At 35.3% G+C, this 144179-nt stretch overlaps 2 protein-coding genes and 1 pseudogene across 5 annotated transcripts in view; 2 read left to right on the top strand and 1 right to left on the bottom strand.

Annotated features, from left to right (window-relative positions):
- Positions 1-19813, top strand: part of DYNC2LI1 (dynein cytoplasmic 2 light intermediate chain 1) — a 23297-nt gene extending 3484 nt beyond the window's left edge. The window contains exons 2-14 of one of the 3 annotated variants that reach the window (XR_015743438.1): positions 1429-1546; positions 2735-2769; positions 3656-3725; positions 5105-5193; positions 5694-5880; positions 7664-7732; positions 8160-8237; positions 11697-11773; positions 12218-12288; positions 13851-13948; positions 15137-15229; positions 19078-19311; positions 19526-19813. Coding sequence is in view for 2 of the 3 variants with exons in the window: in XM_026695836.2 (XP_026551621.1) it covers positions 1429-1546; positions 2735-2769; positions 3656-3725; positions 5105-5193; positions 5694-5880; positions 7664-7732; positions 8160-8237; positions 11697-11773; positions 12218-12288; positions 13851-13948; positions 15137-15229; positions 19078-19140 (1048 nt within the window). In the remaining variant the exon portion in view is untranslated. Of the gene's footprint in view, positions 1-1428; positions 1547-2384; positions 2440-2734; positions 2770-3655; positions 3726-5104; positions 5194-5693; positions 5881-7663; positions 7733-8159; positions 8238-11696; positions 11774-12217; positions 12289-13850; positions 13949-15136; positions 15230-19077 lie in introns of those variants that run through there. The other 2 variants (XM_026695836.2, XM_087932480.1) reach the window with 2 other exon arrangements.
- A 25643-nt stretch (positions 19814-45456) lies between these two features.
- LRPPRC (leucine rich pentatricopeptide repeat containing) lies at positions 45457-137280 on the bottom strand. 2 transcript variants are annotated; one of them, XM_026695839.2, is made up of 37 exons: positions 137099-137280; positions 130570-130766; positions 128705-128827; positions 127637-127758; positions 127497-127555; positions 126977-127063; positions 125887-126013; positions 123842-123986; positions 123409-123563; positions 122563-122668; positions 122363-122470; positions 115336-115454; positions 113426-113519; positions 112673-112742; positions 108259-108286; positions 104414-104462; positions 103246-103352; positions 102958-103035; positions 101863-101973; positions 100521-100651; positions 97983-98068; positions 96114-96321; positions 83339-83463; positions 82825-82931; positions 74704-74772; positions 73367-73457; positions 70383-70525; positions 70148-70262; positions 66352-66472; positions 63084-63172; positions 58193-58397; positions 55372-55502; positions 53750-53865; positions 49951-50025; positions 49318-49402; positions 47057-47199; positions 45457-45624 (listed from the first exon to the last, which is right to left on the bottom strand). In XM_026695839.2, the coding sequence occupies exons 1-37, from the start codon at positions 137236-137238 to the stop codon at positions 45556-45558; spliced, it is 4134 nt and encodes a 1377-aa protein (XP_026551624.1). In that variant the 5' UTR covers positions 137239-137280; the 3' UTR covers positions 45457-45555. The 2 variants fall into 2 exon arrangements, with proteins under 2 accessions (XP_026551624.1, XP_026551626.1); XM_026695841.2 differs by having other exon boundaries at positions 128711-128827.
- On the top strand, positions 118316-118942 carry LOC113433451 (cleavage and polyadenylation specificity factor subunit 5 pseudogene; annotated as a pseudogene).
- Positions 137281-144179: the final 6899 nt, after the last annotated feature.

Here is a 144179-nt window from a genome sequence, read left to right as displayed (position 1 = left end):
AGGGAGGTCATACAGGCACATGGAGGCCACACACTCCAAATCCAGAGCTCCATGGGTTGCTAAATTTGATTTCCATTGATAATTTTTGTGTGATTTTGTTGTCAGCACATTCAATGAACAAAGTATTTAATAAGAATATTTCATTCATTCAGATCTAGGATGTCTTATTTTTGGGTCCCCTTTATTTTTTTGAGCCGTTTATTAACATAGTTGCATAAGATGCATACCCTTAAATTAATATTTTGTTGAAGCACTTGTTTTATGACAGCATTCAGTCTTGGGTAGAAGTCTGGCATATGGCATATCTTGCCTTGGGAATTCTTCCAGAAGTGCTCCAAATTGCAAGGTCATCTCCTATACACAGCCTTCTTCAAGTCATCCCCACAGACTTTCTATAGGATTCAGGTCTGGGCTTCTTTTACATCTCAAAAACCTGGCATTTTAACAGGGGTATGTAGACTTTGTATATCCATGAAGTCACAAGGATGAAGGTTAAAAGAGTGTTTACTTTTATGACCACCATGGTGGAGTACAGATCAGTGCATACTTCTTAGAATGAAGTCCTACTGAATTCAGTCTCATTTATAGTGATTCCGAAGGCAAGATGTGCCATGCTGATAGGCTTTTACCCCAAAAGACTGAATGCTGTTATAAAAACAAGCGCTTCGACAAAGTATTAGTTTAAGAGTGTGCATTTTAACACAACCATGTTATTGTTTATGAACTCTAAATTGACCCAAAATGTAATCTGTTCTCTACACAAGGCCTAAAACTAAATAAAGAATCCAATTAACTGAATCAAAAGCATTCTTCTTGTTCTTTTATTTATTGAGGAAAAACTATCATGTATAGTCATTTATCATTTATAAATGTCAATTAGCCAGTAACTCCTTGTGAGTTAGTGATCAGTAAAAAGGCATTCCTGCCTTTATCTTACAGTAATGTATTAATGTGAAAACAGAGAAAACTGAGTGCCGGTCTGTACAGTTTAGAATTCAAGTTTCACAAACTACTCCCGTGCATTTTAATGATTTTAATGACTCTTGGTGCTATTCTGATTGTAATGTAAGTAGAGCCAGTAATCTATATCATAACCAATAAATATACATAATTTTAATTTAAAAATATGCAAGTATTTAGTATTTATTAGCGTTCCCAATTTCAGTGAAGAAAGAAAAGAAATGTTTGTCAAAGAAGCTCCTTAAATGAATTTTTTGTTTTTGTGTGTGTGCCTTTGAATCAGTGTTGACATCTGATGACTGCTTGACAAAGCTTTTTGGTGAAGTTATGCCTAAAGTAGAACTAGAATTTACAATCCCCTAGTTTCTAGTCTGATGCTTAACTACTAATTCAGAACCAGCTTCCTTAACTGCAATTACTGGGACATTATTCTGTTTTAAGATATTTGTATTTTGTTTTCTTTACTAGTGACACTATATGGGATATTGCTAAAGCAGAAATTGAGAAAACAGAAAACAGTGAAGATGACAGAGATCCTCTAGAATGTTGTGAAAGATCGTTGTTCTTTTTAGGAAATAAAAATGGGGTAATGATCAGTATTCCACTTTTATTTAAGCAGAATATTTTTTGTTTTAAATATATAATAAAACAATTGATCCTCCTTTAGCAATGAACTTGTTTAGCAACCTTTCACAGTTACTACAGTGGTGAAAAAGTAACCTTGCGACCAATTTTTGTATTTTGCTTTATGTAGGCTCATAAAGCAAAGGAAAGCTAAAATAAAATTGTAAAATTGTGATGTTGCTTAGTGATTGCTTAGTGATCAATTAGCTTAACAACTAAGTTTCCAGTCTTAATAGTGGTTGCAAAATACTATTTCTTACTGCTATGTTCTTGTGACAATGATTGCCTCCTATATATAACTTTATCCAGCCCATATCTGCAAATATGTTGGGATACAGTTCCCAGTTTTAAAGATTTTACATTGTGGGAGGTGTGTGAATAGTTTTGATAGATATCAGATTGGAGAAGACTGGCCTAGTGAACAAACTTAAACTTGAACTGCTGATATATTCTGCTATATCTCAGTAAGCAAATATATTAATATATAAATGACTGATAGAATTGACAATTCTGAACATACTAACTAAAAATAAGTATAATCACTCAATGGGCCTTATTTTTTAAATAAGGATACCCAGAATGAATGGAATCAGTATTATAAAATAAAGGTTACTCTAAAATCTAAGCAATCATGTATTTATTTTTATAGAAATGCAAGAACAACACATCATAAACAGATTGTTTTCTCCAACAGTTTAATCCTTATAGAATAAAGTAACAAATTATGTATTGAAGTTTATATATATTACATGCATTCTTTTTTATTTCCATCTCATCAGTTTAAACCATTTCTTGTAGAAACACATTATTTGGTTAACCTTCTATATGCAATTACCAATGATTCCTCACACGAAGGTAATTGGTAGACAGATAGCTACTGTCATGCTTGCATTTAAGTGCCCTGTTGTTATTATTAACACTGTCATTTCCAATACTTTGAACAATTAACTGTAATAATACCAGCACAGCTACATTCTGATAGAAAGTTGAAGCTAACTTTCCAATAATCACATGACATATAATTGGCTAAGTTTGTAATTTTCAAATATTTTCTTAAAAAATATTTGAAGAATACTTTACAGCATGTAGGATGATACAATATGTATGCATCATTGACATTTCAATAGCATTCTTTGTTTTTAATTTCTAGGGTAAGACTAGTATTATATTGAGGTGCCTTGACAGGTATGTGTTTAAACTTTGAAAAGTATTTCATGTTTTCAAAGTATTTATCAACAATATCTTTATAGGAATAGAATATATTAAATTATTTTCAAACAATACATCTAGAAATCATATAAAGAGCACTGTATAGTTAATATCAGATCAGATGTGTTTGTGCACAAGTGTTATAGGACTTGTCACTTACATTTAACATACATCTACCTAGTGTTATGATTTGTTTTAGATCCCTCAGAGCTTTATCAAAAACTCAGAATGTATTCCCATTTCCCACTTGCTTTGAACCTTATATTTTCTGATTTCCAGCAAATTAGTTATATCAATCTGTGCTTTAAAATAACCAATAGCTTTTGTGGCATTTTAAGCACTAACATATTTATGAAATCAATATATCTTGCAAGAACCGTAAGAGATTTGACTATTTTTTGAAACATTGCTTTTTTATTATTGAATTGTTGATGATATCAAATAGTACTATTAGTTCTTTAGTGGCCAAAGACATTGTATTGGCAAATTATTTCTGCTATATATTCATTTCGCCAAATTTTCTACTATAAATATAAAAAGTAAACATTCCTAAATATACATATTTAACTCCTTATGATTCCTTAAGTTTCTATTCGGCTTTATTAGATCTTTGTTCTTATTGCATCGTTATTAGGAATAATCTACTGGAAATTGTAATAGTTTTTAATTTAATTATTTCATAGAGATTTCATTCCAATGTAGTCATTAGAAATGTTTTCCCCAGCCAGTTTTTCTTCTGTAGAATGTAAGTGGAAAGTTTTATGCAAACTACTTGTTTTTATAATATTTATAACATAATATTATAATTTTACTTAACCAGTAACTTTGCAAATTTAGTGGGTGGGATATCCTATTTTTTTAGGGATGAAGTTCCAAAACCAACCCTAGCTTTGGAATATACTTTTGGAAGAAGAGCAAAGGGGCATAATACAGTAAGTATATTGATATGGTAAATTTTTCTGTGAATGCTGTTGTATTAATCTTTAGGGTTTGAGAATTACAGTATGATGTCTAGTGAGCAGTGCATTACATCTTATATCACAAACGTTATGAGCACTATCCAGTGAAAGCTTTTGGCTACTTTACATTAATATTGTAATGAGCTTTGAAAAAATGTATTTTCAGTATATTACTTTGCAGTGCTTGGAAACAGTATTATGTACTTGCATCATAAGCCTTTGTAAGTCGATTTGTAGTTCTCTTTTTGACCATATTTCAATTGACAACAAATAGTGAAAATTGACAGCTATTGTCTGATATAATCATATGAGGTTCCCATGTCTGGAAAGTATTGCCTCAATGCAGATTTAGAGTTAGTAGCCTAATTGTTTCTTTCTGCCTTATAAGTAAATGAATATACAGTATAGATTGCAGTGTATCTATATCATCTCTCAATGAAAATATAGTTATTTCCAATAAAGTAAATAAATTGATTCCCACTTTTACATTATATTTCTTGTATTCATCTGCCCATATTAGTTTCTTCTTGTTTTTGTCTTATCTATTTTTTGCATTTTTAAGTCAAATTTTCAATCGTTGTACATTTAATCAACTGTTTCTGTTTTGTCTTCTTTTATTTTTAGTCTGTGAAGTAGATTTGTTATTTGACAAACCCTGAATGCTTTTCTGGCAGTTCTCTTTGTCATCAACATCACAAAATATGTAGTGGCACAATTTTCAATTTCAATAAATCTCCAAAGAAAAAGAAGGAGATGCCAGAGTCATCCTTGTCTTCTATTATAATGTGATAAACATACCCAGCTACCTCAGGAATCAGATAAAAAGTCTGCTAATTCTAGAACAAAGTCTTCTCATAGGACTAGTGAAGTAATATTTTAGCTTTCTGATTCTCATATTAGCTACATATGAAGAAGGAATATATTTGTTACTTCACTTCCTCTACTTTCTAATGCTACATATGCCAGCAACAATATGTTTTCTGTTAAGTAGGTTCCAGATGAACTTAGGTAGTTTAAAGTTAGCTGGAAACATTCTCCGTCTTTCTTGGCAATAAAGCAGTTTTATCAAGAATGGTGGGGTTTCTAAGGCTTATTTATAGTGCTATTAAAGTATATTGTAAAGTATATTGCAATCTATATCTAGTAATCATAGGTTTTGGAATATTTATATTTAATTGAAGACTCTTTGGATAGAACTAAAAATGTCTTGGGTTTTATGTATCTTACTGAATCTCATCATTTTTGACACCTGAGAAATTATGTAATTGAAAACACAGCTATATAAAATTTTACAATGCTACTAATTCATCAAGACATTACAATGTGAAGGTTTTTTCCTATTACATTTTCAGCCTAAAGATATTGCTCACTTTTGGGAATTAGGTGGTGGAACTTCATTGTTGGATTTAATCCCTATACCAATAATGACAGTTAACATAAGGTAAGCAATGAAAATCAAAAATAATTTCATTTTACAGAAAGTATTTCTGCCAATGTTAGAATTGGAGAGTTGTATAGTCAATCCTGTCTAAATAGTGAGGTTCTAATATCATCAAAGGAGTCATCAATTTTTATTATAATACAGCTGACAATGCTAGTTTTAACTACTTGTGAGAGTAATTAAAAATGTAGTATGATTTATATTCTTAAATTGGAAAGAAGCTAATTTTTGTCCTTTGTCTTTCTGTCTTTGCCAAGTACTACTATTTTAGATACTCTTGGACCATTTGCTAATCCATAGTAACAGGTATTATCAATCCAACTAATAAAAAGCATAGTAAAGGATTCTGTAAAGTTTAAGTCATTTTCAAAGGAAAATGTATTCCTTAATGTTTAGGTAATCTGCTTAGACTTTGGGAAGGGATGTTTTGATTCATGTTAAAGTTCTCATGGGTAAAATATTAAGGTGATATCTAAAAACAATAAGATTTCTTTTTATAGGACATTTGCTGTTATTCTTGTCTTGGACCTTTCAAAACCAAATGAACTCTGGCCAACCATGGAGAGTCTTCTACAAGTCACTAGAAGGCATGTAGACAGAATTATATCAAAACTGGGACAAAACAATCCCAAAATAGCTACTGAAATTAAGCGGAAGATGTGGAACAATGTGCCAAAGGATCATCCTGTAAGAACTAGTATTTTATTCATATGTCACAATCTCATACAAGTTAATTGTTTTGAGAATCATAAACAATTCCTTTATATTTTCATGCATGAGTGAAAATTTATTAGATATAAAAGAAGTTATTCAATGGAAAATTATAGCAATTTAATGAAAATTTAGCAGGAATAGAAAGGAGATAAGGTTTCTTATGAGTTAGATATGTAATGCTATTGTTATGGCATGTTACAACAATCAGGAGATACAATTTTACAGAAGCACTTTGATATTGGTTTTATAATCTCCTTTTCAAATGAGGGTGATAACTTCTATACATTTTTGTTACCTGGCAAGGCAACTCAAGGAAGCTATGGTTTTAAGAAAAAAATGTAGTTCCAACAACCTTCAATACAACTCTATACTTTGCCCTTATTCAAGTGTCTATCACAAAGTCAGTGTCTTTTGATAACATGACAACTAATTAAATATGAATTTTTAGGGACGTTAATACCAGCCCTTGACACTCAGTTGGTAATTTGCTCTCTTGAAGAAAGTAAAATAGCTGTCATTGAAAATATACCTGGTGCTTTTGTCTTGTATAGAAGTTTTGCATATTCTATATGCTGAGTGAGGTCATTTCTCAGTGTGGGATTAAGTATCGTCACTATGCTGATGATACTCAATTGTAGATCTTTGCCCCAGGCCATTTATGTAATGTTGTCAAAGTGTTTTTTCAGTGTCTAGAGAATGTGTGTGTCTAGTTTTGACTAGCACTGAAAATAGAGATGTCAGTGTTACAATGCACGTATAAATCAATAGTGCAGCCACATCTGAAATAGTCCTGATAACTGCATCTCAAAAAATATATACAGAAGCTTCAGAAGAAGGCAGTTAAGATGATCAAAGGACAGGGCAATTTCCCTGTTGAGGAAGATTATGACATTTAGGACTTTTAGGGCTGAAAGGAGACAAAATGAGAGGAAATATTTTGAGGTATGCAAAATATGCATGGTGTGAATAGACAAGAAGAAGCTATATTCCTATTCCTGAATTACTAGAATCAGAGGGTATTCAATTTTGGAAGATTTGAGACAGACAAAATAAAAAAAAAAGTTGCACAAATAACTGAACACTGGAATTTGCTATCATGAGATATAGTGCTGATTATAAGTTTGGCTTTATTCAAAAATAAGGTATGGACCAGTTCATGAAAGTGATGGAGATCAGTGGCTGTTAGCTTGATGGAAGTATGATATGATCTGCTGTGAGACTATTAGGCTTCCTTGAGGAACTGACTGGCCACTGTGTGGACAGTGCTTGACTAGATGAACTAAAGATCTGATCCATCATAGTACTATATAAGTTCTTATGACAAATATATTTCTGTCTTGCTTCATTTATTACATTGATTCCAATTCACCAACACTCTGGAATGGGAAAAGGCTCAGCACCTTCCCATTTTGTCTATTATAAAAATTACACGTATACTGTAAGTGCAAAGGTAAAGTGTCCTGGGCAAAAGGAAATTCTTCCCACCAATCTCAGTACCTATTCAGTTTCTTCCAGTTTAGCTTCTGCTATTGTACAACTTCTTTCACATGTTTCAAAACAGTAGCACAAGCCACTAGTGAGTTACTGGCATGCCCATCTGATCACTGCAGATTAATTGCTATGCAGTCTTAAATTTTGTTTATTCAAAGCTTATATTGAGAAATGACAGTTCTCTATATAATATGGAGCTTTATTTTTTTCAGCGCATTGTCATTACATTTGCAATTGATAATACAGTACTGTTGTTTATTATTAGGATCGTGAGCTAATTGACCCATTTCCAATTCCACTAGTTATAATTGGAAGCAAATATGATCTATTTCATGTAAGTAATGCTCATTTAACTATGTACAGTTTGGTGTCACTATTATTTAGCTTTAGTAATTTGAACAGTTGGCCATTATTGGAAAAGTTCACCATATACATTGGAATATTTGTTAGGTTAATTTGTTTCTAGCAATAATAATAAATTTAAACATGTCCATGTATGTTTAGGATCATTTTCAATTTATTATACCAAAAGTTGATACAAATAATCCATCCCTATAATTCTGCTTTCAGCTATGCTGATAATTTAATAACAACACCCTGGTTACTTGCCACCTTTTAGAGAAATAATAATATGCTTTTGCTGATACTGAGGTGAAAGTAATATTTGATCTAATTTAAATAGTTATCCCTTAGTTTAGAAATATGTAATGTAACACTATTATATACTGTAAAATACCTGGGATGCTATTTATTTTTCTTAGGAATTTGATTCTGAGATGAAAAAAATAATATACAAGACACTTCGATTTGTTGCTCATTATTATGGTGCATCTTTAGCGGTATGTATGATTATATTTCAGGAGTACAATTCAGTTCATATATAATCCTTTTTTGCGTCTATTTGTTTCATCGAAAATATAAAACTTACTGTGTAGCAGGAATGAAAAAAGTAAATCTCACCTTAAAAAAAATATATTTTAAAACAGTCCTATAAAATATATGTATATAAATGTCAGATACAATTACATATACAATGCTACTTAATATTAAGCCTGCCTAGCTTGAAAAAGACATGTTGTAAGGGAACTTAAATGAATGAAAAGTTCAATTATTTGCCGGATGGAAACAATTGGCACATTTTATTTACAAAATATAAGACAATCAAAGGAGACATGAAAATAAGTTTGTGACACTATGGATAGTGTAGGTCTAAATCTAAAATATAGAAAGGTTATGGTTATTTTAAGTATTCTTCAGTAAAGAAAATTCTAATGTATTTTTTAAAAAATCATTTTTATGTTGCAATGAATTAGTTTTTTGTGTGTGAACACTTGATAGCTTTCGAATTAAATTACTGTATTGTAGTTATTATATTATTGTATTTGGATCTAATAGATATTTAATTGACCAACGAATCTTGGTGAACTGTATGAATCTGTTGGCATAGATACTTTATTTACAACATGCTTCAGAACCAATAAGTAAGATTCTCTTCTCTCTGATGTCACCTTTAAGTGTATTTCAGAGGTCCCTTCATGGCCAGGCCTTTTAAAAGTTACTGTTGAAACAGTCACATATTAATAGAGAAATATAAAACTACAAGAGTAGAAAAGGAAAAATAAATAAAAAGAAACAACAAATGTATACATTTGGCAATGTTGATGCAATTGTGTTGATACATTTATGTAAATAAATGATCACATAATATTAAGAATAGATAGATAGAATACTTTATTGGCCAAATGTGATTGGACACACAAGGATTTTGTCTTAATGTAAATACTCTCAGTATTCATTTTAAAAAAAGATACATTTGTCAAGAGTCGAGAATCATGAGGTATGACACTTGCTAGTCATAGGGTACAATTAGGCTGAAAAATAATGTTAGGAATGTAAGTCACCTAACAGCTATTTGGGTTGGAAATATATAAACCAGGATAGACATTTTAATACTGTATCTTTAAGAAAATGCAAAATCTGTAGTTGGGTGTGGTTTCTTAAATGGCCATAAGATGGAGCCAGAAACCTGGATTGTCTTAGTCTTAGTCTCACCATTACTTCGATTGACTGCTATTCTTGGATTTGATGTAAGTCTGATACTGAACTGTTTTTTGACACTGGACTTTGTTATTGGATTATCCCTGAATTGAAAACTGACTGACTTACCTGTGAATGACTTTGGACTGTGTTTGAACTTTGCTTAAACCTTTCTGGAAGTAAAAACCTACATTTACTGTACAGTGTATCTATGTGCTGTGTGTGTATTATTCAAACACTTCTCTCAAATACGTCTCCCTGTATGCGCTCATTCTCCTAACGGGAATTACCTCAACAAACAGCTTCTATCCCAGGACAGTAGCTCTTTTGAATTCTCCTGTATAGTGCAGTGTTGGTGTGGTGTCGGAGGTTTCCAGTTCAATGTGCGAAGGGTGAAGGATGTGTGTTTGTGTTTATTTTCATGGTCATGATCATGATGTGCCCTGAAGATGGTGTTTGATTTCGTTGTACAAGGTGCAATGACAATAAAGTAAACTAAACTAAACTAAAGCAATCAAATCATACTAGGAAACAGACAATATAAATCGTAAGTATACGAGCGGCAAAGTTACGGTCATACAATCACAAGTGGGAGGGGATGGGTGATAAGGAGTGATGATAAGATTAACAGTAATAGTAGTGCAGACTTTGTAATAGTTGAACAGAGTTGAGGGAATTATTTGTTTAGCAGAGTGATGGCTTTCGGGCAAAAACTGTCCTTGTGTCTAGTTCTGGTGTGCAGTGCTCTATAGCATCGTTTTGAGGGAAGGAGTTGAAACAGTTTATGTCCGGAATGTGAGGGGTCTATAAATATTTTCACAGCCGTCTTTTTGACTTGTGCAGTATACAGGTCCTCAATTGAAGGCAGGTTGGTAGTAGTTGTTTTTTCTGCAGTCCTAATTACTCTCTGAAGTTTGTCTGCCAGTTGAGTTGCAGAACCCAACCAGACAATTATAGAGGTGCAGATGATAGACTCAGTGATTCCTCCATAGAACTGTATCAGCAGCTCCTTGGGCAGTTTGAGCTTTCTGAGTTGGCGCAGAAAGAACATTATTTGTTGTGCTTTTTTGATTATGTTTTTGATGTTAGGTGTCCATTTTACATCATGTGATATAGTTGAACCTAGAAATTTGAAGGTCTCTACTGTTGATACGGTGTTGTCTAGTATTGTAAGAGGTGGTAGCATGGAAAGTACAAAGATTATAAATAGATTCATTTTAAATGGTTATAATGTGCCCTAGTTTTTGATTTAAAAGATTCAAATTGGAACTCTTCCATGCCCATAGAATGGGCAATAAATGAAGAAATTCAAACACATTTTTAGGTATATTGGAAAATATAGTTAAAAATGGAAAATAGATTTCATCAAAGCAAGCTACAATTGTTCTTCAAAATATTTTACCACCGTGTTGTTTTTTTAGCCATTGCAAAGTACAAACATACCATCATAAATGATTTTTATGATCAATTCTCCAAAATAAATCGATGGCAGGTTTATGCTATAAAGAATGCAAGCTCATTTATAGAATTCACATCTCAAATCCTCTTTCCATACATTTTCTGTGATTTTCAAGGGAACCTGTCACATATGCTATATTATTTTAATATATTAACATTAGGATAATGATTTTAAACATTTAGTATGTATTTTAAAAGGGATAATATTTAACTCTTTAAAGGAGATAGAGGTGAACCAGTCTTTAAATCTTATTTATGTTAAGAATAAATGAGTTCTTAAAATCTTAAAAGTATTATGTCTACATCAAAATGCAGGTATTCTTTGATTTACAACCACAATTTAGCCCCAGAATAATCTTGCCAAGAAATTTGTTAAGTGAATTTTTCCCATTTACAACTTTTCTTGCCATATTTATTAATTGAATTACTGCAGTTGTTAAATTAGTAACACTATTGTTAAGTGAACCTGGCTTCCCCGTTGACTTTGCTTGTCAGAAGGTCACAAAAGGTGATCACATGACCCCAGGACTCTGCAACTGTCATAAATATGAGTAAGTTGCCAAGCATCTGAATATAAATCACATGACCATAGGCTTGTTACAACGGACATAAGTGTGTAAAATGGTCATAACTCACTTTTTTCACTGTCATTGTAACTTTGAACAGTCACTAAATGAACTGTTGTAAGTTGAGTACAGGTCATAGAAATCGATGTATGTTTACATGTTAAAAGAGGGGCAAGTTTTGAGTGGGTATTTTATTATGTGAAGAATATAATCCAAATTGTTATGTTCTTCTCTCAGTTTACTAGCAAATCGGAAGCTCTGTGGTTGAAAACACGTGCACTTATTAACCATTTGGCCTTTGGTTTTGATAGAAGGTAAGTTATATCATTTTATACAAATGACAATCCTGTCCAAAATATTCAGTAAGTAAATGCAAACAGATTTTAAGGCAACTCTTCCATATGATCAAGGATTCTTGCTGTCAGAAATTAACCACCAATTAAATGTAAGAAATAAGCAAAGTTGCAAGTGCTGAAAAGGTTTTTAATTTAGCTTTTGTCTAGAGAATATTTTTGTGCTTTAAGTGAGCAAAGCATTTGTATCAAGTGGGCATTTGTTGAAAAAGTAGCACTATGCAATCCCAAGAAAACCATAGTTTATTTAAAGAGTTGTAGCAAGAATTTCATTTATGCCTTCACATATTTCAGAGTGCTTTTTGGAACTGAATATGAAGAATTGCATAGTCCTGTTCATACATGTTACAAATTAAACTCTTGAGCAATGTTTATAACTAATTTATTTTATTCCCATTTTTAAAGCAAATCCATGTCAGTGGATCCAAGTAAACCACTTTTTATTCCAGCAGGAATGGACTCTCTTAGTCAAATAGGTGGGTAGTGTTTTTTATAATTTGGTTGACTATAGTTGAGTTATTGCCCAGGCAGATTTAAGAATGTAGAGAGTACAGGAATGGAACAGACAAAAGAAAAGTGGTTCCGAAACATCAAAGAATGCATTTATGTATATCATTGAAGTAGATTGCAACGTTTTGAAAGATTCAAAAATCTCCTACAGTACTATTCTAATCATATAAATTACAATGTAATCCTCAGTGGTAGGATTCAAATTTTTTTAGTACTGGTTCTGCGGACGTAGCTAGGTGGGCATGGCCATGTGACTGGGTGGGCATGGCCCATTTTTGCCGCAGCAACCCCCCCTCATTTTTTTGGGCCTTCTGGGCCTCAGGCAAGCCTTCTGGGGCGGGTGACGTTTTTGCTCCCAGAAGGCATCCCTGGGGCTCAGGAAGGAAAAAAACCTGAGCATGGGGGGGAACGCAGCACCATCTCTGCACTCTGTTTTGGAGCCTCCTAGGCCTCAAGGAAGCCTCCTGGGGAGTGTTTTTGCTCCCAGGAAGCTTCCCTGGGGCTCAGGAAGGAAAAAAAAACGGAGCCTGGAGGGCCACGCAGCACCGCCCCTACGCTCCGTTTTGGGGCCTTCTGGGCCTCAGGGAAGCCTCCTGGGGGGGCGTTTTTGCTCCCAAGAAGCTTCCCTGGGGCTCAAGAAGGCAAAAAATGGGGTGGGGGTTGCTGCGACCCCCCTCCATTTTTTGCCTTCCTGGGCCTCAGAGAAGCCTCCTGGTTGAAGCAGTAAGACAGCGAGAGGAATCCCAGCACAGCTGATCATAAGAACAGCTGATTGTCGGGAGAGGGAAAAAAGAAATACTTTAAGGAGTGACTGGGCAGGGAAGAACGCAGTCAGCGATGTCGGGCATGCGCGCGATGTTGCGCATGCGCAATAAAGACTGATTGGGAAGGGAGGACAGCAACCGGGTCAGGGGTAGCCAGCCAGAAGTTACTACCGGTTTGGTGACCCTCACCAAATCCTTGCTGAATACCACCACTGGTAATCCTACAGATATCTATTCTGTCGTATTGGGTTCAGTAAGAATTATGCTCAGTCAGATGTATAACAGGTGTTAGCTGTGGTACAGCAATTTTAATGTTCCAAGTTGCCTGAGCCATCTGCATGTTCACTGGATGATTTGAATCAGTAACTGTCTCTCAGCCCAGCTTACTGTGTTTCCCCGAAAATAAGACCGGGTATTATATTAATTTTTGCTCCAAAAGGTTTATTTTCTGGTTAGATCTTATTTTTGGGGAAATACGGTACTAAATGTGTCTGTGTAACTGACAATCTTAACTGGAGCGTATTTTTTGGGTAGGGCTTATATTATGAGCATCCTGAAAAATCATGCTAGGGCTTATTTTTTGATTGGGTGTTATTTTGTGGGAAGCACAGTAGCCTGGGCTGAGAGAAAGTAACTGATTCAAATCATCCAGTGAACATTCAGATGGCAGGAGAAAACGGGAAGAGGGAGCAGATGGCAGGTGGCTTACTTCTGTTTTAAACTGCTGAGTGAATATTATTACAGATATTTTTAATAATTGTTAGGACCTCCTCCTGCTACTGATAGCGACATTGGAAAGTTGAATGCACAAACACCTTTGGATTTATGGAAAAAAGTTTTTGGAAAGATATTTCCCCCAAAGGTATGTTTATTTCTAATTTATATATTAGAATTATTATTAATTATTAATGATATATTAAATTACCTGTAAAAAAGGTAAAGGTTTCCCTCATACATACGTGCTAATAGTTTCCAGTTCTGGAGGGTGGTGCTCATCTCCGTTACAAAGCCAAAGAGCCAGCACTGTCCGAAGACATCTCCGTGGTCATGTGGCCAGGATGACTAAACACCAAAGATGCACGGAACGCTGTTACCTTCCCACCAAAGTGGTCTCTATTTTTCTACTTACAGTTTTACATGCTTTCGGACTGCTAGGTTGGCAGAAGCTGGGACAAGTAACGGGAGCTCACTCCATTATGTGGTGCTAGGGATTTGAACTGCTGACCTTTCTGATTGACAAGCTCAGCATCTTACCCACTGAGCCACCGCATCCCTTTTAAATTACTTGTAATTAACCCAAATTGTTAGTTATGTTCGTCACAGCTTGGACCAATAAAATATAACTGAATCCCTTTAAGAAAAAAGGAACTTAAGAATCCCTATGGAGACCCAGTCTTTTAGCTGATGTTCTATTAGCAATCAGCACTGCCTAGTTGCTACAACCATCATAGCCTAGGGCCTTCATCATAAATTGCCCTATATATGAATGAGCTGCAAAGGAAAAAACAGATACTCATATAGGAGTAACTTCACTGTTAACTGAATGCCTTCTTTCATTTTTCTTGAAATACTTCAGAGACAAAGCTGCTTTTCTGCCTATTACTGCATAACTCACATGTGGTGCACTTGAGCCACCTTCTAGCTCTATTAATAAGAGTTGCCTGAAACAACCCAGAGATGTTACAATTCTGGTGTCCTTGATGGACAAATCTGTATTCAGAGGTAGAAGGAAAGGGGAGCAGGCTCTAATTTGATTATTTTAGCAGCAAAAAATGGTACCTTCCCTCACAGCATTAGATAGTTCTGATTAGGATAGCAAATAGATTGGTAATAAAATAATAATAATGAAAACAATAACACATTATAATTAATCATAATATCAAAAAAGAGCCTTTCAACTAAAAAGTCCACAACAAATAATTAGCAGAGAAAAACGGGATACTTGGGCTGAAAATGTTCCTCTACGCTTGTTTAAGGGACATTTCAAAGCACATTTAAGTTAAGCAAGTAAATAGAATTACTTCTGGTAGTTTTTACTTTATATTTTCAGAAAGTTGACATTTTCAAAGAAGCTAGGGACCCAGCTCAGGATCCACAATATGCTGAATATGAAGTTGATGCCATGCGAAGTCAAAAAAATGAGGTATGTTGTTATGCTACTATTGTGGCCATATTTTCTATGATAAATCCTGGATAATTTATCTGGTGTTCCTCAACTGCTATATTTCCAAAACCAGTAAAGTTGAGCTTTTCTGGTCAGAGATCCTCTTTTAATCACAAAGATTTTTCCCCAAATCACTGTGAATAATAATTTCCTAATATAACCCACAACAATTTGAGTTACTATAGAAATAAAACAAAGATTTCTGGGTGAGGAATTGTGAGCTAGCATGTCTCCAAAGAAACAGCACAAATTTCACAACTGAAGGACTAACAAGGAGACCGGTCCCATGAAATCTCTCTGAGATATATTTATCATTGGATAGCTTAATATTAGTTTCTAGAAAATTGTTTATTTATATGCATATTAACCCAAATACATCTATGTAATTGTAATCCCTGTGAAAAGTCTGTCTCTTCCATTAAGGCAACAGAACCATAAACAAGAATACTCCATTCTGAAATCCACATTGGGTAAATAGTATGATAATACAGTCTGACATTTAGAATTGCTAGGCCATACCTTTCTTCCAAATCTTGCAAATTCTTGAATTTGTTTCTTGATGTCCTGATAGCCTGCCATTATTTGTCTATGCCATTCATTCAGTATCTTATTCTCAATAGGGATTAAAATAATTTGAAATAAAAATTTTAATCTTCGTAAAGTGTTCATTTTAATTGCTGTACTTCTTCCTAACCAAGACAAATTTTATTTCTTCTATTTAGAAATATCAAGTATGGTATGTTTCTGAATTGGGAAATAATAATTCTTGAATAGATTCGCCTTTTTTAGCGGTAAAACTAATGCCAGTTAGACAATTCACAAATTGCTTTCCATCTTCTGTCAAACTCCATATCAACACCTAAGTTTTCTCTTTAACATTTTCACCAATATATACAGTATATGTTTCATCAATCTTTTTAAGGAGGCTCTACAATTAACAATTGTTTTAAGGGTTTCTGCTTATTTATATGAAATAACAATGTCTATATGAGAATCTATTTGTATGAATAAATGTCAGATTTGATTTCAGTTTTTACAGAGGGATTATATAGTCTCCTAGCCTTGATTTGACTGTTTCTAGATCAATATCCTGGACTGTATTAGCATTAAATAAAACTAATTTTGTAAAAATAGGTCCGTATAACGTTTGTTAAAATCTTAAACAACTGCATATTTTCTATACAACTTTCTGAATTCTGAATTTCCACATTACATTTAAAGACCTAGCTTAACATAAATGCATCCTAGGGATCACATCATTAGTAGTGAATGAAATTATTATCATAACTGATATAATGTTTATTTGTAGAACTGAAATCATCTGCAATTAAATACATATTCTAGGATACTTCCACTAGATGACAAATAAATTTGGGATGACAGATTTAGGTCATTAATTGTGATCCTGGTTTGTGTATGAATATGTGTACATTCCACTGGATTCTGACTTTCATAGAGCTCAGTTTTGTTACTGAATTTATTTTGTCACTTAGAATAGAGCATTCAGTTTAATTGCTTGTCATATACATTCTTGCTTTTCATTCATTCAAAATGTGATTGGGTGCTGCTTTTATTAACAAAATAGGAAAAATAGGGTAGCAGTAAGATTAATTTTCAATATGATTTAATCTTTTTCCAGGAATTTCTTAGTTGTAGCATTCTTTTCTTTTAGAAAGATTGTTATCGTTATTGATGCCATTGAATGTTGCTACAGCTTTTGTTGCTGGTACTATTGCAGGAAAAAAAAATGGTAATAGACAAGTTTCTGTCAAAAGAAAATTATCTGCAGTTATTTCCCTAAAATTTCCATTTGAAGTTCAGTTATTATAAGATTATTGTAACATTTGAACTGGCTTTTATGAAAACATTTTGGGATTTTTATATTTCATTTGATTTTAAAAGCTGCCAGATAACCCTGAATACATCTGTAAGGAAACAATTCCCTAGCTCCATTCAGTTTTTAAATGCATTAGGATTTCCCATAATTATATGAAAATTGAGAGTGAAATGGCTGTTATCTTAAGAATAAGTATTAAATGCTTCAGAAAGCTAATCCCCCCCCCCCCGCCTTTTTGTAGTTCTTTGTTCCATACATTCTTTTAAAGATAAAGCATTTATAGAGAGAAGAGCATTTATGCTAAAGGTATACTGTCAAATATAATGCTTTGTATTCTGTTTCTTGGAGGTATTCGTGCATGGTAGCTTTTTAGGTTGTGCATTTTTCTCTGATCATTTCATGTTGCTCTTTGGACTCAGAATGCCTATCTATAGGGTTTTATATGCTTCTCATATTGCTGATGACATTAGGAACCACGCATTGGAAGCAGTACCAGGGATCTCTATTTCTAACCAAATCTTTCTCAAAGTCAAAGAAAAATCTGTCCTAGAATGAAACTTTTTGGACTTTTTTTTTTTGCATTGATGCTAAACTGCTATGCAAAAAGCCTGCCATTATTCTAGCATACAACACATGTCCATGTATAGCAGTTTACTTTTTTCTTATGGCTTTTTCATTCAGCACAGATGATTTTCCCCACAGTTCTTGATGATAATAGGGCTGGAATTGAATTTCGATGAAATTTGGTTGTAGTGACGATGAAGAGGCTCTGCTATAAGAAGATACTTAAAATTACAGAATTTGTGATTCTGTTTATTTCAGATTTTTTAATACAAATAATTTGATAGAATAAACCTATATTGTCAATGTTACGCACTTCAGAGATAGTGTGCAATAATTAATGTTGTTTATTTATATCATTATCAGACTATGATACTAGAAAGTAATTTTGGTAACCTTTACTTAAAATAAGGCAATTCCCCATTCCTAATCCTAACTCCCCAGAACAGTTTACAATCAGTTAACTCAGAATTAAGGCTTATTTGATCAGTGGAGATCATAACTGCAACATAATCCTTTTCCATTTGATAAAGAATTCAAACTATTCTTAGTCCTCAAATGGATGACAGTAGATTTAATTTCTGGCTACTTTAAAAACTAATTATAGCTCATTTGTTTAGTACTTAATGCAATTGTTGATATTTTTCAAGTTGTTTGCACAGTTGTTAGTATTCAAGTCACTTTCTGCTTGGCCTGATCAGATAAGTAAATAAGCATCTGGAGGACAAGAAGGGTCTGAAAATGTATGCACTCAATTTGAGAAGTTAATTAACAATTTTGCAAAATTTACAGAAAGATATGTGACAAACTAAAATAATGTATGAAATGCCCATAATTATGAAAAAATGTTTTCATTGTATTATGGTGATAAATAGTCTAGTCCACATTTGTACTTTTTCCATTTTGAAAATTCAAAATCAATTCACTTTTGAATTGTCAAGTTACTAAATACAAAGCTATTTCCAAGCCTCAGTATAGCCCTGGAAAAGGGCTCTTTTACTGCAAGTGGTTGGTTTGAGTGCTCTTACAGTAATATACTTCAGTAATTTTCTAGCAAACCTTGGAATTGGAATGGCATACAGAAACATTATGAAATTAAAAAATTTGCTTAATGTAAAAAAATGTACCTGAAAACTTATTTAACCATGACTTATTCTATGAACCACTTGTAGTTTCAAAGATGAAACTGTTACATTAAACTGAAGCACCAATTTGCCCAGTGAAGGTTATAAACAATCAGACACAAGAATGTTAGCAGTATGTAGATATTTGTAGAATACAAAGAGAAAGGATGGGTCTGATTCAATGTTTGCAGTAGAATATAAAATGAGATGCATTATTGGATTCATAATATTCACAAGCTGAAAAGTGCAATGCAGATGTTGAGATCTTGCAATTTAGTGTTTCAATCTATCCATTTCCCTTTCAGGAATTAGAACAGTACAAAAGAAATGCTGCTAAAACCTGGAAAGAAATAGAATTTGATTCTTGACTGAGAATTATTTACCTTTCATCCAGTTTTCAATTGAAACCTATATTTCAAATGTTTAAATGGATTCAAGTAAAGTTTTAAGACCTTTTTAATATATGACATCAGATCAGTTGTCTCCAGAAGAATTGAAAAGGTAAACCAATGGCAAATTGATGTCCTACTGCCCAGATGGCTATCATAGCCAGCCATTATATTGAAACCTTGCATATATATATATTATCTGTTGGGTACTTTGAAGCAAAAGGTTGAGTAAATAATTCCTGTAGTTGTATAACATTGTGGTTTGTTGTTTATCAGCTGAGCCATAAGCATCTATAACTTTTCCACGCATCAGAACATGCAATAAATTATACATTTTAAACTATTGGACAATGCAGTAGTCCAGAACTAACACATTAAGTTCTGTTACTTGCAGGCTGTTTTTGTTTAAATTGAGGAATGCATAAATTTTATTGATCTTAGCGAAAGTATACTTGAAAATACAGAAATTCATATTTATGTTTTCACACAGCAGTGGCTTAGGCCAATTTAAACTGCATTGAAAAGTGTTTACATTTTAAATAAAATTTTCAGTAGAAGATAAGTTGTACATATAAGGATTTTTCATGCATATATAAGTATATATATATGACATTTTTATGTAACAAGTTCAATAAAAAATAACTCCAATTCATTTCAGTTGTCCATGCCTAATCTTATTGCTAACTGGTTTGTAAGATACAACTAACATTAATTACAGCAATCCACTTCGTCTTTTCAATACGAGTAGTCCTCGGTTAGTGACTATTTGTTCAGCTATCATTTGAAGTTATGACAGTGCTGAAATTGTCCTCGAAATTGCAGCTTGTCCTCGAAATTGCAGTCATCTTTTGAAGCATCCCCATGGTCACATGATCACAATTCAGGCACTTGGCAACTAACTCACAATTATGATGGTCACAGCATCTTGCAGTCACATAATAACTATTTGTGACCTTCCCTGACAGCTTTCAACAAGCAAAGCCACTGAGAAAGCCAGCAGGAGGTCACAAATAGCAATCACATGACATCACACCTAATGACCACACAGGATTTGCTTAATGACCTCAACTGGAACTGTGATTATAAGTGAGTGTGCTCACAACTACATTGTTTAGAACAGAGTTCCCAATCCTACGTACCATTGTTAACCAAGTCCTGACTACTGAAGAACCAATCTCTTAGCAGTAATAAAGATAATAATAAAAGCACGGGGAATCTGTTTCTATTGTTCAGCTGCAATTTCCAGGCATGTTGTTCAAAAGTATGTGTGCATCTAAAATATTAAACTTTGTTTCAAATTCAAATAAATATGTAATTACCAGAATATATTAACTCCAGTAAAACCTTTCTTAGATTGAACAAATAAGGAGAAAATATAAAAACTTGTCTTATTCCTTTCCTGACTTGGAACCAATTTATTTTGCCATGTTCCATCTGGATTGCATCTTATCCTGTATATACAGTAAGTTTTTCTATTTCCATTTTCTGAAGGGCCTTCTACAGCTTATTATGATTGACAAAATTAAAGGTCTTGCTATATCTGTGGAGCCCATATTGTATTTTTTAGTTTTTCTCAATTATCCAGTCTACATCAAAAAAGCTTTGTTACTTTTCAACCTATTCTGAAAATTCAGCTTCAGTATCTGGCATCTCTCTTTCCATTTAGGGATCTAAACTGTATTGAGTGATCCTAAACATTATTTTACTAGCATGTAACTTAAGGATATAATGTAGGTGTCTGCACTCTGGTAAGTGTCCATTCTTTGCTATTGTATGTAGACTGACCTTTTCCAATCTGTTTCCTCTGTGTTGTTTCAAGGATTGACTGGCATAGTTTAGAGATTCTTTACAGATTCTTCTTTTGTTACATCCCATAGTTCTTTAGATATTCAGTTTTCATAACCTTGAGATTTGGTAACGACCAGACCACCGATCAAGCTTCATCTTCTAGTACGTTTGAGGTTGGAATCTCCTGTGATCTTTTGGGGTGGGGGAAGCTTGTTTTTGGAGCAAGTTTCATTATAAATAATCTTTACAGACATTGTAATGCTGCATCTTTCTGTTCTAACTGCTGCCTTTGTTAAGTTTTTCTTGCCTGGCATCATCAGCGACTAAATGTCCTAATGTCAGAATTCCGGCAGTTACCCCCATTTAAATCATAAGTTTTGAGCCAAACTTCCCAAACTTAAAAAGGATTTATTGGGAGTTAACATACTGGCACTGCCTGGGTGTAGCCAACTCTGAGACACATAATTCATCGTCACCCTTGACCCTGATTTTCCCCCCACCCCCTGGATGTATCATAATTCATATTCTCCAATGGGACACATCCATAGCCAAGAGTCATCGATCATGCTCTCCAGTTAGAATTTTGCCCAGCAGAAACTTCAGTCACCTAGTTACTATCTTTGAAAATATTTATGGAATGCATTTTCGGTTTTGCAAGCTGCTGCACTGCTCCCCTCTCCCTTTCTGTTGGCAACTCTAAAAAGACCATAGAAATATTTTATGAGTTGACACCTAAATGAGTTAATTTAGCCACAGTATAAATATCTGTAGTACTCCAAAAGATTTTCAACTTTTCCTCCCTTGCATATTAAGTGCCATCTGACCTGAAGAACACATCTCCTAACACAAAATCATCACTTTATCTTGCCTAACCATGTGCTTACTTTAGTTAAATGCAAGACTGGTTAACCATTGCCTTCTCCCCCACAGTGTGAATTGATGCCTTGCTGTTCTCATTCAGCATCTTCCAAAGCACTATAGTGTGATGTAGGCTCCTGCTTGCTTTAGCTGGGTGACTTTCATGCCTTACAATTAACGTGCTGCTGAGAAAGTTATATATAGATAAAGCATGTCCTTCTCAGCTAAATGTTAATTGCTGAGTGGGGTGGTATTCATTGACTTTGAGCTGGTGCACTATAAAAATGTGTACCAAAAGGCAAACATAACAATCTCAAGACCAAAGTTTGGTATTCTTAAACTTTTAAAAGTTCTAATAGCAGCTGATGAACTGTAAAAATCCTTACATTGTTCTTATGAACAAGTTCTGGAATCAGCAATAAATCTGAACAGCTGCTTTGTTGTCCAGATATGCAGCAGATTGATAAACTAGGGAATTCTGGGTGTCACATTCCCCAAACATCTCAAGTATATTAAACTGAGGAAAGGCTGGTTTAAAAGGCAAACTGTTCTAATCATGGCTCCTGCCCCTGATCCATTCAACTGGAATTTACTTTTTTAACTTTGCCAAAAGAAAGTGGGCCCCTTCAGCTATTTTAAAAGTGCTAACATATATCCCCAATCTTCCTTTCACAAGTTAAACCGGTTCTTCAATCTTTTTTTGTAGAGCTTGGGTTAGAGACTGAAACTTTTATTTAAATGTATTTATTTAAAATATCTTCATCCCACTTTTTCTTTTTACTTAAATAGCAGTCAGAGCTAACAAGTTTTTTTTTTAAAGACCACACATTTTAACACACAAGAAAAAAAAGTAACGTATATATTTTAAATAAGTTGGATCCAGTCATCAACATCAAGTAAATAAAATGTGAACACTGGAACATTTCTTCATCTTAAGCTGAGAACTAAAAGTTAAAGCTAAGTGAACTTCAAGCAGAAGGAATACTACAAAAATCCCACTTCTGTCTGGGCATTAAAATGAGGTTACTATGCATCATTTTTTTTCCAGACATAGCCTCTTTAAAAGCTTCATCCAGCCAAGGTTTTTGTTTTTTTAATAATTAAAATATCTGGTATTTTGTAATTCCTGATGAACTCCTTTGCTTTCTTATTCTTTGAAATCTACTCTAGGGGCTAGTGAAGCCTGCTGATTGCATGCTGGATGTTGAATATGCTGTTGGGAAGATATGTGTCTTAGTGGCATCCGCAGAACCAGAGCCAATGCCCATTAGGGCATTGATGAAGTTCCTCTGTAGTGGTTCATGTTTGGGAGGAACAACCGAAACATCAGCACCCTCATCTGTGCATGCTATGTGTCATGCAACCCACTAAGGCACTCTTTAACACTCTAGCTTGGTAGGGGAAAGTTCATTTGGGCATCCTTTTTGTTAGTACATATGGCCAGGACAGATACTTCCCTTCTCTATACTTGGAGTGGGGTGGGGGGGTGGGGGGTTGTTTTTTGTTTTGTAAGTGAAGAACTTTCATAATTCTCTGTTAAATTCCCTTCGGCCATTTTCAATCCATTTCTCTGATCTATCAGTTTGAACCCACTCTCACTGAGCTGTAAAGCAGTTTCTTATATTCAGTACCAGGGTCCCATGCTATGTAGAGATATGGGCTTTTTAAAGTAATGCCTAAACCCAACTAGAGTGGGGTGGGGGACGGGGAGGCTGTAATCTCAAATCCCATCAAACCCAAGCCGAGCTCCAATGCGGCTTTGGGGGAGGGCATGTTGAGCTCCTCTTGAAGTTAATGAAGCTTGTTAGATTGCACCTCTGCGACAGATGAAAAGTATGATTGAAAAATGTTGGCTAGAGGTAGGTGGTAGGTATGTGTACCAGGTGGCAGTCTAATAAAAAAGGACAGAGTGTTTACTTTGTGCTGAAAAGCTAGTCACTGTAGTCCCCCAGATCTTGTAATATATGTTGTGATTGAAAGCACAGCATCTCTTCACATCAGAAATCCCTCTCAAATACAGAGTCCAATTTCACTTCAGTTACATGGTTGAGTCTCAACCCTTAGTAAAGTCTGCTTGCCCAGTTGTTATGTACTGGAGAGGAGAAGGAGGCCTAGAAATGTACAAGTTTTGTAAATTTCAAAATGAAGCAGCTTGCTGTTTAGACATTTTTCAGTGTACACTTAGTTCATCACTGAATACAATACATCACTCAGTAAATTACTAAATTGTATTGTCATTATCAGATCCTTTGGTTTTCTGGAATGATGAAGGTGCAGTTCACTTCGGCTATAAATTCACTACAATAAATATTCAAATTAATCCTTCTTCCTTAGCTTTCCACCTACAAATATAATCTGACTTTCAGAGGTTTTTATATCAATAATATCTGAGAAGTGATTTGCACAATTAAGCATAATCATAGGATTTGTCAGCATAATGATAACTAATCCCAGCTATAGACGCTCACTATTTAAATGATTGGACAGTTTCCCATCCATAAAATCAATAGTCTGCTGTCTGAAGTCATCCAATATTTTAAACATTGTTAGTCCAATATTCAGTATGCTTGGTTGCCTTTGTTAACTGAACATAACAATTTCTAAGTTTGTACCTCTACATATAAATCAGAATATCCAGTATACTCCAAGACTCCCCATCTTTAAAATAATGTTTCCACATTGTGTTGAATAGGGCACTATGTTATCCAACAACATCCTTCTATGACCAAGATTCTTTTATCATTTTTAATTGTAAATATCGTAAGCCCTCTTAGTTGAAAGGCCTAAATTTTCAGTGAAAAACCCTTTCTTTTAAAGGGGGCACATTTATAGTTAACTATTCAGGGTTTCTAGGACATGAATGCCATGCCCCCAGTTAAGTTCTGTTCCAGAAAATAAGTCCATAAAACTGTAGATATGGATGGAGACCAGAGGATGGATGTTGCCAACATAACTGCATCTCCCTGTCAGCAAGTAATTAGGGTTTCCTTGTTTTTATAAATCAGATTAATATTATCTCTGAAGAACATTCTTATTTGATTCAGCTACAGTACATTAGAATACATTTAAGAAGAACCTCTGCTCTTATCATTCTGCCATTTCATTAGTTCTTGCATAAGCAACTATTTCCCAGCCTTGATTTGGCTCATGATATTCTTGGTAGTCATGTTTTTCTGCAGTCACTTGAGAGGTTCTTCAATATTGCACTGAAAGTAGACATCTCTGTCCTAAAGTTTATAGTTTATATGCTTTGTCTAGTTTTGTCTATCTTGTTCCACTGTGGATTTCTAATTCAACTGCGGTTTGAACGATTATCACAGATTTAGAGCGTCTGGCAATCCCTTGACAACATATGAAGCCACACCTTCACATGGCATTTATAATAAACTGTGATACCATGACAATAACTATACACCTGTAATGGCATCAGCCATAAGTGCCATGTTCAGGTATTTCTCTGAGACAATTAGGCAAGCTGCAACCATAGCAGGATAACACCATTATATATTTGCCTCTTCTTGTCCCTTCCCCACATTTCTTAGCTAAATTATAAGTTGTACACTTAAGAAACATGGTGATGCATTTTATACGACCTACTGTATCCGCAGCTGATACTGCATTCCTATACAGCTCTTACCTAGGGCAATCAGCAAGATTTACTTCCAAATAAATGTCTTTTTAAGCACTGTTAAACTACTTTATGAATAAAGTTTAATAACATAATATTATAAGATTTGGAGCTGGACTAAATGACATTTGGGAACTCTTCTAACTCAGACATTCTAAAAATGTTTAATGGGCTTAAATCCTACTGTCAATGCACAATCTATTGTTAGATAAATTACAGGTGACATGTTGTCATGGAAACTAAATCATAGGCTATAAGCTCTTAATGGCTGCCTTTACTGATGGCCAGCAAATACAGGATGCTCTGGTGCCTTTTTCCTTTCTGTCTCATAGATGGCCTAGATGTAAATATAGGTCCTTGTCAGAAAAATAGAAGTTTGTAACAAGAGGCAGAATTGGTCTGGATGTGGTTTTGTATTTTATAGCCTATAAAAAAGCAATCTGAACTTTAGTAATAACACTTCCTCTCTCCAATATACTCTTAACTCTATAAGTGTAGATATACACCGAGATTCCATAAGACATTCATAAACACATTTGTCCAAATCAACTTTTGGAAAGCACTGCAACTCCAAAGTTTACTGCAACGTTTCTCACCAAGCACCATCCCTTTGCAAGATACATCTCACCCAACTCAACTTACATAATTTGTTCTTCAAAGCACCGTGTTTAAGAAGGCACTAAGAACGATTGCTTTCTTGGAAAGAATATTAAAATGTGGCACTTTTTCTTGCAAAATATCAGATTCTTTTTAAGTAGAACATTTTGAAAAGGATAACTGCCGTTGAGGCAAAGAGCTTGGCAAGTGGTCTGATGGTGCTCTAACCTCTGGTATGAATCTGACTATGAATCAGGGGTGTCTATGTCAAGATGGTGTCTTATCCTGCATCCAGGATTCATATCAGAGCTCTTTTGATCAACATCGCCATGCTTTGGCTAAGCCCTTTTTCCAACCTTTGTGACATGCAACTCGTTCCCCGAAGCTTCAGTGAGATAACTGACTTCAGGAAGCAAAGGCAGGACAAACATCTACCCAATACATAATTCTTAAGATCGCCCAAGGTAACAAATCTGCCAGTCATTCACTGTCAGTATTCTTTCCATTCCCAGGCTGTTTCAGTGCAACAGTGGGTTGGTAAGAACATTACCTCTTTCACCAAATTCTTGCAGAATAGAACAGAACAGAATAGAATAGAATAGAATAGAATAGAATAGAATAGAATAGAATAGAATAGAATAGAATAGAATAGAATAGAATTCTTTATTGGCCAAATGTGATTGGTCATACAAGGAATTTGTCTTGGTGCAAATACCCTCAATATACATAAAGGAAAATATACATTCGTCAAGAATCATAAGACCCAGAAGCAAGTTTTGTTAAGAAGAAAATCCTTCTTCTTGTAAAGTTTGGCCTGAGGTTAGAATCTTAAGGCCTTTTTTTCCCCTAACCCTAACGTACCTTCCACCTAAAAACGTTATACTTAGACAGGAAGGGAGGGATGTGGGCATTTTTCCTCAAACAGCTCTTTCTTGAAACAGGGAGATGAGATCATTCCTCTCTGAGAAGCAGCCATCAATCTTATGAATGCCAGGTAATGTAACATAGGGAATGTTCACAACCGGTATCCCATGAAGTTGAAAAGACAAGCTTGTGCATTGGCAGATTAAAAATCAGCTTTAATCCTCACCATAAAAAAATATTTAAAATGTTTTTAAAAACTCTGAACACAGTTTCTGAAAATGTAACAAAGTAAGACATGTAATGGCAGATGACATCACCTTGTTAGTTATGGCAGATCTCAACAAAGCTACAAGTTTCGATCTGGTTCATCCATAAATCCTAAACTAGACAGGGAAGTCAGAAAAACTCTCTGGGAAAACACAAGGGCAAGCTGCTTTCATACTTTTGCCAAAACAATCTATGGAGTTATCAAGTGTCAAGAGAGTCTACCTTTAACAAAGATAAATATCACATTCATTGCTTTCATGATTTGAATCAACCACTAGATGTCAGCAAACCACCACTGGTAGAAAGCCATATTCCTGCATTTGACATACTCTCTGGTACTTGATAAAAGAAACCAGTTTTATTACTGGTTACTTTTTTGTTGCTGGTTGCGAAGTTGTGTCTGATCCATCGCAACCCCATGGACAATGTTTCTCCAGGCCTTCCTGTCCTCTACCTTGCTTTTTAAAATTCATATACCCTACAAGAGGCTCCCGGTCTCACAGTCAACAGAGCCAGTAATTCCTAACAATAGACTGACCAAAATTTATATCAGAGATAAAAAGGGCGCAGCAACAATCATGGAGAATTAAATAAATCACATGGACAGGAAAAAAACCAAATCTGTATTGGCAATAAAGTAACCAACTAGACCTAGCCTTGAGACTTTTGCCATAGTCTCACTGTCAACTCAGACATTTCTTAATCCAAAAGATAGACATTCCTTTTACTCTTTTGATAAGATGACTGTTATTTGCTTTCCTTCAAGGCCACTTTAAACTGAATTGCAAGGTCAAAGAATGCCCAATGCCAACAACTTTCTATCTGCATATAGGTTTGCTTCAGGCATTGCTTATATTATGTAAACATCGGAGGTCAGATAAAAGTAATAAAAGTAATAAATAACTCATGAATAGACCAATAAATTGAACATCTTGCAATGAGTTGTGACAGAAATCCACTTCACTTATGGAAATAGCACTGTGACAAAAAATTTATAGAATTTGGACATATGTTCAAAGTTGACAGAAATAACAACCACATAAACCATAGATGTATTGATAAGTTCTTGTGAGCAAGTTTTCCACAACTATCAGTGATAGATAATGCATAGATAATGTTTTGAACCTGAAGTTTCAGAATGGAATCATGTATGTATCAGATATATTGCATTAGCACTATGGAATCAGTAGTACATTAAATCAGCAAATGGAATGGATGAAAGTTTTTTCTAAAGTTTTCAAGAGTGCTTTGAGAGCAATATCTGGAGCAAATATCATAATCATAAGCTTTCAAATGTTCTATTTGCATATCAGAATATAACATATTGAAGAAATCAAACACCAGTGATATAAGTTAAGGAGCTGATCTAAGCTGAGCAATTTTTTCACACTGAGATATGAGATATCTATTGGAGACACTATTCTACCAAAAGTCAATAGAGCAGGATATAGACAACTAGAAAGATCAAAGAAAGAACACATTTTCAGTTCTTGGCTTACATCTCCCCAAAGCATACACAACCACAAGTTGCCTTGTGGTCCTAGTAGTACTGGACTCACAATGTCCCTGGATCTTTGATTTGTAAATATAATTGAGTTTGGAAGAATATTGATTGTTAATTATTATCTTTTGCTAATAGCTACAGTTTTCAGAAGGAAGAAGAAGAAATAATGATATCAAGTATTCTGGATCTAACTTTGAACACCCAACAAGAACTGTTTGATGGACTGAAAATGTCAGGCATTTAGGAGAGAGCAATATTGTCATGGAGTTAAAGATAGCCGGGGTGGATGGGGGGATGGTTTCTGAATATTTTCAGGTGCAAGTTGGATGGCCACTTGGTGATGCTTTGGTGAATTTCTGCAGTGAGGAAAGGGTTGATCTAAATTATGTATAAGGTCTCTTCCAAGTCATATGTTCCATGATTCCATCATACAAATGTTTTACCATTTACTAGTCAAGGCATTGCATGCTAATAATCTTGAGAATATTTCTCTGTTATAGCACATTCCTTTTTTCTCAAGTATGATTATAAAAATTTATGAATTATGCTATTGCAAAAGAAAATCAAGTACAATGTATTAGATGGTCATCCCTGTAAGCTTAAAACTAGAATTATCTGGATGTGAAATAGTGTTTAAAGTAAATTATAACATGAATGCTAAATAGATGTTTGTAAAATTAAAGTTCTAAGGTATAGTTTCATATGTTCTTTGTTCTGCCCATATTTTGTCTTCGTCTTTTTATTTACTTTCTTAAAAGTTATTGTGAGTAAAATCTAATTTCTGATCATCTTCCCATCTGACCCCATCCCATTAATTTGATTTGACTGTGTTATTCCTACATAAACATAGGCTTAGTTCATAAAACAAGCCAAAGCATGTCTACTTTATAGCAATTGCATCTGGCTGGATTTGAACAACACACTAAGCTAGTGCTTATGAATTGTAAAGATAGGTGCACAGACAATATACTAAGCCAAAATTAAATCGATCAACCAATTGGCACCGCTTGTCATTTTCTTACAATTCCAAGGTATTTTTTGGAAGTTTTATTGCAATTTAATCTCTAATCTTATAAAACTCCAAGCAGTCTCCTTCAACAAACGTTGGTATAAATCATTTGCCTCTCTTCCTTCCCACTTAAAGCAAAAAGATTTTAATTTTTAAATGTCAGTGTTTAGAAATCTAATGTCCCCTTGGCTTTAATTTTCAAAGTTAGTACCTTCTGCTGCCAAAGCGGGTATTTCCGATTTCCATCTGCTGTCTCTGTGGGAAGGAGAGTGAGGAGAAAAAAAAAACTTTCCCTTTACTTTCCACCGCAGCTTAACAATCTTCTGGGAAAGAATATATCACTTAAAAAGCCAAAGTTCCAGGGTATTCAGATGTTAATTGTCGTGCCGGTTCAGCCAAAAGCCTTCTCTTTCTTCACTTCCTCCTGCACACAACTTGTCCGGCTGAGAGGTTGCTGACCGCCGCTCCACCACCTTTGGAAAAGGGAGTTAAGCCAGCTGGGAAAGGGGGGTGCGATATCCCCCGACCCCTGCCCGGATCTCCCCTCTCTTCAGTTATCCCTACAGGATAACTATAGCCTCCTAATCCAATTGGATCGAAGGTACTCCAGCAGCGAGCGCAGCCAGGATCATGCACAAATGCGAATTCCTGCTGTCTCTGAAGCCTGACAAACCTGAACTCCCGCTTGTCATTTTCTTGACACTATTAAAGGGAATCCCAGGATGGAATTGAAAATACAGAGAGGAAGGTCCATATTATGTTGGTGATGTATAAACATCCAGATTGGCAATGGGGCACAGGGCATGGAAAGAACATTGCTTACCCAGAAGACATTATTCCTGCAAACAGAAAACTGAATTTGTTTGGAATGCTGTAGGGACAATCAGAAACAGTAGTTATGGTTGCAGTAGCAGAAGTATTTTCATTTTTTATTGGCTTCTAAGAAAGCAGAGTTACAATCATAGACAACTTACATTAAATAATGTCATGCCTAAAAGCAACAATGTGTCCTTAGAGATCACCTTTGATATCAAGCGGTTAAAACAGATTCTAATTTACTTTACAGTTGTTCTACTAAAAAATAAACAGGAAGCTGATATGTCTAGCATAATTTTCATTTCCAAGAAAGTCTCCCAATGCTCTTTAGCATAGTCTAAACCAGTGGTTGCCACCCAGTGGGCCAGGGACCACTGGCGGTCTGTGAGAAAATTTTGGTGCTCCGCAGAGAAATGTCACCCCCAAAGCACCCCCCAAATCAATTAATCCAGGCTGCCAAGGAATACAAGATTGCACCACCCACATGGCCTATGGAATCACAAGGCTTGTGTCACTTGCATTGCGAACAATACGAGGAAGTGAGGGGAGGGGGGAAAGGGCAGAGTGAGAGAACTTGCCCCATGCACCCCACGCACCTTGCCTGGCCACTGGGTTGCTTCTTTCAGCTTCTACTTTTGGCTGCACTCAAGGAAAGCAGCAAAAGTCTTTCTCTCCCCCAAACTCCGCCAGAAAAGAGTCTTTGGACCCTGCAAGGCATCCTGCTCCAAGTGGCTGCGCCAGCATGACAAATCTCACAAAGACTCATTTCTAGCAGAGTTTGGGGGAGAGAAAGATTTCTGCTGCTTCTGTTGCTTTCCTTGCATGAAGCCAAAAGTCTCTCTTTCTCCTCCTTCCTTCCCTCTCCCTCTCCCCCCCTCCCCCTGAGAATGGAGCTGGAAATGGTATCCTGCGATCCCAAATAAAGAATGATCGATCAGTAGGAAAACGGGGTGGGGAATTTTCCTGCAGACTTTTTGGGGAATTTTCCTAGGGTCTCTAGTCCGGCGGGATTTAAAATTATGAGTTTGGTGGTCCCTGAGGTCCAAAAGGTTGGTGACCCCTGGTTTAAACAACTGAAAGGATGGACTTCTGTCAGTCCAGGGTTTTGTTTTGTTTTTACAGTGTTTCCACCTGACTGGGGAAAAAAGTAAAAATAAGAGGAAGTGGCAGAAAATTTCTGAGGTGTTGCTCTATGTGCGTGTGTCTGTACAAGTGCAGAAAGCAACTTCATCAGATTTGTTTTACAGTAAATTGGTATTTTCTCCTTAGCCACCTTGTCCCCCAAGATGCTTTAGAAATTGCCAGCATGAAAAGCTTGCCTCCTATGGAACAAAAGCAACCCTCCCCCGCCCCGTAGATATCAACTTACTGTATAGTTAGAACAGTAACTATATTTATATTTAATATAAAGGTAACAGAGGTATAGACAAAGATGTTAAAAAGTGAACTAGTATTTCAATAATTTTTAAATTACCCAACTTTCTCTTTAAAAGGATGAAAATTAAAAAAGATAGACCTAGACATTTTCATTCTCACGTGGCATCATTAAACTGTCTAGATGGTGGCCTCTATCTGATTCTTCATTATTCCTTTTTATTGTATTTAAGACTTTTTTTTAAAAAAAGATTTCTTTTCCTTTTGCATAATGTTCTGTTATGATTAGGATCTCTTTTCTAATTTGCTAGTTTCCAGATTATATTGGCAAGTCAGTTCTTCTTTTCCTTTTTTAAAAAACCCTCTATTTTTAAGGATTAAATTCTAGGCTGACTGTCTGTTGTGAATGCACAGTGATGGGGTTCTTTTCTCCCCTTTTTTTAGAAAAAAGGGGGAGCAAATAGAAAGGAAGAGAGATAATTGGGCAAATCTCACACCACATGGAAAATTCTGAATTCAGAGGACGAAAGATGTAAAAATGCCTCCTTTATCTCCCCCTTTCGTTTTTCCTTCCTTTTGTGAAGTGAATCAAGACTTGACATTGCTTAAACAAGGTTTTTAATATTTTAAAATTCCACCCTCTAAGTGTTCTGCTAAAGGGACTAAGCAGGATGAGTGCTCAGAAGTGGTGTTATGACAAGAGGAGATACCCATACAATAGAATTTGGGAAGAGCAAGGCTACAACAGCTATTTTGGCATTTGAAAGCCGAAAAGCTTTGCAGAAAGCATGTGTGCACTTGCTGTCGAGTTAAAGAACATCTGTCAGATCGTACTTTATCTCCCAGCCCATCCTGATGTGCACAAAAGACAAATCTCCTTTATCAGTCAAGAATTAGGGATGTGCAGCTACATTCACCAGCTACATGTTCATTAATGTTCCTGTACATTGAATTGCATCCTGGGATATCCACAGGGGGAGGGGTGAAAAAGGTCAAGATGCCTGTTGCAGCTGGGCATAGTCTTCCTCTTTTTCACGCAATGCAAGCACACATGTGCATGTTAAAAGGGGATTTTAACTAATCAAGTGGTTGCAGTTACCATTTTCACTTTTTTGATACATGCCAACCTAACTACAATGCCCCTAACTACAATGTCCAGAATTCTCATACAAGTTAATCTTTAACAATACCGTCTGACTATATTACAAACATAGCAGGTTAGCAGCTGCCCTTTTCTTCTCAATGTTTCTTATGGTGTAGCTCCCTTTCTCTCAGTCTTCTGTAATCAAAGAGTTTTTAAAAAGAGCATTTGGAAAAATACTGAAAAGACTCTTGGAATCATACTTTAGCTGATTACATTGATTGGAACAAATGAAAAAGATGTATTTATTGATTTAGCGTACGGCATTTCATACATGGACTAGCAATATAAATTAACCTTTGGACTATGGTGGATTAGTAGAACTCAATAAAATATAAATGTCAAAAAGATCTGTGTTCAAATATCAATGTCTAGGCCATCTAACTATCTAAACGCAGCATTGTTTATTTTTAAAAAATCAGATACTGGACCAGTATATACTCTAAGTTTACAGTTGGTCACAATGTGATCTATAATTCAACATGCAAAATAATAAACTTATAATTCCAAAAAGTAAACCAAAGTGTGTAGAAGAGGCTCCTTCCATGAATGGGATGACTGGCAATGCCCAACAGAAAAAAAGTCTGATGAAACAAAACAACAACAATTTATCAATACAAACTGTGGGAAATGAATATGCTCATTTGGGAGCATATATGTTTTTTTTTTCCTTAGTTCAAATAAATCTGTCCAGAAGACTTCCAGAAGAATGTTTAACCCACATTTGAGAATAGTCCGTGATCTTTTAAAAGAAAGCTAAACTCAGTTGTCTAAGGATACCACATAATGGGTGAACAGCAGTATCCCTTTTGTCCTGTACCATTTCAGAAAATAACAGATTTCTGCTGAGTATCAGAAAATTTCCAGCTGAAAGAAACTTTTATTGTGGGAATAATTCTATAGGGAACTAATTCGTTTTCCTTCATTGGATGTGACCAAGAAGAAGTTGAGCTGGTCAATGATCTGGACAGGATGCTTGAATTTGGATTAAAATTCTGAATCAGGTAGGTGTGAGACTCAAGCTTAAATGGTGACTTCCAGTGTTGTGAAGATGGAATGTACTTCGCTATAGTGGAGAAGTCTGAGATTGGGTAAAAATGGTTTCTACTATCTAGAAAAGCAACCTCAGGGACATAGAACTATTTCTGACTCTCTTCTGGAAACTAGACTTAAAAAAGAGACTCCTTCAAAGAAAATATGGTTCTTAAGCAGTCATTCAGATGTAGGTATTGACCACAGAAAGTATCAGTAAACTCATGTCTCATGAGATAGCCATAATTTCAAGGAATGGGAACCAGGCCAAAAAGAACCTGAGAAAAATAAAACAGAAAGAACAGAAAGTCTAAAGAAAGAACAAGAATAACTGAGGGAAAAGGCACAGCTGAAGAAAAGAAGGCTATATTAAAAGGAAGAATCATAATTTGGATTAGAAGAGGAAGGAGCAAAAAAAAACCCATTAGTAATCAAAAGAGATTCAAAAAGATAAGCTTAAGAAAGAAAATTATTTACAATTTGATGTAGAAAATATGAAATCCAGAAAGTATTTATTTTAAATTAATGCTTAAAGAATCTAAGTTTAGTTTTACACAGACATATATGAAATGTGGGTGAGAGATAGCTGATGATTTCAGGGTCATTATTGTGAGTTGGAACACTGTCATCTGAGATTCAGACCAACAGAGTTGATTAAATTTGAGGAAAGCCTAAGGCTGAATTTGCTCTTTGCTTAATAGGAAATAAATGAAGAATGGCTTCTGTCATAAATCATGTGGTAGTTATATCATCTATAAGGGTCTTATTAATTGGATCAGTTCCACCCTATGAAATAATTCTATATTGCCACAACACCTCTAAGGTGAGGTATGTGTTAGGATCAAGATTTCTACCCATTTGGGGCTAAATTTTAGTACGTATTGTTAAAATTACACACATAACATCTGCTTGTTTTGATGCAGGCTGTCCTTGGTACCTTCAACAAAGATTTTTAAAAGAGCCAGAAGTGCTCTCAGCAGGGCTTTTGCTGTTAGAAGAGGATATTCTATTTGTTGGTGAGAATATCATAGTATATCAGCCAGGGAAGGAAGGAAAGAAGTCTTCAATAGGTGGTTAAAAAAAAGGATTTCATAGTTTATTTGGCTGATAAAAAATATATCAGGAATTCTTGTCTCTTAATCTAGAGGGAATAATTTATCTGACTTTGAGACAGTACTTTTTTAAATTCCAGGGTGGGTGATAAGCAACAATTGTGCCTGAATTCCTCTGACATGTGGATTGGAAAAAAAAAATCTGTGAACCAAAAATGAACAACAACAGTTCACAGAGTGTTAACAACTATTAATTAAGGAGGCAACATTTAAATGGAAGGTTGAGATATTTTTAAAAAGCCATTTAACCCTTTCTAGACCATGCTTTCATAAGCAACTGAGGAAAAGAAGTATGCTCTTGTTATAGAGCCATTAAATACAGCCATATGGGTAGGGGTTACTTTGAAATGGCAGCTTGGCTTGGCATTTGAACACAGAGGGTTTGTGACAACAAGGAAAAGCTGTTCATTTAGGCTGATGTTTTTCCTGTGAAGTCAAAATTCGCAACAAGGTAAAGCTGAATTTCAAGTAATTTGCTTCATAGATTGCATGAAACATTTCTATTTCTCAGCATTACAAAAATTAGATGTTAATAAGGCGGTGTCCACCATTGTTGCCTGACCTTGATAAGAGATCACCAGATGGAGGGGAACAGAAAGAGGAATATTTTCCCTATTACATTCTTAGACAGGAACTTTGTCAGGAGCTGAATGTGGAAAACAGGCATAAATATGAACTTTCTGCTCACAGCCTTACTGAAAAGGGGATAAATGGAAGGAACCTGTGCAGAAACCCTTCCCCATCCCAGATTTCGAGAACAGAGTATAGTGAGAACTGACATAGTTAATAGACTTGCCAATCATTCATGATGCAGTTCAGAAACACTCTACCACTGCTCCACATTTTTCTCAAAAGCTTTCAGCATGATGTGGCCTACATGCTTGTGAGCCTGGAGCATACAGAAAACACTTTCAAGTAATTATTTCTTGCAATTTGTCCATCTGAACTAGTTTACAGCTAAGTGTACAGTGTAGAGAATGTCAGCCAATTAAAAGCAAGTGTGTGTGTATGAAGAAAGATTATTTATAAAATTAAAAACTACAGAAAAATAAACAAGAATATATACAAAAAAGGGAGATAAAAAGAAAAACAGGAAAGACAGAAGAAAATGTGAACAGTATATAGCAAGAAAAGGAAAAAAATGAAATATTTAAAGAAGTGACTTCTGGTCTTATTTGCAGCAGTTACAAAGTTAATGCTGCTTTCACCTTCCCAAATTACATAACCTAGTTCCTTTCTTCCCATACACAGCCCTTTGTAATCACCATATCTAGAGTTTATCAGTTAGTTTTTATTCATTTTCTGCAGAAAGCCCATAAAGGGTTTCCGAATAGTTTATACAAATAAGTATTGCTTCTTCCCTGATTAAGCAATTCAATTTAGCTATTTCTACAAGTTCTGCTACTGCAATTAAAAGTTTTCAGATACCATAACTGAGGTATATTATGAAGGTAGGAAGGTCCTGTGAGGAGGACATGGAAACAAGTTCTGTAAGATAGCATTGCAACATACACTGCTTAAAAAAATAAAGGGAACATTTAAACAACACAATGTAACTCCAAGTCAATCACACTTCTGTGAAATCAAACTGTCCACTTAGGTAGCAACACTGATTGACAATTTCACATGCTGTTGAGCAAATGGAATAGACAACAGGTGGAAAGCAGAGGCAGTTAGCAAGACATCCCCAATAAAGGAGTGGTTCTGCAGGTGGTGACCACAGACCACTTCTCAGTTCCTATGCTTTCTGGCTGATGGTTGGGTCACTTTTGAATGCTGGCCGTGCTTTCACTCTAGTGGTAGCATGAGACGGAGTCTACAACCCACACAAGTGGCTCAGGTAGTGCAGCTCATCCAGGATGGCACATCAATGCGAGCTGTGGCAAGAAGGTTTGCTGTGTCTGTCAGCGTAGTGTGCAGAGCATGGAGGCGCTACCAGGAGACAGGCCAGTACATCAGGAGACGTGGAGGAGGCCATAGGAGGGCAACAACCCAACATCAGGACCGCTACCTCCACCTTTGTGTGAGGAGGGACAGGAGGAGCACTGCCAGAGCCCTGCAAAATGACCTCCAGCGGGCCACAAATGTGCATGTGGCTGCTCAAACGGTCAGAAACAGACTCCAGGAGGGTGGTATGAGGGCCCGACATCCACAGGTGGGGGTTGTGCTTACAGACTAACACTTTGCAGGACATTTGGCATTTGCCAGAGAACACCAAGATTGGCAAATTCGCCACTGGCGCCCTGTGCTCTTCACAGATGAAAGCAGGTTCACACTGAGCACATGTGACAGACGTGACAGGGTCTGGAGATGCCATGGAGAACGTTCTGCTGTCTGCAACATCCTCCAGCATGACCAGTTTGGCAGTGGGTCAGTAATGGTGTGGGGTGGCATTTCTTTAGGGGGCCGCACAGCCCTCCATGTGCTTGCCAGAGGTAGCCTGACTGCCATTAGGTACCAAGATGAGATCCTCAGACCCCTTGTGAGACCATATGCTGGTGCGGTTGGCCCTGGGTTCCTCCTAATGCACGACAATGCTAGACCTCGTGGCTGGAGTGTGTCAGCAGTTCCTGCAAGACGAAGGCATTGATGCTATGGACTGGCCCGCTCGTTCCCCAGACCTGAATCCAATTGAGCATACCTGGGACATCATGTCTTGCTCCATCCATCAACGCCATGTTGCACCACAGACTGTCCAGGAGTTGGGGGATGCTTTAGTCCAGGTGTGGGAGGAGATCTGCCACCTCATCAGAAGCATGCCCAGGCATTGTAGGGAGGTCATAGAGGCACGTGGAGACCACACACACTACTGAGCCTCATTTTGACTTGTTTTAAGGACATTACATCAAAGTTGGATCAGCCTGTAGTGTTTTTTTCCACTTTAATTTTGAGTGTAACTCCAAATCCAGACCTCCGTGGGTTGCTAAATTTGATTTCCATTGATAATTTTTGTGTGATTTTGTTGTTAGCACATTCAACTATGTAATGACCAAAGTATTTAATAAGAATATTTCATTCATTCAGATCTAGGATGTCTTATTTTTGTGTTTCCTTTATTTTTTTCAGCAGTGTAGTTGCTATTGCTGTTCAAATAACAAGGCTTGTGGCAACATGAAACAAAGTTCAGTATAATGGTAAGTAGGATTTGAGACAAGGCATACGGGAAGCTGTCTCCAATGGAAGAACAAATACCCTTACATGCAAGATGAGCTCAGTTAGATAACAAGAATCTATTCATTTTCCAAGATCAATGCAAATTTATTTTGCATTTGCAAATATGGCAAGGAACTGGAAGGTTGGAAAAGTATTCCAAGACAATATTATACAACCAATGGACTAATGGCAGCAAAAATAAAAAGTAGATGAAACCATAGCCAGGGAGAGCTTAGGGTTGACTCCACGCTCAGGTGAATGAAAGGCTGGCTTAAGTGACTCTAAGACAGGGGTGTCAAACTCATGTCATCACATGACATATTGGGACTTTTTTCCTGGGTGTGGTCAGCATGTGACACATCCGGCCCATGGGCCAGGAGTTTGACAGTCCTGCTCTAAGATAAAATATTTACACAACCTGTGGAACTATAGCCGCAGAAACTTTCAAAAACAAAAGCAGATATTAGACATAACATTGAATCCTTCAGTTATTAAACTATAATTCTTCAGCATTCACCCATGTTGTTTGGGGGTTGCTAGAGATTGTAGAAGGACCAGAGTGACTGTAGGGAGGAGGAGTCAAAATAATCATGCCCATGAGATTGAATTCCCACCCTTTTAAAATGTCATGCTAAATAATGTGTCACAACAGTGTCCTGCTGTATTGTTTCACTGTGACAGGGGAGAGGATGTCATCCTAGGAAAGATGAATGAAGAACCTTGTAGGTATACACAAGAATATATATTCCCATCAGGGTCACTGAAGGCACAAAGGTTATTCTAGAAGCCCAACTAAAGCAAGCAGGCTCCTATTTTAGGTAGTAGCAATATAGGAAGATGCTGAAGGCAGATTATCACTCTAGGGACAATGGCAAAGGCATCCTTTTGTATTGTGCTGATAAAGGCAGTGGTAAGCCATCCCTGTATTGTACCAAGAAACAAAGGTAGTAAATGCAAAATGATTGAAATATAGTGCCAGGTGATGGTCCTTCAAGTTGGATGACACTCAATATGCCACCAAGGCAGTGTTATGGATCTTTTAGGATATCTAGTTACTGACATGGCCAAGCAGGAAAATAAAATCTGAAATTGCAAAGATAGCCTTACAGTGGAAGCATAGGTTGCAAGAAGCATGAATATGGAAAAAAAAAACACATCACAATGAAAGATCAAATGAATCAACTACAAACTAACATCTTAGGAATCAGCAAATTGAGATGGACCACAACTGTATTCTTCATCAGAGGCCACTTAATTGGACATTTATTATTCAGGACATGAAAATTAAAGGACTGGTGCTGTTTTCCTAATTAGGAATTATATAGCAATTTTATATTCGTTGCATCAATACAGAGGAGAGCCCATATTCAAGCTGAATTTAAAACAAAATGCAACCAAGATGTGATTGGAGACTGGAATGTCAAAGTTGGAAATAAGAAGGAAGAAACTACAGTTGACAGCATGGCCTAGGAAACTGAACTGAAGCAGGGGAAGTACAGTTCAATCTCTGTCAGCCTGATTATTTCTTCACTGCTACCACGTTGACATCATCAGATGGAGTGCACAGAAGTCAAATTGATTGTATTATTTGTAGAAGGGTTAAAGAGCTCAGATCAGTTTTAACAATGAAGATGTGACCAAGGGGACTGAATATGGAACAGATGACAAGTTCCAAGTTCAGCTAATCTGGAAGAAAGAAGACAACCAATTTCTAGCATAATATACCCACCATTTTCAAAAAGAGCATCAGGAATTGCTTTGAACTTCATTAGTCATGACATACAGTAAAAGAAGAGATTTGGTATCCATCCTCTTAATATTTTTTATCACTTTCTCTCTCCTCTTCCGTGAGCCATGTTTTCTCTGTAGGCAGTGTAATATATAAAGTGAATTCCTTTAAAACTTCTGAGGAACTAGAAAAAGCTGTCCTATTTCATTATATTAAACTGAATACAAAGCAACAATAATCATCACAGCCGCCTGATGCCAGAACCCAAAGGCAGAACTATGTTTCTCACCAAATAATACTTTGGCACCATAAACCTAAAGCTGCTGCAACCATTTGTGTGATTGGAACAATGCAAAATTGCTATTTTTGTTTTTTGGATTCCTAAAAGCACAATCCCAGAAAGTGGCTTGTTGCTGTACTTGACCTATAACAGCGCTTTGCAAGAGTAAAACCTAACACTTGGGATGCCATTAATTTCATTTTGACTGCCTTGACCACCATTTTAAAACTCTATTTCCCTACATTCTAAATAATAATAACAAATTACTGCTAGTAATTGTTTACAGTGGCTAAGTATTATCTTTATTCAGAAAAGCAATTTTCTTTCTTTTTCATCTCCTGGTTGCAGTGGGTCTTAATACATTCAACTGTTTGGAATGTATCACTGATTCGTTCCTTTTCAAAAAGAATAAAGAGGATGATTTGACTATTTAGCTTGTGTATTTTATGAAGAACATCAGTATTCCACATAATAAAAAAGTACATTATAGCTGCTTTATAATATATTCAAACTCAGAAGCTGGATACTGAACACATTCATGTGTATAAATAATAATAAAGCCATAAATTACCACAATTTTCTGCCTCTCCTGCAGTTAATGGTACAACATACTTTTCCAAAGTATTTTTCACTTGTTCCATTTAGATAAATTCATAATGTTATTAGCATGGCTTAGAAAAATTATTCATACAAATACAACACACACACACACATACACACAACCATTCTTGGACATGCAAGATAGTGTTTTACTTGAGGTATGGCTGGCCCTTGAAGTTTATATTGAAAAAAGAAAACAAGAATTCTATCTTTAAATGCCAAGTAAATTTTATTTTATTATTTTACTTATGTATTCATGATATTCAACTTAAATTATGTGAGTAGATCGCATACAAAAGACATGCCACTCATAATTAAAAAAAATGAGTTAAAACTTTGGCTTTTTTTGGACCAAACCAATGGCTAATCAACTACTGTCAAGGCTAGTGCATATCAAATTAATCAATAAAAGTCTCTGTTCAGTCTGTAATTTATTCTTTATTACCTCTTCTTGATTTGAAATTCTGTTGTATGGTACAATTACCCATTTTCCCCCTTTGAACAGGGGAATATGGAAGGTCTTTGCCAATGTCAGAAATTATTCACTATTAACCCATTAAATTTTATCTATCTTCTGCAGGCCTTATTTTTATCCAGAAAACCATGTATGTGGATTTCTTGAAAAAAACACATGCCTATTTTTACATGAAATACTTCATTGGCATACAAGACTACTGGTTCATTTCAAATCCACATTGTTAGTTCAGTTCTCAGCCTTGAATGGTTTGGGCTGCTGGTCTGAAAACTAAAGTATTGGTGCATTAAGTAGGATGGATTAGGGAAATAGAAAAGTCAAAAGTAGTTGTCACAATTACACGATCACCGCTGCCAATTTGACTTTTTTGATTTCATTGAAAAATGTGCCCTTTAGAAACAGTTGATTTGGAAATTTATGAGTTTATATATATTAGACAAAACATTATTGAACTTTTAGTTATGATGCCTGGACATAATTCAATCACATTTACTGTCCTATTAAACAACTATTATACTGTGTGACTGCAAATCTCAGAATCAACTGAAATTGGATATAGTTTTCTGCTTATATCCAAAAAGTCAAAGAGTTAGGATGAACTAATTTCCGGTGCATTACAAATTTGCCGAATACCGGCCATCACTTGTTATTTCCATCCTTTTTGCTGGGGAGACGTATTTATTATAATAAATATAAATACATGTATTAAAATTAAGCAAACCGTAAAGCAATTCAGTAAGGAACTTTTAAAATGCTTTCAGTATTTATGTGTGCTCAGAAACAATTTTTTTTTAAACAACCAATTCTATTTCAAGGATACTAAGTGACATAATGAAACCAAGTATTGGTTGGTAGTATTTTGTTTACAAACTAGAATCTACTGCTAGTGAAATAAATGCTGGTTTATCTTTTATTCTAGTGTCTATGGAGATTCTCAATCATCCATGTGACCCAAAGATGCTTTTCAAAAAACAACTGGACTTGCTTGATTTTTTTTCCTTTGAAAACACTTGTTTTCTCATCAGTTCTGACCGACTGTTGGGGAATGGAAGGAATTCTGCAAAGAATATAAATTGTTCCATTCCCCACCAGTTAGAACTGAAGAAACTTCTTGGATGAGAAGTGAAATGTTTTCAATGAAAAAAATCCAAGGAAGTCCAGTTGTCTTCTGAAAAGCACTTTTGGGACTTTAATTTTAGTATTACAGGAGACAATCCATGTTGATGTAAAGCCCAAGGAAATCAAGTCTTAGGAAAATGGATAGAACCGAGCATATTAATATGGAGAAAGGATGCTTAGGACACAATGTAATTCTTTAACTCTGTGAGCTGTTCATGGATAAAATAATTTGGTTTTTCAACATTGGCCCCATGACTTCTTCATTTACTTTATTATTTGTTACTGAAAGACATTCTTGTTGACAGATCAACTCTGTGTGATAGCAAAACAGACCAAAAAACTATTGATAACTGCATTTTGCTTTTACATACATTTGTCATCTTGAATTCAACGTGGAATGCAGACCCTTCGTGTTTTTGCCTTTGTTATTTAAAACATTCTCAAGTTCTCTATTTTCATAGTTTAATATACTTTGGTTTCTGTAACATTTTGCTTCTCTGTGAATAGAATAGATCTTCTAAAGGATATCTAGGGGTAAGTGTTATGGTCTACCGAACGGATTGCAGAAAGGATTTTTCTGGAGTAGATCCCCACCCCCACAAAAAGGAGAAATGCCTTTTATTACAAAATAACATTAAATACTTCAATCAACTTCTCTGCAAAACAAAACACTCAAATGTGAAGCCACGTGTTACTATCTTAATATATATAAGCACTAGAGAAAAATAATTATAGTGCTAATTGGCAAAACCTGTTGTGCTTTATTATACAGCTCTTTCTTGTTTGTCTGAAAATTTAAGCACAGAAATGGGAGTAATTTAATCACATCATTCTATTATCAGTGTGGAGAGCCAATTTGAGCTAAAAACTAAAAGACTGAGTTCTAGTGCCCCCTTTGGCATGAAATCTGGCTGCGTGACTTTAGGCCAGTCACTCTCTCAGCCCACAATGTCAGGCTTGTGCGACAACCCAGATACTCAATTCCTGTTGCAACTAATGGATCAACACTTGGCTGATCTGGAAAAAGAAAACCAGATGCTGCACTTGCAAGAAATATACTAGGAAGAAAAAATAATTCTATTATCAGTACTGATGAGATTTGAACACCCTATGAAGAAAGAGGGAGGAACTCTGATATTTATAGTAGAGAAAAGTGTACCCTGTGGAGTGTTAACAATTACGTAAACAAACTATGGTTTCAGGAAGCAGTGTCCCAGTGGAAAAATCAGGTGAACTTTCATTTATTCTCATAAATTCCTGGCCCAAGATCTTCTATATAATTCTACTTCCAAAGGTAATGTGTTGCAAAAATGAAGGAATTTGTATTTCTTGGTTATGTGTCGAAGTTTATACAAGTTGCTTTTTGGAGAAACAGAAATGAAACCCTAGAAAGTTGCTATAGATCATGTTGCTTAGATTTATAATGTACCATTCAAAATTCAGTAAGTCAAGAAACTAGACTTTTCTACTTATTTAAGAAAGACACTGTTATTTTCCTGGATCTTCTGAATTATCAGACTGCTAGAATAGATTACTTTGATCCATCCAGGTGGCTCTTTGATCTGGGTCTGAAATCGAGATGGGAACAACAAGGTATGTGTGCATACCTTTTGTTTCTGCCTTATTGCCTCTCATGTCTTTCCCAACACTGTATGTGCATGAAAAAAACCAAGATGATAATTGAGGCATTATACTGCAAGCCTCGGCCCCTTTGAATGAGCATGCAACATTGATGAAAATAGAAATAGAATGGGGCTTGCATTATAATGCTCTATTTGGCACATTGGTGATTCTGTGTCACACACACTCACACACGCTACTGCTGAGGAAGAAAGATACGGAGGACAACAAAATAGGAACCAAATGTATCATCTCTCCACCAATCAGGAGCTTTCACATATTCTCCACAAAGTATGAAGAAAGTTCTTGGCTGCACTTCAAGGGCAGATTGGTTAAAAATGTCTCAAAGTCTCTATATGATAAATACTTTCAACATTTTCAGCATACTCAGGGCAATGTGCCATTAATGTGCTCTCTAATAACAAACTGTAATGAAACAAAACAGTACAGAAAAATACTCCAGGATTTGAGTACAAAAATGTTAACAATGGATATCTATGGCACTGGTACCATTAATGAAAAATGTACCACATCCAAATTTCTTAGATAAAGCAGTAATTTGTCCAAACTTTGACAGACAATAGAAACATTGGCTAAATTATTTCTGATTATTTATTTGATTTGTATAACTTATCTCACGATTTTCTAATTGTTATGCTGTACCCATAAAGTAAAAATAATTACAGAGCTTTGCATTAGTACAATGACCATTAATGAAGTTTGCAGATTTTCTAAAAAGAAACTTTTTCAAGGAAATATATACAATATAATACTAGTGCAGATGAGGATTATTTATGGTTTAGAGTCTGAGTGAATTCTGAACTTTAAAAGAGCAACAGAAATCTGAAATCTAATTGCTGCAGTTGAATTTGGTATCAGAAGTATCCTTATTTTACCCCACTTACATGTGAGAAAAGATTGCAAACTCGATCAAAAACATTTAGAAAAAATGAAGAGTTTTTAAGGAATCAGAAGGATTTTGGAAAATTCACAACTTTTTCTGTTAACTGACTATAGCTGTTTGTCACCCCTTATGATTACTGTCATAGTTTTTTGTGCTGGTTTCCCCGTACTTAAAAGTATAATCCAACCACTTTTAAAAAAATCATGCATACATGCACAACTTTATTCTTTGAAACCAGAGTTTTAGATGTCCTGAAGGTAGGTAGCAAAATGAATGCAGACCAGAAGAAATGAAGAAACAGTGATATATACAGTTCAGATATTATTACTCTTCTATTTGTAATTTTTGTTAGCAGCAAAAGCAACTTTCAGGAAAAAACTATTGTAAAACTGTAATGGTATAGAAGCCAGTTACATCACAAAAAGTCCTATTTTTCACCTTTATTTTCTGACAATAACACAGAATTTAAAACGCCCTTTTACAATGATCACAGTAATTCTAACAGAAGCTAATATATAAACAAGTTAATCGTCATCTGAGGAATGTGACTCCTTTTCATTCCTTAACTTCTCTGCGTAGAATGTGAAGCTTTCCTACAATAAAAAAAAGAAACAAAATGCAAGCAGGAAAGTAAGAATGCAAATAAGATGCATTTTAACATGTATACAAGGAAATTCTGTATCAAATCCTCAGATTTCCTCTGTAACAGAATATTTGATATGTCTATTCTGATGGCAATGATATTAAAATATAAGGTTATTTTTAATGGGGAGTATTGGTATTTTGTTATAAATTGCAACCATTTCTTTAGCAATATTCAAAGTTACAATGACACTGAAAAAAGTGACTTAGGACCAGCTTATGACTGTCATAGCATCCCATGGTCATGGGATCAATATCTGGGTGCTTGGAAATTGGCATGTACTTACAATTGTCCCAGGGTCATATGATCACCATTTGTGACCTTCCTAGCTGGCTTCTTAATAAGCGAGGTCAGTGGGGGAAACTGGATTTGCTTAATGACTACTGTGATTCACTTAGCAACTACAGTGATTCACTTAACAACTATGGCAAAAAGGTCATACAAAAGCTCATGAAAAAGATTTATATAAAGTACAAGCAGTCCTTGCTTAACAATGACTACTGGGACTAGAATTTCCACTGCAAAGTGATGTGGCAGCAAGTGTGACATCACACTTACTGCATAGCTTAGTCATAGCAAGCCTGTTAGTCTCCACTGCTGTCATTAAGTGAGGACCTCTTTGCAACCTCCTGCTGAATTTCAAAAACATAGTCTATTGGAAAGCTTGCAGACAGTCGCAAGTCCTGGATGGCTCACATGCAGGTCAGTGGGGATAAAGTGGCTGTTGTGGCATGAGTGTAGCTAGCCAGGAGTGGCTCTCCAGCCAGATACCAGAGGATTTCCTGGTGACAGTTGCCACATGGTGCAAGTGTCACCGGGCCAGGATGCATAGGTGGCTGCTGTGGTGTGGGTCACTGGGATTCTGTATTTCATAGCCAGACGCCTCAGAATAAAAAGTGGAAGAAGTGGGAACAACCTGCCACCTTCCTCACTCACACTGCTTTTGGGGAAGCCAGCAGAGGTGGTTACAATTGGTGACCATGTGATACTGCAACCACTCTAGGCATGACATTGGTCATACCCTGGATCACCATTATGTGACTTTGGAATGGTGGGAATTTCGAGTAGTGGTTGTAAGCAAGTTAATGAAGACTGTATGTAGTAATCAGTTACAATATACATTAGAACTTATTCTACACTAAAGCATGCAGTAATCATTTAAAGATAAAATGTTCTGCAGATGCGTGGTAAACCCACAATTGAGCTTAAATCTTTGGCTTAAAAATGCAGTTCCCCAAAGTTTCTGTTCTCTCACTGGAGTAAAACAATGAGTGTTCTTTGAGAAACTTTAATCTGAGCAAAATTAAACGTGTTTTATTAAAATTTACAAGCACATAGATCCCCCCCACCCCCCACCCCCCAAAAAATCAGTAAGCACTTACAGAAGGTTCAGTGAAAGGAACAGGTTGTCCGTATTCTTTCAGAAGGACTGCCAAGCGTTTCAAAGACAGGTCATTTAAGCCTATATTTTTTGCTTTCATTTCTTCATACACAGCTTTACATGAAACTACATCCTTTTCCAAGTCTAAAAAAGAAAAATGAAACAAAAAATGTATTTAAAACTGTCTATTCTATCTGTCTGTCAGCATGCTTGGTGTTCAGAAATATCTAACTGCACACTTCAGAAAAGCCAAGAGGTGGTTTGAAAGTATCCAAGAGACTCCATTTGTTGCTCTACAGTAAATCCACTCATCCCAGTGAAAGAATACTGGATTTCATAAATCTGAAGTGTGTCTACAAGTGAGAATCAATCAATCGGTGTGATTAAACAAAGCTCTGAGACAGCAGATTAAATTTGCTTCTTGATGAATTGCTAAAGCTGATTTAGCAAAATCTCTATTTTTGGTATGGAACTGCTGATAGGTAAATCAAGTCCCTTGTTCTTACCCTTATTAATCTCAGCTGCAATAAAGTTTCTATGGGTCTGTTTCTAAGATCATGAAACAAGCCAATCAGAATAGTGTCAAGTGACAATCAGTGCTACTGCATTCTTTTAAATAGTGATAAGATCGGAGTTTGCTAGGAGATGAAGACATTTACAACCCTAGTCGTAAATTCCCGTTCAAAAAGTAATAAAGTTCCTAAAGAAGGTTTTCTGCTTTGACCATAAACAGCAGAGGTTGCTTTTACCCTGAAGCTTTCATCCTCAAGCAACTGAGCCCTTGCCAGACACAGGCTATACAGAAGTTGCAACTCTGACTTCCAACGTAACACTGCTCACTCCAATGTTTTCCTGTAGAGTTTGTGCAGTAAAACATTTACTGTTGTTTCTCTGCTTCTTCATGCAATGAGTGACAGAAACCCTAAACAGTGTTTTGGGAAATTATGCTGAACTGATTTGATTTTCATTTAACTTGTGGTATCTGCTTTTCCAACAGGGAGTTATTTAACTAAAAAGCTTCTATTCCATGGAGGTGTGTGCCTCAGATCCCTCCATTTGCCGGGAAGAAACTCCCCACTCACAGCTGCAAGTAGAAGAGTTGCTTTCTAACTGTGGGAGGCTTCAGAATCTGCAGAAAGTGATGGTTTAATAAAGGTATAATAGAAATTGTTAACTTCCCATTCCTTTAAAATGGAAGTATCTATTGTATGAAAGAATAGTGAGATTATGTTTAATGGACCGCATAACTGAGACATTTTCTTAGTAATTCTTTATTCTTGGAAGAATAACAATATAAAGAGCTTCTCCTACCTCACCGCCCACCTACACATATGCATCAAGAAAAAGGATTGTAGAGAATTAGTCTTGATGAAAAAACAGAACGACTATTGGTTTGCTGTCTTTGCTGTAGGTCTGATTTGTACAACCCACTCTCTGGGGAGTTTCAGCAACCCTGATCTACCTCCAAACGCAGTGGGTTTCAGCTCCTGTAACTTCCATTCACATTTCTGTTTCATGAGGAGGTGCTACATTTTTTTTTAAACGCCATCATATCATAACATCCAATCCCAAAGGTGCTTTTTCAAGAGGCAACTGGGCTTTCGTTTTTTTTTCTTTGAAGACATTTCCTTTCTCATCCAAGAAGCTTCTTCAGCTCTTTGAAGAACAACAAGCAAAACGTCTTCAAAACAACAACAACCAAAAAGTCCAACTGCCTCTTGAAAAAGCACCTTGGGGAAAAACATGATCTGGATGACTGAGATTCTCCGTAGAATTAACATCCAATATTTCTGAAAGCATGTCATCCCATATGTGTTATTAGAAATGGAATATTAATAATACCCAAGATAGCAGAGAATGCTAATGCTTTACAGTGAAAAACAAGATCCTTGTCAAAATATGGCTAAATATTTTAATTACAATATATGAAACAGGTATGTGCAATAGGCAAGATAGAAATAAATGATGCAAGACACAACTTTGTGAACCTCTGGCATTATAACAGCCAGAGTTCAATGTGGCTCTTCCAACTTGTGATACATATCTTTTACCTTCATGGTGGTTTCTTTCCTTCCAGTGGAGTAGCTGGAACAACCTTAAAGAGAATTCAGCTTCTGAAAGTTTTCCAAAAGTGCTTCCAACTTTAAGCTTTATGGTTTTATTACAGCCATTTAAAAATTTATCGAATTGCTGATAGTATTTCATACCATTAAAATGCAGATATGTACACAAAATATAAAAAAACTAAACACTAAATCTTACAATAGCTTTTCAGAAGGTAGTGGAGCAGCTGGTCTTCGTCTTTAAAATCAGGTATCAGGTCCTGTAAAATCCTGATCTTTTTGCTCTAGAAAAATTACAGGCACAGAATATTAGTGAGACATCTTTCATAAAGATTTAGGGCTAAAGAAGAACAGAAGTGCTACAGTTTGAATCCTGAGATGCTTTCAGCAGAAAAAGCACAATGTGGACAGCTTATTAGAGAAACCAAGGGGGAAAAAAAAAACAGGAAACTACCTTGTACCACTATTATAGTTTATTATAAGCAGTTCTCCAGGGTTTCCCACAGATATTTCCAAAATCTATCTGCTAGGGATTTAATCTGGGGTACTCTGCATACAAATTATGTGCTTTATCCCTAAGCTATAAGTTTACAAGTGGTAAGTCGCGCATGTTTAGTCACTTTAGAATCAAAAGAAGGTGAGATGTTCACTGTTTATATAAAATTGGAATATTTCCCTTTTTCCTTTTCTCTTCTTGTATTGAGAAAGTACTATCTTAACATCCCCGTGAGCATGTTCAACTTGCAAATGTTGACATCAGAACAAAATTAAGTAAAGATGCTAGAAAGAATATGCTAATTACATTCAAATCTTTTTTAAAAAGTTTATGTACCTGTCCTTTGATCCTGGATTTCTGTATAATAAAAGCTATGATATAACTCCTTTGTTCACTTATTGCTTTGTTTCTCTTGAAAGAAAAGGGGGGGGGGGAGGGAGAAAAGGAAGAAAATTAAATGAGCAAAGTAACTGTAATAACTTGATAAATAAAACACACCTAAGGTGAAAACTTTCAATTAGAAAAGTTCACAATAGCCAATAATATATTATTACTAAAGGCCTTAACGGTCAACCAGTTATAAAAATCTGGAGAATGAAACATACATAGGATTCTAAGGCCTATTTTTTCTTCCTTTTCTAGCAAATGCTATTCTTGGCATTATAAACATTATATTTGCTGCAAAGGGAGAAGAAAATGAAGAAATGGCTTAACAACCCACAGAAAAGAGATTTAGGACTGCAAAAGAAAGAAAAGCGGGAAGACTATTCTTCTCCAATTATTCTGCCAAGCATTCACAAGTGAGGCAGGGATCATAAGGTTAATTATACATTTAATAAGGTGTCAGAGAGATAACTGCTCGTTTCTTTATAAAAATTAAAATGTACAAAGCAAGTTCCCTTTAAAGTATAATTACCTACACTTACACATACAAAAGGACTGATTTCAATCTCTCTATTTTATAAAAGGCTTTCTCTGCAACAGACAGCCACTGCTCAAGAGACAAAAGTTAAACTCAAAGTTTTTTTGACAGACCCGAAAAATCAAGTGTCTGTCCCATCTCAGAAATTCTATTAAGGAGGGAGAGAAAAGAAAAACAGTAAAGCAGACAATAAAATGAAAACATTGTCTGATTTGCTGCTTTTTAAATTTCTCTCCTGTTTCTTGAAAACTTGAAAAATATACACTGACTTCTCCCGTCAACCCGTCAATGTTAAAACCTTTATTCCCCTTTGTTTAGAAGTAGAAATATAAGCAAGTCCTATAGATCGGGGTAGGCAATCTTTTAGCAGCCAGGTTGATTAAAAAAAAGGGGTTTTTTTTTAAAGTCTTTGAGGAAGCAGGGCAACATGGTGTTGAAGAACCCTTTAGCTTTCTTTCTGGTCTGGGTTGAGTATGTTTAAGAGAGAAATGACTCAAAACAGATGTGCTATAAGATAGTTCACAAATCTTTTTATAGTTCATTTAAATTTTTTTAAAAACTGCAAACATGTTTATTTACTGCTGAATTTAATCAGCATAATTTGAGTGGGCTTCAGTAAACACAAAATGGAGCTGGGATATGCATCTTATCACTGGGTTATCCGTCTGCTACAGATTTCTTTGAAAACATATCTGTTCAACAAACTATTAGCAGCAGAGCTGTCCTGATAGGCTGTTGCATGAACTGAAAGAATGTTGTGGTAAACATTAAAACAGGAAAACATTTTTTTTTTTGGCTGCAAACCTGCAATGGTCAGAGACCTAACACAGAAAATATGTTTTTGAGTTTTGCTGTATTTTGTTACCATGATTTAGCAGTAGTGTTAGAAGTGGTATGTGCTCTTCGATTCATGGATTGCTGTCCCTCTTCTGTACCATTCATTCACAGATTTATTATCACAACTTAGGATACAAAACTGTTTCATGAAAGACATCTTAAAATAAATAGCATGCAACAGCAAAATGCTATTTCTGATTCAAATTCCATGCCTTAATTAAATAGTGTATTGTGTATTGAAATAAATGGGTCACCTTCCTTGAGAGATAGTCACAAAATCCTAAATCCTTGTGTTTATTTGTATCACCCTTAATAGTATGTGTGCATGGTTCTGGATCACCACAACAGAATTATGATCTGAGCACCAATTGAGAGATAAAAATATGTAGTCTTTATGGTAAGAGTTAGCAAATGATATTTTTAACCTGAAAGCAAAGTTAATGACAGAGGCTTATTGCGAAACATTTTAAAAAATCATGAAAATTATAACTGTCAGTGCTAAGAGATGAGAAACTTGTTCAAAACTCTCATATAGAATTAGTTACAGAAGATCTATAATAATACCATCTCTTAGTGTGTTTTTCACTAATCTGGACAATATTGCTGTCTTCAAAGGATTCACACTTCATCCTTTAAGAATATGAACTAAAGGACTGGGTTAGAGCAAAGGGAACCAAGAATAAACCCACTTATTAACTAGTTTCCATGACATTTAACTTGTAGCCAACCATAACATGAACAATATATTTCTGAAGAACAAAAGGAGGACAAAGAAAAAAACTAATAAATGATGTCTCAGTCTCAGCATTTGGGATGCTGAGAGAGGGAGGCTAAGACAAATTGCTTGGTTCTTCCTTCCTTTCCATCTTAACACAGTAAAGAGGTCCCCTGACAATCTAAGAATGGTAAACCAGAGATTTGGTCTACTACAATAATGCGCAAAGTTGTATATACAGAGAGCCATTAGGCAGGTCCTCAGTACCAGTAAGATAATGTAACACACTGAACTACTGTATTAATTTTAAATAAAACAAAATATTTTACATGTATATTTATACAATCCAAAACAAAAAAACCCAGTCCTAATTTTATGACATAAATTGTGTCTTCTAAAACATATCAATGATACAAAGTATACATAACTAACTATCCAGTCATCTTTTAAGAACACCTCTTCAAATCTGCTCACTGATTTTCCATGTACAGATCCAAATCATTTCTTTGAGCAGAAATTAAACAAAATTTAACATTCTAGATAAGCTATTCATAATGATGACATCACTGAAAGCCAACAGAACTCTTCAATGACCAGATGATGACCAAGCACTAAAGTTCTTTTAATTTTATAAGCAACAAACAAAAGCCTTTTTTTACCACACAGTCCTATTACCTAATCTCCCCAGATACCACAAAATATTCTAATTAGGAGAGAGGTGTTTTTCTTTCCATTTCCCCTTGAAAGTATTTAGCAGCTAAGCAAGAACAAGCATATAAAGCAGTGTTTTTTAAATCAGATACTGGAAGCAGGTTTCTGTTTGACAGAGAGAGCTTATACGAAGCCCACAATTTGCTGGATCATTGTGGTTGTCTGACTGCCACCTGCTGGGAAAGTCAGCCTGCTGAAGCCTGTTTGTGTACATTCCCAGTGCCAGCTCTTATCACTCAGTTTGTTCTGCATTTTTCTCAGCTCTATATTTAGCCCTGTTAAAGTAACGCAAACATGGTCATCCCATTCCCCAAAGACTGCCAATTCTAAAAGGGAGAAAATATGGTTCACTGCATTTGTCAGTTAACATGCCAGATTAATTGCTTAAAAAAAAAACCAACCCCTTTCAACGTTTTAACAATTGTAAAGCTAGGGAAACCAATGTTTGAAAAATAAAACCCAATTTTGCTTGAAAGTAGTTGGATAATGGTAAACCATGTTCACTGTCTTGAGTTTTTAATTTTAATTTTCCATTAAGCATAGACAGAAAATCCTTTTTATCAAAAAATACAGCCTTGGCTGTCCCTTTTCCACCTGCTCTGTAGCAAAACAGTCTTTTTAATTTTTCAGGCAGGGATTCAGACATTTACAGCAAGTCTTTAAGAAGCAAAATATGCTACATCCAGGACCTACTTCTAAAGGTGACATATTTTAGGATAAACATGAGATTATATTACTCTGAAAAGCACTTGTTCCTTTGTTCCAGAAAGTCAGAATCATTTCATCTGCCTCCAGAAATATAAAAAATTAATAAAAAAACAAATATTTACCTGAAAATTATTAATACCTAGATAGTGTATAATAAAGCCTGTAGTCTATCTTGTCCATGGAATGTTTTATTGTGCACACACACATCTTTGGATTCATGTTTGATTCTGACATTCTCTTACCTGTAAAAGAAGCTCAGCATCGTTCACTTTTTCTTGGTCTATGTACTGAAGGAAAAGGTGTGTAACAGGCTTATAAATTCCAAACTGATTTGCCAATCTTTCAACCATGGCACTCACTGTAAAACAAAGGCATAAATAAATATGTACAAATATGGGGAAAATAAAATAAGGCTTTGTAAGAGAAATTATTAAAGCTGGAAAAGAAAAGGGAATATTTCAAAATTACTAGCAAACTGCAGATAGATGTCGCAATGCAGGGGTAACCCATAGGAAATGGTAAAAATGTCAACATCTGCATCACATATTAGAGAAAACTTTGATTGGACCATCATGGCCTCCAACCTGACTTTTTATCATATAAAAAATGTAAAAAGGAAGTTATTCAAAGTGGTTCAAATAATTCAGAGACACATCATCTTAATAAATTCCATGGTAATTAAGAATGGACATAGGCTGTTTGTTTATTTAGTCTTCAAGATTCTGTATTCTAACCCCTAATTTTCTAATATTAAGCCCAATAAATGAAACTGTACGTTGAGATTGCTTTTCTGATTACATTTGTAAGAGGCTAACAAGGTTATTTATAAGCATTAAAAAAACACACCCCAGGTCCTTCAAATGTTGGTGTTTCAGCCATCTTAATTTAATTTATATTTCACATTTCACTGTTGGGCAACTCTGGGTGGCTTATACCATAAAACAGCAATAAAACAATTAGAACATTAAAACGTTAAAATTAAACATTAAAAAGTAAGAAAACAAGCTTAAAAAGAATATATAAACAGGGTACAGTCTTGTAATTTTAATATTTTTAATGGCAGTATATCAGTTTTTGCTTCTTTTTAATTCATAACATATTTTATTCTTTAAACTTTTTATGATATAAACTACACTGTAAAAGTATGCCAAAAATCAAAAAGTGGTGATTTCACCCTTCAACTTGAACTGATGATCAGTTTAACTGTGCTTTTAAAAACTTTTTTCTATTCAAATAGTTCCATTTGATTTTTTTTATTTTTGTCTGTTGGCTGTCTTGACAGTACTCTTCAGGTGGAAAAGTTTTTGAGACAAAACCAGAAGTAATGAATACCTTATTTATACAAATAAAGAATTAAAACTACCAGCACAGCAATCCTACAGTATTATTGGTAGGATTATATATTTAACTCTGCCTCCTTTGTAGGCAGAGAGGCGATCTCATCTCAGAATTCTATTTCCCAGCTATCTAGAAATCACTTGAGATGCTTCTCCTCCAATGTCAAAACTCGTCTTGCTGTCCGACCCTGCCCTGAGAAACATGCAGCCCAACATTTACTAAAGGTGATCACCTAGCTCAATGTTTTTCAAACTTGGCAACTCTAAGATGCATGTACTTCCTAGCCCAGAAATCCAAACATTTTAAAGTTGTCAAGTTCGAAATATATTCCTGTAGGCTGTTTGTTGCAGTTAAGATACCATTATAAGTGATGCTACTTTTGAAATTAACATGAAGTGAGTTATATAAGGCTTAAAAACACTGCTTGCTTCAAGAACTGACCAAGTAGGAAAAATTTACAGAAGCAGCTACTGAAGTTTTTTGTATGCCAATGATATCAGTGGACTTTTTTGTTACACTAACTTACGTTTTTCCAAAGCTGTTTCCTCTTTGTCTTCTATCAATTTTCTGAATACAAAGGATAGGTTTGCATCTTCAGTCAGTTGTCTAGAAATGAATTTCTCCTCAATGTATTCTATGGCAGCATCGCAGTTATTGCTGGTGAAAGTAAAAAGCTACATTAGCTAAGTTGCTAGTGTTAGTGTTCATATGCCAATAAAGCAAGACCATGAATGTTTTATTCTATTACTACATTAATATTACACAGAATAGCAATGTTAAAAGTACTTATCACTCCACTCATGCAGATACTGTTATAACACAAAGTGAAACTTAAGCATAACATAAGCACTAATGCCATTTCCTTCAAAAATGAACTATAACCTTTTTCTACTGTTGAATAACATTACTTTTTTGGTAACAGAACAAAATAACACGTGGGTTATTTTGAAATATGGGGAAGTAAAAAATAAAAATATTCCCATTAAAACAAAAGCTACAAGAAAAAAACAGCATGTTTATAATATTAAATACTTTATTGAATTTTCCATAGTTACTTTTTTGGATATAGACACAACTCTATTAAATGTGACATGTTCACCAGTGTCTGTACCAACCAGGGTGGTGTCAAAATGAAGATGTGTGTGTCATGATATCACTGCAGAAAGGATAGAATTCATGTCACAATATCTGACACAAGTATGTTGGCCTCATCATCTGCATCATAATATGTGAAATTTGCACCTTCGTGTCCCTCTAAGCTTACTCATGGACAGGTTTAATGTTTTTTTCACATATCTTTACTTTCTAGTGTAATAGAAATGGCAACATATGATGAAAGTACTGTAGCCATAAGAAATAAACACAACTTATTGTGCCTTGGATTTTAAAGAGTTGCAGATTACAGCTCTTCAGAGTCTGGCTGCAACAATATGTGGATACACTTAGGCAAATAACATGCCTAAGATACCAGAAGACATCTGAAAGTTCATATTTAACTGCTAATTTAGAAAGGTACCTGATTCTAAATGCAGCAATATTTTTTCCCTGGAGACAGCCGACATCATGTCTGAACTGATTGATCAAAATGGACTATGGCAAATAAATAGACAACTGGGCTATAAAATGGCAAAAAGGTTTGCTTGTTACCATGTTCTTCTACCTGACACAACTGTATAGGTGTAGTTTGGACTTTTCTTGATGTTAAACTGATGTTTAAAAGAGAAGATTGATCCTTCAAGCATTTCCAAAAGTCTAGTTTTTTAAACTGCTTTTAATGAAGGATTTTGGTATTAAGAATTTTTAAAGCTTCTTTCTCCTTAGTAAGGTAAAAGATCCCTCGCATATGCATGCTAGTCATTTCTGGCTCTAGGGGGCGGCGCTCATCTCCGTTTCTAAGCCGAAGAGCCAGTGCTGTCCGAAGACGTCACCGTGCTCATGTGGCCAGCATGACTAAATGCCAAAGGCGCACAGAGCACTGTTACCTTCCCACCAAAGTGGTCCCTATTTTTCTACTTGCATTTTTTACATGCTTTCGAACTGCTATTTTGGCAGAAGCTGGAACAAGTAATGGGAGCCCACTCCGTTACTCAGTGCTAGTGATTCGAACTGCCGACCTTCTGATTGACAAGCTCAGCGTCTTAGCCAATGAGCCACCGTTTTCTCCTTAGAAGAATGCTAATCCATGTCCAGAAACAGAGAACATAAACATGAATCTGTTAAAATGTTTCTTCGATCTTTCTACCAAACTTCTCTATCTTTTCAAATACTTCATCAGTCTTCATTAGGACTATCATCAATATATGTCTGGGGTATACATATTTGTAACATATTCTATCAAACAACCGACTATGAGAAAACAACCACATTTATTTGAGAGGCTGGCGTAAGAGTGAAATAAATAGGACAGGATTCAGCTAACTGGTATATTTAAAATTTCTTCAATGCATACAGAAGCAGAGATAAGATTTTATGGATATAAGCCAACACTCCATATTAAATAAATACTATGAAACCATTCAATAAAGGCAGTATGCATCAGAAAACATACAGTTGATATTTATGTACTAATACTGTAAAGAGAAGAGAGACAGTATAATTGGAATGTAATATGTTCCCTAGCCTTCTATTATCTGAAAAGAATTTTCAAACATTCCATCAGACAAATGTAATTATTTATTTTAAGGAACTCACAATCTTTAAGGCTAATCTTTTATTATTCTGCATTATAACAAGAGTTCAAAACAATTTTAACACAGGTGTAAAACTTACTGCTATAAACAGTTGTGCACTATGCTGCGAATTACAGTATTAGCAAGAGTTAGCTCATTTATAGCAACGTTTCATTCAAGTAGACAAAATTTCATAAACACGAATGTTTGATATGAGAGTCAGTTTAGTGTAGTGGTTAAGTTGTCAGGCTAGAACTTGGGAGACCATGAGTTCTAGTCCTGCCTTAGGCATGAAGATAGTTGGGTGACCTTGGGCCAATCACTTTCACTTAGTCCTAGGAAGGATTCAATGACAAACCACTTCTAAAAAAACTTGCCAAGAAAACTGCAAAGACTTGTCCAGGAAGTCTTACAAGAGTTGGACACAACTGAAAGGCGGGGGGAAGAGTTTGATATCATTAGCCAATTGCAAAAGTTCACTTATCCAATAATCTGCAGTTTTTGCATTTCATTAAATAGACTCCAATATTCATTCTTTCTGGGATAAGAATCTTCAATGGCAGCCAATTCAAGTATTTAACTATTACGAAGAAAAGATTACTGATAAAACAACAAGTTCACCATAACCCTGCTTTCATACTAGTACAAAGAAGTGGTACCAATTATCAAGTTACCTACTTTTTGATGCGAGCCAATGCAGTGTTGTTGATGAAAAGCATTCTTGGCAACTTAAGAATCCCTTGAAGGGGTTCTATTAATTTCTCAATTTCCCTTATACTCTCTTCATCTCCCTTCTGAGCGAATGCCTGAACAAGCCGAGTAGTTGCTAGTTGACTGGGTATCTTACCATTTTTAAGAAGTGTATGGAGGGAAGACATTGCTTCTGTTGAATAGATTAAAAGAGACACTTTATTCAAAACAGTAGATCTTGATATTACATTGCATATTCATAAATCTAATTAATGAGAGAAGGAAAAATCTTACCAATTCTTTTGCTCAACCTACCATTGCCTTTTTAGACTGTTTACTGAAAGCAATTATATGTTGCTATGTATATCTTGCATGTAAGATTTTGAAGTCCACATTTCCAAAAGTACTTCCTTATCACTAAGGAAGTGTGTCCAATCACACTTGGCCAATAAAGTATTCATTCTATTCTATTCTATTCTATTCTATTCTATTCTATTCTATTCTATTCTATTCTATTCTATTCTATTCTACACTAAATAGTAGGTCATCATGCATATTAGATAGGAAAATACACTGTTTCTATACTACTACCTCCTCAAGCGTCATTTTTCTAGATTTGTTAAGCTGACCGATGGTCTAACAGGTAATTTTAATGTTTTTTTAACCACTAAGATATCTTTAGAACCTGCACTACCATCTTGGAGTGGTTCAACAGTTAACTATGCAGTTGGTCCACAATCAATAATGCTCACCTATGGTAACTTTCAGTCCAACTTTTGATATTAGCTATTGAAAATGGTAACATGAAAAAGAAAATCATCACTTTATTATGTATTCTACTGAATTTTGATGATGAAAATCTCCACCATGTATCAAAATACCCTAATCTCTTTTGCTTAATTCTCAAGTGCAGGTCCCATAGCTAACAGTAACAGTAGAAAAGTTAAAACAATAGAAAAGTTAAAACATTCCTTCCAAAAATCTTTGGGAAAAGGTGTACGGAACACATTTATAGCTAATCAAAAGCTGTGTACTTATCTTACAATAATAGACATAGAAAATATAGTGTGATATCTAAACAGGAAAACAGAAATATTCTATGGTGATAGAGAGCATCATATGGTAAAGGAAAAGGGTGGGAAGTAATCACAACAGTTTGACTTCAGGTGAATGGATGTTTGGTGCTTGGCCGTGCCTCCATCCTAATCAATGTAATAGGTAATAGATGCAGCAGCTATTTTATTAGAGCACTCAGAACATTTTTTCAAAATACCAAATGTTCTCACTGTCCACATTTACTTACCTACCGTAAATAATTAAAAATTAAAATTAAACTTCTGATGCTCCTTCCCTCACAAGCCACATTGACATAGCTAAAAGGAATTGGTTCATGTATGTGTATATGTATGTATACACACAGACACACATATGGATACCAAGAATGAAAAGGTAATATTAAAATACACACATGCATACACATGCAGTTTTCATCAATACTAATTAGATGAAGAGCAACATGTATTTATTTTATTATCATATATATGTGCATGTGTGTATGTACACACATATACTTATCATCATTTTAGCCATTTTGTATCCACTGAAGAATGAAGGCCTCTTCCGCATGTTTCCAACCAATATAGTTCTGAGCTTTCTTTTGCCAATGGGGTCTGCAATACTTGCTGGTGTCGTCAATCCATCTTATTTAAGCCTCTTTTGTAAATGCTTTTTATCAAGTCGAATTCATTCTATGATTGCCTTGGTCCACTTGCCATCAGTTCTTCTTGCTATGTGACTAGCCCTTTTCCATTTCAATTCAATTTGTATATATGTATCTCCAGAATCTCAACACTAACATTTTTCCAATAAATCTTTGATTTAATGGACCATTGGAGTTAGGATAAGGAGGAATAGTCCCCATTTAAATCAATGTCTATTAAATCAAACTGAAGTAATGTATCATTATATAACTGATATTTTATGCTAACTTGTATCATTTTGTAAAAACATAAATTAGATAATTAGATAAAGGATGTAAAAATTGTTTAGACTGCTTCACATAAATAATTGGAGATGAAATCTTTTTAAAAAATGTTGCTTCTGAAGTGCACTAAATGGAAAATCAAAATTTCACTATAAAAATGTGACTATTTTCTTAATGAAAATTGACTATAATTTAGACTCTGTCTATCCACATCTGATTTGTATGTATAACTGACCAAGATCATAATTCTTCCTATTTTTAATCACAATGGCTATGTATTAATTTTCATGTTAAAAATTCTGATGCACTCAGTAAGTGCAACAAATGCATATATATCCCATTATTCACCACCCCCAAAGCCAGTAAAATACACTATTTTCATATAAACAACAACACATTCTAACCAGTTCTACCAGACAGCTCTAGTGTAATATCTCATTTTTAAGCAACTTAAGCAAAGGAGGTATGTTGCACTGTGCTTTTTGTCTTATAGTACAGTATATGCCTTTTGTTGAACTTAGTTTATGATTTATTAATATCCCATGGAAGTAATAAAAACAATCAATACAAAATGAACATATTGCACCACTACTGTATGAAATTAACTTAAAGCCAAACACCTGCTGGGACAGCATTGCTCTGGATAGGTTTAGAAAGGTCTACAAATTAGAGGCCACCTGTATCTCCAGAAGAGTGTTCCATAAAATGGAGACCTGCTGCTGGATCCATGCCAGTAAATCATCTGAGGATGGGGACCGGCAACAGGTCTTCTTTTAGGGGAATGGAGTGGTCAGACTCAGTTTTGGCGAGGTGTTGCCTGACATATTCTCATACTGCACTGTAAAGAGATTTAGAAATAGTAACTAACACTTTGATTTGGGCCTAGAAGTCAATTTTGAAACCACTGCAGTGACTGCACAATTTGCCCGACACAAATCATCCATCCAGTTTTGTGCCAATTGAGGCTACTACAATGTGGAGCCCCACATTGTAGTAGGCCAACTCTGAATGATCAAGGCATGAATTTCCTTCACTGGAGCATCCTTGGTCTGGGTAGATCATATCAGCACATAGTATCAAGTATTTTTAAAATACAGAATCCATCCAATTTCAGTTGTACAGTTTTTATCCTAGCTTCCCTGCTCTGCTCTAAAGAATCAAAAATTGGTTAGATAAATAAAGCACAGCACAGAGAAACAGGATTAACGCACTCAGTACTGAGAAAATGTTCTCAAGACTTGCAAGTGTTTCATTAGCCATTTTGGGGGGAAAGCCAGGAGGTATCCAACAAGAGAAAGGGAAAACTAAAGGGAAGCAGACACATTTGTAGAAATCAGAGGTCAAATAAAAGCAAAGAAGTTCAAGTTCAATGGTTTGAAGCAGGAAGTCCCTGCCAATCTATCTGCAATATTTTACTGCATCCTTTACTTCTTTATTCCACCCTGCTGTCCAAGAGGGAGCCAAAAAAGCAAATTATGGGAGAACAGCAAGAGGTCTCTATGCTGTAGAAATTTTGCTTAAGTACTGGTCTCAAGGGAAGATAGAGATGAGAAACTATTCTCCCAGTGACTTTGAGATTCAGGATATCATGTCTGGCATTATAGGGTCATGGCAGCTGATTGAGGGGCGATTAGTTCTGTTGAAAGGATTCCCTGGGGATAATCACTTAGGAACCACGTGGAGCTTAAGTAGAACGTAAGTAGGGCCAAAGCAAAACATGGACAGGCCACCCACAGTTTTTCCTATATTTTTTCATCTCCTGATAATCTTTGTTTCTGTGGTGTTTCAGACGCCTTCACTTCTTCCCACACCATAGATCGCTAAAGGACAGGCACTTCTTATCAGAGATCTTAACTTTTACAACTTAAAGAGCTGTTTAATTAAGCCAAGAACCATATAATGTTATTGGCTACAGATTATCCAACTCCAATGTATTTAAACTAAGATATATTTTTCAGAGAATTCATGAAACTAAATGATTTAGCAACAGTCCTATCTTAAAAGAAGGTCATTTGCTAAACTAGGATTAAAAATGAAATAAAAAATGGAAAAGATGCGTTTAAGCATATGATGAAAACACAAAAGAAATTTCCATCAGCAATCCACAACAACTGTGCTATAAAACTGTTATTTGTGCAAGTTCAGTGATCCTAAACCTGACTGGCCTTCTTGCTATTATGTGAAAACCAGTAGATTCTGAAGGCCGATGTTCAAGATGAATCTAATCTGGACTCAAATCAATGAATATAGAATAGTAAAATTGTCCACTACTGCATTTACATTGTTTAGCCAATACTGCTGTTACTAGGCAAAATAAGTTTACAAAGAGCACAAAAGGACAATGTCTGTTTTATTACTGCTGGCATTGAGAACTATTAAAAGTATTCGATGAAGTTTTTAAAAAATCAGTACTATAAACATTTAGTGCACAGCCACGCACATTTAACACTCAATTTAACTCACTTGATATCTGGTGCTACCAACACATTGTGCAGGAAGAAACTGCTGGGAATTGTTTCAGATGCTCTAAGGTATGTTAATTTCCAAAGCAAAATGAATTGTGCTGTGAATTTTAACACATTTGAAAGCCTGTACTTTTTCTCGTTCTGGAACACAAATTTTGCATGTCTGAAGAGCTGTGATTCATCTTAAGAAAACCCATCTTGTGTTAAATGGAACGGAAACTGGACTAAGTGGTCAAATGACAAGTACATTCATATTCAAGCTGTATTATAAATGCATGTACAGTAATTTACGTCTCTCAGCTACCACAAAAGGCGCTTGATAAGCAGGTAATTTGCTAAATGGACTCCTTTATCCAAGTATTCGAAGGGCGTTACAAGAAAAATCTGCAGAGGCATTAATGTGACGTAAAGGTCAAGCATTGTGACATACCTTTCAAATAATCCCGCCTAACTTGCGTTAAGATGAGGAGGCTGCTGGCAGCATCGTTCAGCACGAAGCCCTTGATGTGGTTCTTAGCGCTAAAAGAAGCAGACATTTAGAAAGGAATTACTGACATGCTTCTGATACGATAATAAATGGTTGAGCACCAAGGTGAAATTATAAAAACTACTGTTCGTATGTTAAAAATATTGCTGCAAAATATCGACCTGGAGACAGCTTTTGTGTTATCCTGTCAATGGTTATAGAAGGATAATTTTTTTGTGCATTCTGACAGATGACAAAGTTGGAAATGAGCAACAAAAGAAACAAAGTACAAGATTTTTTTAAACAATCGGTTCAGATTCTTGAATGCTGACATATTACATGACGAAAATAACTGCATGCCCACTATTGTTCTGCTGTATCCTAAGCGGGATACTTTGTTCTTCTTTTTAAAACAGTCACCATAATTATAAAATGTAAAACCATTCTTCCTGCAATAAAAAATGAAACATTTATTTTCAGCACAGTATATTTTAAATACAAATCAAAGGGATATTATGAACCAGTTCTGTATAATTTGGTTGATTTAATTTTCATTTTTTTGTCATCTAGACATGTGCAGAATTAAAAAAAAACTTTATGTATTACTCTGCTGTCCTATAACTAAATTGCATCATTCATTAATTCTGTAATTTAAAAGACAAAAACAAAGCAAAAATGAACAACTTCACTTACCAGAAACTGCAAGAAGAAATTAGCTTTACTAATATTTAAGTCCTTTTGAAAAACAACCCTTGAACACGCTGATCAGAAAACCTTTTTCTATTTTCATGTCCATGGCTTTAAACGGTTCCCACATAATTAAATATAGACTTTACTCTTAAAATTCCCCCTGAGAGGAGTAAATACATGGCTGGCCATTTGCTGTATCAACAATCAGGATAAATCACGGGGATCATCTTGTGAGAAACAACAGAAGAGCCCAACTTTCTGAATTTATGAACTGAGCGGATTAGGAAATAGAGTCATTGCTAAATTATTCTCCCCAATCTCAAGAAAATCCTCCACTAAATTCATAATATGACCTTCCTCTCAGTCACTTTCAGCTTCTGGGCCCTCAGGATTTCCTTACTCTTCCAAACCAATCCGCTTAATCTCTGCCTAAGCCTTCATTGCTCTTTTTTTTCCTTTTGCCCCATCTGTCAAAACCTGTAAGTCAAAAACTCATGCATAGAACTGTAAATGACATATTACAAAGGATTTACTTTCCCCAATCTTCCAATCTTCAGTGCAATTACATAAGTGTTGCTGTTATTACAGATCTAATCCCTTATTTCAAAACTTTTACATTTCTTTTTTAGAACTATAGTTAAATTTCATCGATATCTTTGGGGTGATAATAATAATAAAAAATATGTTTCTATAAAGTCACTAATATTCAGTATTTCCAATTTATCAGAAATTATTGATTTTTTAAAAAAATTAAATATTTACCCATACAGGTAGGAAAAAGAAAATAATGACTTATTATTATTTCTTCCTTACTGTAAGCTAGGTAGAACTCCCCTCCAAAATAACCTGATTTTGGAATTCTCCTTTCCCAATATACAATCTTATTGTATTTCATTTGGATTACCACATTATTATAATTTTATTATTATTTGTGTCTGCTGGTAATAGACTATGTAAAATGTATTGTGTTCTGATATATTGCCCTGCTTAAATTTTTACCAAGTGTTAACCTTTGCCAATGTGATGAAAAGCTATTTCTCTATAATTTATTAAATATTCAACAGTCCTCGCGATTTGTTTGCAACTTACCGAGCAATCCTGAAAATTCTTTGTTTTGACACCTAAGGTATGTGTATCCTATCAAAATTAATGTAAAATGTAGCAAAATGAGCAGGTTTTATAGAAGACCCTCTTTTTTACATAAGGCTGCCATTTCGTTAAGAGAATCTCTGTTCTTTATTTTCTGGATTAGTATCTATATTGCAATCCATTTTGGAGGCAATGGTAAAGCATGATTTAGCTGAGCATTAGATATATAAATGAAGTATACTGCCTCTCACTCTCTCTTGTTCTAGAATATCAGTGAAGAAAACATGATGGTTTTTATTTTGTTATTTTTCAAAACCCATGCTTTTTTTGTTTTTACTTGCTTATTTAAAATAATAGGAAGAGGAAAGAATATTAGGTATGTTCGCCATCCTGAGTTATTTTTACAAACAATAAAGGCAGGATATAAATAAATGAATAAAGATAATAATAACAAAGGCTAAACATAGTTTTGTTGGATCTGAAACACCATGCTAAATTATGCTAAAGCAGAATTAGTTAAAGTACAACAGCAAGATTTCATGTATTTGGGAGGACAACTGGAAAGGACTGTAGAGCTAAAGCTAATTCACATGAACCTTCTGTTATTTACTAGTAACCATTTAACTCGTAGCTGAGGAACATGTCCAAACATAGTGAAATACAGATAAGATTTTAGGGTTTAAATACTGAAGTTAAATTTTACTTTATCATCCTATTTTAAATAATTTCAGTATAATTTTAATTAGTTCACAATTTAAATCGTGCTTTGTTTTCTGTTCATGTTAATCTTTATTTCTAGCAGATTATTTTTTGAAAATTAGTCAACTTTTTGGTCATTTTGTGTTTCTGTATATTAATTACTTAATATAAATCTCTATTTTTTTGAACATACAAAAATCTCAGATTATGTTCTAGTAGCTATTTAATACTATTATTGTTGTTTTTGTTATATAAATTTAATCTAATACTGTCCCTTTCAACAATCTTCTGATTTCAAACTTTTCTCTCATTTTTGGTTACAATGTAAGCTAACTGTAAAGATAATTCATTCCTCTAACAGTCTCAATATTACAGCTGATACCCACCACTGCTATTTCTACAGTTTGATGGATTAGATTACAGTTGGATATGCTGGCCACAGAGACAATCTTCTGTATGTAATCTGTCTTTCTCACTATTGATATAAAATTAGTCCACATGCTAATAAGTTTATTTCAAGTAAGTTCTTTTAAGAGATTCAAGCTATTGAAGAAATGTGTGGCATAGCTGCATATTCAGATCTCTACTCCACACTGGGGATTTTATGCATGAAGCACAGCTGTCTGATGTACTAAACAACATTTATTCCTATTCATATGATTTTGTCAAGAGAACATTTGCAATATTTGTTCTCTGGTCTTCAGATCCCAGGACTACCTAGACATAAAACAGATGCATACATAAAATGACTTACATTTTTTTAACTTCCATTGCTTCTTCAAGACAACCATGGCTGAGCAATACTTTGATAAGATTGTTGTAACAACTGACATTAAGTACAAAGTCCTTCGCCATTAGAAAAAGTCTGTATGCCTCTGCAAAAGAATTTAAAAAGCAATAAATGTGTCAGAGTTTATTGAAATGGCACAATAAAATTCCCATCTTTTCTTTATAACAGCATGTGAAACAAACCTGTTTCGCTGCTTCTTTCTGAGCTCAAAGCTATATTTAAGAGCTGTTTTAGTGTCCAATAAAAATCTCATTTCTATTGAACTTTTAGCAACTTAAATTTGTCTTCATATTAAAAGGGAACCAGTGAGAAATAAGTTATGTCTTAGCCAGTCACAAAACAGCCCTTTTCAAAGTCACTGTCAAATCACTGCAATGCTACTCATTTAAGAATACTCTACATTCAATTTTAAGATAATTCCTGATTCTTGTGATAGTTACAATGGTTAATATTTATCCCAGAAATTTTTTGGAAACGTTAGCAGTATTTCTACTTTTGAGAGATGAAATTATTTGCTTACAACTAGATTTACACAGAAACATACCATTTATAAATATACTACAACAGCATTTATCTGACTGATTAATGGTTTTATTTCACACATTCACAATAACTGACAGTCAAAAGACATTACAAGAAGAGGGAGCCAAGGAGGAAAAGAGAAGTATTCTTTTAATCATTTACTTTTCTGAACAAGATTAAGCAGATGTGAATGTCCCACCAAAACATTAATCTGCTCTAAAAATAAATGTTACATATCTGAAACCCCCTCCCCACTGTTCAACAGTTTACTTTAGAAAGTCATTTCAATCATTATAATGAAATATTACACATAAGCTTATATATGCCTTGAATATCTGAAAATAGATTAAAAAAACTGAATGAAGAATAGGTGAGACAGAATTTGAAAAATTAGACTACATGTACTGGCTAAATAGATGCAAATCTTTTATTATGTTATTCTTAAAGGTATCATGAAATTTGGTGAATGTTGCAGTGATCAAGAATATGTTCATAAGATCTTGCATTGAAACAAGTATGTGTAACAATTTACACACAGCTTTAGGTCAATATTCATTACTTTTTGTTCTTTATTATGTTTGCAATTACAGTATTTTAGCATCTAGATTACTGTAGCTAAAGTACCAGGTATATGTTAATGCTAGGTTACTGCATTCAGTGAAATGAAACACATATACACACACACAATATACAGTTGTAGGACAGTAGTACAAGTTAAGTCTTGATAGCTTTACTTAAGAAAATAGTATTTGATCATTGGGAGTCAAGATTAAAGAAAAAACATGAAGACAACAAGTTGAAGAATATCTGTTGCAGGCTAGCTGGCATGTTTTCTGAAGTTATTAATTAATCAAAATACTGATGGAAGGAACCTTGGAATCTTCTAGTTAAAATCTCCTGTTCAAGTAGGAGACCCGATACCATTTCAGACAACTGACTGTCCAGTCTCTTCTTAAAAACCTCCAGTGATGAAGTACTCATTACTTCTGAAGGGAAGCTGTTCCACTGGTTAATTATCCTCACTGTTAGGAAGTTTCTTCTTAATTGCAGGTTGCTTCTCTGCTTGATTAATTTCCATCCATTGTTTCTTGTCCTAACTTCTGGTGCTTTGGAAAATAAGTTCACCCTCTCCTGGTTTGGGGCAACTTCTCAAATACTGTCTCAAAGGTACTTTTTTTTTTTCCAAGAGGCAACTGAACTTTCTGTTTTTTCTTTGAAGGCATTTTGCTTCTCATCCAAAAAGCTTCTTCAGCTCTGTCTGAATGGTAGGGAATGGAAGGACTTATACTCCTTGCAGACAGCTGGTAATTTGCATTAATTTTTTTTTTAAGGCTGTGATTAACTATTTGCTAAAAGAATGCAAATGACCATTGTCTGCAAGGGGTATAAATCCTTCCATTCCACACTACCCAGTCAGAGCTGAAGAAGTTTCAGCTTCTTGGATGAGAAGCAGATGTCTTCAAAGAAAAAACTTGGATGAGAAGCAAAATGTTTTCAAAGAAAAACCAGAAAGTCTAGTTGTCTCTTGATAAATGGCACCCTTGGGGCAACCATGACCTCGGTGACTGAGAATCTCCATAGACTCTCAAACACTGGAATACTGTTATCATGTCTCTCCCCCCACCCCCAAAGTCCTTCTTTTCTCTAGACTAGCCACACCCAAATCCTGCATATGTTTTAGTCTCCAGGCCTTTAATCATCTTGGTTGCTCTTCTTTGCACTTTTTCCAAAGTCTCAACATCTTTTTTGTAATGTAGTGACCAAAACTGGATGCAGTATCCCACGTGTGGCCTTAATATCTCATTAGCAACAAAATAATTATTCTAGTATTAAAAGAAAGCCTAGTCAATTATACTGAATAAGAGGAAATGAGGCTAATATGCCAATTCCACTCCAAGCATCCCTCCTTCCAAAGATGGAACACTTTAGAAGTTAGGAATAAATATTAAACTATATTAAATTGGCTGCAGGTATAGATAGGTACTGAGACATTTCTCTCCCTCTTGATACTCAATGAAGATAGCTGAAGGGTAAGTTGGCTGTTCTTTCTCCATTGCAGAAAATGATCTTTCATGATAAGTCTAACACATTGCTTTCCTTCAACACAGTCATAATAACATTTGATAGTGGAACAAACAAACTGTGAGTGCTTAGCTTTTATTAAAGGAGCTCAATTGTATAGGAATTACCTTCTGCAGCACACTTTTACTGAATGTCTCTTTGGATGGGTTAAGTTGGTAGTATTTAACAAAGCTCATGATTAAGTGACAACTTGATAAATAGCTCACATGCTCATTTCATACAAGATTTCATCTACCTGGAAAGGGAAGAATATCTGTTGGGGAGAGAAGGAATGGATTCTTTCCCATTATAATGAATGGGAAAGGTTGTCATATGATCCTAAAGACCTTTCAAATTCAGCTAACTGAGGCTAAGGCACCCATTTTTGCTCCTCCTCTTTGCTGGGTGGGGAAAAACAATGTTCACTCTTGCTGGAGCTTGTTTGGAAGTCTCTCTTCTCCCAGCATGTTTTGAACAGTAGGAACTAGAATTGTAAGAACTAAAGGAAATACAGAAATAACCTGGAGTCCTACTACCCTTACTTTCATAAATTTTGTTTGATAGGGATACAGCTTTTTTTTCTTAAATCTCTATGGCTTCTCCAAACAATTTTCCAGCCTTGAATGGGCCCAATAAGAGCACGGAAGCAGGCAGAATCTCTGTATCAGTTCTTCAGCCTTAACTGACTTCCGGTGGCATTCATCTAGCTCAAAATTCTAGGCTATTTTGGGTAGTGTCTGCCCAGAAAAGAGCCACCATGGCTAGTAAACTCCAAATTCCTTATGCTTGGGGGCAATGAATTAACTGTTTTGTCTACAGGAAACAGGCTCCAGGAAAGACAGATATAGCAAGAAAAGCTATAGCCTCACAATCTCTATTTTAGAGTATTTCTATCCTGCTGTGCTCTTGTTCTGGGGTGGCATTTACCCCATCCTAATATATTATCATTCCAGTATAACAAGATACTGTATCTTGTCAGATAGCAAAACGAACAAAATTAGAACAGTAACCAAGTCTTATAAAAATGTGGTACAGTAGATTCAGGTAACATATATATGTAAATATTCTGGCACTAAAGTTTTCAGTTGCAGTTATATTGTGTGTTCATAGAAAAAAACTGTACAGAAAAAGTTAATAATATATTCAACAAAGATTTAAGAAGCCAAAACTGATTTACCTCTGTGTTTATCATTTCTGCAAAATTCATTTATTGTTTCATTAACTTGATATGATTGCTGAGGAAGTGATGACAAGCCAATTGCTGCAGAATCATCATCGCTTTCATACCAGTTCTTAAAAAGAAACAAATGTCTTTATTTTTCTAAATACATAATTTATGAAACTTATTATCTAATTAAAAAGAATTATTCTAATGTAGGTATTTCATCATAAAAACTCTGAATCTAATTTACCTCAGGTACAGTAAATGGAATTTTCTGATTATTAGCTTTAAAAATATGTCCTAGCAAATGCAAAGTTCTTGAACGGGGAACAATGTTTTCTTCCTGCATTTTAGTCCAAACAGATTCAGCCTTTTCCAAATCATTATTTTTCTCTGAAAGAAGAAGAAAAGAGAAAACAATGACACCTATGCACTGTTGATAAATGTATTTTAACATGTTACCACAAAAAACAAAGATTTCAAATATTTTAGCAAAAAACTCCACTAAAACTAATAAACTAAAATAAAAAGTACTTTGTTCTTTCTGCTTCACATTTTATGAAACAATCATGGGAACACCACTGTTTACCAAGAGAAGGAAGATTTTATTTCAATAACTTGTTTCAACTCTATATTCATTTTGGAAATAAAATAGCTGTTGTTGAGGTTGCCTAAGTGCTTAAGCAAAGTTTGACAAAGTGTCATAATTTACAAGTTTGTTTGTACTTTTATGCACTCATTCTGGCAAAGGGATGTGCTGCTTCCCTAGGATCACAAAAGAAATATGGTTCTTTTGCTCATATTTTTATTCATACAACACTAAGTATATAAAATACCCTTCTTAAAATACCAGCATAAATCCTAAATACAGTTTGCAGACAAGGATGCTCTTGGGTCTATTTTCTTTCATTTCTATGATGAAGGATTATAATTAATTACCAAATATAAAGCACTAAGGAACACATTATTTTATCTTATAAGAAAAAAGCTGTTCTTTTAATTTGAATAAAGGAATTGGTTGTGCCTTTTATTTTTGCTGACTGGAGAAATTTTTCATAAAATTTACTTTCTTATATTTCTCCCTCATAGGCATATTGTCAGTATAAGGGAGGAAATTCCTATTGGGGAGGAGAGAGTAATCTCTAACTGGGGACAAAATATGCTTTGAAGCCTAACGCTATGTTTCTTTATTGAAATTGAAATTCTGACCCCTTTTTTGCTTATTTTCTGCTGAATAGTAAGCCAATAGTAAACCATCTAAAGCAGAGCTGTGGAGGCAGAAGTGGGTTAATCTGCTTCAGCAAAAAAAAGCAGATAGTCCTTTGCATTCTAAACATAGTTTCATAATGCTTCCTTCCATTTTGTGTGGGTTTACAAGGATAACTGGCCTATGCAAACAGAAGAGAGACCAGGCAATGAAAGGAAACCTTTCAGCGTTCATATTTAAGTTCTACTAAGAAGCTTTTCCCATCTGACATTAAAGTAATGCATAAAGGTATCAATCTGGATCAGTACAACAGCAGACACCCAAAGGTTCAAACTTTTTCCATCCTTCGCCATTCCATAGTTTACTTTGGAAAATTGTTTTTAAAAAATAAATTATAAATCTTTTCTGGGCCATTTTTTCTGTGACTTAGGCTGGGAGCCAATTAGCAGACACCATGGCCTCTAGTCAATTTCTGAGTTCCCCAATTTTGTGATCCAAAATGCAGGCTACTCAAAAAAAAAAAAAAAAATCACCCTTAGTTTTAATAGAATTACCAATGTGAGGCTATATTGGTCCAACTTTGAACAGTAACAGACACATTCTTTAAAACATATATACATAAAAGCTGTAAAGCTGTTTGACAGTACAAATACATATGAACTTTTGATTTTTTTTCAAATAATAATTTCAGCTATTTAACATGCCTGCCAAATTTAAATCTCCCCGAGTTGAATGTGCAATCACCCTGTGCTATGAGGCTCCCAATTTTATAGCATTTTCCTCTAAAGCTTAACAAGTTCCCTATGTAATGGTAAGATTATGAAAGGATTGGAAGAATGCAAGTGTACTTGGCTATCTTCTATTGAAAGCAATTATGTACATAGCAAAGAGGAACATTTTTTCAAATTCTTTTGCAGACAGCAAAACAAGACAGTTCAAAGTAAAGGGAGAAATTACACAGACACTTCTTGAATTTCTGAAACATGGTTTAGTACTACAGAATGATGGGAAATGGCAACTCTCTTTAAAGAAACTCCTCAAGAGATAAATGCCACCTATGCAGAAGAAAATAGGTGGTTTACAAAAACCTTCAATTATCATTCAACCAAAGTAAGCCAACTGTAGAATGTTTCTCCTTATTCAAGTTAATACTTTAGAACTGAAAGAAAGAAACCAACTGGTAAATTGGAATGTAGCCCAAACACACTGAATATTTCACCCTTGGACAAGTTGCTGAAATGAATGCAAAAATGCCACCTAATTTTTCTTTAAATAGAATATATGAGCACTGGTCAAAATGAAGGAAAAATAGGGTTATGCCAATATCTTTAAATCAAAAGCTGCAGAGAACCTGTAAAGGGGGAGTGGGAGGTGGAAGAGGAAACTGAGGGCCCAATGAAGACCTTCAGTTGCAGGGAAATGGTTACAAATGTGAACAAGAATAAATGCAGACCTTTATGCTTGTGGCTAAACAGAATCCACCACCATGGTTGTTACCAGCCCATTTAGATAATATCTAGAGGACAGTAGTTCAGATCACAGCTTTCTTAAGTTTTCTAAATCTCTTTTAAAACAATGTGTAAGGAGGGAAGATAAGCAAGATACCTGTTTTGGTCCTTTTCCTTGTGATGAAGCTAAACTAGACACAAAATCCTATTTTTATTTGAGCAATACGGAAGAGAGGCCTATCTCATAAGTTTTATATACTGAAGGCCTCAAGATGACCTTTGGTCTTTTCCAGTTAAGAACTGGTAGGAAATACCTATTCTGGAGATTTGTAAACTTTCAGAACAGGCAATACTGGATGATAATAATATTTACTCTTGTCTGGTATATGGAAGTTCTGTGCATCTAACCTCCTTGGTGGTTTCTACATTTTATTTTTAATTGTAAGGCTTGTAAGAATACATATCTATTCTTTCATGTTACAGTTGCATTAGCCTTTGGGAAGATGCTTAGTAATTATATTCTTATGATAGATAAGTCTAGCCTATGAAACATAAAATAAAACTGGTCACTTTACTTACGGCATAATAACAACAGAGAATAATACATCTTATCTCTATCACAATCAAAGAGGTTTTGAGTCAGTGTTACCATGGCTTCCAGGCTCTCACCCTTTAAAATAAAAACAGAACATGTATATTATAATATTCATTTTTTCTGTTTACATTGGGAAATTATACAACTTTCCATACAATCTATGTTGACAAAGGTGTGAAGGCCTGATTAATAGGAAAATAACATTGAACGAATCACATGTTTTCAAAACATGCACCAATGATTTAGTAATAATTTTCATAATCTATGAATTCTTAGATTAACAAAAAGAACTATAAAAATATTCAAAACATGCACAGATATTTCAAACAACATTACATAAATCTAACACAGCAATTTTCATATATTTGCATTCATAATATTCATACATGTGTCCATCAAATATTCTCTTTTAGTATGAAACCACTTTCATTTGCCTTTTGGTTTAACATCCCAGCAGCTGCTTTAACTGCTTTAAATACATATGTAGGTTTATCTGGAAAGCTATTTGCTTTGTTGGAGAGTGGTTGATAGCACTTTTAAAAAATATGTATAGCATAAGACATGTCGGAGTCCTGACAGTTTACTTCAGTTCTTAATCTTACTGGTGCTATAGATATTTTCTAAGACTACAGGAGTTAGGGAATGAGACATTTAAATCCTATACAGAGAAGGTTGAAGGGCATATTTGGTCTTGAAAAGGGTGGACTGGGGAGGAATATAGCATTGCTCTAACACTAGAAATACCAAATTACCCCCCCCCAAATCCTTAGTTTAAGTGGTCTAAATTTCCTTCTCTAATTTCATTATTCTGAACTAGCTATTTTTTGACCAGAAACAGTCACAATTCATGTAAAGTCTGAGAAGAATAGGGGGAAAATAATGGTGCCTTAAATATAATCTACTTGGCAATTTTAAGACATGTAGACTTCAACTCCCAGAATTCTCCAGCCAGCATAGTTGGCTAGAGAATTATGGAAGTTGAAGTCCACATGTCTTAAATTTGCCAAACTTGGGGATCCCTGATCTATAGCAATGTCTCTCAATAGTGGCAACTTTAAGATGTGTGGACTTCAACTCACAGAATTCCCCACACATTTTAAAGTTGCCAAGGTTGAGAACACTGATTTAAAGGATAAGAAATCAAGAATAATTAATCACAGAGCAATTACAATGCTGCCATCTGGAAACTGGATTAAATACTATTCAATGATCACTGTAGAAAGTAATCTATTTGTTCTTGGATATGAATGATTTGATAGGAGTGTGATAGAATTCTACTGAATCAATAATATACACAAATCAAAATTAATAGTATACATACATTATTATTTGTAATACATCTGTTTGCAAACCATTCCAATCTTTCTGGTTTTGCTCTTAAGCCAGGTGTCTGTAAAAAAAGAATTCAAAATAAGTATTTGTTTTCTAAGGATAATTTCAACAAAACAAATTATTAACCTGAATTTATAATTTGGCTTCCTGAAAGGCAATTGAGCCCCCACTGGGCTTTATAGTGAAAAATTCTTACTTTTCCTAAAATAGCAAAAACAAAATTTATTTTTTATAATTAGTTTATGGTATCAATAGAATTGTGCTTTTAAATTAACATTCCAAGATAGAATATATATATATAAATACTGTACTTTCAAGTGCTTATTCCTTGAGACATTCTATCCTGAAGAATAAACAGATATTTTTGTTTATGTCATAGATTAGTCTGCTAATGCTGCCTACTTTAATTGCTGTTAAAGGCTTCAATTTTGTATATACCTATTTATGGATAAGATTCACTTAAAATAAGGTAATTTGTTAGAACACAAATAGCTCAATTTGAAATTGTTTTCCATGCACAAAACTATAACAAAATATTTGGCATTTTAAACTTATTTGTCAAATTTAAAAGGTAGTCAAAGACTCTTGAGTAGCATACAACTTTGAAAATAAAGAAGAAAACAATGTACATCCTGAAGAGGAAACGCTAGAGAAAAAATGTGTAAGGGCTCACCACCCACTCTATAGAGTAAGTAAAATATCCTTGATCGAAGTAAAGGTAGTCCTCTTACAACAGTTTGTTTAGTGATCATTCAAAGTTACAGCACTTAAAGAAGTGATTTATAGCCATTTTTCACACTTATGACCATTGCAGCATCCCCATGGTCACAGGATCAAATTTCAGACACTTGGCAAATGACTCATGTTTATGATGGTTGCAGTGTCCCATATGATCAGCTTTTACAACCTTCTCACAAGCAAAGTCAATGGGAAAAACAGATTCACTTAACAACTGTGTTACTTACAATTGCAATGATTCACTTAACAACTGTGGCATGAAAGGTCTTAAAATGGGTCAAAACTCACTTTATAATTGTCTTGCTTAGCAACCGAAGTTTTGGGCTGAATTGTGGTTATAGGTTGAGGACTACTTGTATAGGCAAAGTGGGCTGAAACCGTTTTTTAAGCCTTGGGAAACAAGATAATAGTTGGAAATGGCTCAGGCAGACACCTCTCTGATTCACTGAATATAAGAAGGGGATTTGGGTCTAGGGAGTATATAATAAATCAGGGATATAAATAAATAAAATAAAAATATTGTATTTTGATAATGAAACTCAGGCATCCAGAATTCTCCAACACAACTCCAAACTTTTTTTTCTGCACAAATGCCTTCCTGACAGTCACTTCACAATAATCACTCACAATGAAAAGATATATAACGTTTAGTAACCATTCTATTCTTACTATAACAGAATATATATTTTTCAAAAACATATTTCTTTTACTACTCTACTAGCCAGTAGTCCATGTTATTACTGGGTATTTTCCAGTAAGCATGAGGAATATTCTGCAGTCAACTGCTTCAGTATATTCTGTAAACCCATCTATATTACTGCTAAATTCCTATTCTCCTGGGTAGTATCATTAGTGTATGATATATAACATCCAATAGGTAAAAAAATTGAAGTGTGAGTAGCCAAACTTATAAAACAATGCCATAGTAACTGTCATTGTTTTATAAGTTTGGCTACTCACACTCAATTTTTTTACCTATTGGATGTTACATATCATACACTAATGATACTACTTAGGAGAATAGGTAGTAAAATTTTGGAAAGATCTGAGCATTTAATTTCCTTCTCACATACATATTCAAAAGAGAATAAAGTATGATTATAAGACAAATAGGATCAATAAAATATCTTTGCATATTATTTTACAGTTCACTTTATATTTGCAAGTAGGTACAAAAAAAAAGAGCTCATTCAATTATCACTTATATTTCATTCTGAATCAATTTGATGAGAATATACAAGACAAAATAACCAAGCAACAACTGTAAAATTAACATTTTACACATTATGCCCATTGACATTGTACAGAAGTGTTTCATTTGAAATTGCAGATAATCCCCTTTGTGACATGGCAAAAATCAGTTTCAACTTTCACCTCCAACTTTCAATATTACTTACGTTCCAAATGCCAATTACCTAAAGAAGCTTTAAAATCTGAAAAAGTGTATGTAGCAAATCCTTTTCTCTTAAGAAATTATTTTGCAGCAATCACTGCAAGGATCACTGAATTATACTATGGATCTTCTTCCATTTCATTTTGAAATGGAGAAGTGTTTTTACATATACTGTGTTCTCAATTATTAAAATAACATCTAGGTCAGATTAACTAAATCTCTTGGACTGCTACAGTAGTCTATATTGGCAGTTTATCTCTAACCATTCTGCTGCATTTTCAAAAATGAGTTTAACATTTCAATTATAACATTTATCTATACTTTATTATGGGTTATAATTATGTATTGCATTTTAATAAATTTTGTGTTTTTAAAGTTGTTAATCACCCCAATAGAAATTATAAAGCTAAATATAATTTTATAGCTTTTCCTTCTCACCTGTAGTTTCACTTTTTAATCATTTATTGCAATTTTCAGACATATTTACTTTCTAATGAGTCAAAAGTATATTTTTCTCTATTATGTCACATTTACATCTCTGCTATTGAGTTAATCTCTCTCTCCCAACCTACCTATAGATGCTTTTATAATTAAGGGAGCATCTGCTTTATTGTTGCATATTTTGTATATTAAGAGAAACTGAGGTAAAACCAGCATTTTAATTATTTTATTGAAAGAGCAACATGTTCATTGGCATTTCATTATTTTATTTATTTATTTATTCATTGTATTTATATGCCTGCCCATTTAAGAAAAAAGTAACAACACTGTATAACTTGAGAGGAATGGAACTGAAGCCTTCTTTTTCCAAGTAAACAGAAATCCCTTTGCTAACGGAAGCACCTTCTGATCATCCTGTTATTAAAAAAATGTGTTGGCAAACCAATATGATTCTGAGGACTCTTCCAGGGAAGGAGGTCAAAAGATCTGAAGGTTTAGTTATATTTTTGGAGAGAGTGGTAACAGTCTATGTATCTGACAAAATGGGCTTGATTAAATTATGTAAATAGATTTATGACTTTTTAAAGTGCCATAAAACTCTGTTATTTTAGATCCTCAACTGCATGAACCAGATAATTCATTCTTTGCTAAAGTTCAGCCCTTGCAAGGATCAAAATACAGAAGTATTTCCTCATGATTGATAAATGATTACCAAACCCTTATCCTGAACAAAGCTTTAACCACATGTCATTTTAATGTCTTCATGGTTTAATATACAGGTAGTCCTCAACTTTCAACAGTTTGTTTAGTGACTGTTCAAAGTTACAAAGGCACTGAAAAAAGTGACTTATGACCTTGTTTCACATTTATGATTGTTGCACCATTCCCATGGTCATGTGATCAAAATTCAAATGCTTGGCAACTGGTTCATACTTCTGACAGTTCCAATGTCCCAGGGTAATGTGATCACCTTTTACAACCTTCTGTCAATGGGGAAGCCAGATTCATTGAACAACTTTGTTACTAACTTACCGACTGCAGTGATTCAGTTAACAACTGAAGAAAGGTTGTAAAATGGGGCAAAACTCATTTAACAAATGTCTTGCTTAACAGCTGAAATTTTGGGCTCAGCTGTGGTCGTAAGTCAAGGACTACTTGTATATGCAGATATACGGAAAATATATTTCTACTTCTCCCTGTACAACCATGTTGCGATTTGCATATATTTATCCATCCACGTCAATAATGTTAGAAGTGAAATTTCTTTTGAACTTCTTTATTTTACAAATAAAGTAACATCTATTTGTGTATTTAGAGGTTGGGTAGCGTACAACTTTAAAGACAATAAATAGTTTAAAAAAGAAATTAAGTCATAGCATGTGGGAAAAGTTCCCTCTGCAATGCACTTTAAATCCCAAGCCTAGATCTTCCTGGTTATCAGTAAAAAGTAAGCCAGAATTGGTTTATCTGGCAATAAATAATCTTGCAAAGGAATAGTACTGAAAGTAAGCCATGTGTATTGTAATAAAGAAGCGAGAAATAGAACTCAAGAAGTCTTTTAGATTTTTGATCAAATCCTTAAGAACTCCCCAAAACGTATAAGAGAATGGGATGAAAAACATGAATCAATAACTATTTTGATATGCTCGCATAAATAATGCCATGAGCTTTATAAAAAGTTATTATGTAACTTAAACGTTCTCTAAAGCACATGAATATACTCAATAATGTCAGTTTAACATGTATGCACTTAAGACTACATTTGTCTAGCTCGCTGCTCAGAGCAAAGGTAAATCTGGCATTCTCTATCAGGTTGGCCTGGTCTCAAATCTCTTGCTCTAAAACTTGAGTCTTTCTAATCTCATTCTTCCAATTCCTTAAATAGTCTTTGTGGCAGATAGATTCTCAATGCCCACTGTTCTTCAGCACACTTCTCTGGCACATGTCCTGTGCTGCTTCAGGAGACTTAAAAGTTCCATTTAAATTAATATTTCTAATGTAGATCTATTATTAAATCCATTTTATGATACTAAATCAAGAAATCTTCAACAACACACATAACTGTCTAGATTCAGGTTTATCAACCAATCACTTCTTCTAACAAAGATCTTCTCTCTCCCGTAAGAAAATATGTTACTAGAATCCAAGTTAACATCTAACATTTAAAAACATAACCATTTGTTTGAAGTGGGTAGGGTTTCCTGCCTAAGCAGGGAATTGAACTACAAGAAACTGAAGTGTTCTGAGGCTGTAGAATTCAAGCATACAAGCATCTGCCACACAACCCTGCAGACTTAATAACAGTTATTGATCTATTCTACCTTTTCTACTTATCAACATTGGGTGTGGGGGGTATCTGGACATTTTGTGTGTTTCCATGACAATTCACAGATTGGCATGGGGATATCTAGTTCAAATTAAAATAGAAACACAAAATCTGAAGTCAGCATTTTTATAACTTTTTTAAAAACCAACATTTTGAAATGCAACTACCAGACAATCTAAGAAACAACAAAGACAACACTCCATTAAATCATTTGTGTAACATTCATAACACCTAGGGGTTGTGATGTTGGTGATCAAACTGAGAAATGTGTGGTGAATGTTTATTCCAAAAATCTGGAATTAGCTAGTTTGGTATACAATAATTGAAACAAAAATAACCATGTTATTTATAGAATGAAAACTATAATTCATAGTGAACTACCACTAACAGCTGAACTCAAGTGAGAAAGCAACAGGTTTATGTCCTCATTTCTCACATCCAGCCAAGATGCTGATTGGCAGTTTTTAATTTAATTCTTAAATAATGCCAATGCAGAACTTTTTAAGTAAACAGTAATGTTTACGTAAAATACAGGTAGACTGTGCTTAAGGATGATAACTGGGACTAGTAACTCTATTGCTAAGCAATGTGGCTATAAAGCACATCATCATGTGACTTCACCATATAATGGCAATTCACAGTTAAGTAAATTCTGCTCAGTTGTTACATTCAACATTATGGGATCACCATCTGCAACTTCTGCCAGTTTCCCCACTGACATTGCTTTCAGAAGCCAGCAGTGTAGATTGCAAGTGTGACTGCAGGATGCTGCAACCCTCATAATTGTGACCTGGTAGCCAAGACCCCAATTCATGATCACATGACTGCAGAACCCTGTCATGATCACAGCTATAAGGACTGATCATATGTCTCCTTGTTCAGCACTTTCATAACCAGCAGTCATTAAGTGATGACTACCTGAATGCATTCTACTTAGCATAAATAAGCTAAGCTTGAGAAGAGGCTGTGTGCATATATTAAGTAAATGAATTATGCCCAGAAGACGGAATAAAATTGAAAGAAAATAAATAAAACACTACAGTGTATATTAGAAGGAAGGGGAAAAAGCATAAATACACTAAGGGCATGCACTTCTTGTACAGGCCACAAAACAGATATATATCAGATTTAGACATATGAAGAGCAAGGCACCTTGAGTGGTAATGGTACCAATAATCATTTATCAAACAGCAGGAAGAAATGGTCTTCTCTAAGAAGCAATAGGTCTCTCAATTCTAGGACTCAGTATGACACTGTGGTCAGTCAGATTCATTCAGAAAGCTTCCAAGTAAAATAGGATATGAGTAAGTATATGTTTTCATCGCTGCTTCTTAGCAACTGTTAATCAAGATAATATACTGTATAACCATCAAGGTTAGAGAAGTACATTTTGGGGAAAAATTGAAAACCCTGAAAAAATAATCTTTCATTTTGTCCCTATCATAAATTGAAAGGAGGGAAATAATCCCCTTCCTATCTTAAAAGGTAGATTAAATTTTCATCAATCCTTTAATTTATAACTTTTTTGACAATTCAAAACTAAACTTGTCAATCAGATAGTGCAGCTGAGTAAAATTAAAATTAATTTAGATAAATTCATGTGTTCTTTCTGTGCAATTATTTACAAATCACATTATAATTAAAAACATTCCTTGGAGGTTTTTCCCCCTATTTGAAACAAAATTAATTTCACATTTTCCAAAGATTAATGTCTCACCTTTGTTCTCGCTAATATGCAAGTAATAAATGAATATTGAGTTGGAGGCAAGGAGAAATGCAATTGATCTGGCCCATTTCAATAAGCAAAATTTCAATCAAAACTAGATAAATATACTAGTCTTACGTAGATCATGTCAGCTATTGTGAGGGTTGTTTGTTCTACAAGAACTGGATATATCATTACAGCACAGCAAAACTGTAATCAATGCTTTACTCCAATATATACATTCCCCAACAGGATATTGCTCTGGGTCACCTCCATCCTTCTAAAACTTGCAATAGATTGTTGACAACTAAATGTCTTTCATATTCAGACTCTTATATTTTCAGTCTTTTAAATATTCAATTCAAATAAAAGCCTCAAAGTCTATAAAGTAGCATAAAACTATTTTCCCCAAAAGTTTGTGTTCTAATTGGGATGAGGTGCTGTTTCAGTGTGATTGCTCCTTTTCTGGTTGCTACCATGGTTGCAGAAAAGTTCCAAGCAGAACAAGGACATGCTCTTTATTATAGCTTGTGGTCCTGGAAGTAGAATGATAGTCCTTTTACCTGCCTGTCATAGAAGCCACTATCCAGATGTCACCTTTGCCTGTATGTCTTTGCTCAGGGGTGTTCAACCTCGGCAACTTTAAGACTAGAGCATGCTGGCTAGGGAATTCTGGGAGTTGAAGTCCACAAGGCTTAAAGTTGCCAAAGTTGAACAATTGCCTTTGCTTATCATGTTCTTTTCTCATGCTCAGTATTTGCTTTTTTTAAGCTAAGGGCCCAGGTGGGATGAGGCTGCCGCTGGACATTGGAATGTCCTTGAAAATGCCAGGATTGGCTCAATTATCAAAGGGATCTGCCATATCGGCTTGGATGCTTCTGGATAAAGTTGTGAGTGAAGACATGAGGGAAGTGGGAAATGTTTCTGCCTTGTTTAGCCTACTTTTCCCAAGTGCAGAGACAGCAAACCAAATTCATTCCCTCACACCTTCCACTCTCTATAAGCTGCTTACTATAGTAGGAGAAAAAGAAGTGCTAAATGAAAGATCAGGCTACAGCAGACACTGCTGTTTGGCTGATTAACTCTTAGACAAGCATTACAAATAAATCTAAGTATAGTCTGCAGCAAATTAAATTCCAGTGCTTTAAAGAACAAAGAATTTGTTAGAAAAGAGGATTAGCAACTTTACACCCAGGAATGCGGGTTTAATTTGTTTCACAATGTAAGATTTATATGCAAATATTATGTGGATATTTAATAGGGAATTCGACAAATTAAAAAAACAATTTGAATATACAGGAGATTATTTCATTTCTAAACATAATTATACATATTTTAAAAAGCTGCCCAAGGTCTCCCTTGGCTTCCTACCACTCATATGTGATTAGATTTGAGCTCTATTTAATGTTAATTACAACAACACTAATTAATGGCTAAAAAGTTTAAATATATTCCAATTAACACTAAATAGCTGTAAGAGATTAGGGTACTTTAGATATGCTCTCACCTCAATGATCTTTTTGGCTTCTTTGTATTTGCCAGTTACCAGAAAGGCAAAGAAGAGATCAAACATCATTCCCATCTGTTTTTTCTCTTCAGTGAGAAAGTCGAAAACTGTAAGATTTATTTAAAAGACTCATTAGGCTAACGTTAACAAGGAACATTAAAAAGATAGAGTAAGTTATATGGTCACTTGTAATTTTTATTCAATGTCATGTACTGATATTGGTGAAATAAAACAATCACTGCTAGAAAATCACAAAATTAAGCTATGGCTAAATGGTCCCCAACCAATTAAAAATTACATGTATCAATTATTTTATAACAAAGAAAAGCTATGTAACATGTAGATATTAGAGCAGCTATGAGAACTTATTTAAAAATACAATGTGTCGTATTATTATAGAATATTATTTGAGCCTCCTCATTTGAACAAACTTTTCCAACAGTTTATTTGATAAAAAAAAACTGCACTCTGAAACAACAGGAGAAAGCAGAAATGCTTAATAGAAGTGACTAACCTTTCTTCACTGTTTCAGTGTCTCCCTTCTCTATTAATCCACATAAGATTTCATGAAGCCTAGGCAGCCCACCGTACTTCCTATAGCAATCAAATAACACTTCCACGGCTGTTAATAAGTCATCCCTTAAAGAAAATCCAGCAAAAGATTTTAGCAGGAAGAAAAAAACAACACACCTTAAAATAGTAATTTGAATATCACAATGTAATTCATAGAGTAATAGTTCTTTTAAAAATGCAAACATACTTTAAAAAAATTCTTTTTTTCTCATTTTATCTTCTGTTAATCCACCTATTTTATACTTCTGGTCATTCGTATACTTTAGTTAACTAATTACAACCTAAATTTGATTCGTTCATTTACAAATTATAAATTTAAAAGATAACTCAGGCACTTTAACCAATTAATACGTTAAAGAAATATAATCTGGTAGTTCTACCATACAAAATATTAACATTTAGTTGGTAACTATGAATATGAATTTTAACTAAGCAGCATAATATAATGAGCTGACATATACAAACATATTTTCCTTTATTTATTTCTTTTCCCATTTATTAACTATAAATCCAAATAATATATATGTGCCCAGAACAAAAACATCATTGGTCTAATTTAGTATTCCATTAGTTAATAAGTATATGATGGTGGTAGTGTGGTTATATATTTGCCATATTAATTCAAAAATTTTAGTGAAAATTAATATATGTTAGAGACATCTTCAAAACTAACTTCTAGCAGTTAATTACTGATATTTGTTGTAGTAGATAATTATACAGAAAATGTTGAGAACAATTGAAAATTCAGCATATTTATGAAACAAGACCGTTACATAACTTCAAAAACAAAATTTTTGAAAGAAAATTATTCTTTTAAACTTTCTCATGAATTATTGTTTTTAAAAGGTTAATAAAATTTTGTAAAGATTGATGCAAATTTAATTAATAATTACAAATGTAGGCACATAATGATATTACTGCATCCCAGATGAAATCGTAAATAGCCTGGCTTGTTGGATCTTTACCTTATCCCCTTTTACTGAGCCCTGTTTACAGAACATCTTCTGGCACCCCACAGAGTCATTTGAATTATTGTCATTTGGGGTGAAGACTAAATTACAGGTTAATTTGAAAACTGCAAGAGGATGATACAAACTAGATTACTGTCAGACAAAAGAAATGCTATGGTAGCTACCACACATGGATATAAAGCTTAATATAACCAGTGTTTTCTTCTGCTCTGGATAAAAGTTCAGTTAACATACATAGAAAAGCTTGGAAACTGTTCCCTCACAATTTTCTTTAGGGTACAATTTTGTATGTTCAAGTTTTCTCTATTTATTTCTGTTTCTGACAGTGACTCTGGAAAGAGCAACAGTATTCATCTCAGCTGCTTTCCCGCAGTATTAAATTCATTGTTTATATCAAAGCTATCAATAAATGAGTAATTGGAATGCCAACTAAGAGACATTACTAGTGTACACGGTATTCAAATATAGAGTTCTGAAAAATCTAGACTGTGTTTGTAAACTAAGAAATGAGTGAAAGTTAAAAGGGTTAAAAGTAATACTTAAGAGTAAAGGGAATGTACGCACTTATAAAGGTTACATTTCTAAACTGTCATCTTGACTCAACATCTGGAGGGTACTAGAATGACATCTTAATATTTAGTTTCAAGATTGCCAAATTAGAGTTCTCCAACCACATTTACAAAATTAATCACACCTACAGCAGAAAGCTCTGGAATTAAAGTGCTATGCATGCTAAGAAACTTTCTTACCCACCAATGTCCAGATTTTCCCAAGCAAGGGCTGCAGAGAAAATACCCTTACAGAACCTGATGCAACATCAGAAACTTCTCAGTGTGAGAAAACTGGTAATTTAGTTCTTTTAAAAAATAACAGCAGCAGCAATCAGTTATTCACAATGAGGTATATTCACTGAGTCATTCTGAGCCCAAGCCAGGATTTTTAATAAGCCACTGCAAAAATTAAATGGAACTATAAGAACCCACCCTCAACCAAAGTCGTGCTCTACTGTTATGCAACTGCCTTTTTGAAGAACACATTTCAAAAACAGACTTGTCAAATTAACACCCTTCTGAGCTTCTTTTTTATATATATTTTTTATCAAAAGAAATTTTCAAAAGAAAAAAAAATACAAATTTTGACAGAAAAAGGGAGGTAAACAAAAAGTAACAGGTGAAAAGAGCACAAGGAAACAAAGAAAAGAAAAAAGGCTTCTGATATTCTTAAGTGATTATAAATATATTTTGCCCTCTTTTTCCAAAATTACAACATAATTTCCTTCTTTCCGTTCTAAAGATCAAACGCATAAATCACAAGTACATCAATAATCACTGATAAATGTAGTTATTGTCCTTTTCTAATTATGCAAGTCAATTTTGACACATCTGCTAATTGTCATCTTTACAATCTATTCCTCCATTGTGAGTATTTCACAGTCTTTCCATTTTTGTGCATATAATAATTGTGCAATTGTTATATAGAAACATGATCTACCATAAATCTTTTCTAATTGTCTATCCAATACTCCAAACAAGAAAAGTTATGGTTTCAATTGAATATTCATCTTTAAAACTCTTTGTATCATTGTATTTGAACCCAAAATTTTCTGGATTTTTTGCAAATTCACCGGACATGATAAAATGACCCTTCATATTTTGCCATGTTTAAATTTGAAGTACCTTTATACATTCTAGACAATTTTTCTGGTTTATCATTTTATAAAATCCCTCTTTTAAATAATAGCGTACTATAAATTTCAATCCTTTCAACCATTCTTTTTCAATTGTTCAAGCAATATATTATGTTCTTAGCCTACTTTATCATAACTTTCACTTGTTCTTTTTCCATTTCAAATTTCACCAGTCTATACATTTTAGCAATTATATGTTCGTGATTTTGTATAGTTCAATTTCAAATTGTATCTTGTGCTGTTCAATTCCAAATATCCTGTTATCTATTTAAAATATTTCTTTTAATTGTGCATATGAAAACTACTGAAAACTAAATCCCTCTGCAGTCAAATTCTCTTGATTTCACCTTATGTTCTCCAGACTCTGTACATATGTTAATCATTTCTCTTAGCCTGCTGTTTATTTTCTTTAAAATTCTTCTTGTGCTGAGATCCACACATATATTTTAGGTACAAATTGGGTTTATATCTATTCCATATGCTCAATTTGGCACTTTTAATATAATTATTTTTAAAACCTATATTAACTTTAACTTTAAATGTACTATAGGTCGTGCACTTCTAGTTCTAAGATTCTCTTATTTCTTAGCAGCATTCACTTATTCAACCAAACCAAGCTGCAGGTTGCAAAATCTTGAATTTTTTTTTTTATTTAATCTTTAGAATCCTTGGTGCTCTCCCAGCTTGGTTGTTTCAAGACATTCCATTACCCAACTAGGTACCCTCATCAGTGTGAAAAGGAAGTGGGGTTTGTTCTGAAAGATCAATAAAACGTCTGCAAGAAAACAACCAGGGTCAGAGACCACCAAGGGCCCCACTGTTCAATCCTGAGCTACAATTATTCTCTTATATTTAACTCCTGCCACACATAACACACATCTTTCTGCCACTGTTAACATGGTACATTTTATTTATAAAAATAGCTACTGTTTAAAAAAAACAACCCCAGCACTATTTTAATCATAAAAATTCTACCTAATAATGTCAATTGTACTTTTTCCCAATCTTAGTACATCCATAACTTCATTTCATATCTTAATTGTTCTTGAAAATACAAATTCATATCAGTCACCCAAATATTTCACTTTTCTCTCAATCTTAAAATCATTTACATAGTTTTTGCTCTTCCATGTTTTATTAACATCTTCAATTTCTCATTAATTTTATATCCAGATAGCACACTAAAATCTTTTAATTTTTAAATTATTTTTTCTATTTCTTCCAAAGAACTTTCTAGATTTTCACCAATTATTGCCCATAATTTATACTTTTCTTTTTTAATCCTTACTCTAGCAATTTTTTTTGCCTTGTCTTATGGTTCTTATTCAATATTTCCAGAGCTAATATGAATAATAACGGCATTAAGGAGTGTCCTCATCTGTATTTCACAAATGTATGTCAATTCTCAGTTTACATTTATCTGCCTTCTGTGAAGTGTAAATTGATTTTGTCCATTAAATAAAATTCTCATCAAAGTCCATATCTTCCAAAATTTTAAACAAGAAAGTCTAGTTCTAATTGGCAGAGACCTTTTCTGCATTTAGAATGATCAGCGAAGCTTGTTTTTTCCTTATGCTGTTCTAGGTATTCCAAAATGTTCAATATATTTCTATTATCTCTCAACTGACTCTTTAGTAAAAATTGAACCACCTCATGCTCCTTACCTGGGACTTGATTTGCAAGACTGCTTAACGACTTGAAAGGGGTAACGATTGCAGTTGTTGAACAAAGCAGTCATATGATGTCTCACTTAACTGCCTCAGTAACTGAGATTCTGATCTCAATTATGGCTGTTAAGTGAGGACTACTGTAACACTATATTAGTCTGTTTTGATCCAGCTGCCTCATATCTTTCCACTCTATAAAATTGAGTTCATTTTTGCCAAAAATTAAAAATAAAATTGTAGCAATTATTCCTGAAAGAAGCTGGAAATCCATCTGGTCCAGGTACTTCCCCTCTTTTAGCTTATTATATGGCTTCACAAATTCCCTTGTTGCAATAGGTCATTCGTTATTAGTTTCTATTTTTCTGTAATCTTCACTAAATTTTATTTTTTGAGCCATTACTAGGTTTGACAGCTTTTTTTATACTAACTGCTAGGTAACTTAAATGGGAGGATGTTACTGAACTTTTATTGTTCTTAAGTATGGGATCTCCACTTATATGAGGCTAACCTTTCTCAAAAGAGAATGCCAGATTAGACAATTGTAGATCTGATCTAGCATGGCTTTTCCTAGCACCATAAATAATTGTATTTTCCAATGGTGAAATTTTAATACAGATCAAATTACTTGAACATTTTGTTCCACGAGCATAATCTTACAACTGTTCGTAATATTGGTTATACAAAAGTTGGAACATTTTGCTATTCAGATACACTGCTACATTTTTTCAAACAAAGCTGTTTCATTGTTGCTTGCATACCTGCCAGTTTATATATTTCAGTCCCAGCAGTACAGTGTCATAATTGTTTTGAGCGCTCTTTTCTACAATAGGATATAGGGCTTCTGCCTAGATAAACATGCAGTCTAGATAGTCTGTTTGATTAGGAATTAATTTCTCATTCATACATTTAATTGAAAATTGAATTAATTTGTGATTAAGCAAATGTTATTTTGCAATTCACCTGACTGAAACTTAACAGGAAATAATGTAATTATGAAATAAATTCATTTCATTAATTGTAAACATTTTCAAAAATAGCAACATTAAAAATTATACAAATTAGAAACTATCTACTTGTGAATTACAGCTAAATGCATAATTCTTTTTTTTAACCTCTTCTAGTTTTAATTTATAACGAATATTAATTCTAAAAATGTCACTCTTTCAGCTTTTTAGTCAGCATATAAAAACCTATATAAACCAAGGAGCGTGCTTGATTAAAAAAGAAAGTAAAGTAAGAAGCTAAATATTGATTTTAATTGGAATAAAGTGTTTTAATGTTCTGCATAGCATATTAGTGAAGTGGCAATTTACTTAAGGGTTTTACTAATTGGAATGCTCTCAAACCAGAAATCACTAGAAAGGAAGGGAAAAGGGGGGGGGGGAGAAACAGAATAACAACAAACCCCTCTGTAAATCTAAAGCAGAAGTTAGCATGGAAGGAAATCAATTCAAAAGGTACAATCAGCTTAAAAAAAATATTCTGTAAAGAGAACAGGGCTCTTAAAAGAGCTAAATGTCCCCCTCCCCCTCGTTCATCAGCTTTAAGGAGGAATCTTCAAGGAGACTCATGTTGCAATTACAACTAATCCTCCCCAAAAAATTAACTGTGTTGAAGGCTTTGTAATTTCCCTAGGTACAATTTAGCTGTCACTTACTTTAAAATTTACTCAAACATGAATTCCGAACAGCACTAACTTCACATGTCAAGTGCTTTCCAGCCAATTGAGTCTAAACTGGAAGTCAGTGTTAAACAACTGAATGATTAGACAAGATAGCTCATTTCCCTACTCTTTTGTTCAGAATAAAATGCCACATTTACATTATCAGGCTCAACAGGATTTTCTGACAGAGGGAGGGGGGAAAAAAACCCAGTGAACACTGTCCGTACTAAATGCATGAAGTCTGTCATTTACCAATCAGCCTTCAAAAAGTAATAGCAATGAATGTAACTTAATTACGACCCAATGATCCTTGACAAAAAATCATCTTATCACTGTTCTGTTCTCCTAGGACAAATGAACCACTTTTGTCCTTTGGCAGTAAGGATGTAAAATTCTTAATTGCAATAATGGAGTAAGAGAGACAAACCTTTCCTTCACTTTTTAAAAATTGTGTTGGTGAGAAGAAAACAATCCATAAATAATGTAGATGTTTGAAATAAATAGAACATAAGCTAATAAGGGTGGTGTATGTATAGATTTCTCCATAGCGTTAGGAAAATCAGCAGTTTGCAAGGGTAGAGGAATTACTTTAAAAATAAGACGAGAAAGTTTAGGCCAGGATTATTGATCAATTTCTTACTCTCAGTTCAAATCTGTTTCAAAAAGAAATTGTTACAAGCATTGTTCAAGAACCATAGGATAAATTATTCCATAACTTACTGGAGTGGCCAAAAGAATTTAACTATGACTGGGAGACAGCTGTAGTCTCCGTCATAGAAAATGTTCTATAAGAAAAGCTGAACTGAAAGTAGAAATGTCATTTCAAGATTATTTTCTCTACTGAAATACATATACCCATACCATTTCGTCAATGTCTACATAGCAGTTCATTGATGCATTTATACTGCCTTTTCTCTCAATTGGTTTCATTTGCCTTCAGTGTTACTGTCATGTAGCCAGATCTGACTGGCTATTTAGCATCACAATGACATCTTATTCAAAATATCACTGACTGGTTGGGATCACTCTCATGATGGATCCGGGAAATAGAATTTTACTTTCAGATTGGCTTTACATGTAGTCTTTGAGTTACAACCACAACCGGGATAAAACTTTTGGTGGCTAAAAAATATAGCTGTAAAGTGAAATGTCATGTGACTGCATCACTTAGCAACCCCAATTCCAGCAATCATTAAGCCCCATTTGCCATCATTAAGCAAATTTTACCAGCTGTTAGCCAATCCTAGACCTTCCAGAATGGTCCCTACCAATCTTCTCTCGGTAAGGTAAGGTGCCTCCAACTTCTCCTATCTGCCTATTTCCCCTTTCTCCCTCTCTATCCTTTTGAAGGCCTTTACCCTGCCCGTAGCTCCAGGCTTCTTGCCATTCTCCAGGAAGTAGCAGCCACCCTAACTCATTGAGCACCCTGTATTCTGAGAACCCTGCCGTTCTGGTTTCTGGCGGCCCAGTCCATCTTTGCCATCTTCTTGCTGGCAATACTGATGAGGCACCCACCCAGCCTAGCTGGTGTGGCAGGACTGGGCTTTGTGTTGCACTATGGCTAGGGGCTACTTTTTACAGTCCAGCAGCAGTGTACCAAAGCACCCCTTTGGGCTGTGCTCTTTGGCTGTGCTGGGTCCGACTTTGCATGGGGGGCGACAGGGATGACTAAAGCAGAGCCCTAAACTGCAGCACATCAAAGCAACCCTTTGCAAAGAGTTCCTGGACAGAGCTGGGATTGGATTTGTACTGCAAAAAGAAAAAAAAAAGGGGGGGGAGTATAAAATAGCCAAGGTGGTAGATCCTCTCGGGTGGCAGAACACACAACAGCAGAAGGTCAAAAAGACAGAGAGACATATGGGGGAATTGAAGTGGTCATTCATGTGACGGTGACCAAATTCTGACCACATTACTGTGGGGGCACTGCAAAGGAAGTAATTTGGGGCATGGATTGTAAGTCCCTTCATTCAGTGCCCCTATAACTTCGCAACAGTCACTGAATGAGTGGTCATAGGTAGACTACCTGTATGTTCCCTAAGTAGCGTCATCATGTCAAGAAACCTTATTGGCTTCTCAGCTTTCATAACAATTCTTGCAAGAGCTCAGAAAAAATACTATAAATATATCTAGTCAAAGGGGGAAGGAGCAGCAAGAAATTTCACAATGTCAAGAATGCCAAATAAAATTAAAATGTTATCTATCATTTGTAAAAGATTATTTAAAAAAAATTAAAAGGCCAAAAGCTTATGAAATATTATATAGGGAAAAAAATCAATACATGAAGTTTCTACAAGATCTTACAAAATTATAGTCATTTCAAAATTGAGGTAAGCCATGCTGCAGTACATGAAGTAGCCTTCCCGTGCACTAACATTTTCAATGGAAGCCCTCACCACAATATCTTCAGCAGGATGAAACTGGCCATGAACATATCGAGAAGTCCTTCCTTATGTTTGAGAGCTAATGAGTTTGGACATCTGATTATTTGCTCAACCATTATAAAGGGTTTCATATATTTGAAGTTGTACTGCCTCTCAGTCCACTATATGAAGACAGCTCTCCAACATTTTATATAAAAAAATATATACTTTTTATTTGCCATTTAAGAACTTTACTGGGGAAATGACAATTTAGAAGTATATTAAAATGGCAAAATAATGCTGAGAGTGTCAGACATCCTGACTGAATAAAAATATTATTTCTGGCTCCAAACCCATTCACCCCACTTTTGCTAAAAGGGAGCTTTCTCAGCACTGCCAGAAACCTGTTGTGATATTATCAATCTTATTCCAAAAAATATAGGAACAGAAAGTAGGACTTTAAAAAAATCTGGTCAGAAGGTGATCTAATAAGCTTGTGTTAAGCTTGAATAATGCATATTCATTCACATTTTAAATTTTTCGCAATGTTTCTGTGATAAACAAAATTATTGCAGTGCTATGGGAGGGGAGGGGAGGTATGATGCTGCCTTAGAAATGATCAGGTAACAAACAGCATAGCTGGAACTGCAAAATGGGCAGGGCAAGAGGCTCACAAGGGATTGACCCTAGTTTTTCAGGCTGTAAATGAGACGGCAGAACAATTGCACTTTCGGACTTTCAAGATTCTGTTAATATAGCTATATGATAAAGTAGAGTGAGTTTATCTGGTCATGTTTTGTATCTGGTCTAGCTGTTAAAGCTGACAATTATACACACTACCACAGAGTAGCCTGAACCATTAAGAAGCTGTCCCATTTACTGGCATCCTGACCCAGGAAGAAAAAATTCTTCGGACAAAACGTACAGTCATAATTTCTACTTGTTGTTTATTAGTTATATGAAAATTAGACTTTTTCATGATTAGACTTTTATATATAAGAATTAAGATAACCTGTGAGCATTTTAAAATGACATTTTTTCCAGAACATTATCCCACCCTCCCACTATGCAAAAGCTCCATTTACAGAAATGCAAACCATATCATCTCTCCATCAACTCCTCAGTACACATCATGAAAACACAGCTATCACATTCAAAAGCTTGGGAAAAGCTTGTGAATGATTTTTGAATATGTATATGTAAAAACTAGCAGTAATAATTATCATCTCACTTATTCTCTATCCTACCTGCATATGAAAAAATATTCAGGACAAACAAATAGTTACATATGAATTTAGCAAAGACTGTAAAAATTACAGTCAACCTGAAATAGCAATAATATTATTACCCTTTCCTATGTCTGGAACATTCAAAACTGCTTAGGGTTCTGAACCATCTTAATACTCCCAATGGTATGACAATCAAAACCACAGTTTTAAAGAATGGAGCTCCTAGTTTAAAAGAATTTAATATCTAAGTCTCTCACCTCCAACCATTTCACATGGTTGTTGTTGAGGGGAGAGAATGAAAAGGGAACCCAGGCAAGATGCTCTGAGCTTTGACGAAAGGCAGGACGTAATTCTAACGAATAACATTAAAACAACAAGCTCAAAGTTGACATGAAAAGAAAAACAGAATACAAGTGCATTCAACATATCATAAAATACTCTTGACCAGTGAATCAAGAAAAAGAGGAATGTATTAGCAACTAGGAATGGAAAACAAAAATTGTTTACAAACTAATATCTTGTATTTGAATGATTAACTGTTCATAATGTATGGACTGCACTCTCCTGTGAATTACATTTTATGATTTTAATTATTTGTTTTTAAGTCTGCCAGCTGCCCAAAGTCACACATGTGAGATGATGGATAGCTGTATAGATTGAAGAAATGACAAAATAACTATTAGAGCTTGACCAATACTGTTTCTAGTGCAATGGCACCATATAAAAATGGGAATTACACAAAGAGATGAATCCGAAGTATGATTCGCAGACTTCCATATTGTCTCCCACGATAGGGTCATGCACTGACTTTGCTGATGATGCCAAGCTCTTAAATCAGTAAATGTTTGTTGTTAAGAATTAAAAATGGAATATTCCACCAGAGCTGCTTTGCAGCTGTTTATCAACCATCCTGACATTGCACGAAGAATAACTGAACAGATGTTCATGTCAGTCTTTGAGATTGGAGAGAAAGCTAATAGAAAGCAATCATTATGCTCCAGGACATGAAAGAGACTGATGGTTGCATCCCTGTATGTTGACAAAAAAAAATCTGTCTAGAATATTTCCAAGCTATATCCTCTCTATGATCAGACCAAACTGTCAGTGTCACTTGTATTTAGGCTTACAAAAGGCTTGGTCATAGGGGATTTTTTCCCCCTATTGAGCATCTTCTCAATAAGATGCTAGATTGAATTGAATTGAGTAACTTTTATTGTCATTTTCCTGTTTATACAATGGCACACATTAAAATGAAATTACAATACACTGCTCTTGAAAGAGAAAAAAATGATCCATCACATGCCCCACCATTTCAATGTAACTTTCCAGAATTTATGAAATAGATTCCATTGTTTGAATTGATGAAAGCAGAACGTATCTATGAGCTCAGGAGAAGGTGTCTGTTGAAAGCTATTGGTACACCAAAAACTGTAAATCTGTTCTGAGAAGGAATAGAGAGGGAATGTCCAAAGAGGAACAGCTTCCAATAATTGTCCCAAACAATAACTCTGAAGGATTTCTGCATATCTGTTTGCTAAATGACGATAGGAGAACATTGTATTTAAAGTGCATTTTATGCTTGATTTGTTAATAGGGGAAAGCAGACTATTGGCACTCTACGTTCAAAAAGCTGTCAGGTCACACCACCTTGTGCAGTGATTCAAAAGGAAACTTCACTTCATTTTTTAAAATACCCCTATGAATGGTTTATAGTCCTACCCTTAGTCTAATCCTATTAACAGATCCAAGAAAAAACTGTTTACTTAAAATAGGCATAAGATGGCCAGTTCTGTTGCATGCTATACACCAGGAGTCCTCAAATAAGCCACTACCGGGTCGTGGCCTATTTGGAATTGGACCACACAAGCGGTGGGCTGGTATACGCATGCAGTCCTTGAGCATGTGGCTGGCCAGTGGGCATTCATGCGTTGGCCTGGTACTCAAGCAAGCTGAGCTTTGTGTGTGTGTTGGCCTGCCACTTGCACAGCCCAATTCCCCTCCTGTAGCCTAGTCGGACCACCAAGTCACAAAGGTTCACTGCTACAGACCATTCTGGGAAGCTGAAAAAAGCAGCCTTGAAGAAGGCAATGGAAAACCAGTGAAGCCAAGGAAACTAAATAGATATATCTATGTTAGTCATCAGGAAGTAAACTCAACTCAAGCCCAATTTTACTCGCTTTTGGACACAGGGTGGTGGGAATATCAATAATTCTTAGAGAATGCAGTGATCCGAGACAACTTTTGTTTCTTTGGTATTATTAGGTTAAAAAAATGGAAGAAATACTGCAAACAAAAAAAGCATGATGGTCATGATGACATATGAGCCTCGATGGCGCAGTGGTTAGAGTGCAGTACTGCAAGCTACTCCTACTGCAATTTGGCAGATCGAATCCCACCAGGCTCAAGGTTGACTCAGCCTTCCATTCTTCCGAGGCGGGTAAAATGAGGACCCAAAAATCACTTTGAGAGGGCTGTAAAACGCTATAAAGCAATATATAAGTCTAAGTGCTATTGCTATAACAACAGTTACAGCAATACCCAGTGTTTCCCTGAAAATAAGACAGTCTTATTTTTTTTTCTACCAAAAGAGGCATTAAGACTTATTTTCAGGGGATGTCTTCCGTTCTTTCACCTCATGGCGGTGTCATCGACAGCCCCACCTAGCAGGAGCCTGTGTGGACGCTGCCATCCATTCTGTTGCACCTGGTTGCACAAGGTGGGGCAAGGCACATGGATAAAAATCAAGCTAGAGTGGGGATGGAGGGGTGGAGCTGCCTCACATGCCCCACACCCACTTACACCATTCATCCCCACCCTAGCTTGATTTTTACCCATGCGCTTCACCCACCTCATGCAACCAGGTGCAATGGAATAGGTGGGGTCTTAACTTGGGCTTATTTTGGGAGTAGGGCTTATATGGCCACACATATAAAAATCAAGTTAGGTCTTACTTTCAGGATAGGTCTTATTTTCAGGGAAACACAGAAACAGCAGTTAATTATGGATTTAATGAGTTTCCCTAAGTATAGGCTTCTTGAATTGCACTATAAAGAAAGCATGTAAAGATTATGTGTAAAATGGAAACATGAAAGTAAATATCTTTGCTTCTTTAGTTAACTGCAGGTGTCAACCAACTTACCTCTGCAAGTGAACAGTAACGAGGGGAGAACACAATTTTACAGAAGACTGTGGTAACAGTAGGCATACCATGGCCTCATGTAGCTGAGTCACCTTTTCAACTTCACCTTTGATGGCTACATTATTAAGGATATGGAAACACCGTGTGACAACTGAATCTTTAATAAAGACATTCTTCTCTTTCATCTCCTTTAAAATGTTAATAGCATCTACAATAAACCACAGCAAAAAAAAAAAGCCTTAGGTAATTTTATATACAGAAAAAAAACAAACTGCTATTAAAACAGCCTTTCAAAAACCAGCAGGAATGTAAATTCTGGTGTATAATGCCAATTTCAAGTTAATTACTACTTGCATTTCTAAACGAGACTACAATTATGAATCCACAAAGCATGGTTTTATCATTTTGCTGCAACTTTGACGACAAATTACAGGTGGGAACTGTGAGCCCACTCTGCACCACATAACCCTGTAGAGTCTGCCCTATAGCAACAGGATCCTAGTAAATGGATGCTTTTATCGTTTGGTGCTAACATCTGCTAAATCACACCATTGTTTCTTCAGCAGATGGCTTGTCACGAGGCCAAATAATAAAGATGTATTTACACTGTATATAGAGCCAGACTAATGGTCTGATACCGATAGGGCCTGTTTGCTGTGTCGATACTAATTAGCCAAGGAGAGCCAATGAAAGCTTTCTAAGAGACTGAATGTTAAAACATTAGGTTCATTAATCTTCATTAGAAAGGCAGAAACAAACATTTTCATATATGGAATAAGACCATTTTTGTAATGTTCTTAATTACTGCACACACAAAATGTTTTGACTACTTTACATAAAAGCATCTGCTGAAATATTTCCTGCAGCATGTTATGGGCTTTTGAAAGCTTGACATAATAGCACCTTTTAATTGTATAGGTATCTGATCTAAATATCAACTCCTTTTATGAAAATAATCACTCTAAAACACATACAAATATACACAATGTATATATTTGTTTTCTTAAGTTTTCACGGGTACTTACATGTATGGTATTCAGTTTTGCTCGGGTATTTTCCCACATCATTATAGTTGTGCTTTTAAAGTTGTAGCAAGGTTTCGGCAGAATCTCATCTGCCATCATCAGGCTTCTGATGAACACAATACAGAAACCTGATGATTACAGATGAGATTCTGCCGAAACGTTGCTACAACTTTAAAAGCACAGCTATAATGACGTGGGAAAATACCCGAACAAAGCTGAATACCATAAATGTGTATATTATATATACACACACATCCTTTACCCTTTTAAATAAAGAAATTTAATACAAATCATCTAACAGAATCTCATATTCGAATTCACTGGTCACTGTCAGAATATTTTCTTCTAATTAACTATGCCAATAATTTTACAGTTTACAAGTCCTGTAACACACAATTTTAAGACCTAATCCTATATTTCTTTAAAAATCATTTTTTCTCCAAGAATGCTTAGACACTTTTCAAAGAGGTTATGTTTACAGGCTTTACACTCAGGCTTCACACCTTCTTAAAGAAAAACAAGGCCATTAGTCAAGGCACATATACAATTTGTGCCATAAGTCATGATCTTCAAACTCAATCCTAACAGCAGCGCTAATAAAAACTAGCTGCAGAAATGCAAAAAGCACTGAGCTGTGTAAATGTAAATGACAAGCTTGCCAGTCCATTAAAACTAATGGCCTACATCGTCCAAGTATCTCTGGTTGAATTCACATGCAAATTTGGATGTAAAATGTTCAAGCACTTTGTAGAGTATGATATACCATTAATATTTTTATTCTGGTGGAAAGATATCTGTATTATATAACAGTAATGTACATTGAAAAGAAGCATGCATTGCTTACCATCCAGTCTTTCATGTTTCACCAAAGTCTTAATCAATTCTATGTAAGTGTTTACTTCAAGAACATCAGACGAATCTTTACGGCAACTAATATATATATATAAAGAAATAATTAAATTTTTATGTCATATTTGTATACAATAATTTCAATGCACAAGCTGATGCATGTTCACCTAGAAATAGTACATGGAATGAAACTAGTCCCAGTAACCTGATAAAATGATATTATTGCTGAAACATTAAGATTTTGACAGAAGCACATTTGTTTGAAGACATCAAATTAAATCCAGCTGCATTAATGGAGAGCTTGAGAGGTGAATGTAAAAAGAAACAAATTATTGAAAAGACTAAAGGGCAGTGCCTTTGTTTTTAATCTGTTTTAAAGAAAGAAAATATTGAATATTGCAAGACTTATGTAAAAAAAGAGAAGGAAAACCTGAGGTATATTATCAAGCATCACTGCTAATGGGCAATATATCAAGACTAACATGAACTAAGATCCCTTTGACATCAAATGTCCATTATATTTGTAATTGCATTAGAACCCAAGTACAACTAAGCTTATGCTGAATTTAATGACATGTGATTGGGATTGTCACTGCTGAGTGATGTGGTTGTAAAACATGGTGTCATGTGGTTGCATTGCTTAGTGATGACCATCCCAGCTGTGCTAGGTGTTGTAGTCCCAAGAGATATGGGTCATTAAGCAGGAAGGTGTGTGAGTCCCAGGTAAAATGTCATTATGAGTAACATTGGGAGCCTGGTGCAGGCTGCATGCTAGTTGGGGGAGGCTGAGGAAGTGGGGTGCTTCAGCACCATGAGAGCAGAAGAAGACTGGAATGCAGAGCGTTAAAGAGTGAATGAGCATTGGAAAGCTGGGAAAGACTTACTGAAGTGAGTTGCAACCTTCCCTGCTGGCTTTCCATTCTCTTGGTTTGTGGGGAAACTGGAAGTGGAAGCTTACAAATTGTGATCACATGACCATGGCTTCCTTCAATGTCATAATTTCAACTCAAGCACCCACCGAGATAGCGACCACATTATGAGCAACAGCTGGAACTTCAAGATCAGTTGAATATCAATTTGTTTCACCACTATTGTTAAGTCTGAATAGTCACTGAAGGAATTGGACGTAAGCCAAGGATTTCCTCTAATGAATTTTACTTATCTCTATTATAATATCCTACTAACAAAGGATTGTTTCTCAGGCATATAGATTTTACAGTAAACCCAATTTCCAATCAGTCACAACCACTGCCAAATCAGGAAATGTCATACAAGTTTGTGACTGTGGTTTCTATAGATTAGTATATATGAAATATCTGACTGTAAGTCGTTTGTTCACAGATTCTGCAAAAGGTAACGGACTGAGAAAATGCACTTTATAGATCATCTAAACTGCAGAACGCACTGTTTACCATGATGATTAAAGAGATATGTTTCAAATATATTTGATGAATGTGTCACAGTGTAAGAAACATTACAAGAAATATTTATATGTGTATGAGGCTTTGCATTCTCTTGAGATACTGATATAAAAATAGTGACAAATATTTGATACAAAAATATTCCATGTGGCTCCTCTTCAGCAGTCAGCCAGCAACAGAAAGTTTACTAGACAGCAATAGAGGAAGACAACAAACAATTCCACCAGTCTTTCTTATCCCTTTTATGAATAGTTATAACTGCATATAACAGAAGGACTACTATTTAGCCATTGAAGGTCAACTTTTTTTTTCTTCACCCTTCCCTAATCCTTGTACTTTTGGGGTCAATTACTTTTAGTTAATATGTTTATGGATATGGAATTTTTTTTACTGAATATATGTAATCCACCAAAAAGCATTTTTTTGGTTCAAGAATAGAAACAAATACCTTAAAATAAATAAATTACTTTAGCAAGTTCAGATGTATAACAGCTTTGAGTTGTTAATAAAGTTGCATATGCTGAATCACAATCTTTTAATGCTAAAATAACCAGGGGAAAATCTTAAACTATTTTAGTTTATTATAGTTGTTTTAATTTAAAACAGTATCTCAAGAGTACAATTTTCAAAAAAATTAAAGAGAAAATGAAGTGCTGAAAAGCACTTAGCTTCTTTACAATTCAGTTATTACAAGTTTTAGCCGGGAGCTTAATTTTCACAATCAAGTTTTTGTCTTTTGAAAAACAAAAAGCATAATAACTGAAGATAATTACTAAAATAATACCACTTACAAGAATTGCAGTAATATATACTGTAGATGTATCAGAATCTAAAACTAGATGCCAAGATAGATTCTAAGACTTCATCAGAAATAGATTAAAATACAATACAGAGTAATAGGAGCGTAAAACACTAACGAAAGTGCTGGCACAAAGCGATTGTGTAATCATGACAGCTTACACAATCAATTTTGAATTTCAGCAGAAAATATTTTGTGCGGGATAAGCTAATTAAAAATGTATGGGGGGTGATAATATTCAACCTACTTAATTCAATAAGGTCTGTATATCAGCATAAATCTGTGTGACATCTTTCAGTGCCAGTGTACTTACAATTCTTCTTTCAGGTTCATTGCTTCCTCTACATTATCATTTTGACAGCAAAGGCGTATTAAGGCTCCATAGCCCACAACATTCATGTCGAATTCATATTTGGCTTTTACTTCAAGAGCTCTCTGCATATTCTAGAAGGAACATTAAACAAAAGATATGTAGAAAAAGAAAATCAACATGACATTTATATTCTATGAGGGGATTACATTTATTTACATATGCTTACACTTTGCACTGCTTCTTAGGAATTCATATGTTTTACATTTATGTGCAAATGAATCATTTATAAATTAGTAAATAGTTTAAATATGTCCATTATAAACTTTTATTCTATGTTGCAATATTTGTTTTCACTGATTTCTGAAGTATGCATATCATAATTATATCACATTGAACTTCATGACAAAGCATGTTCATATTTTATATCTACAGCTAATATATCACAATCACTTAAATATATCAATGAGCAGAGAACATACTAAATGGTTAATTAAAAAGAAGACAAAGCTATTCATAATCCAATTTTCAGGCATAACATGATATAAATTTAAAATTCTGATATATTAATATATTTTTAAAATTAAAATATAGTTTAATTCACTATGAAATCAGACACTGCAACAGTGCCATGTAAAACAAAGCTCAGGGCCCATGTATAAGAACTCGGAGCAAAATGAAGTTCTATACAAAAATATGAATTACAGTTGGATGACTGCTAATGAAGACAAGAGCCACTGTATCTCAGAAAGCTTTTCTTCAAGGAAAAAAAAATGGAATTTCAGTCCCCACATTAACCACCTTTTAATATTTGACTTGCAAATTATTACCCATGTATCAGTTGCTTGACAATCTAGTTGTAAGAGACCAGAGCCGTGGCTTGAAAGGACACTTGGCATGTATGATAAACCTTTCACAGCTGTTACTATCATTCATTTTGCAGATTACCATTAACAGACTTCCACAATCTCAAAACATGTCATTCACAAGGTAAGTAAAAATCAGTATTGAGGGTTTTTTTTTCACTAATTTTTTTAAATACTTTAGATTTGCAAGGAACAAAACTGAAATCCAGAAAACACTAGTTTTCCTTAATCACCTACATGCATTTGCAGTTTGACAAGAAACAAACACATAATTGTATTTGTTCATTTTGAGTTCTAATGACTTTTATAATCTCTCCCTAAGTCTCTCCCCCTCTCCCTACCTATATGAAGTCTCCTGTGGCTAGGATTTGGATTTTAGTTAGGTTACTCTGTAAAGTGTCATTTAAACTGATGGTACTATACATAGTTCAAGGTATTTAATTTACTTATCATACAATAAACAAATTGCTGAAAATTACCTTTTCTGAACACAGAGTCAATATATAGTTCTTTAGAATATCTCCAATGGGTTTGTTTTCAGCTTTAACTTGTTGAAGCTTCTCCTCCACATCATGTGAACCAATCAAGGACTAAGGTAAAAGAATAGAAAGATATTCAAATGATGCTTTACAATGAAACATATCCCAGCAACAAGGTGTATTATTGAATATACTGGAATACCTTTATATTTTCAGGAGTTATGTGTAAGGTACAAAGGAAACCCCAATGTTACACTTTTGAAAAATATATTTCTGTTATCTCAGTTGTGAGCAATGACACTGAGTTGTATCAGTTATGTACTGCTCTAGGATTTATATTGGTCTTAAATAGGCTTCTCCCATTGGGAGCAGGTTCCCCATTCTTCTTTGTTCTCTGTGCGATTCCACTGCAAGTGAGAACAGACTAATTTGTATATTCCATTATCTTCTGCATCAGCATGATATCAACATGACCTGAAATTCTTAAGTGTAAATAGCTCTATCCTTAAGAGGAAACTAAATCACAGCAACATAGCAACATCAAATCAATTGATGGAAAAGTCAGAAACACCAAGTAGAAAGTCCTCAACTAATGCATATTTTTACTATTGTTAGGATCAAAACTCATTTTTTTAAAAAATGGATTTTTTTATGCAATAAAACTTGGAAACCATGTATTTTTGTTATGTAGCAAAATTATTTAATGCTACTTAAATACTTAATAGTTGTGTACATACACAATAGTTGCGCATCAGAAGCCAATAAAATTACACCGTAAGATATAATTAATGGTTTGATATATATTTGAATATAAACATCACTATGTTTATGATACATTAAAAAAACTCAAATAATGTGTGGTTTGTTTTGCTGTAAGATTGCTATCAACGTTTAAGAGTTGCCCTGTCTTATTTGTCTCTTAAAACTTTAGCATTCTGCCTCAAATATGCTTCATTTCAGAAAAGGATTAAATAAAACTACTTTTATACATCAAGCATATCCATTTTTAAGTTAACTACACACTTGGAATGAATATGTTTGTATATATGTATGTTTTATATAATTATATATAAAATAATATTTGCCATTACAGACCTTAATTAAACTAGGAACTTTGTTTTCACTCAGCAGTTTGCGAATACCTTTGTAATAGGTAGGAAGAATCGTTACATTCTGTAGGAAGAGGTGGAGAAAATCATGTGAGTTTTAAAAGCACAACCAAACTGGAAAAAAATTGTTACACAAATTTCAGACATAATTTAAATCTCCAACACTTGCATGCCATTGTGAAGTGGTGTGGCTGTACTTAAAAGCTGCAATTTCAAATCTAATAGATACATGTCAGGAAGGATGGGCATTATGTAGCAAAAAATGAAATAGTACCATCTTATGCAGCTGATGGAAGTATTGTCTCAACTGCTCCTCCTTGTCCTGTATCTCTGAGTCAGTCATGTTGTCAATCAAGGAATAAAGAAAACGGCCAATATTTTCTGCAGGGTGGGGGGTGGGAAGACAAGAGAAAGCATTCCACTAAAATTACTGACACTGTCATGTTATCAAGATTAATTTATAAGAAATCATTTTGGTGTGAGATGTCACCCTGATGAGAGGCTCTGAAATGGCAACAATGATTACTGAGGCATAGAGATTATGTGGTTTGGGAGCACATATCTAACTGGTGAGTGAAAGGAATATTAATTATTTTCAAATCAAATGACAGCTTTTCAGAACAAAATCTTTCTTCAATCTATTTTTCCATGGCTGTGTGACAAAAGCAGCACTGCCCAAGGCCTCTCCCCCACTTTCCTGCCCACCACCCCAAAATAGTTGCCATAAATATTTTGTCATTTATTCAAAAAGGAATAGAGCTTTTTAAAGCTTCCTAGGCACATCCCCATGTATTTCTTATTATTTCCAGGGTTTTTCTGAAGCTAGTGAATGAATGTAAATATAATAAAGAATATTAAATGATATTTAATCACCAGCTCCAATAATCCTGTGGGGAGCTGCTTATTAGCCAATGAAATTTAAGTTTAACAAAAGATGCTGTATAGGTTAACAGTATTAATTTTAACACTGAAGCATCAGGAAGAATAAATGAGGTTCCAATAAAGAACTACATAGTGATGTATACTGTATTTTCTTATTATTAAACATATTTTTGTCACAATGTAACTTTTGTTATTAAAACATTACAAAAAAACTATTAAATTAATAGCTTTTTAAAATACTTGTATTAATGCCCTTCTAAAAAAGAATCTCACTTCCATCTGTAAATACTTGATTACATTATCCTGTAATCTGTTCATCTTACTTACTTTTATAAGCATCTCAAGTACATTTTTCATTAAAAAGGAAAAAACACTAATAAAATCTCATGGATTCCACAAAATATACTGTGATCATCTGGGTAAAGTTTTACCCAACATATTTTCAAATTTCACTTTCAAAAAGAAATAATCAATGTTTACGGTTGTAATCCCTCAAACCTATCATTATCCAGAAGAACGGATTTGTGGATAAGTTACAATCATAGAAATTGAAACTCTACCAGTTTCTTGTTCAGCCTTCTCTTCTTCCATATACAACAGTTCTGTTATCTGGTAAGACAGAATAATCGTACATTTCAGCCAAGAAAAGCAAGCGAGGGCAAATAATAACTGAAATTGAATTCAACAAATAACAAAGAAGCTCTCTACTAGCATTATTTTGTGCCACATCATAGCAATTTATTTTTTAAAAAAACAAAAGCTTTTAGTATTTTTTAAAAAAAAAATTGCACAAAGATATACTGAAATTCAAAAATATGATCTCCATGATTTAGTTCATGCATTTTACCATTCTTGAAGCAATCAGACACTATTGTTTAGATGTTTAAAATTGGAGATCTATGTAGTTTGCTATCATTATTTATTAATTAATTTTAATACAAAATTGCACTGTGCATATCAGACTCTATTTCAGTCAAGTATTTAATTTAGGAATAGCATAGTTTACTTTAAATAGATTTGGAGGGGGAGAAACATAAGAACTATTACTTAAAATCTGATGGCTGATAGAAACCAAAGGATCTAGGTAACGGCTATTTGGTCAGCTGTTTAACTTGATTTTTCTTAAACTTGATTACCCTTCCCCACAATTAGTATCAAGGGAACAAGATTTTCCACCTCCATTAAAATCCATTTTAATGCACATTTTTTGGCAACTCTGACCAAAAAAGACATTTCGAGATATTTTATTTGCCTTTTTTGACTTACTTGCCTTATATACTGTTCAGTGGTTAAAATATTTGGATTATTTTAGCTTTTCTGCATAAATCTAATAAATGAGAAAGCTTTCTTCTCACTACTCATCTCTTTGTACATAATTAACAAGAACAATTACACTGACAGACAGCCATGTTGGCAAATAATAATAGTACCAGTCCTTTTGTATACGGAGCTTTTTAACCTTTTCCAAGTAACCGTTTCCCCCAGTCCCTTACTTTTTTAGGGGCACCTACTAATGTAAAAAGAATGGGAGGGCATTATGACTGGCCAAATGTCTATTTGTTACAAGGTGTCACACTTTTTACAACAGATAAAAAGAACAAAAGTAGGCACTATAAGCCAAACAAGTCAGGGAAAGCATAGCTTCTACAATTCCTTCTAGCCCCTTCACCAACACTGGCCATAGAAACCATAAGCATTTTCTTCTGTTTAGTGAAATGTGAGTTTGGGATCAATGGTGTATTAACCATTAAGCAGACAAAACACATGCTTAGGGCACCAGGCCCAAAGGGAACACCACAAATTTGAAAATATGGCTTTGTTTGTAACAGTATGTACAAAGGAGGGTGGCACCAAGATTTCTCAGTGCTTAGGGCACCAGTGAGCCTTAATCCGCACTGTTTGTGCATCTGATATATCATTTCCTCCTCATGTTTATCTGTGTGTGTGTTTATGGGGTAAATTGGAAAGTTCAAGGCATCACAGAGGGAGAAGAGAGGGAGCTTAGAATAGAACAGATGCCAACATTTTAAATAGCTGCCCAACTTCCTTTCCCACTGGGATGCACCAAGGTTATTTTTTTCATGAAATTGTTTCTCTACAGCCCCAGTCCAGTTTCAGATATGCTATCTCTTTTGCCAATTTATCCCATCATAACAAATTTGGTTCAAATTCTTTCATTCGTTTTAATGGTAGATAAATCCTTTCAGGTTTTAAAGGCAGACAAAACTGATGGGCGGAGACCTGAGTTCCTTTGCATATTTTTTAACCGATATTTCAGTGTTTTGGAAAAAATTAAAAGGAGGAAGCATTGGAAGTATCAATTAGAATTATTTTATCGCAGACAAACCAACAAAGTTTGAAAAATGTCTTTATCAAGGATGCCGTCTAATAACATCGAACAATTTTATTCAAGTAAAAACCTCAATGAGTTTAGGTAATACTAAAAACAAAAAATGTTGTTTGAAACTACAGTAAAAGAAATATATTTTATAATGAATATTTCATTATCCTTGTTACTAAAATATTAAAACAAATACGTCAGGTAAGATGGAGCTACAGCAAGGACAGTGGTAGGATTCAAAAAAATTTACTACCAGTTCTGTGGGCATGGCTTGATGGGCATGGCAGGGGAAGGATACTGTAAAATCTCCATTCCCTCTCTACTTCTGGGTGAAGGTTATTGCAAAATCCCATTTCCTCCTCACCCCACTAACCTGCTTTCCAGCTCCATTCTCCTGTGCAGGGCAAAAAAAGAAGACCCAGCCAATCAGTTGGGACTCGGGAGGCAGAGAATAGATGGGGGCGGGGCCAGTTAGAGGTGGTATTTGCCAGTTCTCCGAACTATTAAAAATTTCCACTAACGGTTCTCCAGAACTGGTCAGAACCTGCTGAATACCACCTCTGAGCAAGGATAATATTTTGAAAAAGCAAAATATGTGCATTTTTAGAAAGGAGAAGGCATATCTCAGTAAATCCATGTTTTTTTTAAAAAAACTGGTTTATGTTCATTTATCATTTTTTAATTTTGTTTCAAAGTCTTATACAAAACAAAATAAATCCATACCATAACCACCCATACAGTAATATTTACCATGATAGTGAGTGAATGGTATTTGCAACTTGTCCTCAAACTTCCAGCCTTAGCAGTGTCCTAAAGGTTATGATTGTCACTTGCCAACTTCCTATCAAAGTCAATGGGGAAGCCAGCAAGAGGTCAGAAATGGCATCCATGTGATATTGCATTTAATGAAGAGGCATGTTTCACTTAATGATGGCAACTGGGAGTGCCAGAATTTCCATCACTAAGCAGTAAGATTATATGGCATTGTTCTTTATCAGGGGTGTCAAACTCAATTTCATTGAGGGCCGCATCAGGGTTCTGTTTGAACTCAGTGGGCAGGGTTGTGTGGCCAGAGTGGGCATGGCCATAGTGTCACTTGTGTTGGGGGGCATCTATGGTGGCCTGAATGCTCTGCCAGAGAAAACGGGCTCCCAAGCTCCATTTTTGCTGGCAGAAGCAATGCAGGCCGGTCCTCTGCTATTTCCAGAGAGGCCACGGGGGCCACATCTAAGTACCCTGTGGGCCGAATCTGGTCCCTGGGCCTTGAGTTTGACACCCCTGTTCTTTATTATTGTGTTGCTTAGTGATGGTAATTCCAGCCCCTAATGCTGACATTGACCAAGGACTACCTGTATTGAAAAGGCTTTTCAAAAATTTTTATTTCTAACGTTTTTATTTCCTAATTATTAAAAATGAAGCTACAGGATGTTGATTAAAAAAAAAGGTCAGCTATGTTTACAGCTAAATTTTTTCAAAGAGAAGGTGTTAGCACACTTATGTAGTTGCTTTAACTTTAACAATGGTTTTGGTCTTCGGAAAAATATTAATGGCATAGGCATTTTTATATTTATATAGTTTGGTTTTGTAGAATCCTTGATAAAGAAATTTTCCAAAACTTGCTGGGTTTTTATACCATCAAATATTTCCAACTGGTACTTGGGATGTCTCTTATAAAGACAAAACTGCTGCCCCTAAAAGAAAACGTTATCCCCTACCATGAACAATAAAATTAGTGCCTACTTAATAAATGCAATAATAAATGCCACCTTCACAATATGAATGCACATTCACAACATGAGGAATAGATTATAAAGCAAAGTCAAGCATTTGAAAGACCAAATACAAAGAGAAAGTATTAATTACATGCTTAATTTTCCCCACAGAGATCAAAAGGAGTTAAAAATATTTAACTTTAGATAAATCATGACAGTTTAAAATGCTTCACGTAGGTGTATTAAAATATTAGACTTACATCTGAAATAGGAGATATTTCTATTTATTGTATTGTTCCAATACTATGCACCCAAAATATCTCCCCATTGCAGTTTAGCTGTCTTTACTTACCTTTTTCCAAAGATCAACATCAGTACACCTGCAGAGGGCAGCAGAAGATAATAAATTGAAAATCCCAAAAACAAACCAACTACCTATTATTTCTTTTGAATGCTCAATACAACTGAACAGGTCACACCATGAGTTCAGATTTGCTTCAGTGAAGAAAGTTAAGAAATAATTGACACATATATATTAGCATAAGCCTATCTTCACAAAATGATTTTACTATATCTACAGACAATAACTACCACTGGAGTTTTTGTGATAATGTTCAAATCTATGCTCTCATTGCATTTCAAAATACATGCCATCTGTGTTATCTTTTACCTGTACCACCTACACTGTCTGTATTTAATATATTATTCTATCATGAAATTGACTTAAAACCACAAACCTCACAGTTTTAAACAACTAGCCTAATCACCACTATTTATTTTTGTATCACCAACTATTATACAGTATGGAATTTTCTTGTAGAACAATGATTGCTTTTTAAAATGAGTTAAGATAGTAATCCTATTTAAAGTTATATAACTGGAATCTTCACCATGTGAGCAAGCCTCATCCCATAATATCATTAAAATAAATAAAACCTATCTCTGAAGCATTTCATGTACAATTAATTGCACACATTGTCTCCTCTGTGATCTAAGTCCCTGATAATATGGTCCTGGCCTTCAGACAAATAAATATGCATACAGTTATATCCAGGAATGCCTGCAGGATACTGAGCAATGCCACAAAGGAATATAGCTTATTTTAATCCATGAACAGAACCTCTATTTCTTCCAACAGAAGTCTTGTATTTGATGACTGCTGGATTAGAATATATAATGTAAAATATATCTATACTCTTCTTTCTCAGATATGCTTTCTAAAAGTTTACAATGGATTTATCTGCTTTACCCTAGAAATTGTAATGTCTTGGGCACAAAGCCAGCTTTGTGTAAATCACTTTTGTTCAGAGACTGAACCATATCTGAAACCTTGCCAAGAAAACTGCGGGACTAGTCCAGGTATTTGCCACATTAATGCTTGTCTTAATGACTGCAATCCCGGCATTGTAGTTTATGGTTCGTAAGTGATCCCATGGGTCATTACGCAGGCAGGAAAGGAGCGCAGGGTACCTCAGGGGGATCTAGGACAACTCGCTGCCACCAACTTGCCACTGCCAGCTCGCCATGGCCAACTCAATTCAGGACAAGGGTTATACTAATATCAAAGAAATGGTGGAATAGAATCATTAAAGAAAGGATACCAAAGGAGGGACAAAATGAAATATGAATGACAAAAAGTAACATGTTTTAATTATAATTAAATAAACTGAATTGTTGAATTGTTCTGTGGTGAGTTGTCTTGTGGCGAGTTGGTTGCGGTTAATTGACTGTGGCAAGATGGCCATGGCCAGTTGGCTGTAGCAAGCTATCCCATTCTGGCCTCAGGGGAGTGGGGAAAAGCCCTCCCAGGATTTTCCCCACTCAGGAGCTTAAAATACACCTTGCCAAAATCCAAGCAAGATTTTTACCTTCTTGACCTGGGGAAATGCACGTGACCTGACACACATGACCTGTGCCATGTCTCTCCACTCCGGAGCTGAAAATCCTCCCTGCTGAAATCCAAGCAGGATTTTTAGCCTCAGAGCAAAGAGACACCAGTGCATGGCCTGTGCCAATCCTCCCAGGGGCTTCCCCCATCCACTTGAAGCATTCTGGGTGCCTTATCATATCATGCTGTCTCTCCATTTTCTGCTTTATTTTTAGCTCCCTCTCATTTCTGAGAGCTAGTTGAAAGAGCTGCCTATGTGAAAGGATTGTAGCTCCCTTCCGTGCACTGAAGGGAACTCCTTTGGTAAGATGCAGGAACCTGTCTGAATCCTGCTGAGGGAGTAAATGTCTATGGAGATTCTCAGTCATCAAAGTCATGGTTGTCCAAAGGTGCTTTTTCAAGACGTAATTGAACTTAGTTGCTTTTCTTTGAAGACATTTCACTTCTCATTCAAGAAGCCTCTTGGATAAGAAGCGAAAGTCTTCAAAGAAAAGTAAGAAAGTCCAGTTGCCTCTTGAAAAAGCACCTTTGGGACTCCTGAAGGAGTACAGCTTCCCTCTGTGCACAGAAGAGAACTCCCTCAGCAGAGAGCAGGAACAGAACCTAAAACTTCAGGATTTTAAAGTTTGGCTCCCCTCAGCTGGCCGTTCTTTCAACCGAGAGGAAGTCCTTTCAGCGGCGGCGGCGGCAGCAGCCTGCAAACTTCCATGCTGGCTTACCACCAGCTTTCTGGGGAAGCTGGCAGAGAAGAATGCAAATGATAATTACATGATTGTGGATCATTTGGCAACCAATCATAAATGCCAAGTACTTAGACTGCAATCACGTAACAAAGAGGTAGTGGTAATGTTTTGCAACAGCCAGAAGGGCTTCACTGGCTGTACCGCATCTATAATGAGATCATCATAATTCCTGATCATATTAAACAAATAGTTGTAACTCAAGAACTGTCTATATGAGGATCTTATGGAAAACTGTTCATAGTATGGTTTCTGTGTTCCATGACACAAGCAGCATACACTTTCAGCATTTCTAATAAACTAGTTTAAATAAACCAGTCACTGATCCAGAGATAAAATATATGTGTCTTCTAACTCTGGATTATTTTCCCAAGGTAATTTCTACTCTGAACTGGCAAGGAACTTATCCTGCCATATCAATTTAATACCATAAAAATAGTTCACATATTTCCTCTATCCTAATAATTTTTATTACGTTGCCTTTCTCCCTGGATAAATGACAATATAATCCTAATCACTTTTACTTCAAAGTGATTCAGATTTTTGAAACACCTTGCCAGGAGCTAGGAGTTATTTGTTTAGCGATACACACATTGTAGTAATACAATCTGTTTTGTCTCACCTATACTTGTCACTGTTTTCCTTGTCACTTTATCTTTCTTTCAAATACAATAATTTTAGTTTTCTCCATCTCCCTACAATTTGCATGCAATTGCCACCCATTTCTTATTTGCTTGCTCTCTCCACTTTAATGCTGATTATTATTTTTTGTTTTCTGTCCCTATAGTGTAATTCTGATTTCCTTCCTTTTTTTTCTATCTATTATGTCTACACAGTTTTCAGTCAGGGCAAAAAGTACCGTATAACAAAACTGTAACATCTCTCCCATAAGCAAAACTTAAGTCTCCATTTTTGTCACTTGTTGATTTTTCTTTGTTGAACAATAATTTTTCTTTTGTCTCCACTGCCACAAATCTGAATTACCATCATTCTTGTCTGATTTCTTTTCATTGTAGTTTTATGTTGTGAGCCATCAAGACTCTATATAAAATTGTGGCAGGGTATAAACATGAAAAAAATACTTTTGTTCACTAAAACTTTAAGCAACCAAGGCAGCACAACCAAAGAGAAATAAAAAAATGTAGATAGCACCAAGTATCATATATGATCAACAGAAAAATTACAACCACTGACAAAATGCATTTATCTACATGAACATTTCTATCCTATGCATTGTTCAGTGAGGGTTAATATCAATACAAGATTTTTAGTATTTAAAAGAAAAAGACAGTAAAACTAAAGTTCTGAACAAAAATCATTATATGTATGTATTAAATGAGATCTGAGTACTCCAATCTCTAATACAATTAACTATTATTAGAAAGTTTAAGTTCAAATCTGAGCTTAGGCATAAATGGCATTAGGTAAAGCTTATACTGTGTGCTCTGGAATACAGGCGTAATACTGATTAACCTACTATAATTGTGACTAGAATTATTGTGATACTATATTTGAAGCATAATATGTATATAAATATTTTGTGAATATTTAATATAAATATTGTTTTACTTGTCAATATGTATTATCAGAGCAGTTTCAGCTATAGAAGCTCATTATGAAATTTGGGATTTGATAATTTAGTTCAGCCTCCCACACAAAGATGCTCATTATAGGGGAATATTTGGAAGGTGTCATGATCTCCTAGGAAAACTGGAATATAAATCTAAAACAAGAGTCTTCAAACTTGGAAAGTTTAAGATTTGTGAACTTCAACTCCCAGAATTCCTGAGCTAACATGATTGGAGGAGGAATTCTGGGAGTTGAAGTCCACAAGTCTTAAAGCTGTCAAGTTTGAAGACCCCTGATCTAAAAAAATGAAAGACTAAATAAACTCTGTTTTCAATTTACTGTATGGAGGTCCAAATGAAAACCTTCACTTTTCCACTTATAGAACAGGATATTAAACTCCAGCAACACTGAAGCCCAGCTATAAAAAGAGTCCTAAAAGATCCTGCCAGAACAGTGGGATATTATTAGCTACAAACAGCTTTTTTAAAAAAAGTGCCTTAAATAACAGAAAAACAAAGTTGGAATTTGGGACCAAAGATATCCAAAGTATAAGATTTCATAAGTCTCACCTTCTAAATCCAAGTATTAGACTGTTCCTGATATGACTCCTGTCCGTTGTCCAGATGTTTGGGGGAGATACTGCAAGTTAAACTAAATTATTCAGTATGCATTGATTTGTACAGCACTGATTCAACAATTGTCATTTTAAAACCCAATATGCTATAAAGGAAAACAAAATGTTTAATGTTATATACACATACTTGATAGAGCTATTGCTTTATATTTCACTGTAAAGACATATTAACCCTGTCTTTCTTCCTATATCATAATCAGTCCTCGTTCATGACTAAGTTTAAATAAACTTTATTCCTAAATAAAAAAAAGGAATCTGTTGTATAAATTCAGATTTTCCAGTCAAATTAGATATAACTTCATTTAAGTATAGTTTTGAAGAACATTGTTAAAGCTTACATTAATTTTATAGCACAGTGAGATTCAAATAGACCATTAAGGTATATCTATAAAAACTCCTCACAGTATTCATATTTGCAACATTTTAAAGAATATTTTAAGAAGAGTAGGTAATGTATCATCTCTTTCTTCTATCAAAGGGATATGGGTTTTTTAAAATGAAACAAAAGGCTAATTTACCTATTATACTTGCTTCTAATAATAAACAGAGGCATCTTAAAATACAAATTCAAATAATCATAAATAACAAGTATTTTATATTAATTATTAACATTTATCATTCTTAAAATTACCTCAAACTACTTTTCCAAACAGGCTACTCAGATAATATATAAAACAAGAGCGCTTACATAACTGATAAACTTTATCCAGTCTTCCTTTAGAAGCTTCATGCCTGATTTCTGCTGCTAAGAATTTACTGGTTTCCAAAGGACAGCCTTTTTCCTATGGAAAGATGGTAATACAGTAATAGTAATACAGCCTGGTATATCATGATAGTCAAGCTCTCTAAAATACTTCATATTTTAGAACTGGTGTGAGTTTGGCCAACAGCCTTCCAGCCTTGACCAAAGCCATCTTCTGTAATTCAGTGTGTGCAATGGTTTATCTTACAGATGTTATTAAAGGTCTCAAAAAAAATATTTATGCAAAGCATAATTTTAAATTGTAATTTAAAGACTAAAAAGACAGAATGTGCACAGTAGACTTGCAAAGCAATCATTTTAAAAGACACTGTTTCAATTTATTAGATTTGTAAATACAGTGCAAACCCTCAAGCTTTTCATATTAACAATAGTGAGAAATATTACGTTTGGTAGAAAAGGAGTTCTAACTAAGATAAGCTTTTTTCAGAAGGAAGTGTGAAGGATGTCCTAGACCTAGACCAGGGGTGTCATACCCAAGGCCTGTAGGCCAGATCAGGCCCCAGTGTGCTTAGATCTGGCCTGTAAGGACCACCCTGGAAACAGCAAAGGACCTGCCTGTGGTGCCTCTGCCAGCAAAAATGGAGCTCAGGAGGGCTGCGCATGGCCCTCCCAGACTCTGTTTTCAGACACGACAGCCTCCTGCAGCCCTCTGCCAGCGAAAACAGAGCTCTGGCAGGCCGCACGCAGCTTGCCTGGGCTCTGGTTTTGACTATGCTGCCCTCCTGCAGTCCTCTGCCAGCAAAAATGGAGCTAGGGGAAGCCGTGTGTGGCCTGAGTTCCATTTTTGCTGACAGAAGGCTGCAGGAGGACATCGTGACTGAAAACAGAGCCTTGGCAAGTGACAGCAAGCTGGCCACGCCCAGCCCCCTGAGGTCAAACACAACCCTGATGCAGCCCTCAATGAAATTGAGTTCGACACCCCTGTCCTAGACTAAAATATATGCTTTGTTTATAGCCTATCATTTTATGATAGAGAGAACTCACTTTGCAAGGAATTTAATAAGAAATTTAAACAATTTGCTTTCCCGTTATGTTCAATTTATACATGATTATGAAATATTATCTAGTATCTCATCATGCCATTAAGTGTAATTTCAATACTATTCACGCTTCAATAGTATCATGGACAGATTCAGGAAAACGTTGGCTATCCCAAGCACTTTAGTTTTCCATCTCTTCAGAGAGTTGCACTTCCCCCTCATGTGAGATAGCTAAAAGAGTGATCTATATATGAGAACAACCATGCAAAGCTTTTCTGTCTTGAGATCACTGGTTTCAAGAAAAAAGAAAGACAAACCCAGTATGCACTCTGTCATATGTGTGGAACAAGACACCAGCTGGGACAGGCTGGTGACCATATGAAGGACATGAAATCCTGAACCTCTCCAGAGTGTGTAATTTCAATGGGAACAATGAAAAGTCTCAGGAGAAAAGGGTTAGGAAGAAACAGAGTTTAGGAAGAGAACCTTGTTCAATGGGGCAAATAAACCATTAAGACTGTTTTCCTGTTCTTACAACCTAAATGCATCCTCGGATATTCAGACTGCTAGCCCAATGCATCTGGCCAATAAGACAAAATTTGTATAGATCAAAACAATTCTACTGTGTCCTCCAATCCTAGAATGCTGTACTATAGAGCAAGTATACATCATCTGATTCTGTTGGTTTTTATCTTAAAATTAACAAAATTACATTATCTGATATATCAAATATGTATCACCCTACTACTTGGTATTTCCAAATCATGAATCAAACTCCTGAAGCTCAATCCTATACAACCCTATAATAATGAGTGTTATTAAATACTAAAGTGCTAAAACAAATGATAAACTTACCAGAATCCTCTGGCGAACAGGGTCAGGGTTATCCAAATTTGTGAAAACATATAATAAATATGTGTCAATAGTTGGCTTTACCTCCAATTCATCCATAGCTTTGAGGATATTAATTATGCCTGAAGAAAAAGACCACAGGTGTTAAACAATAGCTTGCTAATGGCTCAGTCTATGAAATAAAGATTACGTAATGCTTTATAACAGTGTCAAACTTGCCGCGTCACATTGCCATCACGTGACATTTCACAATGTTTTCCCATTTGCAGACCTGAGGTGGATGTGGTCTGTACATGACACATCCAGCCCATGGCCAGCCAGTTTGACACCCCTGCTTTTTAAGTTTAATTATTTTATGCTGGCAAAATTACATAGAAAGCAGAGACTACATCGGCCTTTGCTTTACTGTATTCTGCTTGATTCTCTTCAAACATAGATTATCAGATCCTAAGATGTGAATTTTTTCTATATGCAGATTGTCTCATTTCACACAAAAAAAGTAGAAGACAATTAGAAGTTTGAACAGTTGGAAAAGGGTTTTATTTCTGATAGTATGCTAAAGATCGCAGACTCTAGCTAACCTTGGCTGATCACAGAAGCTCCACAGGTCAGCTTTGGTAGTAGTAGTTTTTTTAAAAAAATCCTGTAAGGCAATGATAAACCACTTCTATTACACTGCTGAGAAAACTGCATGGATACAATCACTAAGAATCAGGAATTTCCAGGAAGAATCATGATAAGCAAAGTCTATGTTCTAAAGATGCTGGGATACTTAATTCTCTCACCACTATGAATTTAGTCTTTTTGGAAGATTTTCTTTTCAAAGACTCTTCCACAGCATTTCCACAGTAAATAATAACTGCTGTATTCATCACTAATTTTACCAAGAAATTCACTAAGTACTACCGATTTCATTAATTTCAATTTCTGAGCAGGATTGGACATTTTAATATACTTTGATATTCCTCTTTCCTTTCTACTACTATTCCTTTTCTTTCGACTGCTCCTTTCTCTATCTTTAGATGTTCTAATTAACATAGCCGCATTTTACATTCTTATCATTACATCAAGTACATTTTAAAATGAATGCCAGTTTGGTGTACAATAGTGACTAAGCATCCGGCTAGAAACTAGGAGACTGTGAGTTCTAGTACCGCCTTAGGCAGAAACCCAGCTGAGTGGAAGAAAGAAAACTGTAGGGACTAGCCCAGGCAGTCACCAGGAATCAACATTGACTCAAAGGCATAAAATAAAAATAAAATAAAAATAAGAGACTAACATTGCTATATAAAAGGTTACCACAAAGTGTTCAAAAATTAGGTCTTCTTGAAATGCACATACACAGAATTTTATTACATTATATTGAGTTAATTTGAGACACATGTCAAAAACCACACTGGAACTAGCATTTTTATTTGGTCTAGTGGTTAAGGAACCAGGTTTAGAAAGTGGAAGACTGTGAGTTATGAAAGCCAGCTGAGTGATTTTGGGCCAGTCACTCCCTCTCAGCCCAATTCACTTCACAAGGTTCTTATGGGGAAAATAGGAAGAGAATGGTGCATTGGATATGTTTGCCACCTTGAGTTATTTGTAAAAATAAAGGTGGGTTACAAGTAAATAAATATAAATTAGTAGCATAAACATTATTAGTCCACGTTTCCTCATCCGTTATTTAAAAAAAAATTCTTTCCTGAAGTCCTTGTCTGAAGTCTGTAGAAAACTGTCACTTCCATGAATATTTTATGTAGTGCACCATAGTGCAAATAATTAAATGTGAATTTCTGCTGAGCACTTAAAAGTACATGTAAACAAGTCGCAGTAAGTTAAAGCCACACCATTCATTGAAGTTTGCCTTAAAATAGAAAAGTGATTTGATTTCAGCAGAACTGGAAGTTTATTTGGAAATAATTAATTACAAAGTAATTGTCAATAGCTCTCATAACACCTAAAATGTAAGTTTATAAGACATGGAAAAATACCATTAACTGAATTTTCATTCATTATTGCTTCTTCCACAATTAAAAATATTAAACATACGACAACAGTGCATTTACTTTTAAGCAATCACAATGATCAATTATGTTCAGTATATCATAAAGCAAAGATTCAAATTATCACTAGCCTGTTTATGAAAAACATAAAGTAGGGTATTCAGTGACCATGAAGGAACTTCATATCATGTTTCTGGGTCTTATATTAATTTTTGCTTCAAATGATGAATTAGGGCTTATTTTCCAGTTAGGTTTTACTTTCTGGTACAGTACTGAAATGCATCCATCTGGCTGACAATCTTAACTGGGGCTTATTTTGGGGGTGGGGTATGGCTTATATTACAAGCATCCGGAAAAATCATGCTAGGGTTTATTTTCTGGCTGAGTCCTATTTAGGGGAAACCTGGTAGATGTTCTGTCACATCTAAACCCAGAACCTAATTACTTTAAGTTGTCTGAATACGCAGCAACATAATGGACACTGTTAAGTCACTGTATTTTGCTTTGGGTGCTAAGGAATACTAAAATGTTATTTAGTTTTAATACTTTAATCAATATTATTAATAATGTTCCTTTCCTTTGTTAATACCATTAAGTCAGTGTTGACTTTTGGCAACTGCCTGGATTAGTTCCTGCACTTTTCTTGGCAAGATTTTTAGAACTTGCTTCCCAATGCCTTTTTGCTAGAGTTAAGAGAGAGGAACTCATCCAAAGTTACTGTGCTAGCTTTATACCTAAGGCAGAACTATAACCCAGCATCTTCTAGCTTTTAACCTGGTTTCTTACTCATTACACAACATTGTTTCTCTATATTCCTACTATAATCCACTTTCCAATTATAAATCATCTCCAACTTATTAAAAAAAAATCAGAGTTCCTAATTTGTTTCACAAATAATGCAAGGGGGGGAGAGAAACAGTTTGATATAGGATATTAATTCTTAAACACAGGATTGGTTCATTTCATCACTAAAATTATACTGAATGTCCATCATGCTACCCATGATCAGCTGGCCCTATGGGGTCCACCAGTTCAGAAACAAATACATTCAGCAAACCAAGCCCCTCACCTAGAATAGACTATTAACCTGTACTCATTGACAATTATCCCTTTGGGACAAAGGAATCCTGTTATGAGGATATTTCTGCAAGCACCCAATTCCAATATATGAGGGAAGAATCTGACAAGATTGGAATAAGGCAAACCAATGAGGGGTCCTCATTTTGCACAAACATAGTCTGCCCCGTATGCTGCTGTTGTAACTAGGCAGAACCTTCTTCAAATTGACAGGTGGTAAACTCAATCCAGATGAGGTAGAAGATCTTAAAATTTTAATGATAAAAATTTTAGGTCTGGATCATTGATGATTGCGTTGGTAACTGGTGGTGGCCACATTTTGAACCCTCGTATCACGCATGTATTCTAACCAAAGAGAGATCAAGAAGCATTTTTTGGTTCTGCTTCAAAAAAAATAAAAGCCTTGTTTGTGGTCTGCAAAAAAATTCAAGCTAGTAGTTGATTTTTATTTGAACTTTCTGATAATGTGCCAGGCTATATATAATCCTATCATTTCCAGTCTTCCCCAATTTTTGAGCTGGTTCATTTTCATTTACATCTGAATTTCCTGAGCCATGTTTGTGTGAAAGAGCTTTAAAATGTAGAAAACATAAGGATTTTTTTTTATCTCTGTCTCTTTTCATTTTTCCCCTCCCCAACTTTCTACTTTTGGAATAGGAAAGTGACATTTGGTTTTAGATAATAGAATAAGAGATGTAATTATATTTTAATCATCTATGTTGTAGCTGTCAATAACTTCAAACAAAAATGGACTAATAAATTATATTGAATAAGATGTCTTCTGAAAAGAAAAAAATTCTCTCAACTCTTTATCTTTAATCTTTATTTACATGGGACTTCACTGTTTAAAATATTGGATTAGTCCACTGATTAACTGACAGAAAACACATTTTACTCTACTAAAAATAAATGTGGATGCATTTTTTGAAAGTTTTCATTTCTTATTGGTCCTTGGTAAATTGGAAACAGGACTAGATGAACTAATTTCACTATAAGTTAAGGTACACTGACACAATCTTTCAAATCTGAAAGTAGAAATTTTATGTATCACTTTTAATTACATGATCCATTAGGATAGGTCCTTCCTAAATTCTTTTCTTATTGTTTCAAATGCACCATCTCTTCCACTCTTTCTGAAAGTCATTCACAAATTCTATTACAATTCTGTATGATGAAAACAGAATTAACCTGTTTTTTAAAATTTTATATATTGCCTTATCCCTCATTCAATGTCTCAGAAGATACCTACATGCTGATGTTTCCAAATTTGATAAATGTTCATTTTTCAATCAAAAGCAAAATAACCAAGCACTAAATTGACAGATATATTTATTATCTTTTAATCATCAGTTACCTAATCCACCAAAGTTTGCACTGTCCCTATGTTTCTTTATGTTACTACATCTGGAGGAATCAAATTTCTAATTCCCATTTCATGGAAGTCTTTACATATAACTCCAGAACTATCTACATTAGACTAAAAGCTCAAAACTGCAAAGATATATCCTGAAAATTACCATGAACCAAGCTCAATTATATTGCTTAGCTTTTTTTACACAAAGAAAAAAAATAACTTCACAAGGTGACTATCATACTTTCTTTATAGACAAAATTTAAGGGGAGGTTTATAAATATAATCTTTTAAATTTTCATTCCAAAGGTACAATAAAAAATATGCTGGTTTATATAATTTAGTCCTAGTTTGAGCACAAAGTCTTAGTTTGAGAACAAACATTTCTGTTTTTACTGCTGTCTTTTACATATAACTTTCTGCAAATAACAAAATAGTCTGCAGGGACAGAGATTTCATTTGAAGCCAGCCTGATTTTTTAAAAAGCTGATTATAAGGTATAATGGAAAAGCATTAAAAGTCTGCAGTTGCTTCATTTTAGGATGGCAAAAACAGGGATCAATGTTCTCTAGGGATCCTTAACCTCGCAAAGTTTCAGATTGATGGCTTTAAGGATAGAACATATTTTAATAACTCTTTCAAGGCACAGATGAGAATACATTAGTTCTTTAAATTATCCAACGAATAGCCTTCAAATCAGATAGCTAAATAGTGTCCTACTCCAATTAAAAAACAGTAATTTTCAAAAGCGTTTTTTAAAATTAGAAGTAGCTTTCCCACCTGTTGACAGGATAGCTTCTTCAATGAATGACAAACTACTTCTGAAAATATGTGCATCTTAAGTCTACACATCCAAGAAGAGAATCCAACAGTTTGAGCTATATGTGTATACTCTCTACTATTGAAATAATGGGATCTAACATGTTGTCATCATAGAGCAATTCTTATTTTGTGGCAAGAGTTCATATAATTCCTTAGTTCAAGTTTATACCACTAGAAAAAAGATGCCACACCGTGTTTCAGGAAAGACTGACTGAGTGAATTGAATTCTGAATGCAACATTTAGAATTACATTGATAAAATAGCCAATGAATCATTAACTGAAGAAGCACCTCATAATTTTTAACAATATACATAAAGTTTTTCTACATTTTAATCTATACAACATTTATGATAAAGAAAACCCTTTTATTTTTTGCAACTAAAAGTCATGCCATTTTTATTCACAATATTAAGTGGCTGCCTCTGAGGCTGAAGGATTTCTATAAACACAATTCCAAACTTCACAACTGCTTGCTTATTCACCTTCTCATTGCAAAAATTATGAAATCAACACTTACTGTTTCATTCTTATCAGCAAGAAGCTTTTTTACTAGATAAATATAACTACATATAGCTAGACATCATTAGTTTTGGGATAGAGGTAAGACAAACTGGTAAGAAATAGGATTAAATAAAACAGCTAAACCTGAACTTATTGTGGTATGTATAGTTTGGGGATAGGTGGAAGAGATGCAATACACTGCCAACCATTTTGAATTCAAAGGTTGTATTAGGATATTCTCCCCAATAGCCTTAAACATTTTCAGGAATGTAAAGAGTTAACAAGAGAACATTGTTTTATAAAGATTTTCTAAAAAAGAACGGCACACTTTTATTGCCAGAAACAATTAGGGAATACTTGTTTCAGCATTTAGTCTAAGTTGGAATATGACTGTATATTTTAAAATAAAATTGAATATGAACTGCCTGCTAAAAGCTCTTTTTTTGTTGTTTCTGCATTTTGTTTGTCATCTATGTCACACTAACAACTCTGCATCTCATTCTAAAACACATTATACTGTGAAATAAGATGAAAAAGGAAGTTTTTAATTTTCCCAAGGGGAAGGTACTTCCCTTAAAAGCATCTTTTTATCAGTCCATTCTTTCTGAATTACCAGTAATGCAAACCAAAGAATTAGATATTGTCCTTTACAATTTAATATTTGTTCAATTTTTACTCATATCTTATAGACACCCCCATCTCTAACAAGGGAAAGTGTGTGCTAAATGCTTAAGCTTACTTAAGAATCCAAAAACTGAACATTTTAGTCCTTCAATCAATATGCTGTCAGATCATGAGAATTCATTCAACAATGAAGGTTTTATGCTTTTATTATTGTAACTAAGTTCACATTTAACTTATCACTGCAAAGAAACATGAAAACCTCATCTAAAAGATTTATTTATTTTATATTTAGAGGAAGAATTTGCACAAAGTAACCTGATTTTAAAAGCTTCCCTAGATTTCAGTATTGTCTTTCAAGTTCAGAATATTAAAAGACAGTCAAGAATATTGTGACAAATTGAACCTTGGCTACAACCAAATTAAAATAATAATTGCTCTTTATAAAGTTACAAATGTGACATTATTAACAGTGACAAAATAAAGTAAGAATGAAATAATAACCCTTCAATGCAATTGTTTTGATATACAGTACACTACTACATCAAAAGTAATGTTTTGATAGAGTTGTGCATGTTGCTGAGTTGTTCTGGTGTGCAAACATGTTTCTTGCTATAGGATTGTGTTAGTATTAATGATAACCAAAATCTGATTAGAAGCGCTAACCTTCAGTGTTTTTATTTTCCTGGTGCTGAGCCAGCAATGGCCAAAAATAGTGAGGTTTGAGAGATAAGCCTTCTTCTTTTATCATCTTCATTATACCAATAGCTAAATCTTAAAAAGATCCAGAAAGAGAAAAGTTAATGTGCATGGTAACAACATATGTACAAAAATGTTCAGCAATGCTAAGTGGCAAAAAGAAATACCAGTTTTCTTTGCTTCCAATGCAAAGAATAAACTTGACAATAGAGATGAAGGGTGTAAGTTGCTTGCTTTTAGATTATCGCAGAAATATTTCAACTTGGCCAAAGGCTGCAAGAAATAAGATTTAAGAATTTTAAGCTTACCACTATTCAATAAATCATGAAAATATCACAATGACAATAAAGCACAAATATTGAAAAACATATATTTTTTTAAACTTTGACTGGGAAACCCATGCTACGCTTAACATCTATCAGCCAAGCAGTGAAAGACCAAGGAAGAATTCCTTGGATTGCAGGTATGAATACAGAAGATAAAGACTAAGAGACAAGAGAATGGGATCCTTTTTCTAAGTTGGAATATGGGAAGAACTATATTGGTAATCTATGGAATTAGTTGTAGAGAGGAAGATAATAAGTGCATAAGGAAACCCTAGATCAAAATATAATGTTTAAAAAATTAAATAAGCTAGATTTAAAAATCTGCCAGCAGAAATAGCTAGAAATATGCAAAGCTTTCTGCCAATTTCACACTACATAAATCCCTGAGAGCCACTTAAAAATATGAATTTATGAAAGAGGACTGGATATTGGTCAGCTTTCTATAGCACAACCCATTCCACTTAGAAGGGTCCCAAAGATTTTTATAGAGGTCTAGTGGCTGGCAGGGGAAGGAGGGATTGAGGAAGTTAATTTTTGCTTATTCCTGACCCTAACCAACATAGAATCCAACTTATTAATTTGCACACATCTTTTAAAACCAACCCACAAAAATCAGCTTGAGAAATTTTGAATGTAAGCAGGAATGCACTTTTAATCTTGTTTTGTCCACTGTGAGCCTTCACATACCGTTTCCATGTTTATACAATGTTGTAAGAAAAAGTTGCACTGAGTATTGTGTTTTTCACAGGTCAGCCCTAATGCCACAAAAACTGAATGCAGAACTTCAAAAGCTGTATCTTCTAAATTAAATGTTATTAATCTCAGGCAAAGGTTCTTTACATCTATGTTTGGAATAAAAACAAGAGGGAAAGATGTAAGTTGTAAGATTTTGACAGGAATTTATAAACATGCATTTTCTGATAATCTCAGTAAAAGGGTACTTTGATGTGTATTTAAGTATGTATTCAAGAAATATACTCTACCTACAATTTTGGTTCTATGGCTGCTACATAAATAGGATACATTAATAAATCTCATTTACCTTACATTCCCCACAACTTGTCATTAACAGAACAAAATTAACAATCTATATCTTGAAATACTTGTAGAAAAACATTACCTGGTATGCTTTCTTTACTAAACTTTATCTTCTCCAGAATATTTTGTACATACTGAGGATATCCTGCCTTAGCAAGAGTAAAAATGATATCCATAAAATCTCTTTCAGAAAGGTAAATTTCAGTCTTTTCAATATTTTTCAATTCCTAGATCAGCAAACGGAAAAATGTCATGTTAGTGTTTATTGTAAATATCACAACTGCTGTTCTTTTCTTTAGTTTTGTGGGTAAGACAAAAATGAATCTAACTATGAATTATAGACTTTTGAAAAATGTAGCTCTAATTAAAACCATGGAAGAAAGTAGGCTTCATATGCAGCAAAATACCATTTTATTGGCTTATGATCTGGCTATTAAAGGATGCAATTTCATGAACATTTAATCATGAACATTTAACTCAATTCAGCTATCTTCAATAGCTGCTAATTTTCCCAGTACTACTTTCAACAATAGAGGTATCTTATTATGTGTCAGTCAAATAAAAGAACACATTCTTTTTCATAGAGCAATATCTATAGAAAAACTCTCAGGCTTATAACATGCCTAGCAAATACTGATTCAATAACTGATATACTGCATTGGCTAATTATGTGAGCAAGCCTTAAGACAATATTTATTGAGGCCTTACCATAAAATTGTCACTGCAGAATTCAAACACATGGCATTGTTTTACTAAAAAAAAATTCTACTAAATTTTTTACTAAAAAAAATTGTGTCTTAAGATTAATGAAGCATTTTAAGTTTGATGATGGCTTCTATCTCATTGTAGATACACTTGCAAATGTGCATGGACTGGAAAACAATGGGACTTCATAATAACTGCAAAATAGAGTAAGTCTTCATACATGCTGAGCCAGCACAGCTTCCTATTGAGCTTTTCGTAGTCTTTTTTTTCTTTATGCGTTATTGTTCTGTCTCACTTTTCTTCTTTCCCAAAAGATGAAAGAATACAAACTCACACAAACACAGGCAGGCAAGCTGGCTCGGACTTCAGAGTTAATTCTTTGGAACTGATAATATCCTTGGCATTCCAACACCCTCTGCCTGCCAAGTCCGAACTGATAACAAATAAAAATCTACTCACAGAAAATTACAAGGCAGTCCACAAAAATCATTCATGAAGAAAATCTGAAGTAAGATTAAACTTTGTCCCGTACAAAGTTCCAGCCGAAAACACACCCACTTTTATCCCCTGTGGGGTGTGGCTCAATGACTCAGCTCACTCTGACCCTCCCACGCCTCCTACGTTGCTGCTCATGTTTCTCCCTATGACGCAGCTTAGGATCAAGCCAACATTCGTCCACTTGACTCCCTGTCAGGGGCTGCTCCGATATGCCCTCCTCCTCCTGATTAATCTCAGGCTGTTCCTCTCGGTTGTCTGATGAAACCTGAGGCATTATCAGGGAGGAAGGCAATGCCAGAGAGGCATTCCCAGTTCCTCTTCCTCATCTTCCAGGTCTTCTTCCTCTGACAGCATAGGCTCGGGAATCGGGGTGACAACATGTTATTATAATATTTTTTTCTGTCAGCCCCGTGATTCCCTACTACTCTGTATATGTGAAGGGAAATATTTTAGGCATACATAATCAATATTCCTTTAAAAAAGGGATGCTTTCATAGACAATTAATTTTAGTTTGGAACATTCTATTCTTATCCGAGATCTATCCAAACAGATCTACCTCTTATTTGCAGGATTGTCTTAATGTTTATTTATTTATATATGCAAAGAGTATCAATTGCATAAACTTCTTGGATAAAAAAGATACACAGAATTAGTTTTAGGTGGCTCTGGTAATCCTAAAGTGACATGATATGGAGTTGGGCTTTATACAGGATTATTGTATTTATTTTTATGTGTGTATTCATACAGTATTCCCTGTATAATCTTCATTTTTTAATACCATCTGAAATTCAGGATCATCTTCTTTTCTGGATAAATACATAGTCAGTTATGGAAGAACTGTATTTAAAAAGGTCAGATTTTTTTTTTTGAAAAGTGCCGTAAGTCTAGATATAAGTTGTAGTTTTACAAACAAAGGGCATTACCTCTTCAATTTGGTTTATGTTGCCTTTCTCAGCATATGCATTCAATAGTGCCAAATAAGTCTCCGACCCAGGTTCAATTTTAGTGTCTTTCATGACAGAAAGGATGTTGACTGCACTGTCCATATCTCTGAAATATCATGGAGAAAAATACCATATAGAATTACATATATTTCATGGTTGTCCTTGAGTGAAACCAGAAGTCCAGAATCTAACATTTATTTACATTTAATTAAATGGTTGTGTGAAAGGAAATGAATGCAAAATTAAAGAATAGCTGTGGCATGTATTAGAAGAAAAGCATCACGTTTTAAAATTCTACATTTTTTTAATAAAGTGCTCAAGAACTATGTTAAAAGATGAGAGCAAACTACTAAAAAAAAAGATTTGAGAGTCACAGCAAAAAAAGTATCAGTGCATATGAGATGTGGATATTTTCAGCAATTTGAGATTTGGACTGATCCAGTAATAAATATTCAAGAGCTCTCTGAAAAAATACTACTGTATCAGAAAAATCATTTCCAACAGCCCACTCTATTGGCAGCATGAGGAGAAAAAAGCTCTTAATATGTAAGATGTCAATTATCCCCTCACATGGCTTATCTGTGGTTTAGAGTTTTTAAATCTTATCTAGCCATATTATTTAATGACATGCAAATGACATTGCACCTTTATGTATATTGTAGTAATACTGTTGTTTCAAAATCAGCATTGTGGTAGAAAAGGGATTAAAACCCTCCTTCTCAAATTTGCCTGCAATAGCTATTTTCAATTCCAAACCCATTTTAAAAGATGCATTTAAGGTAATTTCATGTGCGTAGGCTTCTTAGGATGTTTCTTGGAACAAAGATCAAGCAAGCTCACAGATCCTAGCAGACACTCATACAAAAAGATTGCTTCATATTAATTTGCAGAGCTGCTTCAATTCAGGAAATCCTCATTCATATCAGAATGAGCAGAGATCTCTGAATAAGACAAGGAAGTTCATTATGAAACATACTCTATTGTAACCATTCAAACTATTTAAAATATGATTGGCTAATTAAGATTAAGCTTAGACAATGATTTAAGGAGAATAAGAAACATTAATTACCCAGTTTTTGCATGACCAGTGACAAGGGCGCTGAAAATCAACTCTGTTATTGGGAGGTCTTTGCTTTTCATAATATTAAGAATTTTGCTGCAAATGAAAACAAAATCAGATAAATTTTCCCTTGAAAAATGTATGTAGAGAGATAGATAATAAACAAACAGACAGACACACACAGGCAGAGGAATTACACCGACATTTGCTTTAGTTAAAAGAATTTATGGAACAATAATCTAAAATTTTATTAGCAAAAAGGAACTCATATATCTACCGTTCTGCCTAAGAATCACCATTTTAACTTAAAGGAGGTATTTTAATTGAAATAGGCAAAATTAGGCATTCTTTGAGAGACATTGTTGGATTGCTGGCTTCCTACTCATATATTAGAATATGGTCTATTGTGAAAGAGTTCTTTGAAAATTCCCCAAGATTTGGAATAAGTAATACTGGGAGATACTTCAACATAAACACATATAAGATTGTCCCACAAAATTTATCTCAAGCTATTAGTTTATGTTGTTACCTGGAACCATCAATATCTCCCTTGTTGCAATAGGCAGCAATCAGTCGCTGATATGTGACCTGTAAAACAGAATTAAATATGAGAATTGCTATTTATCAAATGATACAGTAAATTTATGAAAATATCTATAAAATACCTACTCGATTGGGCTGGACATTTGCCTCTTCCATTTTTGTTAGGAACACTTCTGGAGAAAAATCATGTTCATTCTGGAGATAAACTTTTAGCAAAGCGTTATAATGGCTTACATCAAATACAACACCTAAATGAAAAATTGTAAAAAAAAAATCAGTACAATAAAAAGTTTATACAATTGTTTGACACAACAGTAATGCACAGAAAATAGACTAAAAATCAAGACACATCAGATTTTGGCAGTCCTTGTTGCTCACCCAAGCTTCAACTTAAAATTGGACATTTTTGGTACGATTTTCCTATGCAATGAGAACCTCTAAAGGAAGAGTAGATGGAAGATGCCTTAATTAAAGGTTTCCACCATTACACAAAAATATATACAACCCTTGATGTTTACTATTTATCATGAATGATGGAAACCAACTGGTTGGTAGCAGATCCCAGCTAAGATTTCTCTATTAAGTTGGGAAAGGGCATGTTATACACTTTAACACATGGAGTACTATACAATAGTTCCGGACATTTGATTTCTTTCAATTCTCACTTTTTAAGTTTGGAGTAACAATGATTTATTGTTAGCATCAAAGTAACATATGGAATTTAAGTCATTTAGACAGGGGAGAAGCAGAAGAAAAAAAAATGAACAAGTACATATTTTCCATTCTGTAGCACCAAATTGGAGCTAAGTTTAAAGTATCCAAACTCATGCTGCACACCATAAGCTGTTATTCAAAATCTTTAAGAAATACTACCAGGTAGTTCAGTTAAGAAACCCAGGTGGAAAACTGCACAGAATTCCATCTAATAATCTGACAAGCAAAATACAAGATCAATTAACTTAGTTTCCACAAAGCTAAAAAGATGAAATATAAAATAATAAAATAGAAAGATAAAATAAAGTTTGCTTTTACTATCAATCCCCTAGATGTCAGCATAGCTCTCCAAATGTGGAAACTACCGGAAAATGTTATAGCAACCAGTATTAAAGAATGGTAATACATAGAATATTACCAAACCATATATTTTAAAAATGCATGCTAATCTATATGGTTTATTTTACTTAAATAACATACCAGCACCTTTCAGCTTTGTCCACATGGTATGAGCAAGTGCTGTTCTTTCATGTGGAGGTAGCTCAGGCAACAGTGAGCCACAGCTTCTTAACAGCAGCAAAGCCTGATTACCATTTGGAAATCCTAAATTAGAACAAAATAATTTAGAAATGCAACAACTAGACTTCTTTGTAATAATGAAAAACAAATCAAACTTTACGGAATAAGGAAAATATACAGATAAAATATTAAAGACAGGAAGCATTAGTATTTGACTAGATACACTGAATTAAAGATATACATGAACAGGTAGTCCTTGGCACACAATTATAATCGAGTCTGCCCATTACAATTAGGTTGTGATGGTTATAAAACAGGTCGGTCACATGACCAACCTGATTTTATGACAATTTCTACAGCAATTGTTAAGCAAACCCAATCGAGGCCCAATCGTTGAAATTTCAAATCAACGACCTAAGTCCTCTTTTAAGGGTCAATTATAACTTTGAACAGACACTAAGCGACCGATCATAACTTGAAGACTACTTGTTTAATTGTTTTCTACACTTTTATGCATATCGCATTATGCATCTAGCTATTATTAAAGACCTTCATTTAGACTTCTTCAAAATTTTTGGACTCATGAGGAGCTTATCTGGATGCCATCACAAAATGGAGTGAGCTGATTTACAAAATGGTTCCATGAAGAAAAAGAAAACACTGAACAAAGAATATTAGGAAAAGCAGGGAATAAAAATTACAATTATTGAAGAAAAAGGGATGCACTGCAAAGTAAAAAAATACAAGACCAGAGGAAAGCCCATTTTCCAAATCTTAAAACGACATCTTAAGGGGAAATGAAGATTTTTAAATAAGATCTTAAATACCTAAATGTATAGTATGAACACTATACAATGGACTCTGAAATTCAAAATAATTTATAGTTATAAAAAAAACCACTGTATGGACTTGCAGGTTGAAGGGGGGAAGGGGAAACTGAATTTTCTGTTGAAAATATCTAGATAACTAAAACAATAATGGTTTTCCTTATTTTGATATTTTAGCCTCTTAGCAGAGGAGATATGCAGAAGGGGTTTCTAAATTCTATAAAATCACACTTGAAACATTTTTATACATCACATCTACATCTCAAACATACAGAATAAAAATTCTTATTGTAGGCCCTCTAAAACAAGAGTCCAGAAAAATGAAAATGTTGCATTTATTAAAAAACAATGTCAATAATTAATATATTAATATAACATTTATATTGGTGATGTTCCATAAGAACTAACATTATGTCATGCCCCTGGTGGAGACTGACTCTGAGCAATCAGAGAAGGACCCAGGCCCATCCCCTTTCCATCCTAGGGCACACAGGGAGGAGAGGATCGGGGTAAAACGTGGTCTACTCAGGAGGAGAGGATCAGGATAAAATGTGGTCTACTCGGGAGGAGAGGGCCATGATCTTCATGGGTTGCAGGTGTAAGATCTGCATAAGAGTTTGGACCTGCATGCTAAAAGACGCTGGAGACAAATTAGTGTTTTATTCCTAAAGAAGATTTATCTTGGTTGGCATTCTTCCAACGGACTATCCCTGGTTATCTTCCTGAATTTGGGAATTATCTATCCTGTTCTGTCATGGAACTTTGTTCAATGCAGTTTGTTTTTGGTTTTTGCTTCATTATCGGCTCTTTGAATGTGAACTGTTTCTTTCCTTTGAAATGTTATTTTGAAAATAATTTACTCCTCTACTAAAGAATTTACTCCTCTATTAAACAGTAAAGCCAAGTTGAAGGCATTAAAGGACTTTTAGTTACGTTTTGGTTTTTGTTATATTTCTGATATACTCTGGGTCATCACACATTAAGAAGACAATTCTTTACCTGTTTTGCAGGCGTCATGAAATATATCTTCTAACAGGGATTTAGTAATGCACCCATTTTTCCTGATAGAAGTGTCCATTTTATTAAAGGCCCAATCGAAAAATTGTATCTGCTTTTGTTGAATAGGAAATGGCTCTTGAACATCTCTGTTTTCTTGGACTGCAATTGTGAAGAGTCTTGTTGGGTATATTAGGAATCTGCAAATCAAAACAAAATCTATGATGTACCACAGTATTTTATTACAAGCTACTAATTTTGTATCTAAAATGTTAACAGAAGAAAAGAACCCAAAGTTAACATCAGTGCTAGTTATGAAATCAATGGGTATTATCAGCATAACAATATTTCTACATTATGCACAGATTAAGGCAGTTTCACCAATTAATGTAATCAAAAGTGTCATGCCAGTATATGCTACTATATTCTTCCACTTTTCATCCCTAACCAGACTTTAAAACCAACAAATCTTTGCAATAAATTCCACTTTTTCTTAACCAAAAGTGGTAGCCTCACTAGATTCACACAACATAGTTCACTTGGACTTAGGAAGGCTCAGACTGGTAGAGAATGGGGCCCTGCACATGTCTTTATTCATATTCACACACTGCTCCAATGATTGGAACCAACTGCTCAGGATGGAAGAGAATGGATGCCTCCTGCAGCACCCTGATGGCAAAAATGGGATGCAGGGAGTCCATATGGCCCCCCCTGCACCTCATTTTTGCCCTTCATGGCCTCCTGCAGCAACATTTCCGGGCGAGTGCTTCAGAAGTCCATGGAGGATGAAAATGAGGGGTGGAGGGGTTGGCAACTGTTGAAATATCCTGCAGGTACGCAATCACAATTTAACCATCAACCATTTTTGCTGATTTCTGGCAAAATCTCACTGGGGGAACTGGATTTACTTAACAGTTGTGTGATATACTTAACGACCACAGTAACAATTGTCATAAAATCAGGTCCAACTCAACTTAGATCTGCAATGACTTACAATGGAAATTCTAGTTCCAATTGTGGTTGTAAGTCCAGGATTATCTTTAAAATACATGCCTCAACCCTTGTGGTGGAACCATTGGCTTTGCCCACCCCCCTCAAGCACACACACACACAAACACACACACGCTTTAGAGGCAGTAAAGAGACATTCCAGCTTAGAGTCTGTTTAGGGAAGGAAATGTCTGAGGTCAAACTGTTAGGTCTATATCTGCTGTTTTCCAAGGCAAGGCAGATAGTCATGTAATACAGATGATCAACAGTATCTATATGGATCTATCCTTCAGTGGTTCTGGTATATGCACTTGACAATACTGTATGTTCAACTAATTTGAAATTTATAGAATAAAATCATAAAATGTATGACTGGGGAAAAATCTAATAATTAATTATATATCTTGGGATCAAGAGGCAGTCTGGAGGCCTGAAGGGACCATTAGTTGCTTTCTGGAAAGTAGTTTGCAATTTTTCTTCTGCTGGAATGGAGAGAAGGCAAGGATATGTAAAATTCAGCTCAAGCAGCTCAGTCACTGAAACAAGCCCTGACAGATTTCCAAGAGTTGGAATCACTTTTTCATCCACAGTGATACACATGAAACGCCCACCTCCTTCTGGCCCTTAGCAGAAACCATTCTTTCCTCCTGTTTTACCCACTTCCCTGATAAACACATAGAGATAAAGCCCTTCTACATGCAATTTAAAAGATATAATCAAAGATATAATCAAAAGAACAGCCAACAATCCAGAGCATACTGAACCAGGGGTAGGATTCTATCGGTTCTGTCCATTTCTGTAGAACCGGTTGCTCTGAAGAGCAGCAAACATAGAACTGGTTCTATGTTTGCTGCTGTTTTGGCCCACCCGCCGGCCTGGGCTCTTATTTCCTGTGTTTTCAACCGCAGCTGCTTTGCACGATACCGCTACAGTTGAAAAAGCAGGAAAAAAGGGCTTTTCCAACTGCTGTGCACTTGCACGCAGCGCTGCTCAGCTGTGCGGGCAACTCAGCAGGTCGTAAATTGCACTCGTGCGATGCAGAGCGACAGAACCGGTAGTTATACCGGTCAGATCCCATCTCTGTACTGAACCAACACCCAACACCAAAACAGTATCAGAAAACCAATAGAAAAGAAACAATATCATAATCAATAAATTACCAAGGAAAAAAGACCATGGTCCAACCAACAAGGCAAACTATTAAACAGAACAAAAAACCCAGGCAACTTCATTCTCCTGTAAATTGTTGCTACCTCACCTATGAATCATCTGCAAGAGAACAATCATTTCAGAGAATACCAAAAGCCAACAATTCAGTTCTGAACAACATAGTGTATATATATTTTGTAAGAGTGATGGCAGAAACCGCCAATTCTGTACCCCACTAAGTCCCAATTAGCATATCTATAGTTAGCGATCACAAAAGCAAAGCTTAAAAGGATGAAAGCTTAAAAGGATGAAAGGTAGTTCAGATCAATTCTGAAAAAAATTAAGAGATACTTCATTAGGAATTTATCCTGTGTAATAATTAAACTCAGACTCAGAAGTACCGGATTCTAGCTCTTACCTATTGAACTGATTGATGTGAGAGTTAGTCCTCAACCACAATTGAACCCAAAATTTATGTTGCTAAGCAAGACAGCTGTTAAGTGGAATCTGCCCCACTTTATGACCTTTCTTGCCACCATTATGTAAATCACTGCAGGTTAAGTTAGTAACATGGTTGTTAAATGAATCTGACTTCCTCATTGACTTCGCTTGTCAGAAGGTCACAAAAGGTGATCACACTAACCCCAGGACATTGCAGCCATCATAAGAACAGTTTATGTTGCCAAGCATCTGAATTTTGATCATGTGACCACGGGGATGCTGCAATGGTCGTAAGAGTGAAAAATGGTCCTAAGTCACTTTTTTCAGTGCTGCTGTAATTTCAAACCATCATTAAACAAATGGTTACAAGTCGAGGGCTACCTGTACCCTGTCACAGTCCAATGAACTTGAGGAGTCAAAGTATCTTTATCAACATAAATACATTGAACAATAATGATAGAATAGGCTAATAAAGAGCAGGACTAGTGATTAAGACACCAGGCTAGAGAACAGGAGACTGTGAGTTCAAGTGCTGCCTTAGCCATGAAAGTCAGCTTGGTGACTTCACATTAAATATAACCCTCTGGGCACAAGGACTGTTAGGAACTGGATGTGTGTGGTTGACTATCAGATACACCAGGTTAGATGCATGAGAGGCATGTCAACCACATGGTAACATGCCTGCTTGCATGGCCTCAGTGGCTTTACCTGTTCCAAGCACAGAACTGGATATGAGAGCAGTCTCAGTCCTTGGATGGATGAGGTGATAATACCAGGAAGAAGAATTTAGAGTATTAGCGTACCTTTCAGGAATTTAGAACTTACAAAGTACCTTTTAGGACAAGACAGATCTGTACAAAAAGAGTATACAATGCCTAAACTAAGAGGACACTAGAATGATGGCAAGTAATATTTTAAAAAATGTAAACAACTTTTGATTCCTGAGAAAAGCCAACAAGATGAAAGTTTAGGGAAAAATAATTCCTTGAGGATTACATACATCTTAATAATGATTCCAAGGGAGGCAGCAGAGGTATAGGAAATAAATGTAGTTAATCAAGTAAGCCATAAGGTCACAAAGGTAAAGGTGCATGCCAAAGAAACTCCAGGTGTAAGACTGTGCATAGGGCCTTATATATAAATGCCAGACCCTTTCAAGACAAAACAGTAGAGTACCTAACATCAGAAGAAAACACAGAAAATACAGACACTGAGGAAGTCTAATGGAGTGGTATATAACCAATGAAATTATTTCTGCAGATGATCTCTACAGAAATAATAAGAAAGGTATACTGAAGAGAATTTGCTCTATATGTCAAAAAGGATATGGTGCCATAAAGCACAATGTATACCTGGAACTGCAAAGAGTTTCCTTTCTGCATAGTAAACCCAGCCAGCTAACAGGTACATAACACTAACAAAAGGCTAGGAAGAACAGCCACATTTAAGTAAATGGAACTACATGAATGTTATAATCAGGTGGTAAATGTGGCAAGGTCTATTCCAAGATGGATTAGAGATTTTCAAAATGATGTTGGATTACACCTTCATAGGTATCATAGTCAACTATTACATAGTTCAGTTTTCTACCACTGAATTATAGACAGAGGAATGCATAGTTAAATACTCCCACAAAACACTCTATCTTGATAGTAAATACTGACTACCAATGTAATATCATGGCAGCACTCAAAGGCTCAGTGACTGAAAGATGACTCAAATTGAAATATTTTAAATAGCGTGCAGGTAGTCCTTGTTTAACATCAGTTTTTTCAGCTGAATGAAGGGCATATGTAGGGTACTTACAACTGGCCCTTATAGCTGTGGCCATCACATCCCTGCAGTTCCGTGATTTCAACACTCAGCAACCAGCTCACAATTATGGTGCTGCAGGCTCCCATGGTCATACAATCGTTATTGAAACCTTCACTGCCAGCTTTTGACAAAAGCAATGGGGAAGCCAGCAGGTGATCTGTCTTATGAACATGTGGCTTACCAACAGAGCAGTCCCAATTACCATCAGTAAGCTTACAACCACAACTGAGCCCAAAATTTATGTTGAGACATCTGTTGAGTTTTGCCCCATTTTATGACATTTCTTTGCCATACTTGTTAAGCGAATCACTGCAATTGGTAAGTTAGTAAGATGGTTTTTTATTTATTTTGATTTGTCAATCGCCTACAAGATATTAGATATAAGTATAAACGTATGATTACAGGAAATAGGTACAAATAAATGGGGACAATAGGACAGGGACGGTGGGCACAATTGTGTGTTTATGCATGGTTGTTCAGTGAATCTGGCTTCCCCATTGTCTTTGCTTGTCAGGAAGTTGCAAAAGGTGATCACATGACCGCAGGACACTGCAATGGTCATAAGCATTAATCAGTTGCCAAGCATCTGAATTTTGATCATGTGACATGGGATTTCTGCAAAAGTTGTAACCATGAAAAATGGTCAGAAGTCACTCTTTCAGTGCTGTTCTAACTTTGAATGGTCACTAAATCCACTGTTAAGTCGTGGACTACCTGTATTGTTCCGTGGCCTCTGTAATTCAGAAAGGATATTGTAAAGTTAGCTCTAGGAAATGGCAAGCAGAACAATATGCTGAACAGAGCAACCCTGTAATGGCTGCAATATTTTAAAAAATAACTTTATGGAGAAAAAGCAAAGAACAAAATGTTAGTTATAAATTTAAGCAAGATACGGAAAGCACAGATAAAGGAGAAAATTCTCCAGTCAGATTCCCTCAACCACACTAAAGTAAAATGCAACTAGCTGTGTCAATCTAACTAAATAATTGATTTATTGTTTGGAGCAGTATTTCTCACCCTCTACTCCTTTATAAATGTTGAGTTGAATCCAAATTGTTGCTGAGGTGCAGAAACACTAATTTAGACTGTTGCATAAAGAGATAGTTGGATTAATTCAGTAAATCGTGGTTCATGGAGTAGGTTATGCAAATGCATCTTCTTTTCCATAGTATTAGAATCCAAGCATGGTAGTTATGCTCGAACCGTTAAATATTGAAGCCAAATAAAAGATTTTTTTTTTCAGAATAACACATCATTACAGGTGGAAAATCACAGACTCAATCTGTAGCAACAACTACCAGGTTAAGCAGAGATTGGTTAAAGGAAAAAGAACAAGAGCCAAGTACAGGCAGTCCTTGACTTACAATTTATTTAATGCCCATTCAAAGTTACAACAGCCCTGAAAAAAATGTGACTTCTGACCAGTTTTCAGTTACCTTTGCAGCATACCCATGATCATGTGATCAAAATTCAGATGCTTGGCAACTGGTTCATATTTGTGACCTTTTCTGGTCCCAGGATCATGTGAGTGCTCCTTTTGTGACCCTTTGACAAGCAAAGTCAATGGGGAAGCCAGATTCACTTAACAACCTGATTACTAACTTATCAACTGCAGCGATTCACTTAATAACTGTGGCAAGAAAAGTTGTAAACTGGGGCAAAACTTAAATGTCTCACTTAGCAACATAAATTTTTGGCTCAGTTGCGGTCGTAACTCGAGGACCACCTATAAACCCACCCACCCTCCCTCTCTTTCATTCCCAGAGGCAATTTGCCTCTGAAAAACAGCTCTTTGGGGCGTGTTTTACCCTGCAGCTTCCCACTGGTAACCCAGTGGGGAACTAATAAAAAACAGGACACCGGATTTGATGGGCCTTCGGTCTGGTCCTCCACCTAACAATTCTGACCCGGAATTCAGATAGGCATGCCTGATTTAGCCTACCATCCCGCTATCGACTGGGCTGGATTACAAGACCCATAATCCACTCGTGTTGAGGAACCTAAAACAAGCCTGGGGCTGCAAATATTCGGGCGGTCGTTAAAGGGATACGAACGCACCACCCACCCACCCCAAGCACGTCCACGACCTCCCCCTGGTTTGCTGAGAAGCTGCGTGCTTTCCTCGGGGGATACTCACGCTCTGCTGGGGTTGCTGTTAAAGCGTCGGAGGGCAGCCGAGGGCAACGGCGACGGGACGGGTCCCGGAAGGGCGCATCCCCCTCGCCAGAGCAAGAGCCGCGAACGAAGCCACACGGCTGACCTGAGCAACCCCGCCATAGCTTCTCACGCACGCTGGTGCAGCTAAAGAACCCAGCGGCCGAAGGGGGAGCACGTGATCGGCAGGAGGTTGCATTCACCGAGAAAGACTGGAGGGGGGGGTGTCTTGGGAGACGCTTTTGCCAAGATCCGGTATGCTCGAAAGGAGGAATACACTACCGCAAACCCAGATATTGGAGAAATTGTGTGATTTATCCCGAAGAGTTGGGATTGTTTTAAAAACGTACTCGCCTTTCCATTTCAACCCTAACAGTTTTATGAGATCCCTTTAAAAAAATGGAACAGTCCAAAACGGACTGACGTAGCTCAAGGGCAAGGACGAAGAGCGGCTTGGGCCATTCCAAATGGAACGCGAAGTTTCAGTCGGCAAGTTATGTATTATTGCTCTTGGTAGTTACATTTTCAAAAGGCACCGCAAGACTTGTCTTAAACAATGAAAACCGCGCGGCCCGGAGACGGACCGATTCAACGAGGTGTTCGAGATTAAGCGATGACTCCAAGAGTCCTTCAACTCCGGGAAAGCTGTTGGTTGGCCTTTCCCTTACTTTCGCTTCTTGCCGGGGAAAACACGTGAACCTGCCTTATTTGCGCATGCGCTGTAATCACGCCCGCTCTCATTTATATATATAAAAAACAAACTTCCTAGAGCGCGGGAAGAAAGTAACCAGCAAGTTTCTTGGCGGTGACTGGAAGGCTAGGCTCACCCGTTTGGATTAAGGGATACAGGCGCGCTGCGGTTTAAATCGGAACCGCAGTGAACCTTCCCTAGTGGAGGGGGAGTTCAATCGACAGTATATTTGTTTGTTTGTTTGTTTGTTTATTCAAACAATTATTAGATAACAGGTATAAGTATAAACTTGGTTATAAATACATGAAATGGATACGAATAAGGAAAAAAAAAAGAAACAATAGGACAGGGAGGGTAGGCTCATTGGTGCGCTTATGCACGCCCCCTACAGACCTCTTAGGAAAGGGGTGAGGTCAATAGTAGACAATCTAAGGTTAAAGTTTTTGGGGTTTGGGGAAGAAACCACAGAGTCAGGTAGAGTATTCCAGACATTGACCACTCTGTTGCTGAAGTCGTATTTCCTGCAATCAAGTTTGGTAATAAATCTCCCTTTTTTCTATCCCAGTGCTTTTGGAGTTTGTTCAAATTACATCTCCAGCAATTTTTGCTACTGTTGGCTCCCTCTTGCTTGAGAAAGTTACTGGGAAATACATGACCTTGAGAAGGCTCCTTTTTGTAGCTGTCCACGCTTTAATTCCGAATAGACTCTTAGAACAGAGCTGGAAGGGACCTTCCCATGGGACAGAATAGCAAAGTAGGAAGGGACTTTGGAGGCCTTCTAGTCCAGCCCCCTGGCTCAAGCAGGAGATCCTATACCAGGGGTGTGAAACCCAAGGCTTGATTCTGGCCCATGGGGCAGCCATGGAAATGGCGAAGGACCAGCCCGCAGTGCCTCCGCCAACGAAAATGGAGCTTGGGAGACGGCTAGCAAAACAAACTCAAAACAAAACAAAAGGAGAAATGTTGCCCCTTTGAGCATTAGGAAAGGAGAAGAGGAAAGAAAGAAAAAGAAGGGAAGAGAGCAAGGAAGGAAAAAGAGGGGAAGGAAGAAGAAAGGAGAAGGAAGAGGGAAGGAAAAAGAAGAAAAGGAAGGAAGGGAAGTCCTGCCTTAGCACTTGGCCACCTCCTCTGGCAAGTCTCCTCTAGTCTAGAGGACAAGGATTTAGCACACTCCCTGGTCTCACCTTCCTCCGCTGGATCCCCCCCACCAGCCTGCCTGCCTGGGCCACCACAGGTGCCCCCGACATGAGTTACGTTGAGCTGGCCACGCCCATCTCAGCCACGCCCACCCCCGAGGTCAAACACAACCCTGATGAGGACCTCAGATTGAGTTTGACATCACTGTCCTATACCATTTCAGACAGGTGGCTGTCTAGCCTCTTCTTAAAAAACTCCAGTGATGAAGCACTCACAAAGTCTGTAGGCAAGTTACTCCATTCGATGAATCGGCTCCAAATCTGCCAAATGATCTTAACGTACAATGTGGTATAAACTCTGATGCACTAAAACCTGCTTCAGCATGTGCAACCAACCAGCCTTAGTTTGCCTGCTAGCCAAGGGGCTTTCCCCTACCCCAGGGGTTCCTTATTTCTATAAGGTGACCTTAACAACAGTAAAAGTTTTCAGGATTAAGTTTCCTCAGAGGCAGAAAAGGTGTTACTGATCTTTGGCCATATTTCATCTGGTTGTATTATATTTGCCTGTTTGGTGTTAAGGTGCTGGCCTAGAATCAGGAGACACTGAGTTCTAGTTCAGCCTTAGGACACCAAAGCCAACTGAGTGACTTTTGACCAGTCACACAGCCCATTTCACCTCACAGGATTGTTGTGGAAAAATAGGAAGAGGAAGGAGTATTTTGTAGCAATACCAGTAGAAATAGTATTTAGATTTCTATACTGCTCCATTGTGCTTTTACAGCACACTCTGAGCCAGTGGTCACCAACCAGTGGACTGGAGACCACTGGTGGTCCTTAAGAAAATTTTGGTGGTCCGCAGAGAAATGTCACCCCCAAAGTACCCCCCAAAGCAATTAATCCAGGCTGCACGGGAACACAAGGCTGTGCCGCCCAGCAGAAATGAGTCTTTGGGACCCTGCAAAGCATCCTGCTCCAAGAGGGTGCACCGGCAAAGACTCATTGCTGGCAGAGTTTGGGGGAGAGAAAGACTTCTGCTGCTTCTGCTGCTTTCCTTGCATGAAGCCAAAAGTCTCTCTCTGCCCCCCTGTGTGAATGGAGCTGGAGATGGTAAAGAACAATCGATCGGTAGGAAAACAGGGTGGGGAATTTTCCTGCAGACTTTTGGGGGGGATTTTCCCGGGGTCTCTGGTCCACGGGATTTAAAATTATGAGTTTGGTGGTCCCTGAGGTCCAAGAGGTTGGCGATCTCTGCTCTGAGCTATTTATAATGTTAGCATTGCCCCCCAAAATCTAGCTTCTCATTTTACCAACCTTGGAAGGCTGGAAGGCTGAGTGAACTTCAAGCCCCACCAGGATTCAACTCCAGACTGGACAAAGTTAGCCTGCAATACAGGTAGTCCTCAACAACAGTTTATTTAGTGACTGAAGTTACAAAGGTACTGAAAAAAAGTGACACAACCATTTTTCATACTTATGACCTTTGCAGCATCCCTCTGGTCATGTAATTGGGTGCTTGAGAACTGGTTCAACTAGTTTGAGACCATACTTGACTCCCGGGAGTCATATGTGATCACCTTTTGTGACCTTCTGGCAAGCAAAATCAATGGGAAAGCCAGATTCACTTAACAATAGTGTTACTAATTTAACAGCTGCAGTGATTCACTTAACAAATGTGGCAAAACCGTAAAATGGGTAAAACTCAACTTAATAAATTTTTCACTTAGCAACATAAATTTTGGGGTTAATTGTGGTCATTAACTCAAAGACTACCTGTACCGCATTCAAACCACTGTGGCATTAGGACTTGAGTATGGTCTCAAACTTATGTTATTTATTAAAATTTATGTATGTATGTTTCATATTTCTTAACTGTCAAGCTCCCTCAGATATTAAAATAATAAAAGTAGCATAAAAATCAAATTTAATAAAGAATTTTTTTAGCATTTTTAATAAACTTCTCACCTTCCCCCCCCACAAACCAAGGTGGCAAACATATTTAATATTCCTGCCTCCAGATGAAATTGATACTGATTCTGAAGATCATTTACAAGAATGTGATGGGGATGCTGAATGAGAACAAAAAGGTCATGAAACTGAAGAAGAGGAAATAATAGCAAATGCTAATTACAAACTACTACTAAAACCATCAGATAAAGACTGAATGTACCAATTATCACATTAAACAAGGGGAAAACCTTCTACACACCAATTACATCCATGCTTTCTACAATTTTGTAAACAACAAACTAAAAGACTCAAGGTCCATCCCACTCCTGAAAGGACCCAATGGTAAAGACTGCAATGACAACACCATTAAAGCCAACCTCTTTAACACATTCTTTGGCTCAGTATTTGTAAATAGCAATGGATCATGCCCAGTATTTCTTAGTCAAACCACAGACAACTACAATGATCTAATACATATCAATTTTACAGAAGACAATGTTGAAAAAGCACTACGCAATCTAAAACCATCTCTATCTATTGGACTGGACGGAATATGTGCCTACTTCTTTAAAAAGCTATCCACTGCCATAGCTGAACCTCTAAGCATAATCTTTAAAAAATCTTTCAGGACCAGCTCCTTGCCAAAACTATGTTCACAAGCCACGGTCATCCCCATCTTCAAAAAGGGAGACCCCAGCCTAGTTGAAAATTACAGACCAATCTCTTCATGCTGTGTCACCTGTAAAGTCATGGAATCAATTATTAACCAATCCATCATCCTCCACTTAGAGACAAACAACCTACTCTCTAATAAACAATTTGGTTTCAGAAAAAAACTATCCTGTAATCTGCAACTCTTACACTGCAAAAACATATGGACTACACAACTCCATCAGGGCAAAGCAATAGACGCAATCTACATAGACTTCTGTAAAGCCTTTGATTCAGTGGTACACGACAAACTACTCCTAAAACTAATATCTTATGGTATCTCTGGACAACTGCATAACTGGACAGAAGCATTCCTGTCAAACAGAGAACAAATGGCCAAAATTGGGAGCGTCCTATCAAATTCTGTACCTGTCAACAGTGGTGTCCCCCAAGGCAGCGTTCTAGGACCAACTCTCTTCATACTCTACATAAATGACCTCTGTGATCATATTAAGAGCAACTGTGTTCTCTTCGCTGATGATGTAAAGCTATTCAACACCACAGACAATACTACTACCCTCCAAAAAGACCTTGACTATGTATCAGAATGGTCAATCAAATGGCAACTTCAAATCTCAACAAATAAATGCTCTGACTTACATATTGACAAAAAAAATCAGAAAATAAAATAAAGCTAAATAGTCAAGACCTTGTTGAGGATCCAAACTCTGTCAAGGACCTTGGAGTACTCATCTCTTTTGATCTAAGTGCTAGAGCCCACTGTAACTACATAACCAAAAAGGCATTAAGAGTTGCTAATCTAATCCTATATAGCTTCTTCTCTGGTAATATCACACTACTAACTAGAGCATACAAAACATTTGCTAGACCTATACTTGAATACAGCTCATCAGTCTGGAACCCATATCATGTATCTGATATTAATACAGTTGAGAAAGTCCAGAAATATTTCACAAGAAGAGTTCTCCGCTCCTCTACTCATTGCAGAATACCTTATGCCACCAGACTTGAAACTCTAGACCTAGAAAAACTAGAACTACGCCGCCTCCAGTCTGATCTAAATATAGTATATTGCAATGTCCTACCTGCAAATGAATACTTCAGCTTCAATCATAACAATACAAGAGCATACAATAGATACAAACTCAAGGTTAACTGCACCAAACTTGACTGCAGAAAATACGACTTCAGCAACAGAATGGTCAATGTTTGGAATACTCTACCTGACTCTGTGGTTTCTTCCCCAAACCCCCAAAACTTTAACCTTAGTCTGTCTACTATTTACCTGACCCACTTCCTAAGAGGCTTGTAGGGGACATATAAGCGCACCAATCGTGCCTACCGTCCCTGTCCTATTGTTTCTTTTTATTATTATTATAAGTATCTATCTCATGTATTCAAAACTATGTTTATTCTTATGCCTGTATCTTGTTAGCGATTGACAAATCAAATAAATAAATAAATATTTTCTAGGAAAGACAAAATTATGAACTAATAAAGTAATCCATCTTTTAAAAAAGAACAGCTTTTAAGATATTTGCCAATGGTTATATGTATTGCTGGAAATGTTTATTTAGTCCTGGTATTCTTGAGATTGTTGTTAAATATCAATTGGTAAATTCTTTGGAGGACAAATAGAGACAGAGTAGACAAATTCAGTCTTGTGATGGGTATTAAAAGATTTAAATGTCTAATGGGTTGTTTGTAGTTTGACATAATCAGAAATAAGATCAAGTTGCTTTTGTTTTCTGAAGTATTCATTCAATTTATACTTGACTACCAAAAGAACTATTCTGTAGGGAAAAACCCCTACAACATTACATAAAATACCCACAGAGTTTCAAGGAAGTTTGTCAATTTCATCAGTAGGTAGTACCAAACCTAATCGTATGGAATACTGTGGATGCTAAAATGTTTAATTTGCAAATTTATTTTCAATGACAGGCTTAATTGAGGAACTAAAGAAGAAATGGTCTTATGGAGGTACCCTAAGAAAAGCAAAATATAGATGCCAGTCATATTCAGTGCAACCAAAGATAGAGGGGAATGCTCAAGCTTTTTGGCTTCAGTAAAGACACTATTGTACATCCCAAAGGAACAAAAATTATTATGTCTAGTTTATGTCCTGACATATCAATCCTGATTCTGAAGAAAAAGCCTTCATAATTAGATTTTACAATAAAACAAAAGGAGGAGTGGACACTGCAAATAAAATGTGTACCATTTATCTTCAATAATTTGGGGACTGTAGAAATGTTCAGTTTTATATAAATAAAATGTTTTCATATAAAAAGGCAAATTACACACACACACACACACACACACACACATATACACACACACACACACACACACACACACACACACACACACATACATACATGTTGTGGCTCCTATTCCTGAGCCTGTGCTGTTAGAGGAAGAGGACTCAGAAAATGAGGAGGAACTGGGAATGCCTTCCTCCCCAGGACCTTCCTCTCTGGCAATGCCTTCCTCCCTGATAATACCTCAGGTTTCATCAGACAACCGAGAGGAACATCCTGAGATTAATCAGGAGGAGGAAGGCATATCGGAGCAGCTCCTGACAGGGAGTCAATTGGACGAATGTTGGCTTGATC

The sequence above is a fragment of the Pseudonaja textilis genome, chromosome 1, assembly GCF_049901715.1.
Source record: "Pseudonaja textilis isolate UNSWEBS1 chromosome 1, rPseTex1.2, whole genome shotgun sequence".
Taxonomy (NCBI): domain Eukaryota; kingdom Metazoa; phylum Chordata; class Lepidosauria; order Squamata; family Elapidae; genus Pseudonaja; species Pseudonaja textilis.
This window is presented reverse-complemented; position numbering and strand designations above follow the sequence as displayed.

Coding starts and splice junctions, on each gene's coding strand:
- LRPPRC (XM_026695839.2), bottom strand. CDS start 137,238: ATGGCGGGGTTGCTCAGGTCAGCCGTGTGGCTTCGTTCGCGGCTCTTG. Junction 103,036..103,245: donor TCCATCAGCTGCATAAGATG/GTACTATTTCAT, acceptor CTCTTCCTACAG/AATGTAACGATTCTTCCTAC. Junction 82,932..83,338: donor CACTGAAACAGTGAAGAAAG/GTTAGTCACTTC, acceptor TAAATCTTACAG/TTTTCGACTTTCTCACTGAA.